The 117,601-nt window shown below is 41.2% G+C and overlaps 1 protein-coding gene and 1 long non-coding RNA gene across 3 annotated transcripts; one reads left to right on the plus strand and one right to left on the minus strand.

Moving 5' to 3' along the window:
• Nucleotides 1–45,303: 45,303 nt before the first annotated feature.
• On the minus strand, nucleotides 45,304–55,587 carry LOC149459876 (uncharacterized). The gene is made up of 2 exons (XR_016313190.1): nucleotides 55,399–55,587; nucleotides 45,304–45,721 (listed from the first exon to the last, which is right to left on the minus strand). It is a non-coding gene; the product is annotated as an uncharacterized LOC149459876 (long non-coding RNA).
• On the plus strand, nucleotides 53,943–97,140 carry LOC149459877 (alcohol dehydrogenase 1). 2 transcript variants are annotated; one of them, XM_089680566.1, is made up of 9 exons: nucleotides 53,943–54,066; nucleotides 74,984–75,085; nucleotides 77,904–78,042; nucleotides 79,701–79,788; nucleotides 82,053–82,272; nucleotides 84,745–85,005; nucleotides 90,015–90,150; nucleotides 94,107–94,245; nucleotides 96,840–97,140. In XM_089680566.1, the coding sequence occupies exons 1-9, from the start codon at nucleotides 53,971–53,973 to the stop codon at nucleotides 96,862–96,864; spliced, it is 1,206 nt and encodes a 401-aa protein (XP_089536692.1). In that variant the 5' UTR covers nucleotides 53,943–53,970; the 3' UTR covers nucleotides 96,865–97,140. The 2 variants fall into 2 exon arrangements, with proteins under 2 accessions (XP_089536692.1, XP_089536691.1); XM_089680565.1 differs by lacking the exon at nucleotides 53,943–54,066 and adding an exon at nucleotides 55,532–55,715.
• The last annotated feature ends 20,461 nt before the right edge of the window (nucleotides 97,141–117,601 follow it).

Consider the following 117,601-nt stretch of genomic DNA (forward strand, 5'->3'; position numbering starts at 1 on the left):
ATACCTTCCCCTGCAGAAAATGGCAAAATAAGGAGAAGACAGATGAGGATCACATGTCATCAGTACACATTAGTTTAGATAATGCAATCTCAGTTCTAGGTCACAAGCAAAAGGAAAAAAAAAATTAAACTAATAATTTGCAAAAAAAAGTAGGTCTGAGAACAATTGTAAACCCTGTTGCCAAGTCACTGACTTCACAGGGTTATTTTGAGGACAGCAGAAGTAAATATTGGAAAGAAGCCATAAAATGTTCTGGTAGCTGAAAATTAACCTAGAGTAGTGTTTCTCAACTTGACACCACAGTGGATATTAAAAGTTTAAGCTTTCAGATCTCTTCACAAAATATTATACTAAATACTTAGGAATTGTTTACTAAAACTGGAGCATCCAAATTTTGGCGCAGCTCTGCACAGAAACCAATCAGGTTTTATTGCCAAAGCCTAATTGAACAAGCTGAAGTTAGAAGTTAAGATAAAGAATAACGCAGCACAAAAAAAAAATTAAATAAAGTGCACAATCTTTAATAACCTGTGATAAAGTGCTGCAATAAAAAGAAATCCGTGTCAAAGAAAGGAAAGTCCAAAACTATATTTTATATATCCCATTCCTTAAAGGCAAAAGATGATAACACCACGTAGTGCTCGGTGGACTATCCCAGATATGATGGAGTCCTAGCTTTTTGGGTTTAAGAGTCAAAAACGCTTATTTCTGGTGAGATGTGCTCACAGAGATATCCAGGGTTCATCGGAGTACCAGACTCATATATATGGAGTATAGATGCAGTTCATCAGTAGGTTCCATAATTCTTCATGTGGGCAAGAGGGAAGCAGAAAGGACCCTAATACTGTAATATTGTTGGGTTTATTTATTCAAATAAAACATTGATACATATTACACTCACATTAAATCAGCAATACATGAGCCTTTAGATAATAATTCTTGCATAACCTCCAAAGGTAATACAGCACTAATCAAGATGGCTCCAGAGTGCCGCTATTTGCATGCGCTGCACTCACTGGATGTGATATCCCATAGAACTACCATAATCGGAAATTGCGTCAACACGTTTTGCACCTCCTCCAGGGCGTCCTCACAGACAGTAATCTCCAGTCCCTGCATGCTAAATATACCCTCCCATCTTAGTGACTCACTTCCCGTTGGGTGTTCCAGCTTCAAACTGCTGGTAATGGATACTACTTCCTACTCCCAACCATACCAATCATGTGACACAAAATCTAATACTTTAAAACACCAATATAACTAAAAAAATATCAAAAATTATTTATCCAGATAAAACCATCTCTAATAAAAATTGAAAATAAAAATAGGATTGCCACGGAACCATAATCTAGATAAAATAAAGGGAACAATATTCAAAGTGGGACAGTGCATAAACTATGGTAATTCCCACATCAAACCCTAAAAATCTCATTTCTGTTTCCCTCTTGCCCGCATGGTGAATTATGGAACATACTGATGAATTTTACCTATACATGGGTCTGGTACTCCATTGAACCCTGGGTATCTCTGTGAGCACATCTCACCAGAAATGAGCGTTTAAGCCCACAAAGCTAGGAGTGTGGAATACCCAAGGGAGGGTCCACTGAGCACTACGTGGTATCATCTTTTGCTTTTAAAGAATTATTATTATTATACAGTATTTATATAGCTCCAAAAGGTTTGCTCAGCGCTGTACATAATAGTGGGGGACAGTACATGAGACAGTACAGTAACAAAACAAAACACGAGGGGAATATATGATATATATTTTTGGACTTTCCTTTCTTTGACATGGATTTCTTTTATTGGAGCACTTAATCATGGATTATTTAAAATTGTGGACGTCATTTAATTTTTTTTTGCGCTGTTTTATTCATTATTTTATGTTATGGTGTTTTTTGCACATTTGAACAGCAGCATTGATTGATATCTGATTTATATATATTTTTTTCACATATTGTTTTTACACATAGAAGCACGGATGATTTATTGTATTTGAAGTTAGACGTTGATTGTCTAACATGCACAGCTGCACCAAATTCTGAGTGCATACATTTTAGTAAATCTACCAATTAAATCTACTATATATTAAACTGTTTAATAATTAACATAAATGTGCTTCTGCTTGTAAGTAGATAGCATGCAGAGTCGGTAGCCATTGGATACTGAGGCTGCTGCAAAAGCTGTTTTCAAGCGCATGTGCGGCGGTCCAAGGTGGCGTCCGCTGTTCCTCAGCTTCCACTGCCCTCCTGCTTCGCTCCTATAGCTCCTACAACTCCTACAACTCTGGGAGAGCCCTCTCGCAGGTCGGGGCATTGGAAGCCGCCCACGCCGCCTCCTCCAGACGCCAGGCGTTCGGTGCTGGACCACTTCTTCACTAGGCCTGCATCCCCAGTCTCGAGCAGCGGCAGCCCTGGTGAGTGCTCCGGGAGATCCATTGAGATGGAAGGGACGGACGCTGTTCCCCCTGCAGCTTCATATCCCTCAAAAGTGGCCTCTTCTCTGACAGTAAACACCTTGGAGGACAAACTGCAAGTATTTTTGCATAACATTACCGCCACTATCTCTGCTGAAATCAGGAAATTGGCCCAGGAGCTTAGGGGAGAGATTACTCAAGTAGGAGGCTGAACAGACCACCTTGAAACTAAATTTGATGAACTAATACAATATGTCCATGTTCTGCCAGTCTGAAACACTCCTTGTCTCAATTACAACTCCAACAGGAAGGTTTGGAAAACAGACAGCGTCGTCAGAATATCTGCATTCGTGGCATATCCGAAACAGTCTCTGACCCCCAACGCCACTTGCTGTCTCTATTCACTATTATAGCTCTTAAGGTCCTAGAGGTTGATTGGCAGATGGATCAGGCCCATAGGTCGTTAGGCCCAAAACCCTCAGAGAGCACCAGGCCTAGTGATGTAATCATTCGCTTCCACTACTTTGACAGTAAAGAAGCCCTTCTCACTTCTACCCACAATAAGCCCTCTTTGAAATTCAAGGGAAACAGGCTCCACATTTTCAGTGATCTATCTCCCATCACCCTGGCCAAAAGACGGGTCCTGAAGCCGGTCACCATTGCTTTGATAATCACTTGGTTCTCTATCCATGTTTTCTGTTTTGCCTCATCGATGATAATTTTCCTGCATATTCAAGTTACACAGCTAATATGCCCATGTTTCATGATGACTTTTAGACTGTTGTCATATAATGTCAAAGGTTTCAACTCTATTCAAAAACGGCGGATGGCTCTGAAGGAGTTCAGATCCTCGGGAGAAGATGTTATATTTATTCAGGAAACTCATTTCAAACACGATGGCTCTTTTTGTTTTGCCACAATCCTATTCAGCTTTTGACCCCTCCGGGAAAGCCAGAGTGGCTATTTTGATTAAAAGAAAAACTGCTCCCTCTGGGTCTCCTCCACCAGTGTTGACCCACTTGGTCGCTATGTTTTATTGGAATGTATGTACGAGGGTTCCCCATTTGTGCTTTTGAATTTGTATGCTCCTAATTCTGGTCAACTGACATTTCTCACTCAAACACTAGATAAATTGTATTCCCTATCCGCTCCATGCATGATTGTCGGAGGAGATTTTAATTTGATTATGTCTCCCCACAAGGATCGGAAGGTCCTGTTTGCATCTACTCCATCGAAAATGCAATGCTCCTCCTCGACAGCCTTCCATAAACTGATACGGGAACACTGCCTTTTGACGCCTAGCGGGTCAAACATCCTTTCCATAGGCAGTTTACGTTTTATTCCACTCCGCATCGTGTATTCTCACACTTGGATAATTTTTTTGCCTCCGCCCCCTTGCTCCCCTTTTTGGTCTCCTCCGAGATCAATCCTTTAACTTGGTCAGATCATGCTTCACTGTCGCTTACTCCCCCAGTAGGGTTTGTCACTGGCGCCTCAATGAGAGTTTTCTGCGCTCAGATCATCTTCGAGAGGAACTCTCTCATGGTCTGGACACATATTTTCAATACAATGTTGGTTCAGTAGCCTCATCTTCAACCCTATGGGAGGCTCACAAGGCTATCTTCATATGCCTTTGCATTTCTTTGGGCTCTCATTTAAAGAAGGCCTCGGTTTATACCAGACAATCTCTTTTAAGCCAACTGTTCCTAGCCGAAAGACGATTATTGAACGCTCCAGCTATATCTCGGCTTCAGAAGGTATCCCATTTACTTGACCAAATCAAAGCCCTTGACATGCACAAAACTGCCCATTCCCTTGCATGGGCTAGGGAAAAATTCAATGAGTTTTCTAACAAACCGCACCGCATGACTGCAAACAGACTTAAATCTCAAACATCCCCCTTGCTGCCAGGTCACCTACTCCAGTCAGATGGCAAACCCACATATGATCCTCATGTAATGGCTACTGTTTTTGGGGAATATGATGAGAAGCTCTATAATTGCCTAGCCCTGATGTCCACCCCCCCTTCAGAAGACTGCCTTTGATGCTTTCTTTGACTCCTTACAACTACCAAGTTTGTCGCCTTCCGATGTAATGGTTCTAAATGCGGACATCTCTGCCTAGGAATTATTAGATGTAGTCAAACACCTCCATACACACAAATCTCCAGGACCTGATGGTCTTCCTTACTCCTACAGGACCTTTATTGGCATCCTGGTCTCCCACCTTCTGTCCCTGTTCCAGGATCTGCTGAAAGGGTCGCTTCCACACAATGATTTTACTCGCGTATACATCTCAGTGATCGCCATACCAGAAAAGTATCACTCCCTTTCCGGATAACTATCACCCTATAGCCTTATTAAACTCTCATTACAAGATTTTTACAAAAATATTAGCTAACAGACTGGCCAAGTGTACTTCCAAGCTCATACACAGAGACCAGATGGGATTTGTACCGGGTAGACACGCCATGGATAACACTAGGACTATCGACTTGATCGATCTTGCTAATAAATTCTCGACTCCTACTCTCTTGTTGAGCTTGGATGCCCAAGAAGCATTTGACTGACTTAGCTGGCCTTATATGTTTGTGGTCCTGGAGAGATATGGGTTTAGTAGCCCAATTATAGCAGCTTTGAAAGCTCTATACTCCACCCCCACCTCCCAGGTCATGTTGGCATCGTTTTTATCACCTTCAGGGTGTCAAATGGCACGCGACAGGGATGCCCGCTTTCCCCTTTGCTGTTTATCCTCTGTCTAGAACCCCTGGCCATAGCCATTCGATCCAATCCAGACATGCAGGGGATACGCATCCAGAACAGTGACTTTAAATTGTCCCTGTTCGCTGTTGATATCGTGCTGCTGCTGACGGAGCCTCACACTACCTTACCTGTTTTGCATCGTACTTTACAGCTCTTTAGTGCCTTGGGATATAAAGTCAATGCGTCTAAAACTGAAGCACTACCGCTCCATATACCACCTACAGTCTTATCTTTTCTTCAGTTAAATTATCCATTCCCTGAATTACTTGGGTTCCAACCTTACTTCCTCATACCACTCCATTTACGCGACCAACTTCCCACCTCTGTTCCATGCAATTTCCCATTCCTTAAAATCCTGGGATAACTTTCCCATTTCTTTCCTTGGACGAATCAATATACTAAAAATGACCATATTGCCCAAACTCTTGTATCTGTTTGAGACACTTCCTGTTCCTATCCCTATGCCCAAGCAGTGCTCCCTTCAGAAATCATTCATCCACTTCATCTGGCATAATAAATCTCACTGAATAGCCCATACTGTCCTTTTTTCCCCTTGATCTAGGGGGTCTGGGGACCCCATACATTGTGATGTACTATTTAGCTACCCACCTCCAGGCCCTTGTCTCATGGTTCTCCCAGAGCCCCCCTAATAAATGGGCCGAAAATGCATGGTTACAACTCAGTCCAACACACCCTTGTTCTCTCCTCTGGTCTTTGACCCACACTGACATCTCCTCTTACAATCATCTCCTGCTTGGACCCATGCAGTTTTCGTTATCTATATGGAGGTGGTGTAGGGTTAAATTCACTCTATCCTCCCTGTGTTCCCCCTTGACCAATGTCATATTCACTCCATGCCTCCCAGATAGCCTGGCCTTGGCTCATATGCGTCCCTGGATTGAGGCCAACCTATTTCACCTGCGACACTCAGTCCATCCAGCGACTCGTAAGCTTAAATCCTTCCTGATATCCTTATATTCAAAAAGCCACTCGTATGCCGCCACACCAATATTATGCTTATCTACAGATACTCCATTTCTTTTCCTCCAAAACGTCTTCCCTGACTCTTGAGAAGCCTACCCCCTTTGAGCGTATCTGTATCCAAGGTCCATACCAATGGGGCATAATTTCCTCTACGTATAAGCTGCTTTTAGACGCCTGCCTCCTCTCTATTGTTATCCACCTTTATATGCATAAATGTTCCCGAATCCTCCAGTGTGACATTGCCTTAGATCAATGGAGCAGGATTTGGTGGCTGCTTCCAAAACTTCTATATGTGTAGTATATAAAGAAAATCCTGATGTTTTGGTATAAGACTCCCGAGGTTCTCCATACTCGTAATCCGAATGTTTCTTCTGTCTGCTGGCATTGTGGCAAGGAAATTGGCCCTCTTTTTTCACATTTTTTGGGCCTGCCAATACATTGTGCCCTTTTGGAAAGAGGTCCTTACCCTACTTCAGCTACTTTTGCGGGCTTCTATTCCATTTGAGCCCTTTCATTTTTTGTTGGACCTACCTTTTTCAAGCCTCTGCAGACTTGCAAGGAAACTTTCCTCTCACGTTCTAATGGCGGCCAGGAGAACCATTCCCATGCATTGGCTTTCTACTATGCCCCCTACGCTATCAGAATTGATGAAGGTTATAGCAGAGATTCCAAAAATGGAATACCTAACTGCTTTGCACGCTAACTCTGTTCCCACATTTGAAGCAGTTTAGAACCCATGGGATACTTCTAGTTCTGACTTGTCTGCTCAAAATGTTTGACAATGTTTGCTAGTTCACTGTTAAGTGTTGACATTGTATTTATCTATGTACCGCTCAACAATGAGCCTGTTTTTCTGGTTTTCTCTTATGCTTCTTTGTGTTTGTCATATCTATGCATTCCTGTTTGTTGTAAATGTTTGAAACTCAATAAAAAGTTAACTACAAAAAAAAAAAAAAAGCTGTTATCAGTATGCAAAAATCTATAGTGGGGCTGTAATGAGCTTTATACTGATAACCAAACAGATATCTTATCAGTATTGCTTTTTCTACTTGTGTTTAACCCTTTTGCTGTCAGAGCTGTTTTTGCACACATGTTTAAAAAATCTGAAGATTACAAAAAAACCCCAAAACATTATATATTTTTTGAAAGCTAGTTCCAATTTTTTATGTCACACGTTATTACCACAAAGGTCTAAGAAATGCAAAATTTCAGTAAAAAACACACTCAAGTGAATTTTATGGCAAACAAATGCAATGATTTACCCAAATTTTGGTAAAATATAAAAGACAAGGTTGCGGCGAGTAAATAGATACCCAATTTTTCAAAAGTTAAATTTTTGTGCGCCTATGAAATGGTGACAAGCTTCAGTACCCTAAATTTTCTATAGGCGACATTTTAAAAGACCCTTTAGGTCATTAGTTTAGTGTTACGCAGGAGGTCTTGTGCTAGAATTATTGCACATACTTTGGTGTGCGCGGCGATATGTAACATGTGTATTATATATAAACAAATTGTTTTACTTACCTTTTTTTTTCATCACATAGGTGACACAAAGTCCCCTATGTAAAGATTTGTAGGTGACAGGTTCTCCTCCGACCCCCGTTCAATGTATTTCAATGCAGACCGCGTTGCAATACATTGCTTCTCGAGCAAGCTGAGAAAGTGACAGCGATAATCTTTAAGTGTTGTCACACACGTTCTCTTCTGGGTCACAGAAAAAAAGGGGAGGCGAGTGGACATCCGCCGGCACCTGCCATGACGCTCCCCGGGCTCAGAGATAGTAAAGCGGGGCCCAGATACATGGCGCGCATGGGGAGGTACCGGGGGCTGTGTAAGTGATCACGTGGCAGCACAGCCACCCAACTGCTTCCACTGGACAGGCAGTAGTCTGCCTGTCAGTTTTATACACAATTCTGGTAGCTGCAGCCACTGGATTATATATAAATCCCCCCCGCTGTCAGGTCCAGTTATGGACCTGGCAACAAAAGGATAAATCCCACCACCTTTTTAGTCCATTAGCTGAATGGATAGAAATGAACTAGTTAAAGTAATTATAAAGCCTAAGTATTTTTTACCTTAATGCAGTCCTTGAATTAAGGTAAAAAATGTTGAGGCAGTAGTAATCCCCCCTCCCCCCATACCTATACTTACCAGAGCCCTAATTCTATCAAGCACTCTGCTTGTCTGCAGCTCTTCTCTCCTCTCACTTCCTGGTCTCGCAGGCTTTGCTGACGAGGGATTGAGGGTTGGAGCCGAGCCGCACTGTCTGTGTCTATAGACGTAGGCAGTGAGGCTCGGGAGCAAGCAGCTTCCTATGGGGGCAATCGCTGGAGAGGATGAGCCAGAAGCACCGGAGGGAAACCAGAGAAAAGGTTCGGGGCCACTCTGCAAATCCTTGCACAGAGCAGGTAAGTATAATCCTGTTTGTAAATGCAAACTTTTTATTAAAAAAATAACAATCACTTGTGGTAGCCAATCAGCCTCTAATGTCAGCTGTTCAAATTTCTTTGGCAATAAAATCTGGAAGGAGATTGGTTTCTATGCAGTTGCAACAGATTGTGCATTCTCCAGTTTTAGTAAATGATTAATAATATTGCCACAGCATATATCTTTGGAACGTTACATAAAAAGTGAAAAGATAAAAAATGTGAAAACAAGTAGGCTTTTTATTGCAGAAGAGACATACTACATTATGTCTCTTCTGCAATAAAGAATTCTTATCTGCCTGTGTACAATCTTCTTGACAATGTATCTTAGTTATCTAATTGGCCTATTAAAGTGAAACTATATTTCAAAAAACAAGCTAAAGATAGGCCTGAAGCAAGAAAAAAAAGAAAAAAAAAGTAGAGCTACTTGACTAGGGGGACAGGGGGAACAGGAAAGTTTAAAAAAAATTGGTGATAACATAGGAAGGTTGGGTATTTGCCTGATTGGCTAGATTGTAGCCTGTGGGTGGGCCAAAAGTTGGAGTATATGGGGTGAGATTTGGAAGATGGCAAAGCAGACGGAGCCATTGGACGAGAAGGATACTTCCCACCCTCCCATTCTGTTTTGGATATTTTTTGTGCTGGCTTAGTGTATTTGGGGTCTTTGAAAGCATTAAAACTTTCAGTACCAGTTCATAGTAGGGACCCATCTAAGGTATGGCATCCTCTGTTGGATCCCAGTTCAATGTGTGTTATCTGGGAGGTGGCAACAAGGACTTATCTGCGGAGTGGTGGATTTGTCCCCGAGCCCACATAATGCGGCTGGCAATGATTAAGTATCAACACAGATACAAACCTAATTTTGGTCATTTGACGCCTCCTAAAACCGGCAATTTTTTACGTCATTGTTAGTTGAGTAAAGTAAGTTGGGGAATATGACACTGGCACTTTGGTAAGAAGAACTGGTGGACATTTGTTGTACCCTAGTCAAGGAGTTACTTCCCGCTGGCCCAGATAATCAAGATGACCAAAGATCTCAAACCCAGGTACTTCGGACACCTCTCCTCCTCGGAGTTGCAGCAGAGGGGTGGGTCCACATCCTTGCCACGGGTGCTGAAGTTGAAGAGCTGGAGGGGCGGGCAGAGTATGCAGCAGGTCAGTGTGTAATCCCTGGACCCTGGTGACAGCACTGCAGCTTCATGTAGTAGGTGGGGGGGGAGAAAGAGGGCAGATGGGGGGGAGAAAAAGGGCAGAGAGAGGGAGGGGGGGAGAAAGATGGCAGAGGGGGTGGAGAAAAAGGGCAGAGAGAGAGTTGGGGTGTCACCAAGTGTTCCGGCACCGGGTGACACCAACCCTAGGGACGCCTCTGCTTAGGGGGCATATCTGAGCAGGCTAAGCATGACTTTGAATGCTCCTATCAGCTTATGTCCTGTTAGCCTTCAATTGAAAGTCAAACTCAGGCTGTTGCATTAAAGAAATACATTTATTGATTCATTATTTGATACACAGCTGCATAAATGTGTGTCTCTATTTCTGCCTGGGTTTCAACTTTGAAGCAGAAGGGCTCATGTACACAGGGCACTTTTCTGAATGCTGGAAACTGACTGCTAGAAAACGTAGGTTAAAAACAGCAGTTTAGCCTCATTTACCTACTGCATTTCTGCGCGTTTAGCCACGTTTATGCGTGTTTGCGTTTAGAAGCGTTTTTAAAAGATAACCTCAGGAGACCCTCCCAAATGCCCAGAATGCACTGAAAAATCGTAAATAATTAACATTTTCTGAAATTTATTGAGAAATAGAGAGCAGAAGCAAAGAGAGCAAAAGTGGCTCGTGAAACATGCTTGGCACTGTGGGAGGAGCTACATAGTGCTGTAATGCCTGTAATGCCTCCAGATGCATTCTGGAGTGCACACAACACTCCTTGTGCTTTGCTGCTGTGTTTTGATGTGTTCCAGTACAGTTCTGTGCAGAAATAATGCAGCACGCTCTACCATTTTTTCCTGCATGCGAAACCTGGAACTGACTGCACTGGTGTACTAGGTCCATTTGAATACATGGAAAATGCTGTGCATGCATTTTTAATGAAGAAAAAGGGCTCTAGACCAGGGGCGGACTGAAAACTCATGGGGCCCCCGGGCAATAGGGGATCATGGGGTCCCTGTGTCATCGCCCACACCCAAAAAAGCTTATGAAAAAGCCAATTAAAGGTACCAGGGGCATCTCATGGGGCCCCCTACTGACCCCGGCCCTCGGGCAGTGCCCCAGTGCTCGAATGGTCAGTCCGCCCCTGCTCTAGACAGCATCTGGATATGGACCAGCCCAAAACGCATCTAAATGCAAACGCGCATAAACAAGTTTACAAGCATTTACACGCGGTTACAAGCATTTTGGCGTTTGAAACGCCAGTAAACTCTACTCCTGAACGTGATTTTTGTGCTTTCAAAAAATGCTGCCTCTGCCTGTAAACTACTGTAAACGACTATGTGTACATGGACACATAGGAGAACATAAAGCAGAGTTCATTTTTTGAAAATGCTGAAAAAACCACACAACTGCTCCTATAAACTGCAGTTTAGTAGCTGCAGTGTAGATGAGCCCTAACTCTAGTTGCTTTTTTAAAAGAGTTTTTAAAACCCCAATGCATAACTTGCAGTCCGGGGAAATCAGCGCAGCCTCTTCTCCTTCTGCTGCTCACCCCATAGGTCTAATTATGGCAGGTGTTAGATGTGCAGTTACATTTGATCTTATACATAGTGACAATGAACAACAGGCATGTTAATATCTTCCAATCTAAAAGAGCTGTCTGCTCATTTTTATGAAGTACCAAATATAACTGCAAGTCAGCAGCAGCTGTCATTTTTCACTGTGCCGTGTTTTTTGTCTTCACTTGTCTTCTTGCTGCCAGGTGCGGTAAGCTGTCATGTACAGGCACCTCTGGGTGGCTGTCTACCTGTCCCAACTTCCCTGTGTGTGTATAAGGCATTGGGGGGTAGGGAGATAGGAATGAGCTGCATACCTAACGTGATGAAGCAATGTTTACTCGGAGTGACTTGTACATTTAGCAACTCTCTAGGTCACATACAATCCCAATCCCTAATTCAGATATATACTGATCTTTGCTTTGTTTGCACCTGTGAACATTTAAACTTGTAGAAAAGTAAAACCCAGTTCCATTGCAGCAAGTTAACAAAGTGTGCATATATCCACATTTACCCAGTTAAACTGCAGAGCCATTTTCACATTTCATAATAAATAACAGCGCAAAAAAATTAAATGAAGTCCACAATCTTAAATAATCTGGTTAAATGGTTAAGTGCTGTAATAAAATAAATCTGTGTCAAAGAAAGGAAAGTCCAAAAATATATAATATATATCCCATTTCTTAAAGGCAAAAGATGATAACACCACGCAGTGCTCAGTGGACCCTGCCTTGTGTATTCCACACTCACCAGATATGATGGAGTCCTAGCTTTTTGGGCTTAAGAGTCAAAAATGCTTATTTCTGGTGAGATGTGCTCACAGAGATATCCAGGGTTCAATGGAGTACCAGACCCATATATATATAGAGTATAGGTGCAATTCATCAGTATGTTCCATAATTCACCATGCGGGCAAGAGGGAAACAGAAAGGACACTAATAGTGTAATATTGTTGGGCTTATTTATTCAAATAAAACATCCTGAGCTAATCAAGATGGCTCCGCAGCACCGCTATTCAGGTGCGCTCCACTCACCGGATGTGGTGTTACACAAAACTACTGGAACCGGAAATTGTATCAACGCGTTTCGCCCCTCCACCAGGGCGTCCTCACAGACAGTAATCTCCAGTCCCTGCATGCTAAATATACCCTCCCATCTTAGTGACTCACTTCCTGTTGGGTGTACTAGCTTCAAACTACTAGTAATGGATACTACTTCCTACTCCCAACCATACCGATCATGTAACACACAAACTAATACTTAAAATATCAATATAGCTAAAAAATATTTAAAAAAATCTATCCCCCCCCAAAAAAAATACAATTTAAAATTAAAATAAAAATGAAAATAAAAGTAAAAATTAAGTATAAGGACAGCCTCGGAACCATAATCCAGATAAGATAAAGGGAACTATATTCAAAGTGGGACAGGGCGCAAACTATGGTAATTCCCACATAGAACCCTAAAAAACCATAGGGTCCAAATGCAAGAAATTATACCAAACCAGCATTCTAAAAAAATTATATCAAAATAAAAGAAACCTAATTTTACCAATTGGAAAGGAAATAATTCAGATCTATTTCTACATTTAACCCCTTGGAGACTAATGTGTCCAATTTTATAATCTATCTGGTTTCATTCTGGGATATTGATTTTTTTAGATCCCCTCCTTGCCAGAAAGGCCCCACCTTATCAATCCCACAAAACTTGAAAAGGATAGGGTCCTTATTATGAAAATGTCTTAAACGATAAGACAAGCTATTATGTCTAAAACCCTTTTTGATGTTTCTAATGTGTTCACTCAAACGTACAGCAAGTTTTCTGGTAGTTCTCCCTAAATTGCAATTTGCAAGAACATTCTAAAAGGTAAGTCACATGAGTACTCGCACATGAAATACATTTCTTGATCTTATAAGTCTCTGCTTTAGTATAAGATTGGAAACTATCTGTTTTCTTAATTCTGCTTCCCACTGTCCTACAAGCTAAACACCTTCCACATCCGAAAAAAACCTGTTTGGTCTAGGTGCTTTTTTTGTGGGGGGTTTTATTACATTTCTGGCTAGCTTATTTCTCAATGTGGATGGTTTTGTATAAATGAATCTTGTGCTGGCTATCTGTGCCACCTTATCAGTGCCCATCAGTGCTGCCTATCAGTGCCTATCAGTGCAGTCTCATCAATGCACATCAGTGAAGGAGAAAAATTACCTGTTTGCAAAATTTTGTAATAGAAACAAAGAAAACCTTTTTTTTCCCCAAATTTTTTGCTCTTTTTTTGTTTATAGCACAAAAAATAAAACATCCAGTGGTGATTAAATACCACCAAAAGAAAGCTCTATTTGTGTGAAAAAAAATTATAAAAATGTCATAGAGGTACAGTGTTGCATGACCGCGCAATTGTCATTCAAAGTGTATCAGTGCTGAAAGCTGAAAATTGGCCTGGGCAGGAAGGGGGTATAAGTGCCCAGTAGGCAAGTGGTTAAAGTGGGTACAGGTAAATAAAAAAACTTCTTATCTTTTCTATATATAGTAAGATGCAAAAAATTAATGGACTCCCCATATATTTCCAAATATTTTTGGAAAAGGAAATGTTATAGTTATTTTAGCAATTTCTTTAATAAACTCCACAAAGGATTCCTGAGATCCTTCCCATATAATACAAATATCATTGATATATCTTTTATATAGCTTTAACTCTCTTTTTTCCATATATATTGACTCATGTTCTCATTTGCTCATAAAGAGGTTGAATACTGAGGGTGCATACTTGGTTCGCATAGCCATCCCTTTCTTTTGCCTATAGTATTTACCTCCATGCCAGAAAAATTTATGACTCATGGCTAGATCTAAGATCTGTTTTAAGAAATCTTTTTGTTTATTTTTAAAATTAGTACTTTTTTGTAGAGCCCACACCACAGCATCTAATGCATTATCATGTCTAATATTAGTGTACAAAGAATTTACATCCACACTTGCCAGAATACAGTTATCCTTAATATCCACATCTCTTAGTATGTTCATAGGATCATTACTGTCCTTAAGATAAGATAATTTCTGAGCCAAAGGCTGGAGAAAGGTATCCAAATATTCTCCAGCCTTTGCAAATAGGGAATCCACACCACTAACTATTGCCTTTTTTTTATTATTCTTGTGTATTTTTGGTAATTGGTATATAATTGGAACTATAGGAGCATTGAGTACCAGATATCTTGCCTCCTTTTCAGGGGCGGACTGACAACTCATGGGGCCCCTGGGCAATAGGGGATCATGGGGCCCTGTGTCCTTGCCCAAACTCAAAAGAGCCTATGAAAAAGGTACCAGGGGCATCTCATGGGGCCCCCTACTGACCCTGGGCCCTCGGGCAGTGCCTGAGTTTCCAAATGGTCAGTCCGCCCCTGCTCCTTTTTGTTCAGCATACAAATAAGCTTTTTAAGTTTGGCTTTATATTTGTTAGTAGGGTTCACTTTGAATACTTCATATGTCTCCCTGTCCTCTACCAATATATTTAATTCTTTCTCATAGTCATTGTTATTAAGAATGAGCACACCTCCTCCTTTATCCGCTGGCCTTATTACAATTTATTTTTCCAACTGTTCCAACCCCTTGATCAGATCTCTTTTTTGCCTAGTAGGGGGAATTCTTAATTATTCCAAATCATGCTCCACCATCGTTTTAAATGTTTCTACACAGCAATTATTATTAATTTTAGGATTAACCACTTCCCGTCCGGCCGCTGTTTATAAACGGCAGGACGGGACACCTCCAGGAGCGGCACCTTGTATCTGAGGCTCGTGCGCGGCTCCTAGAGCGCGCACCCGCGAGCCCGATGATCGCCGAGTCCGACGGACACAGTGGATTACATGACATGGTATGGGACCAATGAAATCGGTCCCATACCATGTGATCAGCTGTGTCCAATAAGGACACAGCTTAAGTGTAAACAAAAGCCGCATGGTGCGGCTTCCGCCTCCTTCTCCTCACACGGAGTTGTCTGTGAGAGGAGAAACAGCGAACAATAGGTAGTAGCTAACTGCCCTCCACCTCAGTGACACCTGATCGCCCCTAAAGTGTCCCTGATCGCCCCTAAAGTGTCCCTGATCACCCCTAAAGTGTCCCTGATCGCCCCAATAAGTGGCCCTGATTGCCCCAAGTGGCTTTGATTGCCCATAAGTGGCCCTGATTGCCCCCACAAGTGTCCCTGATCGCCCACAAGTGGCCCTGATCGCCCAACAAGTGGCCCAGCAGTGTCCCTGATTGTCAGTGTCCCCGATCGCCACATAGTGGCCCAGCAGTGTTCCTGATCGCCACAGTGTCCCTGATCGTCACAGTGTTCCTGATCGCCACACAAGTGGCCAAGCAGTGTCCCTGATCGCCGCAGTGGCCAAGCAGTGTCCCTGATCGTCACACAAGTGGCCCAGCAGTATCGCCGCAGTGGCCAAGCAGTGTCCCTGATTGCCACACAAGTGGCCCAGCAGTGTCCCTGATTGCCGCAGTGGCCCAGCAGTGTCCCTGATCACCGCAGTGTCCCTGATTGCCGCACAAGTGGTCCAGCAGTGTCCCTGATCGCCGCAGTGTCCCTGATTGACGCACAAGTGGTCCAGCAGTGTTCCTGATTGCCACAGTGTCCCTGATTGCCGCACAAGTGGTCCAGCAGTGTCCCTGATTGCCGCAGTGGCCCAGCAGTGTCCCTGATTGCCGCAGTGGCCCAGCAGTGGCCCTGATTGCCGCAGTGGCCCAGCAGTGTCCCTGATCGCCACACAAGTGGCCCAGCAGTGTCCCTGATCGCCCCAATAAGTGGCCCTGATTGCCCCAAGTGGCTTTGATTGCCCATAAGTGGCCCTGATTGCCCCCACAAGTGTCCCTGATCGCCCACAAGTGGCCCTGATCGCCCAACAAGTGGCCCAGCAGTGTCCCTGATTGTCAGTGTCCCCGATCGCCACATAGTGGCCCAGCAGTGTTCCTGATCGCCACAGTGTCCCTGATCGTCACAGTGTTCCTGATCGCCACACAAGTGGCCAAGCAGTGTCCCTGATCGCCGCAGTGGCCAAGCAGTGTCCCTGATCGTCACACAAGTGGCCCAGCAGTATCGCCGCAGTGGCCAAGCAGTGTCCCTGATTGCCACACAAGTGGCCCAGCAGTGTCCCTGATTGCCGCAGTGGCCCAGCAGTGTCCCTGATCACCGCAGTGTCCCTGATTGCCGCACAAGTGGTCCAGCAGTGTCCCTGATCGCCGCAGTGTCCCTGATTGACGCACAAGTGGTCCAGCAGTGTTCCTGATTGCCACAGTGTCCCTGATTGCCGCACAAGTGGTCCAGCAGTGTCCCTGATTGCCGCAGTGGCCCAGCAGTGTCCCTGATTGCCGCAGTGGCCCAGCAGTGGCCCTGATTGCCGCAGTGGCCCAGCAGTGTCCCTGATCGCCACACAAGTGGCCCAGCAGTGTCCCTGATCGCCGCACAAGTGGCCCAGCAGTGTCCCTGATTGCCGCACAAGTGGTCCAGCAGTGTCCCTGATCACCGCAGTGGCCCAGCAGTGTCCCTGATCACCGCAGTGTCCCTGATTGCCGCACAAGTGGTCCAGCAGTGTCCCTGATCGCCGCAGTGTCCCTGATTGCCGCACAAGTGGTCCAGCAGTGTTCCTGATCGCTACAGTGTCCCTGATTGCCGCACAAGTGGTCCAGCAGTGTCCCTGATTGCCGCAGTGGCCCAGCAGTGTCCCTGATTGCCGCAGTGGACCAGCAGTGTCCCTGATCGCCACACAAGTGGACAAGCAGTGTCCTTGATTGCCGCACAAGTGGCCCAGCATTGTCCCTGATTGCCGCACAAGTGGTCCAGCAGTGTCCCTGATCACCGCAGTAGCCCAGCAGTGTCCCTGATCACCGCAGTGTCCCTGATTGCCGCACAAGTGGTCCAGCAGTGTCCCTGATCGCCGCAGTGGCCCTGATTGCCGCAGTGGCCCAGCAGTGTCCCTGACCACCACACAAGTGGCCCAGCAGTGTCCCTGATCACCGCATTGGCCCAGCAGTGTTCCTGATCACCACACAAGTGGCCCAGCAGTGTCCCTGATCACCGCATTGGCCCAGCAGTGTTCCTGATCACCACACAATTGGCCCAGCAGTGTCCCTGATCCCCGCATTGGCCCAGCAGTGTTCCTGATCACCACACAAGTGGCCCAGCAGTGTCCCTGATTGCCAGACAAGTGGTCCAGCAGTGCCCCTGATCACCGAAGTGTCCCTGATCACCGCAGTAGTCCAGAAGTGTTTCTGATCGCCACACAAGTGGCCCGGCAGTGTCCCTGATCGCCGCAGTGTCCCTGATCACCGCAGTGTCCCCGATTGCTGCACAAGTGGTCCAGCAGTGTCCCTGATCACCGCAGTGTCCCTGATTGCCGCAGTGACCCAGATCACCTCACAAGTGGCCAGCAGTGTCCCTGATCGCCAGACAAGTGGTCCAGCAGTGCCCCTGATCACCGCAGTGTCCCTGATCACCGCAGTTGCCCAGCAGTGTTTCTGATCGCCACACAAGTGGCCCAGCAGTGTCCTGATCATCGCAGTGGTCCAGCAGTGTCCATGGTCGCCGCACAAGTGGTCCAGCAGTGTCCCTGATCGCCACAGTGTCCCTGATTGCCACAGTGTCCCTGATCGCCACACAAGTGGCCCAGCAGTATCCCTGATCACCGCAGTGGCCCAGCAGTGTCCCTGATCACCATACAGTGGCCCAATCAGTGTCCCTGATCACCTTACAGTGTGCCTGTTCATAAAGTGTCCCTGATCTCTGCCACACCAGTGGATCCTGTTCACTGCCATCGTCTGTGAGGAGAGAGATCCAGTACAGCTAACTGTGAGTAATTTTCAGCCTTTGCACAGAGTTTACACACACTCACAAAACATTGCTAGCCAGCTCACTGTATCTATGATTTTTGCCCAACAGTGACTAGTGTGAACCAACTGCAGCCAGATATCTGTCCCTCACTGCAACACCATCATCCTGATCACTGCCATACCAGTGGGTCCTGATCAGTGTCAAAAATATGGCCAAAAGATCATATACAAGCGAGGAGGCGTTTCAAATTCTGAGTATGACAGATGAGAGTGACGGAGAACTCTCACTGTCAAACTCTGATTCTGTATATGAACCAGTACACAGCAGCGGTTCACTCTCTGAATCAGAAGAAGGTGTTCCAACAAAAATAATGAGGAACTCCAAGTAGCAGCAAGCAACCACCAGCAGCTCAATACGTTCTTCTGATATGGCTACTACCAGCACTGTAAGTGCAAGTTCTAGTATTCAGGTGTCACATCAGCCACCAAGGATTAGGGCCCATACTGCTGTCCCAGATGCTCTTTTAAACCCTGTGTGGCTACCTTCAGGATCAGGAGCACCTATAATTCCCCCATTCATAGCCCAACCACGCATTCAGGCAGAAACCCAAAATTTTACAGCCATTGATTATTTCCATTTATTTTTCACTGAAGAGTTTTTGAATTCAGTTGTGCACCAATGCAATATTTTCGCCCAGCAATTTATCACTCAAAATCCCAACTCCTGTTATGCTCGAACATTTGAGTGGAAATGCCTCACAGTTGAAGAATTTAAAGTGTTTCTTGGCCTTACATTTAATATGGGACTAACAAAAAAAATGAACTGCATGCTTATTGGTCGACAAATCCCATTCAACACATGCCGCTCTTTTCTGCCACTATGTCCAGGACCCGCTATAAAACAATTATGCACTTTCTACATTTCAACGATAATTCCCTGTTCCCGCCCAGAGATCACCCCGAGTACGACAAACTTTATAAAATTCGTCCACTAATCAATTATTTCAACCAAAAATTTTCAGAAATATATTGTCCTGAAAAAAACATCTGTGTCGATGAATCCCTAATCCATTTCACTGGGAGGCTGATCATAAAACAGTACATTCCAAGTAAACGGGCCAGATACGGGGTGAAGATGAACAAACTCTGCGAAAGGGCCACAGGGTATGTGTACAAGTTCCGTATCTACGAGGGAAAGGACAGTCAGCTAGAGCCCCCTGAATGCCCAGCCTATATGGGGATTAGTGGAAAAATTGTCTGGGACCTGGTATACCCCCTCTTCAATCAGGGGTACCACCTTTACGTGGACAATTTCTACACAAGCCTGCCCCTTTTCCGCCACCTTTATTTCAAGGACACTGTAGCCTGTGGCACAGTTCGACCCAATCAGAAGGGATTTCCACAACAATTGGTTGCCACCAAGCTAAACAGGGGGGAGTCAGCTAGCTTGAGAAATGAAGAGATCCTGGCCCTTAAGTGGAGAGACAAACGGGATGTGTATGTCCTTTCATCTATCCATAACAGCAGCTCATTGGAAATTCAAGGAAGTCGCGGTCCCATCCGAAAACCCCAATGCATACACGAATACAACCTGTTCATGGGGGGAGTGGATTTAAATGATCAAATGTTACAGCCTTACATACCCAACAGAAGATCAATCTACTGGTATAAAAAAGTATCCTTCTACCTTTTCCATATGGCGCTGTACAATTCCTACATCGTTTTCCAGAAGTCCACACAAAGACCTGTCACCTTCTTACAATATCAGGAAGAGATTATCACATCCCTCATCTATCAAGTAAGACCCGTACCTGAACAAATTCGGTCTGATGCAGTGAGCCGATTGCATGAAAGACATTTCCCCAATATCGTCATCCTTACCAAAACAGACCGCAATCCTCAAAAGAGATGTCGGGTATGCTCCAAACATAGAATTCGATCTGACACCCGATACTACTGTCCCCAGTGTCCCTCAAAGCCTGGTCTCTGTATAGAAGAGTGCTTCCGTATCTACCATACCGCACTACATTATTAGTGAAGTACGGTGAAGATATATTTCTTTGTCCTCTGTTTGCTATTTCCCTGCCACGTTTCTGCCTGTTGCCTGAATTCATTTTCCTGCCTTCCATCTGAACTGACCTCGGCCTGTTTATTGACCATGCCTCTGCTTGCTGCCTGAACTGACCTCGGAGTGTTAATGGACCATGCCTCTGCCTCCTGCCTGAACTGACCTCGGCCTGTTACTCGACCATGCCTCTGCTTGCTGCCTGAGCTGACCTCGGCCTGTTAATCGACCATGCCTCTGCCTGCTGCCTGAACTGACCTCGGCCTGTTACTCGACCATGCCTCTGCTTGCTGCCTGAACTGACCTCGGCCTGTTAATCAACCATGCCTCTGCCTGCTGCCTGAACTGACCTCGGCCTGTTAATCGACCATGCCTCTGCCTGCCTCCTGGACTGATCTTTTGCCCTCCCACTTTAGTAGTGGGATTCAAGACAACACAGGGGTCTCACGTATGTGAGGGGATCCAGAGTAGTGTTTCCGAGGAGAGAAAACTTTTTTGTTTTCTTTGGGTTTTTTAATTCCCGGATCAGGGTCTGGAGACCAGAGGCTTCGAAGAGATTTGGGTGGGATGAAGCCTCTACGCCTTTGTCCAGTCTTACCTAACCAAGGCCCTAAGCTTAATGTTTCTGCCTGGACCAATCCTTTTACCACGTCTTTGCTTGCTGTCTGTATTGACTGTGGCCTTTTTATGGACCATGTTCCTGTCTTCTTCCTGGACCACTACTTTGCCTGTTTGCTCACCACGTCTATGCATGACACCGGTACTGACCCATCTGCACATCCCACTGGCTACCTTCCTGCAAGACACTGGTGCCACCCATCCTCTGCACTGAAACCACAGGTACTCTTTGGTTTATCTTTTGTTCAACTTCTTGGTGAATGAACATAGTGCTATGTGGACAGCCACGTACTAGTAGGTTAAGCTTTTAGGAACAGGCTGTAGGTGAAGCTACACTATGCTTTATTGATATATAATGTTTGCTAATTTTTGTGATAAACAGGTTGCAATGACCAGTAATCAGTCCAAACACTGAAAATGTCTTACACATGTGGTATCCCCATACTCAGGAAAAGTAGCAGAATGTGTTTTAAAGTGTTATTCTAAGAATACCTATGCAGTGTGTTAGAAATATGTTATTATTGGTAACATTGCATTAAAAAAAAAATAACTACTTTTTTTTCACATTTTCTAAAAATCTGTGTAAAAAATTAAGTCTTCAGAAGACTTTGCTGCTCCAGGACCTCCAAAATTGTGATACGTAGTCAATAAATTAGATGTGTAATTTTTGCCCTTAGTATGCCTAACGGTGCTTATTGCATGTGGGGCCCCTCCATTTGGCTAGGCTGTGAAAAAGTCTTGCACGTGTGGTATCGTTATACTCAGGAAGAGTTAGAGAATGTGTTTTGGGGTGTAATTTTAAGTATGCCTATGCAGTGTATTAGAAATATCTTCTATATTGACAACTTTGCGTAGAAAAAAATACATTTTCATTTTCTTTTAACATATTCCAAAAACTTTTGGCAAAAAATGAAGTCTTCAGAAGACTCCCCATGCCTCTTAAAACATACCTTGGGGTGTTTGCTTTCCAAAATGGGGTCATTTTGTGGATAATTCCATTGCCCTGATGCTCCAGGACCTCCAAAACAGCAATAGGTAGTCAAGAAATTAGATGTGTAATTTTTGCCCTTAGAACGCTAACAGGTGCTTATTGGATGTGGAACCCCTCTATGTGGCCAGACTGTGAAAAAGTCTCACACATTTGGTATCGCCATATTCAGCAGGAGTTAAAGAATGCATTTTGATGTGTAATTTTAAGTATGCCTATGCTGTGTAATAGAAATATCTCATAGATTGACAACTTTGCGTAAAAAAAAATATATTTTCATTTTCTTTTCACATTTTCCAAAAACTTGTGCCAAAAAATGAAGTCTTCAGAAGACTCCGCATGCCTCTTAAAACATACATTGGGGTGTTTTCTTTCCAAAATGGGGTCTTTTTGTGGATAATTCCATTGTCCTGATGCTCCAGGACCTCCAAAACAGCAATAGGTAGTTAAGAAATTAGATGTGCAATTTTTGCCCTTAGAAAGCTAACAGGTGCTTATTGGATGTGGAACCCCTCTATGTGGCCAGACTGTGAAAAAGTCTCACACATTTGGTATCACCATATTCAGGAAGAGTTAGATAATGTGTTTTTGGGTGTAATTTTAAGTATGCCTATGCAGTGTATTAGAAATATCTCATAGATTGACAACTTTGTGTAGAAAAAAATAAATTTTCATTTTCTTTTCGCATTTTCCAAAAACTTGTGGCAAAAAATGAAGTCTTCAGAAGACTCCGCATGCCTCTTAAAACATACCTTGGGGTGTTTGCTTTCCAAAATGGGGTCATTTTGTGGATAATTCCATTGTCCTGATGCTCCAGGACCTCCAAAACAGCAATAGGTAGTTAAGAAATTAGATGTGTGATTTTTCCCCTTAGAACGCTAACAGGTGCTTATTGGATGTGAAACCCCTCTATGTGGCCAGACTGTGAAAAAGTCTCACACATTTGGTATCGCCATATTTAGCAGGAGTTAAAGAATGCGTTTTGAGGTATCATTTTAAGTATGCCTATGCTGTGTAATAGAAATATCTCATAGATTGACAACTTTGCGTAAAAAAAAATACATTTTCATTTTCTTTTCACATTTTCCAAAAACATGTGGCAAAAAATGAAGTCTTCAGAGGACTCCCCACGCCTCTTAAAACATACCTTGAGGTGTTTTCTTTCGAAAATGGGGTCATTTTGTGGGTAATTCAATTGTCCTGGTGCTCCAGGACCTCCAAAACTGTGATAGACAGTCAAGAAATTAGATGTGTAATTTTTACCCCTAGAACGCCTAAGGGTGCTTATTGGATGTGGGGCCCTTCTATGTGGTTAGGCTGTGAAAAAGTTTTACACATGTGGTATCGCCATACTCAGGATGAGTAGCAGAATGTGTTTTGGGGTGTAATTGCAAGTATGCCTATGCCGTGTGAGAGAAAGAACTTGTTAAATGACAACTTTGTGGGAAAAAAAAAGAATTTTTTTTACTTTCATCATTTCCTTAAAAAATTGGCAAAAAATGACAACTTCAAAAAACTCCCCATGCCTCTCATTAAATACCTCAGACTGTCTACTTTCCAAAAAGGGGTCGTTTGGGGGGTATTTGTACTGTCCTGGCATTTTAGGGCCCCAAGAAATTATATAGGTAGTCTGTACATCAGGATTGATACATTTTCAAATATATCAAATATATATACCGTGGTCTGTGGACTCTATAACTTTCACAAAGACTAAATAATACACACTGATTTGGGTTATGTCTACCAACAAAATGTAGCACAATGGATTTTGGCCTAAATTTATGAAGAAATTATATTTATTTGCAAAATTTAGTATCAAATACTAAGAAAAACATGTTTTTTTTCAAAATTGTCAGTCTTTTTTCATTTTTCTAGCAAAAAATAAAAACCCCAGTGATTATTAAATACCACCAAATTAAAGCTCTATTTGTCTATCAATGTGAGAGCGCCGAAAGCTGAAAATTGGCCTGGACAGGAAGGGGGTAAAAGTGTCCGGACAGGAAGTGGTTAAAGGTGGACTAAATTCTTATCTGGAGCATATTTCAAGCCTAATTCCAAAACTTTCAGTTCATCTTCAATAAATGTGGCATCAATAAGATTGAAAATACCCTGCATTATGTTTCTCTTTTCCATTTTTCTCTTCCTCCCTCTACAGCCCTTTCTTCTTCCCTTCCTCCATTTCTTATGTGGCTTCCAAAATAGGGTGTTGGGTAATCCACTCTCCAACCCCCCTTCCTCTCTCTGGAGGGAAATAAGGACCCCCCCCCTTCCCCTGGAGTTGGGTCCTCCTCTACCCCTCCATGGTGGGCTTCCATACACTCTCCTTTGAAAATCCCCTCTATATGGATAGGGGTCTGAACGGGGTGATTGATAATTCCAACCCCTAAGAGGTTCAACCCTGTTCTGCATTGGTGCCCTACATTTAGGGGTTCTATCTTGTTTGTTACCCTTTTCTCTATACTCCAACCTTGGAAGAAAATTATTATTTCCTTTTTTTCCATATGGTTCACCTATTGTTGTGTGTTCTTCCCCCTATGGGGGAAGGTGTATTTATAGTGGCTTCTGTGGAAGCTCTAGAGTTACCTGTATCTTTCCCAATATCTTCCTGCCATTTGTAAACTGTATTCTGTTTATAATCCTGAGTGTCTCTATGATACTTTTTAATTTTATTCTTTTGTGTATCCTCATCCAATTTTTTAATAAATGCCTGTAATGGTTTCATTTTCTCCCTATACTCGCCTGTGTTCTCTAATGGAGCCAATTTATCTTTAAGTACGTTAATTTTTTCTTCCAAAAATGTTAATTTCTTTTTCCATCTGGACATAATAGGCTCTAAAAGTTTTCTCTCTACATGATTAAAAAATTAAAACCATTCATCATCTAATTCTTTTCCTGACATCCCATCATTAGGTGCCACCTCCCATCTTAATCCCCTCTTTGGTGTATTTCTCTAAAGCTACAACATCCAACCATGCTCTGATTTGTTTGTCTAGTACATTCTTTAAATGTCTAAAATCCTGATTTAAATCTATGTACTCCATGGTATGTGAAAAAATCTCATCAACATTCACTTGTTTGTGCTGAATAAAGTTAAACACTTCCATAGCTGCTGGGTGCAAAAGTATAAATAACTCAAATACAATAAAAATCACCCGCACTTCTATGTATAAAAACAATATGTGAAAAAAATATATAAATCACATATCAATCAATGCTGCTGTTCAAAAGTGCAAAAAAACACCATAGCATAAAATAATGAATAACACAGCGCAAAAAAATTAAATGAGGTACACAATCTTAAATAATCCATTATTAAGTGCTCTAATAAAAGAAATCTGTGTCAAAGAAAGGAAACCCAAAATATATAATATATCTCCCGTTCCTTAAAGGCAAAAGATGATAACACCACGTAGTGCTCAGTGGACCATCCCTTTTGTATTCCACACTCACCAGATATGATGGAGTCCTAGCTCTTTTGGGTTTAAGAGTCAAAAACGTTTATTTCTGGTGAGATGTGCTCACAGAGATATCCAGGGTTCAATGGAGTACCTATAAAAAAAATTTTAAGAAAAAAACAATATTTTTGACATTTTGCTATTAAACATGTCCAGTAAAAAAATGTTAAAAATCAAATTTTGTCACAAATTTAGGACAAAATGTATTCTGCTACGTCTTTCCCAATACGTGTAAATTAATTGGTTTACATGAAAGTTATAGCGTTTACAAATAGCAATATATATACTGGGATTTAAAATTTTTATTAGTAATGGCAGCGATCAGCAACTTATAGCAGGGCTACTGTAGACATTCTGACACTGGGGGGAACTGACTTGGTGTCACTGACATCCCCAGTGACACCAATACACTGATCAGTGCTAAAAAAAAGCACTGACACTGTACTAATGGCACTGGGCAGGAAGGAGATAACATGAGGAGTGATCAAAGGGTTAACTGTGTGCTGGGTGTGTTTTACTATGGGGTGGTGCCTGTGTGCTTCACTGTAAGCACACTGCTTTGGATGGTTGTGCTGTGCACAGCCATCCAAAGCAGTGTGCCTGAGCTGACAAGGAGGAGAACAGTTAGTAAACAAAACAGTTCTCCTCCCCGTCGGAGATCCCGTAATCACTCAGGACCCGGTGATTGACAGCTTACGTGCTCTGTGCAGTGGCATTGCACAGAGCAGTCCTAATCCTCCTTGACGGGTCCCCCACCTTTGCTTCTGGTACCTCCCCCTTGCCAAATGCCCCCAGAGCAAGCTGCTTGCTCTGAGGGCACTTGTGCATGCTCGCTCCAGAGCCACCTCTGTATGTCTATGGGATACACAGAGGGTGGCTCAGGCCCACCCCTTGCTCCCTCCTCACAGGCTGTTATTGACAGCAATGGCTCCTGCTGCTGTGTCTCCAGCCAGTGAGGAGGCAGGGACCTGGGAGAGCTTCTTCTTTTGTGCACAGCGCTGGATTGGGTTCAGGCTCAGGTGAGTATAAGGGATTTACCATCTACAAGGGGGAATGAGGGGGGAGCTGCACACTGAAGGTTTTTACCTTTATGCATAGAAACACATTCATGCCTCTAGAACCACTTTGATCCTTGCAGTGAGGGTGGGGCACCACTGCAAGGATTTAGATTTTGCCATTTCTAGAGTTCAGGCTTAAATAAGCATACTCAAGTTTAATATTGTAAGAGTGAATATTCAACATTCAAAATTCTTGCATAAGGCCAATCATAATTGTTTCTCTTGAAATATTCCTTCCGTATACTTTATCGTATTCTGTCATTCATTACAAAGCTAGTTATTGTAGCCTACCTGGCAAGAAATTTTAAGTAGTTACTAAATAACTATAAAATGATGGCTGCCAAGTTGTGAGAAAAGTACTAGGGTAGGGGAGCAAGGACAAAAGTAAAGTTTATTTTTTGTGAAAGACACATACGTAAGCACATTTCACTGCAATATATTTCCAAAATTAACATTTTTAAAATTATGTTCAGCAAATGTATAGCCCAAATGATGCTTGGAAAATATACAGTACATAGTATGAGGGAAGCACTGAAGCACTGGGATTTTTAATTTTGAAATAAAGGAAAGAACAAGATTAAAACTTTATTTTCTAATTCCAGCCCAGGCCTTGGATTTATCTATCTAGACACACACAGCCCAGCTAGGCCCCACCTTCCACTCCCTCCTCACTGGATTTGATTGATTGACAGCAACAGGCACCAATGGCTCCCGCTGCTCTCAGTCTGTCCTGTGAGAAAAGACAGAGGAAGACCAGCAATGCTGCAGACAGTGCTGGATTGAGAGAGGATTCAGGTAAATATTTAGGGGTTGGGGGTGGGGAGAGAAACAGCAAGTGAAAGGTTTTTAAAATACCTTTGACAATCATACAATGTGATTTCCTGAATTTTTTTTTTTAATTCTGTCTCTTAGAGTGGGAATGTACCTACAATGTGAATTTCAGACCCCTCCATGATTTCTAAGTGGGAGAACTTGCAAAATCGCAGGGTGTTCAAATACTTCTGTTCCTCACTGTACGTGTCTTGTACACAGATCATTTTCCATCATTACATTTTGATTATTATACATTTTCGAATGCAAATGATCATTCATCAGTACACCCATATACGGGTATGATTGTGTTTACATATATATGTATAGAGATATTTTTATTATCATCAGATATGCATTTCACTTGTTTGTTAGCGATATTGAATATCTTCATTTAAAAATCTTCTATATGTGTTATGGTTGGTGCATTGACACACATCGTGAATTTTGGTCTGCTCTCTCTTCCCCCCGTTTCTTCCTTAGTCTTCCTTTCAGGCTTTTTGGAGATATATACATGGTTGTATGCTCATTTTAATATACATATGTTTTAGACATCTTTACTATTTAAAAAAACTATTATTAAGGTTTTCATATATGGTATTTTTATAAGCTATTTTATATACAAAATTTAATTTTTCTGCTATTAACAGTACTGTTATTACTATGTATTAATACCATGCACAACTTTGTGTGCTTACTGGTAGTAGAGAACCTCCCCCATCTCTCTCTGTGTCCTCATGGAGATCCTTCTGATCCTTGTTTTATAATTCCTTGTTTTATAAGTTCTTTTTTCATATCTATTTTGGGCTCACAACAGCATTGCTGGTCGCTGTTGTCTCCTTTATAGGAGACCGCTGGATTTGCAATCACTTGGTCCCCCTCCGTTGTACACTTCTGCCCTTAACATCAATCACTTACGGACATTGGCTGGAGATTGGCGAGAGCTTTGGCGTATGCGTGATCGGCACATTCACCCAGCGTGCATGGGCAGTGTCCCCGGATCGGTTTACATGCTTCCGGCATCGAGGGATACACATTTGTATTGGCGTTTTCATACTTTTCAGAGGCCTTGACAGTCAGCCCATCCATCTACCCCCAATAGAGCTTGATGTTTTTGCTATCAGTGATGATCAGTGCCCAGCAGTGCCACCCACCAGTGCCGCCCAAATGTGCTCAGCAGTGCCGCCCACAAGTGCCTAGCAGTGCCACCCACCTGTGCCCAGCAGTGCCCCCCACCTGTGCCCAATCAGTTCCCAGCAGTGCCACCAGTTGGGGCCCAGCAGTGCCACTAGTCAGTGCCATCAGTCAGTGCCACCCATCAGTTCTGTCAGTCAGTGCTACCCATCAGTTCTGTCAGTCAGTGCTACCCATCAGTGCTGCCCATAAGTGCTGGCTATCAGTGCCCATCATTATTGCATATCAATGCCAGCTCATCAATGCCTCCTATCAGTGCTGTCTATCAGTGCTACCTATCAGTGCCCATCAGTGCTGCCTATCCATGCCACCTCATCAGTGCCGCCTATCAGTGCCCATCAGTGCAGCCTACCAGTGAACATCAGTGCCGCCTATCCTAGTCCATCAGTGCTGCCTATCAGTGCAGCCTCATCAACGCACATCAATTAAGGAAAACAAATTACCTGTTTGCCAAATTTTATAATAGAAACAAAGAAAAATTTCTTCAGCAGCAAGTAAATACCACCAAAAGAAAGCTCTATTTGTGTGAACAAAATGATAAAAATTTCATATGGGTACGGTGTTGCATGACCACGCAATTGTCATTCAAAGTGTGACAGCGCTGAAAGCTGAAAATTAGCCTGGGCAGGAAGCGGGTATAAGTGCCCTGTAGGCAAGTGGTTAAAAGAGCAGATTGATCTTAGTGCTTTGCATATACACAGACTAAAAGTCACATTTATGTTAATTCATAATGCATTATATCCCAGGCACTTTTGATCAGTCCATCTGGTAAGCACTTTTTATTGCCATATTACAATCACAGTCACTAATTGTAGTAGGTTACTCCAAAATCAGATCTATTCACATTGAGGACATCTAGCTGATCACTTATTTGAGCATTTTTGAAGTCTTAGCTGAAGCAGATAGCAGACTTCCCTTTACTTTGTAGCAACAAGTAGTTTAGGAGTTAGCAAAGTCCCTTTTTAGGAGTTAGCAAAGTCCCTTTTTAGTGATTACAAGGCTGAGCTCCTCAGGTATAAGTAAGTTACGACAGACTGTGACAGCCCAAAGGTAATATAGCTGAGCAAAGTCTTTTTGCATTAGTAACACTCGGACAAGCTCTTCAGAACACAAGGCAGTGTTCTCTTTTCCAAGACCAAGCACCAGAAGGGTAGCAAGCACACAGAGTCCCCAAGATCTCTCAGAGTCTGTACTCACAAGTCCAAGGACAGAATGTTTGCCTCCCTCGAATCTTCCAAGTGACTCTCTCTAGTGATATCAGACAGATCTTTGGCAGACAGCTCCCCTCAGTCAGCTTACTGAAGAACCAGGGTCACTCTCTATAACTTCAGGCCCTCAGGTCGACCCACCTGAGGCCACATGGCAGCAAGTGCCAGGCGAGGCAACCTGCCTCCAGCCTGGCTTGCTGCATTCCACTGCTGGGAAAGACACTGAACCCATGTGCTCCCAGAATATAAACTCCACTCCCAGCATTCAATAGGGCAACCCTCCGCTGCAATTGGCCAGGGCTGTATCCATATTCATGCTGTGCATTTGCCTAGCCTCTACCCATGTTCTGGAAGGCTCTCATAGCTTCCTGAAGGTGGGCAGAAATCAGACAAACTCAAACAACACCACAGAATCATGAACAGACCTAACTGGTCCAGAACAGCCCTCTGTTAAGCAGAATATCACACTGAATTTACCTGACAGCCTTTCTGGTAAGCAGAGAAACACAGCTATGCTTAACCATACTATACACATCCTAGCACCTATCTAGCACTATATATACTGTATATGTTTGAAAATTGATTCATGATGTACTGACTGCCAGTCTAATTTTGTGAGGTCCTACAGTGCCAGGACAGTACAAATACTCCACAAATTACCCCTTTTCGGAAAGTAGGCAGACCAAGGAATTTAGTAAAAGGTATAGTGAGTTTTTTAGTTTTACATTTTTTGTCACAATTTTTTGAAAATGAAAACATTAAGTAAATTTTTTTTCACAAAGTTAGCATTTCAAGTTATTTTACTACACAGCTTAGGCATACTTACAATTACTCCCCAAAATCAAATTCTGCTATGTTTCTTGAGTATGGGAATACTACATGTGTGGGACTTTTTACACAGCCTAGATGTAAGGGCGGGGGCCCAAAATCCAAAGAGCACCTTTGGGCTTTCAAAGAGAAAAAACTACACAACTAATTTCTTGATTGTCTACCATATGTATTGAGTCTCTGAAGTCAGGGGTGTATTTACTGTGAAGCAAACAAGGCATTTGCCTTGGGTGGCATTTTTCAGGAGTAAGAAGCTGCCCCCCGGAAGAAGGGACTCATGTGGTAGGCAGGTGACAAAAGTTGGGGACCAGGGGGGGCAGAAACGGTATTGAGTGTGTATGGCCAATTGATACAGGAGTGCCCATTTTTTGTGTTGCCTAGTGCAGCACAAAAACAAAATACACCACTGCCTGAAGTGCAAGAACAGTAGAAGCCCCCTGCATTGAACCACATTTTGGAAAGCAAATACCCCAAAATATTTTCTGAAAGTCATAGTGAGTCTTTTTTAAAATGTCATTTTTTGCCACAAGATTTTGGAAAATGCAAGAAAGAAAATATTTTTTTTTTAACGCAATGTTACATAAAGCAAAGTAATCGAACAATATAGTGCTAAAAGTGCTGGTAGCGCTGTAAAAAACATATAAACAAAAAATATGAAAAAAAATATAAAATAAAGTCCACTGTGCTCAAAATGGAAAAAAATAAAAAATAAAACAAACCATAAGAGTCTGTTGCATACATTCCCAATAAACTTTGAAGTAATTTTATAAATACAAAGTCCACTCCTGTGTCTTCATTGCATACATTCCCAATAAACTTTCCACTCCTGTGTCTTCATTCCATTTTAAATCAATGGTGCCTTCAGTGACTACCACCAATCACCCCAATTCAGTGTAACTCACCAGATAATATTGCCTTATTTTATAAATTATATAATAAATTATAGTGTTGGATTTTATTACACTATTGGAATCGTTTTTTTTCCCATACATGTTATGATCCTGTTATCACACTGATAGCAGAGTTCAGAGGGAGAATGGATTGTTGAGGAGAGGCAAAACTGGTCTGGATGCTGTTCTAAAGCGCTTTTGCCTATCTGAAATATGATCTGGTGAGTTACACTGGATTGGGGTGATTGGTGGTAATCACTGAAGGCACCATTGGTGATATATATTTAAAGTGCAATAAAGACACAGGAGTGGATTTGTGTTTATAAAATTACTTAAAAGTTTCTTGGGACTGTATGCACTGCTCTGTTGTTTTATTTTGTACATTTTTTTTCACTTTGAGAACAGTGGACTTTATTTTAGATATTTTTTCACACATTGTTTTTGTTTATTTGTTTATATGTTTTTCACAGCGTTACTAGTGATTTGAATACAACACATGAGACTTTTTCACAACCCAGTCTCATAGGGAGTGGGCCCAGAATCCAATGAACACCTTCAAGAATTCCAGGAGCATAAATAACACTTCTAATTTCCTGACTGCCTATCACAATTTTAGAGGCCCTGCAGCACCAGGATAGTAGAAACACCCACAAAATTACCACGTTTTAGAGCATAAGGTATTTTTTAAGAGACGAGCACAAGTTTTGAAAAATCTGGATAGAAAATTATTATTTTTTTTTTAAATAAAGTTGTCAATTGAATAAGATAACAGCATAGGCATATTTAGAATTACACTCCCAAACACATTCTGCTACTCCTGAGTTTGGTGATGCTGATTAAGTACGTTGGGCGGTGCTGTGGTGTTGACCAGAGAATTTTTGACTAGTGTTGCAGTGATCAGGGACTCTTTGACTGGTGTGGAGGTGATCAGGGACACTGACCAGTGCATCAGTGATTAGAGACACTGACTGATAGCACTGACTATGTTGGGAGTGATTAAGTACTGGACATTAAACCTTGTGTATCACACAAATCAACCAGTTGTATCAAAAACTGTGTTCTGTAATGGTCACCTGTGTACGAGTGATGAGAGACTATAGCTTATTGTAGCTTCACCTATCGCAGTCTCCATTCCTATAAGGAAGGAAGAAAGGCTACTGGTGCATGGCTATTCAAGTGAACAAGGGCACTTATGCGGTGTCCAGGGGGTTAAAGCAGATGGTGAGGAGGGGACTACTTAATGCAAACCCTGAAAACCTTTCTCTTTAAAGAAACCTATCCTGCTTCTAACTAGTAAACTGCCTTTTATTTCCTCCATCAGCTCATCTTACCACAGCTAATACCTTTTGTATCACTCAACCCTTCCTCTTAGATTGTAAGCTTTAACGAGCAGGGCCCTCTGTTTCCTCTTGTACCAAATTGAATTGTAACTGTTTTGTCTACCTTCATTTTGTAAAGTGCAGTGCAAACTGTTGGCGCTATATAAATCCTGTCTAATAATAATAATGCCTGTCAAAAGCTCTCTGAAGAGCCATCTGACCAAGGATGACTCCTCAGAGAGCATTTTACATGTAATCAAGCCCTTATGGTGAAACTATGACTAGTGTGATCAGAGACTCTGTGACTGGTGTGGCAATGATTAGGGATTCTGTGACTAGTATGGTGGTGATTAGGGACACTGACCAGTGTGGCACTGATTAGAAATTTAGACTGGCAGCATTGGTCTGGTTAAATTGAACTGCAGTTGTGGTGTTCACAATGGCACTGACATACAATCATATCTGCCACAGCAGTACAATGTCACCATAATGACACTGCACTTGCTCTGGTGACAGTACGTAAAATTGGCAGTTGGAGAGATTTCCCTTCACTTCCTGTCCTATAGCCAAGTGAGATGAAATCCCTCCAAAGTCAAGGAAACCCTAGTCGTCACTAGGATCACTAGAACTATTATTCTCAATATAGGGTTTCCCCTCTATTACTGGTCTAGGAACAACCCAAAATTTAGGAATTTTATTTCACTTTCACTTTTGAAGATAATAAAGAGATAAAGGGTGAATCTCCCTAATGGGGGCAAATACACCAATAAAAACCTGACAGGTGTTCTAATCCTTCTATACTCTGTCCAAGACTAAAAATAAATTTTTGCCTGTAGTTATACTCAAAATAGAACAGAGCTTGATCCAGTTTAGTGTTTGTAAGTGTTAGTGGAAGTGTCAGATAGTGTCAGTGTAAGCCTCAGTCAGTGTCAGTGCCATTGTCAGTATGTGTTAAGTAAGAAAAAAAAGTTTTTATATTTCATGTCAGTGTAAGGAGATTTTATTTTGTAGGGTTTTTTGGTGGTAGATTATGGTAATAGCATAAAAATATAAGGCTAAAATTTATAATGTTTTTTACTTTTATAATGTTTTTTACTTTTTCCTTTCATATCAGAAAAAAAGTTTTCCTTTCATATCAGAAAAAAAAAATCAGGAGATATCAATTAACATTAACCAGAAAATGAAATTCCAATCTGTCCTGAAAAAGAAGGGTATAATCAACCTGGATAAATAAGTGGTTGCGATGATATGTACAGTTATACTAACTTAGGTCCAGTCGGAATTTAAAAAATAAAAGTCAGAAGCTACAAAAATTGTAGCTGCCGACTTATAAAAAACAGACACTCACCTGTCCCACAATCCCGCGGTGGCCTCACACTGGCCAGCTGACCGGCCATCCTGTCTCCTCGGCGCCGGCTTCTTCAGTGTGGGCACCCAGCTGTGACAGCTTGTGACTTCACAGCCAGATGCCCACTGTGCATGCATGAGTAGCGCTGTGCTTTGTGAATGGTCTCGTAGTCTTCTGGGACCCATCATGTGTCCCAGAAGACTATGGGGAGGGAGGGCAACTTCTGATTGCAAATGCCTAGGTAATTGCAGTGGAATTGGGAACGGGTACCTGTCAAATTTGGGTACCCCCTCCCCAAAGGTGCCAATCCTTAAAGGGGAGCGGGGGACAAAGCCTTATAGCTTAACTTCCCCTTGTGGGTGGAGCTCCGCTTTAAGGTCTGTTTTGACCCTGGCCATGTGGAGGTTAATGTTTAATTTCTAACAAAATATTGCTTTTAGGGAGATGAAATTGATTCCATCTTATAGTACATATAATGTACTGTTCGTAGCTTTGGGGTTCCCAGCCTGACAGAGGAGGCAGCGTAGCTCAGCCTGTAGTCAGTTTATCACTAATTAGAAGTTGCTAACAGCCTCCAGATTAATCCTTTTACAAACTGTCATTTGTATAGTTATCTATTGAATTTTAATTCTTTATTTGTATTTGTTACTTTATATGAACACATACTTTGTTTCCAGACAGCTGCTACACAGCAACTCTCAGGAGCAGTTTTTCTGCTCTGGTTATATTTCATTTCAATTTGTCAATGGTTTTTATTTTCATTTTCTTGTGTGATGAGTACCAGACATTCATTCCTTTTTTTTTCACTTTTTTATTAAGTGATATGTACAAATATTTAACAATTTTAAATAACATTTTAAACAATGTGTTTTAAAGATTGAGGTAAATCATTTCTTTGAGGACAGAAATCTGCATATTCAGCATAAATGTAAAAACTAAATTATCACGTGGATATTTATCCATAACGTTTTGAAAGATGTGTACCCAATGCTGATTATAAAAAATGTTTACCACTATGGAGGAGAGTGAATGGGTGGGTGTAAAAACTCACTGTGGCTGGTCTTTTGGAAAAAGTCACAGATTCCTACTTTAGAACATTGAGTGATACAAGTAAATGACATCATGGAAGATGAGAAATAGAATGGAAGAGAGCAATAGACTGGAAGGGAATACAGAGAATAAGAGCTAAAAATTATGAACGCTGTGAAAGGGGGGCACCTCCTGATTATTATGTATTTCTGAAAATCCAATTCTGCTGTGTCAGAAATCTATGGGCCACCCTACCTTTTTTCTTATACATTTTCTATAATTTTTATCATGTAATTATATAGCTATATGTTCTGAGATTTAAGTAAGACTGTATTTTGGTAGGGGATTTGTAAATTTGTATGTCTTGTTAGGTTGTATATTGATTAACGATAAAGAATATATATAAAAAAAATAACTGTAGCACAGAGGGTAAACTATGCCCTTATAATTATAAGTTTGTAAGTGAGAAGCACTACTGCTCATTTCCGGGAGGAAGCCACTATTACCATTGACGAGGACCTTGGATTAACTGCTTTAAGAGATATAACTTTGGATAGTATTCCTGCTCTGGGGTTGTTGCCCTTATAGAGTGGGTAATCTGTTAGTTCATTCTGTGGTTACTATACACCTATTATAGCAAATAGATGATGGTGGTGACCAGTAACATTCCAGCATGATTTCTAAATTATATGCATGTGATTTACAGATTATCAATCCCATCCAGCCTCCTGAAGAAGCGGAACTTGTTTCCAGGGTACACGTAGAATTAAGACCTGGTTCACACCAATGTGTTTTAGTGCTTTTTGCAGAAATGCACTACAGTCCATTTAACATGGTTTTTTTATGGGACACATTCACATCTGTGTTTTTCAGCCACTGCATTTTTGGAAAGGGTCAGGGATTTTTTTAAATGCAAACCTGTGCGTTTTTGATTCAATAGATTTCAATGGAAGTTAATTTGTTTGACAGGTTACTTCTGAACATTAAATACAACTTAATTAATATTATATTATTTGTAAATGCTATTTTATGCTGAGTGTGCGACATACCCTCTGGATGAATTCTAGATTTTTGATGTTATATTTGACCAGGAGTGGACAGACAACTCATGGGGCCCCCGGGCAATAGGGGATCATGGGGCCCCTGTGTCCTTGCCCAAACTCAAAAAAGCCTATGAAAAAGGTACCAGGGGCATCTCATGGGGCCCCCTACTGCCCCCGGCCCTCGGGCACTGCCCAAGTTTCCAAATGGTCAGCCCGCCCCTGTATGTGACCATACTATAATTTTATCTTTACATTTTAACAATGTGAATAGTAATAAAATAATTTGATTTTATATATTATTGTGTGGATGCCTTAAATGTCTATTTTATGTTTGTTGGCTTCCAAGTTTGTAAGTGAGAAGAATAATTTTGCCATGGAGGTATAGACTAATTTGAACCAGTATCTCTCTGTCCAGTAGTGGACCCACTGCTAGATGGTCAGTCATGATCCAAGCCATGTTTTTATCCTAGCTGACTGAGAAACATTATATCATCTTTTTACAGTTTGTTAATTATGCCTATAATTGAATGAATTATGTAACTTTTTTAGACATATAGCATTGGACTGCTTTGGCTAGAAGTAATTGTCAAAAATATACTTTCCATTAGCCTGAACATTTTACAGTTTGATCTAACTTATATTAAATACCTCTTATGCAGGCCATACATGAGTCGAATTCGTAACACATTTTCTTTAGAAAATCAGAAATTTTGTGCCACCATTGATTTCGAAATTCGAACAACCAAGCCGTCAATTTCACCTCAGGTTGCTACAGAATTTTCCTGGCTGGGAATCCTCTTTTCTTTCCAGGTCACAGCTCATGCTCATTTATTTTTTTTATTATATTTCTTGCACTATTTTCTCATCATTGATTAGAAATTCGTTCTTTCAAAAAAATTTTAACATGCCCGATCACTCAAATTAGATGGTCACATGAAAATCGGCCAATGCTGAGGCCCACTAATGGTGCGAAATTCAAAACAAAATTCTTAGGCTGGCCATACATTATACAATTATCTGGAGATTTTTGGTTTAGATTTACCAAAAACCATATAATAGGAGGACAAACCTAAACAAAACTTTCAGTTGTATCCAATTAGGCAGGCCCTTGCAGTTGAAGGTAAATCTAAAGGAAATTGGGCAGAAAATTGGAAGATAATTGTATAATGTATGGCCAGCCTTAGTTATGATTTTGAAATATATGGCCTGCATTACATGTGCTATATTCATAGTTTTACCACACCTGTAAATGATTATTCAGTTGAATGCCAGCACACAGCCTCATGCTACTCAACTAATTAAAGTGACCTTCCTATAAATAAATACATCACCACACAGGCTTTCACCTGGTGAGGGATCAGCTTCTACTAAAAGCATGTGTAGCAATACCCCTAAAAGAGCCACTGTTTGATGTGGGTCCTCTGTTACTGGCCTCAACCTTCCTAAAAGAAACCTCAGCTCTACTAACACACCAGGCTGAATACACTGACCCAAAATATTACAAACAAGAACAGTTGGTAACACCTTATTACACGTCTTTAAAGGAACAGGCATGTCTTCAGATGGTAAGGCAAATGTAGTATATTGATGTCTAATAATGCATAGATTACATAACAGAGATAAAAAAAAAAAAGCACTTGGCATACAGAGCAATTGACAATAACACAGCCACAAATACCACCAGCCACCCAGATCAGCTTAAACAGTAACAATGTCACCCAAAGTGCAGCAATGAGCAGTGGCAAGGCCAGATGTATAAACTACTGGAGATATATTGTTCAAAGGCACAAGAGTGGATGTGCTAATCCTCAGGGCACCTGAAGAACACCATCAGGGTCTAAGTGGCTAAATTAATAGCAAGAGATGGTATGTGCACAAGCTAAGTAAACAAGGGGCAGTCTTTAACCATCTCCCACCCGCCATATAGTAATATGACGGACGCAAGGTGGTTCTCTCGTTCTGACGTCCTCCCATTCTCACCGCGCATGCGCAGCTCATGGAGCATGGAGTCCCTCGGACACACCGGATCACCGATCACAGAAACAGCCAAAGATGTCGGCTCGGTCATATGATCAGCTGTGTCCAATCACAGCTGATCACATGTAAACAGGGAAATGCTGGTTATCGGAATTTCTCTCCTCTCGAGCTGTCACGCTGACAGCTCTGAGGAGAGGAGAGCCGGTAATCGGCTTTTCGCGGAGGGGACATGTACACTGATCATCAGGGCACTGATGATCAGTTTAGTCCCAGCAGCGCCACCTGTCTTTGTCCATCAATGCCTTGTGTCAGTGCTCATCAGTGCCTCATGCCAGTGCCCATCAGTGCCACATATCAGTGCCTCATGCCAGTGCCCATCAGTGCCACATATCAGTGCCTAGCAGTGCACAGCAATGCCACATATCAGTGCCCATCTGAGCTGCCTTTCAGTGTCACCCATCAGTGCCACCTATCAATGCCTATCAGTGCTGCCAGTCAGTGCCGCCTATCCGTGCCATGTATCAGTGCTGCCTTTCAGTGCCCATCAGTGATGCCTGTCAGTGCCCATCAGTGCCACCTACCAGTGCCTCCTCATCAGTGCCACCTATCAGTGCCCATCACTGCAGCCTCATTAACGCATATCAGTGACGGAGAAAAATCACTTATTTACAAAATTTTATAGCAAAAACTAAGAAATTTTTTTTTTCAAAATTTTCAGTGGTTTTTGGTTTAAGAAAAAAAAAACCCAGATATGATTAAATACCACCAAAATAAAGCTCTGTCACAAAAAAATTATACAAATTTCATATGGGTACAGTGTTACATGACCGCACAATTGTCAAAGTGCGACAGCGCTGAAAGCTGGAAATTGGCCTCGGCAGGAAGGGGGTATAAGTGCCCTGTAGGCTAGCAGTTAAGTTGTTTCTTCTGCTGGCCTTGGTTGGAGCCCTTTAAGGCACTGTGCACTTTAAGATTGTTTAATGAGCCTGCATTCTGTTAAAGTGTGCTAAAGAAGTAGTATAGTCTTTGACACAAATAAAATGGTTGGGGGATCAGATATTAGATGAAGTCAAGTCAGGTGCAAGAGCAGTTCAGTTAAACAGTTAAACAGGGATATCTTTAATATATTGAACAATATAGTATCCTACTGAGTACTGTATGTAGCAGGTCTAGATGTTGTTGTAAAGAGTATGGTGGCTAGTCTGTTCCTTCATAGCTGACAATGTTGCAAGAGATAAAAAAGAAAAAAAAAATGTATATATAAATATATATATATATATATATACTGTATATATATATATATGTAAGTATTTGATCCCCTGCTGATTTTGAATGTTTGCCCACTTACAAAGAGGTGATCAGTCTAAAAATGGAATGGTAGGTGTATTGTAACACTGAGAGACAGATTAGCAACAAAAAAACAGAAAAAAAAACAAAAGAAATGCATGTCTGACAAATTATGCAGTGATTTGCATGTTCATGAGGGAAATACGTATTTGATCCGCTATCATTCAGCAGGATTTCTGGCTACAGGGTGTCTTTCATACAGGTAACAAGCTGAGATTAGCAGCAGTCTCTTAAAGGGAGTGCTGCTAATCACATTTTGTTACCTGTATAAAAGACACCTGTCCACAGGGGCAATCAAACAATCAGATTCCAAACTCTCCACCATGGCAAAGACCAAAGAGCTGTCCAAGGATCCTAGGGACAAGATTGTAGACCTACACAAGGCTGGACTGGGCTACCAAACTATCGCCAAGCAGCTTGGTGAGAAGGTGACAATAGTTGGTGCAATCATTCGCAAATGGAAGAAACACAAAACAACTGTCAGTCTCCCTAGGTCTGGTGCACCATCTCACCTCGTGGAGGGTCAATGATCATGAGAACAGTAAGGAATCATCCCAGAACTACACGTGAGGATCTTGTTAATGATCTCCAGACAGCTGGGACCACAGTCACCAAGAAAACAATTGGTAACACACTACGCCAACAAGAATTGAAATCCTGCAGTGCCCGCAAGGCCCTTCTGCTCAAGAAAGCACATGTCCAGGCCCATCTGAAGTTTGCCACTGAACATCTGAATTATGCAGAGGAGGACTGGTTGAAGGTGTTGTGGTCAGATGAGACCATAATCAAGCTCTTTGGCATCAACTCAACTCGCCATGTTTAGAGGAGGAGGAATGCTGCCTATGACCCCAAGAACACCATCCCAACTGTCAAACATGGTGGTGGAAACATTCTGCTTTGGGGGTGTTTTTATGCTAAGGGGACAGGACAACTGCACCGCATCAAAGGAACGATGGACGGGGCAATGTACCATCAAATCTTGGGTCAGAACCTTCTTCCCTCAGCCAGAGCATTGACAATGGGTCGTGGATGGGTGTTCAAGCCTAACAATGACCCAAAACTCATGGCCAAGGCAACAAAGGAGTGGCTCAAGAAGAAGCACATTAAGGTCCTGGAGTGGCCTAGACAATCTCCAGACCTTAATCTGAAAATCTGTGGAGAGAGCTGAAAGTTCGAGTTGCCAAATGCCAGCCACCAAACCTTAATGACTTGGAGAGGATCTGCCAAGAGGAGTGTACTAAAATCCCTCCTGAGATGCGTGCAAACCTGGTGGCCACCTACAGGAAATGTCTGATCTCTGTGATTGCCAACAAGGGATTTGCCACCAAGTACTAAGTCATGTTTTGTGAAGGGGATCAAATACTTATAATACTACTATTTCTAGAGTGGTCTACAGCGCTTGTGGGGCATTTCCCCACAACACTGTACAAATGATCCCCTTTGTGACAGCTAGCAGGGGATCTTTTTCTCCCCGCTAGCTGTCATAATTTTAAAAAACGTGGCCGTGGGAGGCTCTGCCCACCAGGACATGTCACTCTTTCACAGTATTCTGTGAATGGAAAAATTACAAGTCCTAGCAGCCTTTGCAGCTGTTGGCTTGTAATTTTCAATGAACTACCATGATGCTCCACAGTGCCATGGTAGTTCATTGAGCCTTCCTGTCAGTAATTATCTGCTTGCCTGTACGGGATGTACAAGCAAGCAGATATACTGACAGGCCAGAGGGAAACCCGCATGGCACCAGCAATCTGCTGATTGCTGGTGCAATGCTTTAGAGGCTCCGCAAACAAAAAATATTAAATGCATAGTTTTTTACCTGCAAAAAAAAAAAAAATGTGTATTTATTATTTTTGTTAAAAGGTGAACTTATCCTTTAAAACATGAGAGCATGTGGTGATTGTTCAGTTTAAAAATAAATATTACAGAAAAGGAGTTTATTGACTTATGACCTCTATTCTTCGACCCATGAATATTGGAGTAGCTTGATTCAATATCCCAACACACTGCCCACATGAAGATATCTATACACACCAAGCAAGTAATGAAAAGGTGTTGTACTCTGTCCAACAGTCATTCTTTAAGATTGAATTGGGCCATTGATAGCCATATTTTTATGGATTAAATTACTGGAATTAATGTATTAACTTAGTTGGTGCCTTAAAAGTCCCATACACTCACAGCACATCTCTTTTGTAAATGATTGGAATTTTTATTTCTAAATATATTCTTGTAAAAAAGCTTTTAAAAATGTACAGTACTTTTCATGTCCATGTCATTCCTGGTGTGTTTGACTGATATTAAAGCATCAGAAAGGACAATTTATTTACAATCTGACTGCCTACTGAAAATGTGAGCTACCAGGTCATTATACTCATCCCCTGGCTTTAAAGCAGAACTTCAGGAACTCAATCACTTTAATACATGTTTAGGCACACTGCAAGTTAAAGTGTTTGTAAAGCTCTAATTATTTTTCTAAAATACAAAATATCATACCTACTTGCTCTGTGCAATGGTTGTGCACAGAGAAGACCTAATACTCCTCTTTTGGGGTCCCTCACCAATGGTCTTAGCTCCTCTTCTCCAAGTGCCCCCATAGCAAGCCGCTGGCGTTACAAGCCACACCCTACATCTGTTGACACACACAGTGCGGCTTAGACCCACCTCCCACTCTCACCAGATTTAATTGACAGCAGCAGGAGCCAATGGCTCCGCTTCTGCTGAGCCTCCTGTGAGAGTGGTGAAAGAAGAGCAGCACTAGTGCAGACATGCACTGTGCTAGATCAAGATCAGACTCAAGTGGCTGAGAGAAGCTAACATTGAAAGCTTTTTTAATTTAATGGAGAGTATGCATTAAGATTATAAACCTTTTACCTTTACAACCACTTTAAGTCCAACATAGTACATGCCACCCATCTGACAGTTTTATGGTGCTCCCAGTGAATACACTCAGCGGTTTTGACAGGAGTGTCCTCACACTCACATAGCATTTCTGCCCACCCCTCTGCTGCTCCTTCACAGAAGCCTTTGTATTTTGTGAATGAGCTCACAAAATATTAAGGCTTCTATAAATGGGCAGCAGAGGGGAGGAGTAGGCACAGCAGCTGCATGCAACTCTGCAGCAGAAGAAGTTGAGACAGAAGATTCCATGTCAGAGTTTTGATTCTATGGCGATATCTATCCTTTTGGATCTCACAAAATTGTCAGATGTACTGTAAATTAAACTCATAATATGCCTGCACATTTATCAAAGTGGTTGAATTCCTTTAGTTCAATTTAAAATTTTGGCACAGAAAAACTACATATCAAAGAAACCAGTGTAGAGTTAGACCTCCCAAAATGACAGCATGAGAGCTAGGCCAATAGGCATTCAAGAAGAACATCAACAATGGATATCAAAGTACTGCTTTTGTAGGGATCTGCTGCCCTAAGGTCTGTATTTGTACATAGCTTTTGTTTGTTACTTACCACAGATTTTGTTGGTCATAGACAGGCACTTCCTGCCCCTGCTACTGGTTTAGAAACCCCAGGAGAAGGAAGTAGAGAGAGAGAGAGGGGAACTGAGTCCCATTATCCTACACACACAGGAGCTGCTGTATTTTCAACCAGACATGAAGCAAAGACTTTTTTTGTAGTATTCTTATGTCCTAATAGTATTAATGCAGCTCCCCATAGCTTCTTGAGTGTGTATCTGAATCCTTGTGACAGAAGTATCTCTGTGCCACACCACAGTTTTTTTCTGGTGAAAATCTGAGTTCCAGGTTGGGCGGACAATGGTTGACGGATTTCCCCATCACCACTGATCTGTCTTAAGGTCTCTGACACTGAGACAGATATCACATCTGTGGAGTGGAGGTATCTTTATTAATAACTATATACCTAGCTATGTGTAAAATTCCACCAGGACTGTTGGTTTGCCTTTGGCTGATAATACCTGTGTATACATTGGATGTCTGTACTGTTACTAATCTTCTCTTGCATAAGGCTTGCATTATTTTCATATTGGTGTGCATTTATATACTTATTGTCGGGGATCGCCGCGCCGCTGGGCTCGGCGCAGGCGCAGTACACCGCCCTGTGCAGGGACGCGGGCGCTGGGACCTGGCCGACCGCGGCAACCAGGTTCGCGCATGCGCAGTAGAGACCACGGGCGTGCGCCTGGCACCAATGACAGCGCAGGGCGGGATATTTAAACGGCCCTGAGCTGTCATTCAGTGCCTTCTGGTCTCTTTGAATCCTGTGTACCTGTGAAAGTAAGTTGCTGACCCGGATTGTGCCCTGACCTTGCTGTCTCTCCTGTTATTGACCCTTGCTTGCCTGACCTCTCTCCTGAATGCCCCCTATTGGATCTGACCTGCTGTTGCTGACCTGGCGTGTGACCCGACTATTCTTTGCCCGCTGCTCTGTACTGCACCGTTCCCATAGTTAGACCCGGCTTGTATGACCTTGCACTTGCTCAGCCATCCATCCATCCATCCCTCTCAACGGGGTCCCCAGACCTCCTCATAGCTGGCTCTCTCCCGTGGGAGCCCCTGGCGAATACCCCTACCACTGATGGGTGTCCTCAGTAGTCACGACCTGGTCCCAGGGTACTCCAAGTCCATCCCCACCATCAGGGGCCCTGGTGAACAAGTACTCTGGGGCTTAGACTCTGTATGCTGGGAACGTCCGATCAGTGGAGTGCTAGTGTTACCGCCGGGCGGTCCCTTACACTTATGGTTAATGTTATGTGCTGGTTGCAGTAGTTAATCTGCTCCAACTGCTGATTAATTTCCATGGAAGGGAATTCCCTCTGTTCAGAGGTGCCCTGCCCTGGATGGAGGCACTGCTAACTTTTTTTTTTTTTTTCAAACTCACTCTTCCACTTAGCAAAGGTACTGGTTCTCATTTACCTACAGGTTTAGCACACTATCAAGAGCTGAGGGCCATTTCTCAACCTCCCTCCCCTCTCCTCAAAATGGCTTATACTTTCTTGATAGATTTCCCCTAATTTTCACCATATTTCTCTCCTCTATCTACTTTTTTATGGAGCACTCATATGCTTATCAGAGTCTTGATTTCTCAATCTCAGTGACAAATACAGTGCAAGGCCACTGCAACACATCATTAACCAATATTGAACTAAACTGTCCTTCAATGTTTCCTAATAATTTATAATCAAGGGTCACATGTATTACAAGGTGGTTTTCTATAGGTGGTATGAGAACTGACTTCAAATGGTAGAGTTTTTAAAAACGAAACCACTCGCTTTTCTTCTTTTTAAGGGCTTTTCTGGCTCAATTTTATTAAAAGAAAGCTCAACACAGTTCCAGAAATCAAAAATCAACAAGTTTTCCTCACAGGGGTTTTTATCATTGCTCTTCCATGCAAGAAAAAGAAACAAAATTAAGCTTCCTTGCTTTTAGTGTGGTCCCACATACCGTGATACAGTACCACATAGTACCTCTCTCAAAAGCCTGGTTTATACTCTTAGCGGCCCCTTGCTGATCTGGCTCCCATTTGAACTCCTGGACAGTGACTTGCTCTGTCTGCCAGGGTAGGGACCAGAACCCTAGTCCTGGTTCTACAAAAAATTCAGCTCACATCTGCACAGTGTGCTGGTTGTTTCCAAAATCAGGATGCATGATTGGAGATTTCATCCTACCCAAATCTCTAAGAAATCTCCAGGTTCCAGGTCCCAAACCAGGTTTTACCAACCAATAAGGAAACTGAAAAACAGTTTCCTCTGTGTGACTCAAGCACCCTGGAGCCCCTCAACCTGCCTGGATGAAAATCCTGGGTGATACTAGATCCTTTTAACACTGTGGCAGGGCATAGCACTGTCACAATGGTCATTAAAGGGTAATTGTACTTCTGCTAAGAAAACAGTAGTTATTCAGTTCAATGTATATGTTGCAAAAATTTTAATTATTTCAAAATGTATTTGCTGTTCTGAGACATCAAGGATTCCTATTTTCTGTGTGCTAGGTGAGATGGTCTGTCAAGTCATTATTCCCAGTACTGTAAAAGTAAAAGAAAAACTGCTGAAAAACTAGTGACTCAAATTTATTAACATGAAATTACATTAAAGAAAAAACATGAACTGTAGAAATTGTGCCCAAAAAAGTAAGCAGTGGACAAAAGACTAGTTATCAGTATTGCCTGCAGGATTCTTGTAGCAGTAGTTTCTCCATTACTGATGTAACATGTCTTGTTGCACCTTGTGTCTCAATGTGGAGGAGGTCATCTTGGCAGAGGCGAGGTGTAACTTCCTCATGTCAAAGTTGTCCCCTCCCCCATAATGGTTAATGATCTGATGGAAGAATAATGAAGCAGAATGAGTTGTAGTGCATGTAGGCAGGTTGAAGCATGTCCTAGTTAGGTGCTGTCCCAGATGGGAGGGAAAGGGTTAACTTAGTTCCCAAGCTCCTGTTTTTCAATGGAATCTTTTGGTCTGATCCTCTGCTCCTGTGAATATAAAAAGGGACAGTGGTCTGAGGCCGGAGGTTCCCCAAAGAGAGTCAAAGAGCTGTGCTGTTGGTTCATCTACTCGTAAGGAGTACTGACACCAAAGAGCAAGAGATGTGAAACCCACCTACTTGGGGTTTGCCCCGAAGACACCAGCAGCAGGGAAATGCCACTTATGGATTCCTGCCTGTACAGGGACTCTACCTTTGCAGGTATGCCGGGGCAAGCACATAGCCTGAGCTAAGATTAGAGATGTAGGGACAAGAACTATTCATTTATGGGCTTTGTATGCTTGAAGTGATTTCTTAAGTAAAGCTTTGAAACTTTGTTCCCACCTGGTCTGAAGTTACTCAAGGGGTGTAAATGCAATTAACTGTCACCTATGGTCTAAGATTTGGGTCATGTAACACATTTGGTATGAAGAGTCTGCACATTAAGAGTCATCCTAGTGCGAGTTGCACCTATGGTTGCCATGAGCAACGGAGGTGCAGTCAGCAAGCAGTCTGTCTTTAGAGTGTACCTGTTATAGGTAGAACTGCCTCTAACTGCAAGGGAGATGTCGGCACTCCATATGGTGCATTCTGTCTCCCATAGTGAAGGAGCTTTCTAAAGCTTATTTCATTTCTATAAGCTACAGATTTTATTTGATATATATTACTACGCTAATCTGTATTTTATTTTATCTTCTGTATTCATTTTATGTTGTTGCCAAGTGTGAATTAAATAAAAGTCACACTGTTTTAAATCAGCTTGGCACAAGAACACTTTACCTAAACACCTAAGAAGGACACTTAAATAACATAAGTGTCACGATATTTAACAGACAGGAAAACTTATTTAGTTTATTTTATAAAAAATGAATTTCATATTATATAATCATAACTGATAAATTGCCTCAATTTAAGCAAAAAATGTTTTTTTCACTCAAATATCTTAAAGTAAACAATTAATTGGAAAGTGTCTAGTTTTCAATGGTAACACCCTTTGTCTAGATTATTATTATTATTCAGGGTTTATCTAGTGCCAAAGGTTTGCTCAGCGCTTTACAATATAAAGGGAGACAATACAGCAATGATACAGTTCAATACAAGAGGGTTAGGAGGGCCTTGCTCCTTGCTTGGAGCTTGTGATCTAAGAGATGAAATCAGGAGCTGGGTGGCCTAGTTTTGAATCTAAATATAGCTTAGATAGATCATATATCCTAAAGTTGTGAGGAAGGGGTGATGATAATTTAGCAGAAAAAAAAAAAAGGAATATATCATTACTTATAACTTTTGAAAAGATTGTTTGGAGCTTGCAAATTGTTTTATAAAATTTAATGAGAATTTTGCAGAATTTTTAAGAAATACAGATGAGTGCATTGGGCAATGTTGCAAAGAAAACACATTGCGGGATTTGCACCATTTGTTTAACAAATACTCCATGTCCCTGGTGCCCAACCTGCAGTTAAGGGATACGAAGGCCTTTGGCACCTTGTGTGCTGCACTCTGGGGCCTTCACAGTACAGAGCACTAAATATTTTCAGGGATAGTACTTACTAGTTTTTACTCTGCTTTGTATCTTTCAATATGGCCCTGAAAAGACATTTTTAGGCTACACTTTAGTATGCATAATAGATTTTTGGTAAGACCTCCTTTTAGGAGGTCTTTAAATGTATTTATTCTCTTTTGGCACACCCAAGACCTGATTCTTTGATCGAACTTGTGAAATGTTCATGATATAGGTTCCATTCACACCATCTGCTGTGTAACAATGCAGTGGCTATGCGTTATAGTGAAGGCAGTGCTGATGCGCTGATTCCGGCAAATCACACTGTGTGCTTTTTTTTTTTTTTTTAAACTTTCTTGGAGTGTCACATAGTGACATTTCATAAAGTTCTATTGACTGGTGAGCAGTGATTGCGCTGCACTGGGAAAAAAAAACAAATCTGCACGCAGTCCCAGCACACCTGGTGTGAATCATAGATCTGAGGATATTCGGAATGCCAAAAGAGAAGCTTTCTTCTTTGTTTTTAAAATAATTGTACTACAATTCTCCTTATTCCGTGAATTGTAAAAGAAATATAGTTCAGATTTACTCACCTGATCAGTGAATACTGAAAATGAAACCTTTAGATAAAATTGATACTTGTTCTATTTCTCTTTTGAGAACATGTTGATAGACTTGTATAAGAGCATTGAGAACAGCCATCTTTGACACAGCATTTGCAGAGCTTTCAGCAAGCTTTGCCTTCCGCCCCGTAGCAGAACTACTGCTACAGGGTGGCAGTCGCAGCACCCTTTGGTGCCTAGTGCGCTGTGGCATTAGAAAAATTATGCAATAGCTGTTTCTTTGTTGGATTAGACTGACTTTACTCTGTAATTCCTCCAATGCCGCTCTATGGATGCAGTAGATTTAAAGAGCACACCGAATACTTTAGTTAACTTCTTTAATAACTTCTTACAATGGCTTGTTTCATTTATCATACAGTAGCTTATTTCTTTCATATTACAGTGGTTTGATTCGATAGATTGATAAATTTGTTAGATTCGGTAAATTCGTTTGATTATGATTACTCTACAGTGACTTGATTCGTTTAATTCGTAAGTTCGGTGGAACTAAAGTAAACACATACAACATTTTTACACACAGATCTACCTGCACTGTTAAACAATAGAGGAACACACACAAGTGCATTAAATACCTATTTGGCCTGCTCTGCTTCCATAAAGCTTTTCTGATTGGAACTGTCTGTTTCCTCTTCTGTCTGGTGAGCATGTGTCTCTAGAAAATCCTAGCAGGGAGTTTTACACAGGCATAAATGTGAAACTGGCTGGGATTGGTTAAGGCTCTGTACAGTGTGAGGCTGTCTGTGATTGGTTCAGCTCTATACTAACTCTTAAAGGCATATTTTCCTTTTCTGCTTCTGCTAACACAATGAATATATAAATGTCATATAACAAAGACATAAATCACAGCAATGATTCTGCTTTGGCTTTAACATATGCACATATATACTGTACTGAGGTTATTGGCAGGTTTGGTATACACATATATGTGAACCATATTAACAACCTAGGACTGGTCTTAGCTGGCCAGCTACAGGCAGGGATGTGCAAAATGACATATATATAAGTGATTTGCATTTCCGGATATGGGGCGTGGCTAGATATGTCAATCGGGTCCTGGCTGGCAATTCCTGGACAGCACTTGGCGATCATCGGGGAAAGCTGACAGGGGAGAGACCTGTGTGTAAACAGCACAGGTCTCTCTTCTGACATCATGAACATGCTGTTTTGTATCGCTCTGTACAGCAGAGAGATACAAAACAGTACGTCTCCCAAGTAAAACACAGACAGCACACAGTTAACCCTTTTATTGCCCCAGATGTTAACCCCATCCTGCCCGTGTCATTAGTGCAGTGTCAGTACTTTTAATTAGCACTGATCGCTGTTTTAGTGTCACTAGGGATGTCAGTGGCAGTTAGTTCCCACCCAGTGTCACAATGCCCGCCATAGTACCACAGTCCAGTGTTGCCAACCTACTAGATTGAAATTGCCTGACACGACTCCCACATTTTACTGGTTTTAAGTGCAAAGTTCATTTACAAACAAGTACAATATGCAACTAGCAATGTAATTTGAGGTAGAATGAAGGTAAAAAAAAAAAAAACACATAATAAAAAAGAAACTGAACTGTAGCTATGGGAAAAGGTATTGGATTTTTTTGGGCATGGTAAGAGACCACACAGTAAAATACATATAACCATTTATTGACATTAAAGAGTCATGGTAACATATACTGTCCCAGTCCAATCGGGGTCCCGAATATACCCATATCCTTGAAAAGCTAAATGAGGTGGCAAAGTGATTGGCCGATGAAAATAGTCACTCAAGATATATTACCTATATGCCAAACAATAATGGGTTACTGGCCTCAAAAAAATGGGGGAAAGGGGAGAGAAAAATCAGTGTGTATTAAAGTACTCAACCTCAATATGGCATATGTATAGGTAATATATCTCGAATGACTACTATTTATCGTCCAATAACTTTGCATGCATTATCACTACTCTCCCCCATATTCAAGCTATGGTCCTGAAGAAGCCAAATGCACAGGCAAAACGTGTTGACCGTAGTCTGATAAATGCATGTTGTTATTAAGTGCTTAGTGGTAATTTTCTTTTTAATATACATGAGGGGGGCATTGTGCTCAACTATGACATGTTTTGCTCTTGTCTCTTTTGAGGAGCATGTTTGTACTATGGGTCCTATCATGGATATATGATTTTTGTGTCAATAAATGGTTATATGTATTTTACTGTGTGGTCTCCTACTGTGCCCAAAGAATCCAATTCCTTTGCCGTACCTAGCAGTTCGGTTGCTTTTTCTTATGTATCTACAGGATTTGGTACCAGGAAGCTTTTTTGGTATTTTTCTATGTAAAAAAAAAAAAAAAAAAAAAAACACCATATATAAATAAATATATATTTATTTATTATGTTATTTTATACCTTCTGGAATATCTTTGCTGTTGGCAATTGTAGTAAACTGCACAAATAGAGGAAACATCTTCTATATATCATAAATGGTTTTTCTTCAAAATATCAACTGGCAAAAGGATGGTAATGTATTTTTTAAAAAATTATGAGAAAGTTCTACCTTGTAGCAGCTGACAGCAGAACAGGTGTCCCCAATTTGAACATTTCCCTTCACCTCCTGTTCCACTGACTGCCAATTTTTTGGAAATTTGTAATTTTTTAGTCTCTCTGACAATACAACAAAGGGTGAACCTTCATAACATGGTGACAGAACACTCTGCTTCCAAAAACTGAAGCAGCATTAGCCTTTTTAGACTAAAAATACATTTAGTAGCTTTTCTGCAGAATATCTGATCAGACTGTCACAAAAGGCTTCCAGAGTAGACACAGTTAACTTGATTCAAGGCAGCAGTCGAACAGGCTTTTAACCAGCGGTAACTGTGGTTGAGTCCAGAAAAATGTACCTATACAAAACAGGGAGAAGAAAAACATAACGAGAGTACAGCAGCTAAATGCAAAAAACAATAAAACAAATTGTGTACTTAGCACAGTGTTTCTCAACTCCAGTCCTCATGGACCCCCAACAGGTCATGTTTTCAGGATTTCCCTCAGATGAAACAGTTGTGGTAATTACTAAGGCAGTGAAACTGATCAAATAACCTGTGCAAAATAATGGAAATCCTGAAAACATGACCTGTTGGGGGTCCATGAGGACTGGAATTGAGAAACACTGACTTAGCATAAGATGTAGCTTTGGTATTCACAGGCAGATAGCCATCTCTTTGCCCAGGGCACTGAATTAATCCTAGAAGGAGCAGGATGGTCATGGTGGTGAATGAGAATCCAAGAACATCTACCTGTATAAAACAGGGAGAAGGGTGAAAACATAACATGAGAGTATAGCAACTAAGTGCTAAAAACCCCCCCACAAAACAAATTGTGTACTTACCATAAGATGTAACTGTGTGTTAAAGCCTGACACTGTCACACTGAATGTTTCAGGAGTTTGCAGACACAGACAGACAGCTAGCTTTGCCACAAGAGAGAGACACCACTTTTACCCCAGAGAGAGACACCACTTTTACACCAGAGAGAGACACCACTTTTACACCAGAGAGAGACACCACTTTTACACCAGAGAGAGACACCACTTTTACACCAGAGAGAGATCGCTGTGCCCCCACAGAGAGAGAGAAAGAAACCGCGTTATCCAGAGAGAGAGACCGCTTTGCCCCCAGAGAGAGAGAGGCCGCTTTACCCCCAGAGAGAGAGACCCCTTTGACCCCAGATAGACATCACTTTTACCCACGAGAGAGAGAGAGAGAGACCGTGTTGCCCCGAGAGAGAGAGATGCTGCGTTGCCCCCAGAGAGAGCGACCCCTTTGACTCCAGAAAGACTGCTTTGCCCCACAGAGAGAGAGAGACACCAAGAGAGAGAGAGAGACACACCTTTGACCCCCAGAGAGAGAGACACCGCTTTTCTCCCAAGAGGAGAGTGGAGAGAAAGAGAAACTGCTTTTCCCCCCACAGAAAGACATGCCTTTGACCCCACAGAGAGGGAGAGGCACCCCTTTGCCCCAAGGGAGAGAGAGAGACCACTTTTCCCTCACAGAGAGAGATTGCTTTTTCTCCCCAGAGCAGAGAGAGACAGCTTTTTTCCACAGACAGAGAGACCACTTTGCACCCACAGCAAGAGCCAGACAAGACAAGGAGAGTGACCCTCAGCCACACAGTGTGTGGCTGTGTGTGCGTGCAATGCATTCATCAACAACCCCATATTAACCTATTTGTTCCCAACCCAGAATAAAGTTATTAAACCCTTTAGCAGCCAACCACCCACCTAACACCCAGTAGCCTCCCAGACCCCTCTCAGGTCAAGACAGGTTTATTAGCATGGCAGCAGACAATGGGTAGTTCCAGTAATACCCAATTCAATCTCCTTGCTGACTATAGTATACTGCATATGCCAGTCCGTACCCCAATACCATACCCCACAGCCCCACTTGCCCAGTGGACAGTGGTGATGGTCGTGTGGTCCGGACCAGTCTGTGATGTCCATCTGAGTGCCCGTTCCATCCCTCTCTCACAGCAGGAAGGAAGAGACCGCATTGCGGACACCACAAGGCTCCTCTGGCTCCAAGTCAGCCCATGTCTCTCCAGTGAGTCAGTGACCAATCTGTGCTTCTGAGTCTGGCACCAGCCGCTCTACGCTCCTGGGTTTTTATAGGCTGGACTGATATGGTTGGAAATGTGGCTGCTGCACCATTACATCTTCACTGTCCATTGCTCGCCATCATATCCCGCCCACCGAGCCCCTGCTGGCCGAACAGAATCGGAAATTGGTCTCTTCTCCTGCCCATAACAGGAGAAAAAAAGTGCCAGGTTCTTACTGGCTGTCCATAAAATAACGGACGGTTGGCAACACTGCTGCAGTCCCACTATAAGTTGCTGAAAGCTGCCATTACTAGTATAAAAATAAATAAAAATTACAGTATATATACACACCGCCATTTATAGGATGCTATAACTTTCACATAAACCAATTAATTTACACGTATTGGGATTTTGTTTTAGCAAAGACATGTAGCAGAATACATTTTGGCATAAATTTATGAAGAAATGTGATTTTTAATTTTTTTATATTGGATAGGTTTTATAGCAAAAAGTCACAATTTGTTTTTTTTAAATTGTTGGTATTTTTTTGTTTATAGCGCAAAAAATAAAAATGCAGAGGTGAATGCCACTGAAAGAAAGCTCTACTTGTGGGGAAAAAAAATTACATAAATTTCAAATTTGTACAGCATTGCATGACTGAGCAATTGTCAGTTAAAGTAATGCAGTGTCGTATCGCAAAAAATTGCCTGGTCAGGAAGGGAGGTAAATCCTCTGGAGGGCAAGTAAAGTACCATTCAGCTTTATTTTGTAAATGTTTAAAACAGATCCTAATGGGAGTGTTGATTGCCAATTTAAAACAAGCTGCTAGCAGGCTTCAGAATTTAGCTTGCTTAAAGTGGCAATCAGATCTGCCATTAGGATCTGTGTTCAACATTTATAAACTGGAGCTGTATGGTACTTTGCAAGCTTCAACTAACCTTGCTGAAAGCTCTGAAAATGCTGTGTGAAATCGTGCTGTTCACATTGCTCTTATTCAAGCTGTAGCCTTTGTAAAACAGGATTTAGAGTGGATGAAGGCACACAGAGGCACAGCATCAAGCAGCATTATCAGTCTGGGGGGAGGGGGGTCATAAATGTACTAGCAGATTTAGATATGCAAACAAATTAAAGCCAAATTCCATTTAACACTTTATAATCTGTTACAGCAAACAGTTTTTGTCCCTTTTGGGATAAAGGTTTTACATAAATAAACAGAAGCTAATACTTTTAAGCACCCCTGCCAGGGTTGAATACTTAGTCCCATCCCTGCAAACTGTACATCTGGGAGGAGAACTTGTTCTTTTCAAAAAGATCGGACATATTCGCTGGATCACCAGATGAAAGTAGAAGAAAAAGCCTAAAAATAAAATAAAATGCAGCTATCACATCTAATTGGGAAGCTGTAATATAATAAAGGTTTGCTTTTGGGTTTAATAATGCTTTAACTATATGCATTCAAATAAACACATATATGAGAAGTGTATAGCTGTGTTTGCATGCTCCACAGAATTTTGACTGAAGGAACAAGATTGTTTGGAATTTAGACATTTCAAAGGGAGGAAAAGTGGGAGGTCTAATGTGCAGCCTTCATAAAAGGACAGCTGTTGCTGAAGTTTATTCCCTTACAGCAAGCAAGGAAAGAACTACACATAGAATGGCTACTGCTGGACAGGTATGTTGGCTACTGTAATGATAGTTTACTTTTTACAAAATGTAAAAGTATTTAAAGATTTGTCAAACTTACAGTATACATTAGCATACCTAAAACATCATAATAACTGCTACGTTTTTCTGTTATGATGAATTTCCTTCACAATTGTCAGCTTTTGTTATTCTTTTATTTTTGAAATTTACGGTCACAAATTTGTATGCTTTTAGTGTATAAACAGCAGCATTAGACAGTGTAGTAGACTGGAAAGTTCTCGTGTGTGTGTGTGTGTGTGTGTGTGTGTGTGTGTGTGTGTGTGTGTGTGTGTGTGTGTGTGTGTGTGTGTGTGTGTGTGTGTGTGTGTGTGTGTGTGTGTGTGTGTGTGTGTGTGTGTGTGTGTGTGTGTGTGTGTGTGTGTGTGTGTGTGTGTGTGTGTGTGTGTGTGTGTGTGTGTGTGTGTGTGTGTGTGTGTGTGTGTGTGTGTGTGTGTGTTGATATTTACCTTTACTTCTTGTCCCAGTAAGAGGAGATCACTCCAAAGTGAAGGAAAATACACTCTTACACCAGGAAAGGTTTCATCTCCTATTCCTGTGAACACTTAAAAATGATACTTTTTTTTCATCAATTTCTGTAATGGATATAATGATCATAAGGGAAAATAGGATGAATCTGCCCAACATAGATGCACACAGCAATACAATTATCACCAGTTACAGTTATCACCAGGAAAGGTTTCACAAATGGAAGATTTTACTCCACCTCTTATTCCTGTGAACACTTAAAAAATACATTTTTCATCAATTTCTGTACTGGAGATAATGATCATAAGGGCAAATAGGATGAATCTCCCCAGCATAGATGCACACAGCAATACAAACCAGACAACGGTTCTAACATTCTATCTGAAAATTGCTTTCAAGTGGTTATAAAGGCAATTTTTCCCTAAAATAACCCCCCCCCTCTTCTGAAAATGCCCCCACAGCAAGTACTCTGGGGGCACTCAAGCCGATGTGCACCCTAGCCAGGCTGTATGTGTCCGTAGACACACAGAGCGTGGCTCTGCCCTGCCCGCCCCCCCGCTTACTCCTCACAGGATTTGATGGACAGCAGCAGGAGCCAATGACTCCCTCTGCTCCTGCTGTGTCTAATGAGAAGAAGGGAGAGCGCCACTGCAGCTGGATTGGGAAAGGATTCAGGTAAGAGTTTAGGGAGCTGTGGGGGTGATACAATTACTGGGACATTTTTGCAGGGAATGCATTAACTAAAAATGTCTAGATTTTAGAACCACTTTAATTAAAGCTGACATTTAGTTTAAAACCATTTTTTCTCTTTACAGTTTTAGTTTACATGACTTACCAGCAATGAAGTATGTCCCATGTTGTGCAGGCTGCTGGATTCTGTAGAAATCTTCACTGCAGGTCTTTCCAGCTTTCCAGTCTGTGAACAGGAGAAGACTGATTAGTCACAGGGTTCTCTCCCCCATTCCCAGATCATGTAATCGGTGAAAATGAAGGTGCGCGCAGGAGGGAGCGTGTCCCTACTGGACCATCTTTAGTGCATCTATGCTGAGACCAGAGGCTGTTAACCCTCTCAGTGCTGGAAGTTCAGCCACAGAAAGTGGACAAGGCAAGATTGCAGTGAAGATTTCTACAGATTCCAGCAGCCTGCACATCGTGAGACATACTTTATAAATATATGCATCTACAAGTGTTTTTTTTAATTTGTACACATGTAAATTAAGTCTAAACAAAAAGGAAAAATAAATTACCATTAAAAACAAGTTATGTAAGCATGCACATCTTTACGTGTTTATATGCACACATGTATAATAAAATCAGTAAAATGTTTACCTAAACTTTCAGCTTTAACTAAAAAAATTAAAAGAACTGATATGAGGAAAACATCAATTTATCAGCTGTCAAACCAATAAAATGTCACAGTATGGGAATGATTGTGCAGATATGACAGGGTTTAAAAATTCAAGTATATATTTTAAAATTGTGCTATTACAAATTATTATTCTAAAATATCTTGATTTAAATTAATAGTATTGCCCTTAATCAGTCACAAAACTGTGGAATCCTTGGACTTTTGCTATCTTTTCAACTGCCTTCATTATTTTGCAGTATATTAAAAATGGCAATGGGCGTGTTTCATCCTATTATACAATATTGTTGTGTTGTTCCTTTAAGACCCTAAATATTGTAAAATCAAATATCCACATATCAATACAGGAGTCTTAACGGTCAAGGTCAAATGCATATGGTTCACTGGGTGCTATGCATGCAATTCGTGGGTGATTTGCCGAAGCAAAGATTTTGAAACTGGGAGTTCACTGGTGGTTGGCCACATATACTGTATATACCCTATATTGCCCAAAGTACTGGGATGCCCGCCTTTACATGCACATGAACTTTAATGGCATCCCAGCCTTAGTCTGTAGGGTTCAATATTGAGTTTGCCCACCCTTTGCAGCTATAACAGCTTCAACTCTTCTGGGAAAGCTGTCCAAAAGGTTTAGGAGTGTATACGAGAACGTTTGACATTTTTCCACAAGTGCATTTGTGAGGACAGGCACTGATGTCGGACGAGAAGGCCTGGCTCGTAGTCTCCACTCTAATTCATCCCAAAGGTGGTCCATCGGGTTGAGGTCAGACTGTGTGCAGGCCAGTCAAGTTCCTTCAGCCCAAACTCACTCATCCATGTCTTTATGGACCTTTCTTTGTGCACTGGTGCGCAGTCATGTTAGGACAGGAAGGGGCCATCCCCAAACTGTTCCCACAAAGTTGGGAGCATGAAATTGTCCAAAGCGTCTTGGCATGCTGACACTTTAAGAGCTCCCTTCACTGGTACTAAGGGGCCAAGCGCAACTCCTGAAAACAACCCCACACCATAATCCCCCGTCCACCAAACTTTACACTTGGCACAATGCAGTCAGACAAGTACTGTTCCCCTGGCAGTAACCAAACATCCATCGGATTGCCAGACAGAGAAGTGTGATTGGTCACTCCAGAGCAAGGGCGGACTGACAACTCATGGAGCCCCTGAGCAATAGGGGATCATGGGGCCCCTGTGTCCTTGCCCAAACTCAAAAAAACCTATGAAAAAAGGTACCAGGGGCATCTCATGGGGCCCCCTACTGACCTCGGGCAGTGCCTGAATTTCCAAATTGTCAGTCCGCCCTTGCTCCAGAGAACACATCTCCACTGCACTAGATTCCAGTGGTGGCGCGCTTTACACCACTGAATCCGATGCGTTGCATTGCACTTGGTGATGTAGGCTACGATGTAGCTGCTCAGCCATGGAAACGCATCCCGTGAAGCTCTCTCCGCACTGTTGCGCTAATCTGAAGGCCACATGAAGTTTGAAGGCCTTTAGCTATTGACTCTGTAGGCATTTGGTGACTTCTGCGCACTGTGAGCTTCAGCACGCGCTGACCCTGCTCTGTCATTTTAAGTGGCACTTATTGCACAGGTGGCAACCTATCACAGTACTAGGCTTGAATTCACTGAACACCTGAGAGTGACCCATTCTCTCAAATGTTTGTAGAAGCAGTCTATATGCCTAGGTGCTTGACTTTAAACGCCTGTGGCCATGGAGGTGATTGGAACACCTCTTTGGACTTTATTTGTTTTATTATTTTGGGACTTATATATTTAAAGAGAAAATTTTCAGTCATGCTGCATCATTTTTTGCATTGTATCTCAGAGGTGTAACAGTGCTTGGTGGCAACTAACACAGGTCACAGATTTTTTTTTTTTTTTAATTTGATGTGATTTGCGTACATCAGGATTCACGTCATAGGGGTATACGATAATTTGCCTGCAGTCGTGACTGCGCTGATTGCCTTTCACTTTATTAAAATATTGTATAATAGGATTGAGCACTTGTATTTTGGCGGTATTGAGTGCAGCTGTGAGTATATATTATTGGCTTTAATTTTTGCACTAAACCCAGTATTTTCTTTTAATATAATGGGTGTGTTTCACCTAGAGATCTGTTTCCCATTTTTTAGCGGTTGTACCATACATATTCCACTGTAGAGGCAGTTTATTTAGTTTCATATTGCACAGCAAATATTCTGATTCTATCAGCTTATGTGTGTCGAATGGACGCAAACAGCATCTAGCCACTTGTCTCAGCCACAGCAACACTTTTAAAATGTTGACTGGTCACCATAAGTAGCTAATTAGCTCACCTCCACCTAGGGTAACCAAGTGCCCCCTACTCCATGGATGGAGTCACTGTACCCTCCCCAGTTTGGCCTTCAGTGAGTCCCCATCGAAAGAGAACCACTCCCTTTCTGGGCTGTGATACTCAGCTACCAAAAACATTCCTATGAATTATCTTACTGTTATGGTTAAAGACAGATTTCTTAGCATTCTATCCCTCCTCTCTTTGCCCCCCTTTGCCACTCCTGTCCCTTTTTACCCTTCCTCTCCTTCCCAGGGATTTTTCGTACATATGGGCCACTATTGGGCTATTGCACTACCTCCATCACTGCAGCTATGGCCCCCTTGAATGAAATAATTACAGCCCCAGAGGGAAGATTATTAAGCCTGATACACACAGGTAGGTTTCTTTTTTGTTTAACCCAGTGGGCTTAATGAAAGAGAAAAAAAAAAGTCCCCCTGCGAGAACAACCCGGTCAGCACTTGCAGCCATTGGCTATGACTTCTGATCAGATGCCTATAGGCTGCTGGTTTTCCAGCATTCTCTTTCGACAGAAGCTGGACGTTGGACACACTGGTTGAATGTCAGACGGTTTCTTTTGAACAGGACAATACCAGCTAATATTCAGCCTATGTGTCCAACACACCAGCCTTTTACATGACACACAAGCCATGCTTGTTTGATGCTACGCCCCTAACACCATTCACACTCCCTTCCTCTCCCACCTCTTCAGATTGTTGGTTCGCACAGAACACCTTATAATCTGCATAGCCTATAATGAGGTAATTTACCCTTTATTCCACAAAAAAAATTATACAGCCACGTAACCCCAACATACCCAATTCATTCAAATCCATTTTGGAGCCATGGCCTCTTCGTCATTTGGAGGAAGCGTAACCAAGTTTGTTGAAACTTTCATTTTTACTCATACCTTCATAGACCTTTTTCCAGGATTTACAATATATTTATACCACATGCTTCTACCCCCTTGCTTTTAGAATCCCAAATCGACCCAGTTATAGTCAGGACCACTTTATATTCCCTTTTCTCTTGGAATTATGAATACATACATGTCATGAATGATTCCATTCTCCCCAGTATGTCCTTTTGTCTTTAAATACAGGTAGCACTTAGAACATAACATTTAACATTTCAACCAAAATATTAGATACCACACTTTGGAAGGTACACAAACTTGTTAAATAAGGTATGTGAAAAAAAAAAAAAAAACTTTCCTCCCAAATCAACAAAAACATGTTTGCAACATCTGGAAACCAAATTTCAAACCCATCGCTTCAACTTTCAGGCTTATACCATCCCAGCCAACAGGCCTTAATTAGATAACAAACCAATTTCTTTACTCAATCTTGATAATACGTTTTTAGCTAAAATCATCACCTCATGACTTAATCCTATCGTAGTCTCCCTGATTCTTAAAGACAAGGAGTTCATCCTCCTATTACAAGTGATAACATTTGGAAGGCATCACTTCTATTACATGCTTTACACAAAAGATGAAGTCTGGCTTACATTTTGTCTCGGGACATATGGAAAGCATTAAATTCCATTTCCTGGCTGCAACTGTTTTAATTCATTGCACAATGGCCCAAATTTCCAGAAATGGGTATTGCCACTTTACACCAAACCACATAAAGAATTAAAATATTCCTGGGTTCAAATCTGACTATTGCAAGAGGAACTAAAACAGGGTTGTCCCCACTCCCCACCTATATTTGCTTTAGCAATTGAACCCCTGGCCATTTACCTCGAGCCAACCCAAACATTAAAAGGCATCAAAATTGCAGGATACCACCTTAAACCCAGTCTTTTGCTAATTACATTATGTCCTCCTACTTGTACCACCTCACACATCTCTACCCCTAAACTCTGCACCCTTGACCTTATTGCCCATATCTTTGGCCTTAAAGTAAAATTAACAAAATAAAAAGCTATTAAATGTATCCTTTCCTTCCCAGAATTTTTTCCCTTTCACCTGGGCACCTCAATATCTACCTTACCTTGGCATTAAAGGAGAAGTACAGCCAAAGACTGCTTGACTGACAGTCACCACTCTGCTCAGAGCAGCAGGAAGAACTGAGAGATCAGCTGTGTCTGATCACTCAGTACTCATCCTTAGAGCAGGCAGAGGACAGATGCAGCATCAGGTCAATGCTGCATCCACCTAAATAAGAATGCTAAAAAAAAAAAAAAATCCCATACAGCTCTTTTCACCTAACTAAATCCTATGACATTCTCCTTGGTGCCAACGACCCCCCCCCCCCCTTCCCTATGCAAGCTAAGTTAACCTTCCTTTCTAACCCACTAGGTCCCAGTTCACATTTTATGGTTAGACAGAATCAGATGTCAAAAAGACTGTACTATGTCTTTCGGTTTCTCCTTGTCTCAGTTCCCATGTGCTACCTATGAGTCTTTCAGCAGCCAATCCTTCACTATATCTGGGAAACAACGAAACAGAGACTCTCTAAATCTTCCTTTGGCCAATCTAAACTAAATGGGGACTCCCCAATTTCATGCAACACCATCACACTCCACAAATCACACAGCTAACAAATGTTCATGCCACTTGGGAAACCTCACTTTGGGTAGGCATTGAAGCAGAAGGCTGCAATCTCTTGTCTATGCATAATATCCACTTGGTAAAGCCATCAGACCATAAACATATCTCCAATTCTGTTACATTGAACTCGATAAAACTCTGGGATTAAATCAAGTATTTGAATGACTGACTTTCCTAACACTTACCATCCTTATACCCAGGCTATGTTTCTCCTGCTTCCTTTGAAAATTGGGATAAGCTGAATCTTCCAAAATTCCACCAACTTGCCTACCCAGACAGCATCAGACCCCTTCAGACCCTGCAAGAGAAATTCAAACACCCAGGATTAGAAATATTCAGATATTTACAAATCAAACATTTTTATATGTGCACCTTCTGAACTTAAACTCTATGGACCACAACCCACATGATTCCAAAACCCCCACTCAATAAACCTAATTTAAGTACTCAACAATGACTTCCAAGCTTTTACAGCACTGCTTTCTACTATACTAACAAATAGACCAATGACCTTGGTGTTACCCTTTGAATCTGATCAAATCTGGGCCAAAGTACTGTTTTCAGAATGTGGCAGCTTTAGAAAATTTGTTCCCAACTTAACACTCACATGCTTTAGGCACAGGGCAGATCTAGGCACCCAGCTACACATATGGTGGACCTGCAAATACATTTTGGGCATTTTTGAATGATTCCAGACCTTGTTGGTTCCACTATTTCTCTGGACCCAAACATAGAACTTATCAATAAATGCCCATCTGATATCACTAACAGACATTTCAGACTTATACTACAAATCATTATCACAACCAAATTATAGCCTAGACCCTACCTTATTGAAACCATAAATAGGGTTATTCAAGCATGAAAAAAAATTGAGGTCACACTACAGGATAGGTTTCCTAAATACACCAAAATAGGGCAGCCCTGTATAGACAAATAGCTCCAGTCTGGATTTGACTCATCTCACTTCATCTTGTGTAGCCTATTTTGTGAATGAAAAGTCAATATAGAATATGTATATCAATAAATACCAGCGCAAACCCACATAATAAATTGCAACACCCAACCTAATTTGACAAACTAAAAAAACGTGACCACTTATATGCTAATGAAATAATAAAAAATATATATAAATAAATACATAAATAAATAATTATTGAATTAATAAGTCCAGTGACCAAAATAACAGTCCCGTGACAAAAATTGTAATTATACTGTAATTTTCATTGGATTCTTCCGTGCTTTTGATCCCTTCACCATCCACCAGTGCAAAAACCAACATTAACCGCACTCACCAGATATTAGTGAGTCACACGCCTTTCAGGAATATTAAGGGCTCCTGGACCCCCTTTACTTTTTATATAGGACCTCCAAATAATACCTCCTTTCAGATCTGGGTACCTCTTCTGGTTACTCCTCTCACCGAATCCCCCAGGGAAAATCAGGAAGAAGAAAAAACCATAGCGTAATACCGTAGTGATTTCTCATCAAAAAAAATCTCTCCAGACCACTCACATTTTAGCAGGATATAACCCACATTTTATTTGAAACAACAACGATCTTTCTTTAAAAACGATCCTCTTTCCATGTACAGCGACTCTTGCATAAAAGACCCCACAGCCTAGTATACAGCAGGATGGCAGACCTCAGATGCAGACTCATTCACTATTCAAAAATGGAACGCACCGCTCGGCGTGCGTTCCACTCACCGGAAATGACGTCAGACGCCGGAACAGGCAACCGGAAGTGCGTCAACGCGTTTCGCCCCACCCACAGGGCGTTATCAAGACGTCTTGATAACGCCCTGTGGGTGGGGCGAAACGCGTTGACGCACTTCCGGTTGCCTGTTCCGGCGTCTGACGTCATTTCCGGTGAGTGGAACGCACGCCGAGCGGTGCGTTCCATTTTTGAATAGTGAATGAGTCTGCATCTGAGGTCTGCCATCCTGCTGTATACTAGGCTGTGGGGTCTTTTATGCAAGAGTCGCTGTACATGGAAAGAGGATCATTTTTAAAGAAAGATCGTTGTTGTTTCAAATAAAATGTGGGTTATATCCTGCTAAAATGTGAGTGGTCTGGAGAGATTTTTTTTGATGAGAAATCACTACGGTATTACGCTATGGTTTTTTCTTCTTCCTGATTTTCCTTGGGGGATTCGGTGAGAGGAGTAACCAGAAGAGGTACCCAGATCTGAAAGGAGGTATTATTTGGAGGTCCTATATAAAAAGTAAAGGGGGTCCAGGAGCCCTTAATAATCCTGAAAGGCGTGTGACTCACTAATATCTGGTGAGTGCGGTTAATGTTGGTTTTTGCACTGGTGGATGGTGAAGGGATCAAAAGCACGGAAGAATCCAATGAAAATTACAGTATAATTACAATTTTTGTCACGGGACTGTTATTTTGGGATTTTTTTGTCACTGGACTTATTAATTCAATAATTATTTATTTATGCATTTATTTATATATATTTTTTATTATTTCATTAGCATATAAGTGGTCACGTTTTTTTAGTTTGTCTAATTAGGTTGGGTGATGCAATTTATTATGTGGGTTTGCGCTGGTATTTATTGATATAAGTTTTTTGTTTTTTTTTTTTGGTGTTTGCACCTGTGTACAGCAGCATCTTACGGGGAATTGTGTGTCTAATAAGAGAATCCTGGGCGCTGAGGTTTTTTCTTTTTGTCTACAAATATAGAATATGTGCATGCTCATGCGTTTTCTTCATAACAGTAGCTGTCAGTAACAAGCTGAATGAGCAACTGGCTGTAGTGAACAAGAGTGGACTGATCTGGATCAATATTGTGTTATGTTTAGTCAAACAAGTTTTATCTTGCAATAATATTTAAAGCATTTTTTATAAGAGACAATAGTCACAAATATTGTTTAGTGGCTGGTTAGTATGTAAGTAGCAGGTTGGTTAGGCTGTGATAATAGGAGAGACAAGTCAGGATTTATCTTTAAATAAGTTTTAGAGTTTAATATTTGAGATCAAATATTGCCAGACAGTATTTAAGTAGCTTGGCCACAGCGTAAGAGGACGCAGCAAGACAGCTTTTATCTTGATAAACAGTGTAATTTCTGAGAGACAATAGCCATGTAATGTTGAGCGGGAAACCTCAAGGCACTAAGCAGGATTTACACTACAGCAAACATTAGATATCTGGCAGCTGAGATCTAGCTGAAGAAAGATTGTGGGGCACCTTTACCCTCCTGGAGTACCGGAACAGGACAAAAGAGGTGGCAAGAGATGTAATGGTGAAAGAAATAACTTTTCTTGGGTGGACAAGAGGACACTTAGTCTATAAGCAGAAGCAAAAAGGGTTTTGAAGTAATTTGTTATTCAAGACTGGTTCATTTTAACCTCTTGCCGACCGCGCATAGCCGAATGACGGCTTCACCGCGGCCGGCCAGTTCTGAGTGGACGTCATATGACGTCCTCCCAGAACGCGCTCTCCTGCGCGCCCCAGGGGGCGCGCACCCGGCGATCTCCGTGATCGCTGTGTCCTACGGACACAGCTGATCACGTGATGTGGTGAAAGGCCGATCCCACCGGCCTTTTACCACGTGATCAGCGGTGTCCAATGACACGCTGATCACAGGGAAATGCAACTGCCGGTTCTCGGCTGCACTTTCCTCACGCTGTCCGATCGTGAGGAAAGTACTGCCGAGAACCGGCAGTTGTCAGAGCGGGGATCGGCACCGATCATCAGGGCACTGATGATCAGTGCCCTGATGATCGGTGCCCAGCAGTGACACCCGCAAGTTCCGCCCAGCAGTGCGCCCACTAGCCCCGCCCACCCGTTCCCAGCAGTGCACCCACCTGTGCCACCTACCTGTGCCCACCCACCAGTGCCACCCACCAGTGCCACCCACCAGTGCAGCCCAGCAGTGCTGCCAGTCAGTGCCACCAGTCAGTGCCCAGGGGTTGTGCCAGTCAGTGCCGCCAGTCAGTGCCCAGAAGTGATGCCAGTCAGTGCTGTCTATCAGTACCCATCATCAGTGTCACCTATCAGTGCCGCCTATCAGTGCCGCCTATCCGTGACCCCTAATTAGTGCTGTCTATCAGTGCCGCCTATCCGTGCCACCTCATTAGTACTGCCTATCAGTGCCCTTTAGTGCTGCCTATCAGTGCCGCCTATCAGTGCCCATCAGTGCCGCCTCATCAACGTAAATCAGTGAAGGAGAAAAAATACCTGTTTGAAAAATTTTATAAAAGAAACAAATAAACTTTTTTTTTTTTTTTTTTCAAATTTTTTGCACTTTTTAAATTTATAGCGCAAAAAGTAAAGTGCCCAGTGGCGATTAAATACCACCAAAAGAAAGCTCTATTTGTGAGAAAAAAATTATCAAAATTTCATATGGGTACAATGTTGCATGACCGCGCAATTGTCAATCAAAGTGCGGCAGCGCTGAAAGCTGAAAATTGGCCTGGTAAGGAAGGGGGTATAAGTGCCTGGTAGGCAAGTGGTTAATGAAAGCAAGCTGGTCCATGCTGTCAAGGGATAGGCTGATTCACCTCTGTGTAAAAAAAAAAGCTACTGCTGTTCTGAGGGAGCTCTCAATGCATTGTATTGTATTGTAAACATGCATCACATTTCCCTTCACAATGCAAACCAGCAAGTATGTGGTGAACTAAGTCTCCCTACACAGACTGCAAGGTTTGTAAACTGCTCCAAACACACAAAAAGCACAATGGCTAAATGGTTAGCACTTCCACCTGGCAGTATTAGGGTTGTTAGTTCAAATCCCAACCATGGCACCACCTGCCTGAAGTTAGCATGTTCTCTCTGTGCCTGCGTGGGTTTCCTCCCACACTCCAAAGACATGCTGGTAGGTAAATTGGCCCTAGTATGTGTATGTATAAATGTGAGTTAGGGACCTTTGATTGTATGCCCCTTGAGGGTTAGGGACTGATGTGAATGTACAATATATATATATTTAAAGTGCTGCATAAATTGATGGCACTATATAAGTACCTAAAATAAATAAAATTAAAAACATAAAATAAAAATTTGCTGAGAAACAACCCCTTTTATAGCTAAAGGGCTGAAATAATACAAAATCCCCATTATTGGATCTCCTAAGCCAGCTGACCTAAATTCAAAGGTTATGGTTGGCAAAATTTACCATAAAACCATTTGTACTGCAAACCTTAAACAAGTAGGATTTGTCTCAAAACCATGGTAGCAGAAAATCTAAACCTCATGCCTAATTGTCTTTCCAGAGAACACCCTTGCATACCTAAACCACATATCACTGATTCCCTGGGTGGAGAAATGTTGTGCTATGTGCAAAATGCTGACAGTGCAATTACTTCAAAAGTCACAATTTCATCTAGGATGTGTGGAAAATACCTTCCACAGGTCACTGTAAATGGCGTGAAATACTTTTCACTCGCAGATCAGTTTTTTTTCCCCCATTGAGCCCTAGAGACAGAGCAATAATTTCTTCTCTTTTGACTCCCCGATAGTGTCCTATTAATAACATGCTGTAATTTTAGGGGGAAAATAGTAAAAATTCTACTGGTGTAGTGAAAAATAAGTTTACTTACAAAATGTTTAATTACAACCAAAATGCATCTACATATTTTAGCACAGGATGAGATATGTTGGTTTTTGAAGCAATAGATCATCAATACCTGGTGCAGCTGTCCTTTTTTCTTTACTTATTCTGGATGTGACATATCAATAATTACAGGTAACTTGTCTGTACAAGTGTGCATTTTTAAAAAATGGATTATTCCTCTGTAGTGATGTTGCTGTACTGGTGTGTTATGACTGACTATCACATGGGAACACAGCAAGGGCCAATAGCTCTTTGCAAGCTCCAACAAGTTGGTTTGCAGAATATAAAGAAAAAAAAAAAAACAGACTTTTGAGGTACCTACCAAACAATACAAATAGTAAACTACAGCAATATTAATATTTTACAGATTAAAGAATATATAATAAAACTTTTAGCAGCATTAAATGTCATTATAAGCACGCCCTCAATCCACCACTTACTATTTGTACAGAACTCCTAATATTTATTAATTGCAAAATATATTTGTATATTGCATAATTGTACTTTCATCATTATTTACAGCAGACTGTGATATGGAAGACACTCTATGCATTAAGCAGCTAAAGACATTGCTTCTGTAGGAGGTTGGTAGTGGTATCTAAAAGATGCATAAAAATAATCCATGATAAAATATTGCAAGGGATTAGCCCAGCAGCGGGGTGTGTTTGACTCCTTGGATGAGTTCACAGCACTTTAAACAGGCACAGTAAACAGCAGTTCTTGGTGAAATGCACGTGCAATTTCTTTATGAAGGCTGTATACACTATATGCAAGAAAGAAAACAGAGGCCCAAAGCCTGAACCTAAAATAGGTAATCAAAACAGCAAGACAAAAGAAAATAAGAAAGCAAATCCTTGCTACTTGTCATCTTACTAATACACAAAGGCCCTGGCTATTTGACTCGGGGAAAACATACTGCTGTCCAAGGACCTAATTCTCTCCAGAACAAATTCCTTGCTTCACCAGTCAGACATGCACAGACACTGGTTCCAGGGTGGAAAAAAAATCCCTAAGGAGGCAGGGAGTTTTATAGAGCCAGACCTCAGGTCAAACCTGTTTCAGTTGGGCAAGTTATTGTAATCAGCCCACCCCACAACCTCAGCTACCTCACTCAATCAAAAGAAAATTAAATATATTCAGAAAATAGCCTGAATCTGGGACAAGCATAACTCCAGTCCTTGATAAAACCAGTAATTTTCCTTGCCTTTTCTGTTTTATTTATATATATATTGTACTAAAGATTATTATTATTATACAGTATTTATAAAGCGCCAATAGTTCGCTCAGCGCTGTACATTACAGAGTGGGACAGAACATGTGACAGAACAATACCAATACAATGCAAACATGAGGGGATTGAGGGCCCTGCTTTTTCAAGCTTACAATCTAGGAGGGAGGGGATGGTGGCACAGGAGGAGATAGCTGTGGGGGATGGAGTGGTAGGAAGAGTGGAGGAGGTCGGCAGGTTAGCAGGGGGTGAGGTAGGCTTCCCTGAAGAGGTGGGTTTTCAGGGTGCGCCTAAAGGAGAGGAGAGTAGGTGATAATCTGATGGGTTGGGGCAGGGAGTTCCAGAGGATGGGTGACACCCTGGAGAAGTCCTGGAAGCTGGCATGGGAGGAGGATACCAGGGAACTAGAGAGAAGGAGGTCTTGTGAGGAGCGGAGTGTGCGTGCTGGGCGGTACTTGGATATTAGGTGAGTGATGTAGTTCAGGGCAGTATGGTGGACAGCTTTGTACATCAGCGTTAGGATTTTGAATTTGATCCGTTGCGCAATCGGAAGCCAGTGGAGGGATTGGCAGAGGGGGGTGGCGGAGACAGAGCGGTTGGAAAGGTGAATGAGTCTGGCAGCCGTATTCAGGATCGACTGAAGCGGGGATAGCCAGCGGCGAGGCAGGCCAGTGAGGAGGGAGTTGCAGTAGTCGAGTCGTGATATGATGATAGAAATATAGGGATTTTCAAGATATAATTACACTATCGTTATGGAAAACACACATAGAAAAGACATAAAGGGTGCAGACTACCCAAGGTACAAATATGATATAGTGTACTTACATAAGGAAGTAAAAGACACAACGGTGTTAATTTACTAAAACTGGAAAGTGCAAAATCTGGTGCAGCTGTGCATGGTAGCCAATCAGTTTCTAAATTCTGCTTGTTCAATTAAGCTTTGGGAAAAAAAAAAAAAAAAAAACTGGAAGTTGATTGATTTCTATGCATAGCTGCAACAGATTGAGTACTCTCCAGTTAGTGAATCAACCCCAATATATTGACTGTCAATAGAAAAAATATATTATAAACTGATAAATACAGAAACATATGGGCAATAATGTAATCAGAATGATTCTTCCAAAGTAGTTTAGAGACCCTGCCATGAAAGTAACCTCCAACACAACAGGTGAGACAATTATCTAGACTAAACCCAAACTATCACTTTTTCATCCAGAATAATATGCATTATAAATCATGGGATTTAGTCTAGTTTAGAGATGTGTGTATCCCTATTGGGGGGTTCCCAGCATTTTCTAGCCCTGATACTGAGATAGCAATTGAGGGAAATTATCACCAATAAAGATGCAGACAGCAAAAAAAATACAAAAAGTATTGTGATAATGTGCAATTTCAACAAAAGAATATCCAAAGTGTATATTATTCTTTAAGAAAAGAAGGATAAGTGTGCTTTCATGTGAATCCTGCCTGCCAAACTTCCTAAATATATGGGGATCCAGCTGGCAATCATATTTGATTAGGTATTTGGAAAAAGAAAGGTGGGGAGGCATATTTTTGATCGGGGGAACTTTACAGACAGGAGAAGTCTAATTTGGTTGAAAGTACACTTATCCTATTATGTTCAATTAATGCAAATATAACACTTGTATTACGATTTAAAATCTAACTCAAGCAAAAACCTTTTAAGTAGTGCAGAGAAAGTCCACATGGGTGTAGCATGGTGTGTCTGGGAGGGGAATACTTCCTAACAGGGACGAGCAAAACTGAAAACCTGAAATTGGGTATGGACAATTTTTTTTTGTTTTTATGATTTTATGTTTTTATGATTATAAATCACACAATAAAATCATTCTTTGATATGGTCTTTGTTGAAATAATTTTTTACAGTGTGATCATTCAGGGGTTTAGAGTAAGTAATAGATGTTCTGTTCTAGGAATCCAAGACAGCAAAACAGAATAGAATGAAACACTGTTTTGTACTATATATATATATATGGCTTGCTGGCAGTGTATTGCAATTCTGTGCTGATAAAAAACATCTGCTTTCTTTAGCTTTGTGCATGCACTTTCTGGACTTTGTAATCTCAGAGAGTTAAAATTCTGCAGTTGATTTGGTTGCATAACTACAAAAATACTGTTTTTTGAGTGTTATATGTACATATGGCAAAAATTCAAGACACATTTACATCAGATCTTTTTTCAATTAATCTTATTAAAGGACATGTATGTTGCACTGGAATTTGGTTGTATGGTAATAAAAACAAGCATGGACTGATCCGTCATATGGAATTGATTTCAGCCAAAGGACAGCTTACATAATGCATTATGTTCTGTTTTTACTACTACAGTGTTTCTCAACCTTTTTTCAGTCAAGGTACCCTTTAAAAATTATAAACAATCTCAAGGCACCCTTTTAAATTATGTATAGCCTCGAGGCACCCTGTTCTATAATGTAAAAAATTATTCTAATAGTTTGATATAATGCATCAACATTCACACACGTAGGACACCCAACGTCAGAGGTGATTTATTCATCTGAATTAAATGCACTTTTGCACACTGGTACTGACTAATATTGCAGTGTTTCTGTTCTCTCTCAGTTTTTCTCCATCACTCAGCTAATGTGACCCCAGCACTGATGGAGAGGGGCAAACAAGGTTGCTGTGCAGAAGACCGACTTCCTCCTTATCAACTGATGATGTCATTGGTTGTTGGAATCATTGGTCGTAATGGTGCATAATGAAAACCTGTGTCTTTGTGCAACTGAAAGGCAGGTTTGATCCACCTGCTGGATCGAATACAATTTTGGGGAAATTTTTAGGTATTTTGCAAAGGCACCCCGGAAGAAACCTCAAGGCACCCCAGGGTAGCCTGGGCACGCTGGTTGAAAAAGGCTGTACCACTAAATGGTTGCAATGTGCAAACAAAGTCCATAACCATAAAAACTATTGTACTGCTACTCCCAAAGGAGCCATTTGGTAATTTGTGTTCTCTGTTCTGTGCCGTGACTCCAGGAACACCTTCAGCTCCTTTGACACACCTGGTTGAATGAACTGCAAGCACTTATAAGAACATGAGCACAGACACCAGAAAATAAGCACAACACCATTTAGTTATAAATTAATTTATTGTATTGGTACAAGTTAGAATAAATAGTGGTTTGAGCATAAATGAACATACAGAAGGTAGGTGTTGTAAATAAAGGACAATGATGACTAATAATTCTTAATATTGTAATTATTAGTAATGTTGTGCAAACAGGAGTGTATATAATGCAATTTCCTCCAGTCCAAATGAAACTCCCCAGCAACTTCGTTCTCCAGAGAGATTATTATTATTATTATACAGGATTTATATAGCGCCAACGGTTTGCTCAGCACTTTACATTATAGTGGGAGACAATACAGTAACAATACAGTTCAATACAAGAGGGATTTGAGGGCCCTGCTCCTTGGAGCTTACAATCTAGGAGGGAGGGGTGAGTGGTACAGTAGATAGTCACTGTGGGGGATGGAGTGGTTGGAAGAGTAGAGGATTCCAGAATTAGCAGAGGGCGGTATAGGCTTCCCTGAAGTGAAAGGTTTTCAGGGATCGCCGAAAAGCAAGTAGAGTAGGTGATAATCTAATAGATTGGGGTACTGAGTTCCAGAGGATGGGTGACTCCCTGGAAAAGTCTTGGAGACAAGCATGGGAGGAGGAGATAAGGGAGGTAGAGAGTAAGAGGTCCTGCGAGGAGCAGAGTGTACGGTTTTGGTGATATTTAGAGATAAGATCGATTATGTAAATTGGGGCAGTGTTGTGGATGGCTTTATATGTCATTGTTAGAGTTTTTAATTTTATCCATTGGGCAACTGGAAGCCAGTGGAGGGAATGGCAGAGAGGGGAGGTGGATACGGATTGGTTAGTGAGGTGGATGAGTCTGGCAGCAGCGTTCATGATAGACTGGAGGGGGGATAGCCTACGATGAGGTAGGCCAATGAGGAGGGAGTTACAGTAGTCGAGGCGTGAATAAGCTGCTTAGTGGTTTCCGGGGTTAGGAACGGTCATATCTTGGAGATGTTGCTGAGGTGAAGTCTACATGATTTTGTCAGCGATTGGATCTGGGGCTGGAAGGACAGATAGGAGTCTAGGATTACACCTAGTACCCTGGCATGAGGGGATGGACTGAGGATGGTGTTAGTGATATTTATGGTGAAGTCACTGGGGGTGGCGCAGGCAGGGGGGAATACTAGGAGCTCAGTTTTGGAGAGGTTGATTTTGAGATAGTGGAGTGACATCCAAGCCGATATGTCGCTTAGTAGGCTAGCGATGCGGGTGGAAACTGAAGGGGTGAGGTGAGGGGAAGACAGATAGATTTGCATGTCATCAGCATAGAGATTGTAGTTGAAGCCGTGGGAGTTTATCAAGTGACCAAGGGAGGAGGTGTAGATGGAGAAGAAAAGGGGCCCAAGGACAGAACCGTGGGGGACCCCTACAGAGAGAGGGAGTGAGGAGGAGGTGGCAGCGTTCTAGGTAACACTGAAGGAGGGATGCGATAGATAGGAGGAGAACCAGAAGAGAGCGGAGTCGCTGAGGCCAAAAGAGTGTAGTTTTTTGAGGAGGAGGGGATAGTCAACCGTGTCAAAAGCCGCAGAGAGGTCGAGTAGTAGGAGTATTGAATAGTGGCCATTGGTCTTTGCAGTTAGTAGGTCATTAGAGAACTTAGATTAGCATTAATTGAATCCCAGAACAGATGACAAAGTCCACAGAGTATTTGCAAATAATACAATGATCAGAAGCCTCTAAAGTTCAATTCAAAATACTTAGTCTTTTTCTGTCTTAGCAAGCATAGAAGCACTCCACCCATTCAGCATACACTGTATGTCCAATCAACTGTATATTATGCACATGGGAGGCTTTTGTGCATACAGGCACATATAGCATATTCTAGACCCGTCCTGCCATACTACTTTGTCAGCAATCAAAATCTTTCTGTGATATACAACTTCTTCCCATTGGCCTAAATGTAGAGCAATCTCATTGATTGGTTTTACCAGTACCTTTGATCTTATGTGTGACAAGCAATTCTTCTTGGCCTAGAACAGCTGCAGGCAGACATTTCAATTGAAATTGTTCAGATATTTCCTGTATTGGTTAAAATGGTTGTAAAAGCTCAACGTTTTTTAACCTTAATGTATTCTCTACATTAAGGTAAAAAAACCTTCTGCTTTTGCTTATCCACTACTTGATGTGTTAGGCTGCTTACCCTTTACTGCCTTTACTGAGGCCAGCGCACATTACCTCCAACTTGCGTTATGGTCATGATACACGGCTATCCTGGGATTGGGAGGCTCAACATCTCATGTTACAGGCCGAACAATGTAACTAGATCACAACATTTTTGTCCTCTTATATTGTATCTCTATTTTATTTAAGAGATTGGGCTTATGACATTACTTGTTCTGTTATATGTACATTTCTTGACTGTGATATGCTTTCTACAGAGCTGGAAATGTAACTCTTACTATTTATTATCAATAAAGATGATTATGGAAAAAAAAACTTCTGCTAGCAGCACCCCCTGCAGTCCCCCCTAAATATTTACCTGAGCCCCATCTCGATCCAGTGTGCAATAGAACAGAGGCTCTTCTGGGTCTCCTCATTGGCTGAGACACAGCAGTGGGGGCCATAGACTCCCACTGCTGTCAATCACAGCCAAGGGACAGGGAGAGGGAGTCAATCCACACTCAATGTGTCTTATAGACATTCAGAGCTGGCCTGGGAGTGAGCATGCATGTGCGCCCCCAGAGTAAGCTATGGGTCATTGGGCAAGGGGAAGGGGCCAGGAGTGCCGGCGGGGGACCTGGGAAGAGCAGGTAATTATAACATGTTTGCTTTTTTTAAATAAAAGACAAGCCTTTACAATCACTTTAAGGCAAAATTGTATTCTTTACTACTCTTAATTAGGGAAACAAATTATGCTTTGAAAATGCAATTCATCATAAACAAGGACATCGATATTTAACTCCCCCTTTAATCTTTAGGATCTCTTTCCATGTTTAATCAGACAGCCTGCATTTTACAGTCTCTCATAGATAACCTTGTATTTAGGCAACCAACCATAAATGACCCACAAATACCACAGTAGTAAAGGACTGTCAGTATGAACTTTAACTGACTCCACAAACAGAGGATTAGCATGCAGTAAAGCTGGTTCGCTTGTCATGTGTTTAGTCCCCTAATGTTTTACAGACTAACATGGCAGGCAAGGCAAACATGGTCTTAGAGAGTTTTTTTCAGCCATTTATCTATATAGGATCCTTAGATACTGGTGCACTCCCCTTACAGGGATTGCCAGAGCTTTGTTAAGAGAAGACACTGTCGGATCGGCTGTGGAAACAATCCACTTTTTTAATAAAGGCTGCAAGATAGCTGTTATATTGAGACCAGCTCAAGCAGCGTGTAAATAAAAGTTTTAATTGAAGAACGAAAAAAATCATAAACAAAAGAAACAATGGCTATTAACACATTTAAATCTTTCTCAGCAGAGAACATCTCTATTCCTCCAGACAACTAGAAAGAAAAAGATGCCTTCTGAGAGTGGGTGGGCTTATACCAGGCTGGTCACTGTTTTTTTTTTTTTTTTTTTTTTTTATTGCCAGTTGTCAAATTATCTTGTATGTGGCAGTATAGCCAAAATATCTCTTGAATCACATGTCCCTCAAATTCCATAAAATAAAAATGATTATATCTAAAAATATAGAACCACTGTCAGATTTTTTATGTCTGTCTGTGTTGCTGTTGAGAAATTCCCCTACACTACTACCCCTCAACTGTCTGTTCCCAAAAGAACAGGGAGTGAGGGTATATCTCTCCAAAAGAGTCCTGGATAGCAGAAAATCACAGTCAGAACTTCAATTCAACCTAAAAAAAAAGAAAACAAAACTTTTTTGGCCAATATACACTTTAATGAACTACAAACTCTACCACCATTTTTGCAAAGCAAAAGTATGGTAGACTTACTACAAGGTTCACAAATAAATTGGTCTTCTTGAACTTAAAGGTCATTAAAATAATTGATAGCTCCTTCAGTAGTATTAGAACATTTCATTTATCTGAAAGAATAAAAAATGTAGTCATTATTTTATTTTACATGTTTTGTACATAAATACATAGTTAGTCTGGCTGAAAAAAGACAGAAGTCCATCCAGTTACATAGATAATATTTTACAGGTTGGACCCAAAGACAAATTACCAATTCCTTGGTCCTCTCTGGCATTACACAAATCTCTATATTATGAAGAGGCACAGAAATGCTTGGTGTACTTTTTAAAATGTATATGTTTTACTGCAGTTCAAAGTACTAGTATTTAGCACAATTATGCTTGTCAAAAATGTTGTCACGTTATACATTTACAGGTAATTAAATGCAAGGCTGCCGTGTGCTGGGGACCTAAGCAACCACTCACTATTGAAGAGATTGAAGTTGCCCCACCAAAACGTCATGAAGTTCGCGTCAAGGTGAACTGAGTTTTGTTTTTAAAAGTTTGCAAATGTTGAAAAAATAAATTATGTAAGATATTCAAACATTTTAGCATATTAAATGATTTACCTGGTGTACAGAATTGGGAAATACACATACATTAAGGATTCGAGTAAACAGGCTTCAGAATCGGAACCAAGCCAAATGTAGTATGCTTGTACAAAATTCTAAGCTGCTTTGATTTGCCTACAAGTTGCAAATGCAAATGGTTTTTGATTGGTGGAGAACGTGACTTCACATCCCCCCCGCCTCTTCACCTTGTACAGCTAGAGAAAGTGTTCCATTCATGGACAAAAATGCAAGAAATTCCATGAATGTCACGTAACTGCTTTATTATACTGCTGTTATTGCTGTAACTTAGAGTCAAAACAGAAACCAATGAAAAATGATGCGGAACAAACTTCAGATACTGGTACCTACTAAAAACATACTAAATATATAGGTTGTATATTATGTATATTTGCATTACTGCACGTCAAAACATTAAAGGAGAAGTACTGTATAGCCAAAGGTACTTTGGCTATACTTCTCCTGTAGGTCACAGGCATGCACTTTGTTAGAGGTTAAAGTCTGCTGCCAGCTGACATCACAGAGTCGGTCCAGGCTCTGAAAAGATCCCACCTATGTGGTCAGGATCCACCCAGAAGCCTGAATGGGCACCTGGTCTCTTAATGGTCTGCCAAGAGCCTGAGTCAGACCCTCCCCACAGCCTGGAGCTTCAGTGATCACTGGAGGCTTGCATTGTGTACAAAAAAACCTGATGTCTAGGGTGTCTTTTTTTTTTTTTTTTGATGAGAGAGATTCAGGAGAGGTCTGATTTAGGGGCTTTGGCCTCCCCTTCTTATATAAGAAAATGGAGCAGTCTACTGTAGTCAGACACCAGTTGGCTCCCTCAGTCTCAGCTCTTTGTTCAGAGTGGAGGGCAGAACTGAGTGATAAGCGGTGTCTGATCACTCAGTTCTCACTGTGGAGCCGGCGGGGGACAGCATCCACTTAGGTGAGTATAATTGTTTTTTTTACATAAGTCCATACTTCTCCTGTAACACATATTAACCACTTTACCTCTCACACCTGTACACCCTTCTGGACCAATGCAATTTTTACCTTTCTGCTATGGACCTGCTTATTCAGCATTCTCATTGTTACTGGTTAGGATAACAAAGTAACATATATAAGTGCAACTAAATTTTATCTGAGCACCACAAACTGAAAACTTTATTTAAACTAAACTCACCCATGCATCCACGTCTCCATGCTTTATTTTGTTGTCCCTAGCATTTCTAGCTGTGACCATCTTGAGTAAGGGCAAATAATTAAAGTAGCCTTTACTTCCAGGAATCCATCTTCCTTCAGCTCAGGCATGCAGACAGGAGGGTGTGCTATGCTGAGAAAGCCTCTCCTCCCCTTCTTCAGACTAAAGAAAAAAATGCCCATGAGAACTTCTGGGATGTATGACATCATTGGACTAGGCCAGAAACTAGGAAGCAACTGAAGAAATATAAACAAAAAAAGGTTAAAACAAATACGTATAATATACAATTACTGTATATTTACTAATGCTAGCAGCATAAGGATTGGTAATAGTTAATGACTTGGTCCTTGGCACCTCCATCTTGGATATGGGGGATAGCCTTGACTTCCTGAGGAATCACAGCTGGCCTCCTGCTGTGCATGTGCAAAATCGCATGTAGGAACGGTTCTGCAGCATCCTGGGATGTAAGTAACCTACTGGAGGCTGCAATATATCCTCCATCCTGAAGGTGACACTGTACTGTTTCTTAGGTTGAGTGTCTAGGATGAACTGTACCACAAGTCGGACCCAGATTGAGGGCAACGATTGCTAGGTAAGGAACCCAAGCACACAAGTTCCTTCACTACCGGGGACATCTGTCATCTGTGGAATGTCACCGCAGCTTCCTGACTGCTATATGCACATAGACAGTTAGCCATTAGCTATGGCAATACATCCTTCTCTCGACAGCTTTAACCATACATTAAAACACAGGTACTGCATCTTCCTCTCATATTGTTTTGTCTCCTGGTGTGACCATATGTTTGATACACCTTACATGCACCCCTTTAAGTATGTCCTCAAGTAACTTCAGACCAGGCAGAAATAAGTTAACAAGTAAGTCATCTTTACTGTAAGTTGATCACGTATAATGGAATATTTCATAGTTAGTGAGGTTGAAAAGAGACACTAGTCCAGCTAGTTCAACCAACAAGAAAAAGATATTGAAAACCTCCATATACACAATCTTATACACACAGTTGATCCAGAGGAAAGCAAAAAAACCCAATAAAGCATGATCCAATTCACTCCAGTGGGGGCAAAAATTCCTCCTTGACCCCCCAGGAGGATTTTACGGTTAGTTTGTTCACAACCACAACCAAACGTATTTACTAAATTCTCAGGTACACTAGGCCCCACCTACACGTATGGCATGTCCCAGGAGGCTGCAGGCAGGGGGCGTGTCTAAGCACACATCTTTCTCGCCTAGGCAAGAATTGATGAAATGCGAAAGCGTACTTGTCAAAAAAGATACTTTCTCTTGTAAAAAAAAAAAAGTGTTATGGCAGAGGTGATGAGGAGAGATAGCAGCACTATCATTTTTGAGTGAAGGTCAACTTTAAGTTTAGTGAGTTTTGGTATTGCAGGTAAAAAGCTACAGCAATAGAAAGTAAAAGAAAACCAACCCTGACCTGAGATGCTGACATAGTAAAAAATTTTCTATTGTCCAATGTGTTGGATTTCTTGTCATGTTGGAAATGTTATAATTTTGTATTTTTCTGCAGATTGTGGCCACTGGGATATGTCGCTCAGATGATCATGTACTAAGTGGGGCTTTAAGTTTGAAATTTCCAGTGATATTAGGCCATGAAGCTGCAGGGGTTGTGGAAAGTGTGGGAGAAGGAGTGACTAAATTCAAACCAGGTACACTGTGTATAATTACTAGTACTGACTCTGTATTAAAGCTACATCGTACATGCAATGTTGAACACAAAATCTCAGCATAGTCGCTGGAACATAATATCAAACCCTTGAATATAAAAAGTCTGGTGTATGATAAATAAACGCAGCAAAATCGTTCCTGTAGATTGAACACATGTGAGATGTACCCCAATAGCAGGAGCTTCAGAAGTTCGAAGAATCTAGTACAATAAAGTGCTTACCACAGGAACATACAATCTGAGCGTTCTATGCATGTCATTAGGTATACCATCAGCAACTGGAAAAGGCCTGGACAGCAATAAGGACAGCAACCGGTCATCCACGATAGACACTCGGGGGCCTCAGCAAACACTCGGGGGTCACATTTGGTTCACCGGTGGGTCCAACGACGTCCAGCCTCCTGGTGGTACTTCTCCTGGGATGGTCCACCTTGCACGGCTCGCAAATAACGAGCCAAAAGGTACTAATGGTGAAGCACGTCTTTATTTAGATATAACAACTAAAATCCGTATAAAACTCACACTTAGAGTTTCAAGTATTTTTCCAAACATATTCAAGTATTTTCCAAACTTATTCAAGGATCCCTGGTGGTCAGTGGTTCCCTGGTGGTTAACGGCGTCTGCTGGGTGGATCCCCTAACATGTTTCGAGCTCCAAGCTTGGATAACGAGCTTGGAGCTCGAAACATGTTAGGGGATCCACCCAGCAGACGCCATTAACCACCAGGGAACCACTGACCACCAGGGATCCTTGAATAAGTTTGGAAAATACTTGAAACTCTAAGTGTGAGTTGTATACTGATTTTAGTTGTTATATCTAAATAAAGACGTGCTTCACCATTAGTACCTTTTGCCTTTGGCTCATTTTAGGCACTAGCTGTATGGATTTGAGCACAGGGATCTCTTGTTTGTTGTATTGTTGGGTCAGTAGCCAGACCTGAACCTTGTAGCTCTCCCCATTGTGTCTTTTCCCCTATGCTAGCATTGTGTCCACAGTAGCACTTGTGTAGGCAGGGCAGAGTAGGACTGGCCATAGAGGGATTACTTTGACGCAGTTGGCCAGCTTAAGCATGTATTGCAATATGTGTGAACCAAATATCCCTATTTATTGCATAGTTTGCTTGAAAGGGTATATACCAGTGTGCAGAGGGTCCTTCAGAATTTCTATGAGATGCCAACCGTCACACTGCTGTGACTCCACTAACCCCTTATCTACCACACTGATAATGCTGTCTTGTGGAACGTCGCTACTTTTAGGCCCAGCACTGATAATATTATTCTGTGGAAGGGAGGGGTGATATGCGCGAGCGCAAAGTCATTCCTTATTGGCTGGCGGGTGGAGCTCCAGAAGGGTTACGCGACAGCTTTAGTAAATAAACCCCAGTGTGCATTCTCTGGGTAGAACAATCTACAAATGCATGCTTGAAATGTTTTAGCAGTGAACAGTTGATAAATATGCTTTAGGAAAGGCGCCATGAAAATAAAAATGAATACCTTAAAAATATGCCCCAAAATCAAAGTGAATTGGCCTATCAGTTTTAGGTGGACTTACTCTTTCATTTATCCATTTATGTGATAAACACATTTAAATCCGTATTTGCTTTGTGAACAGAGTTTGAATAATGGTTTTTAATTCCTACAGGAGATAAAGTCATCCCACTGTTCGTGCCACAGTGCAGAGAATGCAGATGTTGTAAAAATCCAGAGAGTAATCTGTGTTACAAAAATGAGTAAGTCAATATTTTGATGTTCAGAGGGTATAGCAATTTACATAAAATAACTAAGTAGCCCAACACCGTACGAATCCAAACAACAGAAAAATAATCACAGGAGGACTTTTTTTTTATATTTGGAGACTCTTTATAATGGGTCAGAAACTACCTTTTACTGAACCTTTGTCACTTAAGGCTTCTTTTTGTTTGTCCTAAAAGCATGTTTTACTGTTTTGCTTTAATTTTTCTAGTTTGCCATTTTGCCAACAATTTTCCAACAATTTGCAATATTTTATTGAGACATACTACATTTATACTAAGATAGTCGTGGGCTTTAAGGCTTGGTTCACATACAGTATATGCATTTTGCATTTGATACTTTCTCCAATGCTTTTTGCAGTTTGTTTTGCGTTTTATTTTTACACACGCTTTTTATGCGTTTTTACTGTGTTTTGCATTTAGTTCAGATTTGTTTTTTTAACCACTTCCAGACCGGACACTTTTACCCCCTTCTTGACCAGGGCAATTTTCAGCTTTCAGCGCTATCACACTTTGAATGACAATTGTGCGGTCATGCAACACTGTACCCAAATGAATTTTTTACCATCTTTTTGAGACAGATAAAGCTTTATTTTGGTGGTATTTATTCACCGCTGGGATTTTTATTTTTTTTGCTATGTAAATGAAAAAGTTCAAAAATTTTGAAAAAAAGTGTTTTTTTAATAAAATTTTGCAAATAAATATTTCATCATAAATCTTGGCCAAAATTCCGTTATCTCTTTAGTAAAAAAAAAAAAAATCCAAATTAGTTTATAACCAAAAGTTATAATTTTGAAACATTTTTTTTTTACATTTTTATTTTATTTTTTATATTATTTTTTATATTTTACATACTGTCACCCTAGCAGTACAGTATCACCATGGTGACACTGTACTACTTGTGAGGGGTGATGAAGATATATTTTTTTTTTTTCTTACACTGATTGCTTTTACACCCATATAGGATGTAAAAGCAATCATTTCTGTTGCTCTCTGTCTGCATTCTTGCACTCATTGAGAAGTACTGAGTGAGCTGTGATTGGTCACAGCTTGTCACATGGTACAAGGCTGTTGTGAATAGCCTTGTACCATGTGACCTCTGTGATCATTCACAGATTTCACACGTAGTAAACAATGATGTCACAAGTGACATCTTGCTTACTACTTTGCATGTGATCACTGATTGGCCAATCGGTGATCACATGATCGGGACCTCGCACAGAGGTCCCGTCCGACGATCGGTGTTTCACTGTGTCCGGAGGACACAGCGGGCACCGGATCGCGGTGCTGCACGCTCCCTGGGACCCTGCGCGCTCCACCCGACCCTGCACTGCCACCGTCCGGGCGTTTATATGCAACGGCCGGTCGGGAAGTGGTTAAGTGGAATTTTTTTTTGTTGCTGGGCAGATGCAAAATGGCAAAATGCAGCAAAAACGCACAACCATGCATTTCAGTAGCTTCTCCTTTGAACTTTTTATACGTTTTTACCACGTTTTGCATTTTATTCAGCTTTTTTTTTTTAAAGTTGAATTTTTTTTTCTTGCTGGGCAAATGTAAAAATTCAAAATTGCAAAATGTGGCAAAAACACACTACCATGCATTTCAGTAGATTCTCCATTGAACTCTATTGTAGCAAAAAACGCTGCTTTTTGCTTTTAAAAAAGCCCCTGACCTTTTCCAAAAATGCAGCAAAAAAGCATAGATGTGAACTTGTTCCATAGGAAACCATGTTAAATAGACTGTAGTGCATTTCTGCAAAATGCAAAAAGCACTAAAAAATGCATTTGTGTAAACGGAGCCTAAAGGAACACAAGTTTTTATGGTTAGCATAGATGTTTTCCATTGGGCGTTTACAAAAAATTCATAACTTTGTCGAAACATTCTGAAGTGCTATAAGTTATGAATTTTTTTTACCAAACTCACTAGTAGCTGCCCACTTTTAGACTGATTTTCTGTAGATAATGATCCATATAGAAAACAGCCACATTAACTTCATACAGAGAAGGGGGGTTGACTCCCATCTGATCATTCAGCTGTGTGTTTTCTGAATCAAATCACACTCCATTTACCGTACAGAAGCATGCTGACTGCATGGGGTGAATTTTGAATATTTATTTGCAATGGTTCATATTTACCTAAGAATAAAAAATAATTTAAAACATATTTATTTATGAGTAAAATAAAGAAAATGTACAAAACCGTATACAACCCCATTACATAAAAGTATTTTATTTCCTAAACAGCATTGGCAAATATGAAGGTGTGCTGTTGGATAAAACCAGCAGATTTACTTGCAAAGGAAAACCCATTTGCAACTTTATCAGCACCAGCACATTCACTGAATACACTGTGATGGATGAAATAGCTGTCGCTAAGATCCATGACGATGCTCCACTGGAAAAAGTCTGCTTGATTGGCTGTGGGTTCTCAACTGGATATGGCTCTGCTGTAAACATTGGTAAAGTAAGTATCAAACCTCTATGCTAGTTAAATAGTCAAAATATTCTTGATTCTTTACTGCATAATGATATCACAAGATGTTTTCAAGGCCTGAGTGCATTCAATTCCAGCATTTTAGTGCACCCAGGAGGCACAGTTCTAGCACCTGGCCCCACTGCCTACAGCCCATGATATTTTATTGTAGGCTGAAATACACTGTGGATGAAGGGGGCTGCATGCTGTACTGAGTGGTACTCACATTTATGGCCCTATGCTTTCAGGGATGGATGTCTGGAAAACAGATTACTTGTTCTCCACAAATTCATCCCTGAGTGTATAGGGCCCTAAGCACGAATGACACTTGATACAGAATTTATAAGGAATTAAGAAGTGAGACATCAGCTGGGCTTTAAAACCAGTAGATGCTACCTAGAAACAAACACTAAGACACTGGTATTTCTTCTCTTGTCCAGAAAATCCTCCTCTGTGTCTTGCCTAGGATAAAATTGCTTTGCTATGGAGGTCTCGACATCTGGAGTGGAGGCATATGCAGCACTAGACACAGCCCTTTGATTCAAATTATAAACATGCAGCACTTATTGTACAGTCCATAAAATAGTATCTGTATGACTAGATGCAATCATTTGATTGCGCTACCAATGCACTGCAATAGACTTCTGTTTTTTTTTTTAATCCAGCACAGCATAGTGCATAGATGGTTTATAAATGTGCTTTGTGGCACACTGAAATAAAAGTTCATTGTGATGCACTGGGGAAGGTGCTGGAATGTCATTCAAAACAAATCATGCAATGGTTCGTGCATGGGGTGGTAACATGGACATTTAATTTTGTATTACTGCATTGCTGATTTATAGTTTAAGAAAAACATCATTAGCATGCAGCACTTCCACTAATCTACATATAGAAGCTGTAACTGAGCATTATATATTTCTCTCTATCTAAGAAAATAAAACTCTGCAGATGCCATAGTCAACATAAAAAAATGCTGCAGATAGGTGCCATAATGAATAGCCCAATGTGAATTCAAGCCAGATCGTTGTGATGGCTTTAACTGCTTTACTCAATCAATGATCCCTTTCTGCTACCTTCTGGAAACCTTTTAAGGGGATGCTAATTCCAGGAGGAAGCTTCCAAATCAGGTGATTGCTTTAATGAGCTGTCCCAGCAGTTGAATAGAAGCCCATCTCACAAGGTAGTCAGATTGCAGCTATTGTAGACATATTTATCTTCAGAGGTACAGAAATCGTATTTTTTGTTCTAATACTTTCCATTGCACCAAATTTGACAGCCTTCCGGCGTTTTAATGCAAGCATACAGTGGTTGTTTTGTAAGCTGTTAGAAACTGGCTGAAACCCAACTTTAGAGTCCATGTTATGATTTCTGAGGATCTTTAGGAATGAATTACTTCACATAATAAGTAGCTAGAGAAGTCAGGGGTTGCTTGTTTTAAAGTTTATTTTTACAGATAACTAGGAATATGTAAAAACAAATGCTCCAAAACTGGGCACAAATGCACTTTATGCTGTCCCACGTAGCCAAAAGTCAGCCCGTAAAATACAAAGATGTATACTTGCTTGTCTGATGGTCCATGCCTTACAACTCTGCCACATAGCAGATCTCTGGTAGTTCTACAGTATGTATCCAATGCTTCTGGGTGTGTACAGAATACCTACTCCCAAGCTGCATGCTTTGATTCCCCCTGGTGGCATCTTTGTCACTAACAGGGGCAGTTGGCAGAAACCATAGCATGTAGCATGGGAGCAGGTATTGGACACCCCTGGAAGTGTTGGATACCTCTAGTGGTCAGAGATTTGCAACTGATAATAGTTTTAAGAAATAAGGTGCTAAAAGTGCAAGTATACATGTACATTCTTTTACGAGGTCAGTTAAATTTTTAAATTGAACAGCCTAATGACAAAAAAACTTTACATTCAGTTCAGACAACATGGAAACATTTTTATGGCTCTTAATCTCATCATATGTGATTTTCATCAGCAATGAAAGATCAATAAATGTGAACATATCTGAAAAGATGAGCAGAGTTCTTTATGGTAAGCTGGAGAGGTTATTCTTTATGGTAAGCTAGATATTAACTACTACTTATTAACTGGGTGGTAAGTGAATGGTCTGTGGAACAAATTGTCTGCTTTCAGGTTTCTTTTTATATTTTTGTAAAAATGTACCCTCAACACCAGGGCTATAAAGTTCATCACTGTGGCCCTTTGATGTACAATGTCTGTGGCCACTTGGACATCTTTGTTTGGTAAAAACCAGGGAAAGGAAATTTATTCTAAAGAGGTCAAGGATCTCTGGCAAATTCTGTGTCTGAACTATTAATGAAAATGATGGGGTGTAGTGTTCAAGAAGAAAAAAACTTATCCCTGCAATTTTCCAGGTCATTTGAAAAAATGTCTGTACTCTCATACAGGGCCTTCATTACTTCACAGTGAATATGCTGTGCTTCATTTTTTACAGGTTAAGCCTGGCTCCACATGTGCAGTGTTTGGTTTGGGAGGTGTTGGGCTCTCTGTGGTTATTGGATGTAAAGTTGCTGGTGCCTCCAGAATTATTGGAATTGATTTAAATAGTGATAAATTTGCAAAAGCCATGGAGTGTGGAGCCACTGAATGTATCAATCCAAAGGACCACAATATTCCTATCCATGAGGTCTTGGCAAAGATGACTGACGATGGTGTGGATTATGCCTTTGAGGTCATTGGAAACACTTCAGTAATGGTCAGTGACATACAAAATCTAATAAGTAGTAATATGTTTGCTGTAAGTTAAACTGTTTTCTATTAATACTGTACATGCATAAACTATTAAAGACTTGCTATTTAAGTGATACAGATACATGTAGAGAAAAATCACAAAACACTCTTAAGGTTAAATTGGTGCTCAGCAATCTTATTTGTATAGAAAATGTAGTGATTTTGATTTCATGAATTGCAGCACACCTATGTCTCTTTCTCTGACCCACCAAAATTTAGAGAAGTAGGTCTGTGCTGGGCACTTAATAAGTAAAAGTCAGCAATTTAAAATAAGCAAGGTCAGTTTGAGCTTGTTTGGTCTGATTCACCAATATTTGAGGTGGTGGATGACAAAAAGACCAAAGGGGGTTTATTTACAAAGCTGGAGAGTCCAAAATCAGACTCCCTTCGTCATAGAAACCAATCGGCTTCCAGGTTTCATTGCCAAAGCTTCATTGAACAAGCTGAGGTTAGAAGCTGATTGGTTTCTATGCAGAAGGGAGTCTGATTCTGGACTCTCCAGCTTTAGTAAATAAACCCCTATGAGTCTCGTAAAGAAAAAAGAACAAATATACAGCATGTGAGCTACCCATTATGTCTGACAGGACAAATTCAAAACAATAGAAACTGCTATAATTGTGTGCTTGGAAGGGTCTTTATGGAAGTGCTTTTCTGCTGCATATTTCTAGCATTCGGTAGCCTTTATGTGCTCCTGGACCAATGTCTGTTATATAGAATGTATTTATGGAGGACCAATGTTCAGCAGGATCAGGTGGTAGACAAGTTAGTTGACTTTAGTAGGTTGCACAGAAACTCCTTACCAACAGTATTTCTACAAGTTCAGTATGCAGAGAGGTGCTAAAATGCCATCAGGCTTTTTCAATAGGGAAGAAAACATACCAATATGGCTGAGAATCATAGTTGAATTGTCAAGAGAGTTATAGCCCAACTATGGCCGCAACCTGATCTATATACATCAATTAAACCTTAAAGATCAATTCTAGGATAAAAGTAATCCCCCTACCACTTCTTGCTCCCATCTCCCCTCTCTGATGACTGGGTTAAAAATAATCCCTGTTTAGTTTTTGCAGCCCCTGTAGGTGAAAATGGCATCAGCAAGGATCCTAGATGGAGGGACTCAGGTGAGAATAACTGAGTTCACAAGAAAACTTTAACACCTGGAAGGATGGGTTAGAAGTGGGTGGGAGGAAGTGGTGGAAAAATACAACTGGGTCAGTTTTTTGTTTCTTTTAACCCACTGGTTGAATGAAATAAACTAGCCCATGTGTGGCCAGTTTAAACTATATGTAAATCCTCACCTCATAAAACAACCCATACATTAAGGCTACATTCTCACTAGCTTTGTCAGCAGGCATCGTACAAGCATTTGGAAGTGTATTTAATGCTTCTCAGACGACTATGAAAATTCTGCACATGGCAGCACACAGTGCTGTTCACACTGAAACGTTAGCATTGCATCGTGGCACAATTGTTGCCTCATGTGGAGTCAGGAGGAGCTGAAGCCTCGCATTCAAGTCTATGGTGATGCTCCTCAAATGCCTGGCAGACATTTGCAGAGCGTTTGCGGAGCGTTAATACCATTAAACTTCATTATAGGTGTTTGTGGTGCAGTTTTAACGCTTGGCAAATGCCTATCAAACACCTCAAAAACGTGCATAGGGCGTTTGGGGAGTATTAAAAATGCTTCCCAAATGCCTGTCTAACACTTGTCAAACGCTATAGGGGCATTTGGCAGGAGTTAGAAATAAAGTCAAGTGTGAACGTAGCCTTAAAATAGAAATGAAAGGTAAAACATTATAATTACTTCATTACCTTCTTTTATGTTATCACATACCCTCTGTTCTTCTGGCACACACTTTCCCCCCTGCACAACCATTCACTGGTAAGAAGTCTGATCATTGGAAGAGAGCAGGCTGAGTTCACTGCACAGCCTGAAAACTGACCACACTGTGCTCTCATGCCTAGTGTAATCAGTTTTAATAGAAAAGCAGAGGGACTAGTAGGAACACCAGATAAGCAATACAAAGAGAACACGGTACATATTCAGACAAGTACATGGTACAACACGCATACAGTATATCAGGAACATGAATTGTTGGGTTTACATATTATTTAACATTTTGTTACTAGTACTTCAGAGAGTGCTGGCTGGGGAAACTAGATACTAGCAAAAGTATTAAACCCTTTTTTGCAGCTCTAACATCTTCAACTCTTCTGGGAAGGCCATCCACAAGGTTTAGGAGTGTGTCTATGGGAATGTTTGACCATTCTTCCAGAAGCACATTTGTGAGGTCAGGCACTGATGTCGGACGAGAAGGCCTGGCTCTCAGTCTCCACTCTAATTCATCTCAAAGGTGTTCTATCAGATTGAGGTCAGGACTCTGTGCAGGCCAGTCAAGCTCCTCCACCCCAAACTCGCTCATCCATGTCTTTATGGATCTTTCTTTGTGCACTGATGTTCAGTCATGTTGGAACAGGAAGGGGACATCCCAAAACTGTTCCCACAAAGTTGGGAGCATGAAATTGTCCAAAATGTCTTGGTTATCTTGATGTCTTAAGAGTTCCCTTCACTAAAGCTAAGGGTCCAAGCCCAACCCCTGAAAGACAACCCCACACCATAATCCCCCTCCACAAAACTTTACACTTGGCACAATGCAACCAGGCAAGTACCATTCTCTTGGCAACAGCCAAACCCAGAAACCCTCATCGGATTGTCAGACAGAGAAGCGTTATTCATCACTCCACAGAACACATCTCCACTGCTCTAGAGTCCAGTGGTGGCGTGCTTTGCATTGCAATTGGTGATGTAAGGTTTGGATGCAGATGCTCGGTTATGGAAACCCATTCCATGAAGCTCTCTACATACTGATGTGCTAATCTGAAGGCCACACATAATTTGGAGGTCTTTAGCTATTGACTTTGCAGACAGTTGACAACTTCTGAGCACTGTGCGCGTCAGCATGCGCTGACCCCGCTCTGTCACTTTGCAGTGCCTGCTACTTCGTGGCTGAGTTGCTGTTGTTCCCAGTTGCTTCCACTTTGTTATAATACCACTAACAGTTGACTGTGGAATATTTATTAGCAAGGAAATTTCATGGATGGACATGAATTGCACAGGTGGCAACCTATCACGGTACCAAGCTTGAATTCACTGAGCTCCTGAGAGCAAGCCATTCTTTCATAGATGTTTGTAGAAGCAGTTTGCATGCCTAGGTGCTTGATTTCATACACCTGTGGCCATGGAGGGGATTGGAACACGTGAATCCAATGACGTGAAGGGGTATATATATACTTTTTTCTTTTGGTAGTAAAGTGTATTGTAAAAATAAAGCCACTTGACCTCTGGACGATTTACCCTACTTCTTGACCAGACAAATTTTTGCGATACGACGCTGCCTTACTTTAACTGACAATTAACATGCAACGCTGTACATAAATTAAATTTATGTAATTTTTTTTCCCACAAATAGAGTTTCCTTTTGGTGGCATTTGATCACCTCTCTCTTTTTTTTTTTTACTTTTTGCTTTCTAAACAAAAAAAGCTGACAATTTTAAAAATATATATTTTTTTATTTTCTGCTATAAAATATTTCCTATAAAAAAAAAATCTAATTCCTTCATAAATTTAGGCCAAGGTGTATTCTGCTACATATGTTTGGTACAAAAAAAATCCCAACTAGTGTATATTGATTAGTTTGTGCAAAAGTTATAGTGTCTACAAACTATGGAACATATACTGGAATTTATTTTTTCTTTTAATACTAGTAATAGCAGCGAGCAGCAACTTATAGCAGGACTGCAATATTTTTACACTGACACTTTGTGGGAACCAGTGACACTAATACAGTTTAAAGTACAAAAAATATGCACTGGCAGTGTACTAATGACACTGGGTGATCAAAGGGTTAACTGTGTGCATAGCTAAGTGCTTGGTGTACACTAGGTAGTGCTTTTACTAGGGGAAGGGAAGGATGGTGTTCCCAGCTTTGCAGGGACAAACAATACTTCACACCCCCAACCCCTCAGAACAGAGCTCTGCCTTGTTTACATAGACAGCGGTCTGTTCTGTGTCCTGGCCGAGGATCAGCTGGTGCTGGTGGACATCTGTTCACTGGCACTTGCAGATTGGCTTCTGTTGTGAGTGTTCACAGCAGTATCGATCCGCCGCTGGTGTGCGTGCACCCCCTTAGTTGTGGCTAAATGATGATTAAACCTGAGGTATTGCATATTGTGTCAAATTTATAAAGATTTTAAAGCGGAGCTCTACCCAAAAGGAGATGTTCTGATTTAAGGACTGGTCCCCTGCTCCCTTTTAAATGATTGGCACCTTTGGGGAGGGGGTATCCGAAATCGACAGGTACCCGCTCCCACTTGCGCTGCAATCACCTAGGCGATTGGAAGTGGAAGTTGTCCTCCCCCTCCCTCCCTATAGTCTTCTGGGACATGTGACAGATCCCGGAAGACGCAAGCTGTCACAGCCGAGTGCCCACACTGAAGATGCTGGCGCTGGGAACACAGGGCGACCTGTGAAATGGGTTGTGGGGGGGAGGGGGGGGGACACCGTGGGATCGAGGGACAGGCAAGTCTCTGTTTTTTAAAAGTCAGCAGCTACAGTGTTTATAGCTGCTGACTTTTATTTTTTTTTATTTTCACTGGAACTCCTCTTTAATAGAATATTTTACACACATGTGCTCTAAATGTAATTAACATACAACCTAGTTACAAAGCATATCTACCATATGTTTACCAGGTGAAAAAAAGATCCCTGAGAATGTTTACCAGCTGCTGTTTAAAGGGGAAGGAGGGGGTGGAAATAAGGACTGAGGTACTTATGTGCAACTTATTCAGATACCATGGTGTGGAACGTATTTAAGTACATTATAATACGGGTTTGTCAAAATTTGATATGTGATGAATGGTTTTTCGCTTTTACAATTATGCTTAGTGAATATTGATTGTGTGTTAAATTATTAGACCTCTGCCCTTCAATCTTCTCACTTTGGCTGTGGAAAAACTGTCATCGTTGGCTTGGCTCCTTCAACTGCTGTGATGTCATTTGATCCCTTGCTAATTCTAACTGGACGCATCTTGACCGGAGCTGTTTTTGGAGGTAATGTATAATTAAGAATTATATTTGATTCATTTGCAACCACTGTACTATATTTACTGCAGAGTGAAACATATACTGTATTTCTCAATAAACAATTACTGGTATACAATGACAACTGGTAGAGTGACACTCAGAGTGATTCTTGAGTGCAACCCTGAAGGCAATTTTTCTACCAATTTTAATCAACTGCAAAAACTATCACATGGAAAAAGATAACGTTTCACGTTTACGTAGTCACATAGAGGGAAGATTGATTGGTCACTCTAATCCTATCTGCTATTTTTGTAAATAAAAGCTGATTCAAATTGCTAAATTTCCATTTATATGGCCAGAATTAAAGTGTTACTAAACCCAGGACCCTGCATTCACTATATCTGGTCTCCCACAGTACACAGAACATGTCATATGACGTCCTCCTACTCTAACCGCGCATGCACGGCTCCGGGAGCGGTCTCTCGGACACAGCGGATCACCAATCAACGGAAAGAGCCGAAGATGTCGGCTTGGTCACGTGATCAGCTGTGTCCAATCGGTTATCGGCATTTCTCTCCACTCGAGCTGTCACGCTGACAGCTCGAGAGGAGAGACGGTAATTGGCATCACTCAGAGGGGACATGTGCACTGATCATCAGGGCACTGCCGATCAGTGTAGCCCCAGCAGTGCCACCTGTCAGTGTTCATCAATGCCAGCTGTCAGTGCTCATCAGTACCACCTATCAGTGCCACATCAATGCCACATATCAGTGCCTACAAATGTACATCAATGCCACATATCAGTGCCCATCTGAGCTGCCAGTCAGTGCCACCTATCAATGCCAGTCAGTGCCACCTATCAGTGCTGCCAGTCAGTGCCGCCTATCAGTGCCAGTCAGTGTCTATCAGTGCCACCTATCAGTGCCCCTCAGTGCTGCCTATCAGTGCCGCATATCAATGCCACTTATCAGTGCAGCCTATCAGTGCCATATATGAGTGGTGCCTTTCAGTGCCCATCAGTGATGCCTGTCAATGCCCATCAGTGCCACCTACCAGTGCCTCCTCATCAGTGCCACCTATCAGTGCCCATCAGTGCAGCCTATCAGTGCCCATCACTGCAGCCTCATTAGCGCACATCAGGGAAGGAGAAAAATCACTTATTTACAAAATTTTAAAACAAAAACTAAGAAAAAAAATTTTATTCAAAGTTTTCAGTTGTTTTTGGTTTGTTTAAGAAAGAATAAAAAACCCAGAGGTGATAAATACCATCAAAAGAAAGCTCTATCTGTCTCAAAAAAATGATAAAAATGTCATATGTGTACAGTGTTGCATGACCGCGCAATTGTCATTCAAAGTGTGACAGTGCTGAAAGCTGGAAATTGGCATGGACAGGGGGTATAAGTGCCCTGTAGGCTAGTGGTTAATTGAGCAAATCTGGCCACACCTGGATGCATCTTGGGTTCTGAAGAACTGAGCATTTTTAAAGCATTTAAAAATAGGGGTACTTAACCACTTCACCTCACAAACCTGTTCACCCCCTATGGACCAGAGCGATTTATATAATTCTGCTATGGGCCTGATTGTTTGGCGATAACTTTGTCATTACTTGCAGCACTAAGGTATTGCATATATTGTGTTTTTTAAGGACAAAAAAGGCTTTCCTTAGACAATAAAACATAACAAAACTAAACAAAACACACTTTTATTTGAGCAGTGTTAGTTTAAAAACAAAATCGTGTTATTGCAGATAAAAAGAGTGCATTTTATTCTGTTTTTTGTCTTGTTTAAAATTACACTAAAATTATGATTTTGGCACAAACTATTGCAAAGTTATTTACAAATGAAATAACGTGTTTTTTTATTTTGCATTTTTTTAAATGTATAACTATATTTTAAAGGTGTAAAACTATTAATGGAGAAAACAAAAACCTAACACTGCTTTAAACTTATCCACAACTTTATCCCTGACATGTCTGGTGTGTTCCTTGGCCTTCATGATGCTGTTTGTTCACTAATGTTCTCTAACAAACCTCTGAGGGCTTCACAGAACAGCTGTATTTATACTGAGATTACATTACACACAGGTGGACTCTGTTTACTAATTAAGTGACTTCTGAAGGCAATTGGTTCCACTAGATTTTAGTTAGGGATATCAGAGTAAAGGGGGCTGAATACAAATGCGCGCCACAATTTTCAGATATTTATTTGTAAAAAATTTGAAAATCATTATTTTCTTTTCACTTCACAATTATGTGCCACTTTGTGTTGCTCTATCACATAAAATCACACACATACACATATATATATATAAATATATATGGATGGATAGTGTCTGTCTGTCTGTCTGTCTGTCTGTCTGTCTGTCTGTCTGTCTCTCTCTCTCTCTCTCTCTCTCTCTCTCTCTCTCGGATTCATTAAATCTCTCTTATCTTAATGCAATTTTGTATTGAACTGTTAGGCTACGTTCACACTAGCTTTGTCAGCAGGTGTCAGGCATTTCGGAAGCATTTTTAACGCTTCTCAAACACCTAGAAAAACTTCTGCACATGGCAGCACACAGTACTGTTCACACTGAAGCGTTCGCCTCACCAGGGGCGGACTGACCATTTGGAAACTCGGGCACTGCCGAGGGCCCGGGGTCAGTAGGGGGCCCCATGAGATGCCCCTGGTACCTTTTTCATAGGCATTTTTGAGTTTGGGCAAAGACACAGGGGCCCCATGATCCCCTATTGCCCGGGGGCCCCATGAGTTGTCAGTCCGCCCCTGCGCGTCACATCGTGTTGCGTCGTGGCAAAACTGACGCCTCATGTCGAGTCAGGAGGAGTTGAAGCCTCCCATCCAAGTCTATGGTGCCGCTCCTCAAACGCCTGGCAGGTGTTTGCGACGCAGTTGTGAGGCAGTTGCGGAGCGTTAATACCATTTAACTTCATTATAGGCGTTTCTGGTGCGGTTTTAATGCTTGGCAAATGCCTCAAAACGCCTCGAAACTGCGCATAGGGCGTTTGGGGAGCATTTGAGGAGAGTTAAAAACGCTTCCCTAACGCCTGTCAAACGCTATAGGGGCGTTTGGCAAGAGTTAGAAATAAAGTCAAGTGTGAACGAGCCGTAAGAGTTCTTGTTGTTAGTAAATGATGAAACTGTTCTGGGCTCTTGACATATCATCTTGCAGTCTTCTTCAGGAGAACATGGAGGGTCTTAGATCTACAACATATGAATATACAAACAATGTCATATTAAATAATAAATAAAATACAACATCCGCCCTAGCAATGTTTTAAAGAGATAAACACTTACAGTCAACTGTATTAGAACGTAGAATTATTTATAAAATTATCACATCTGCTGTCCCTATGCATGCAAGCCTGTGTGTCTTTGACCATGAGAAGTACCACATGGGATACACGAGTTGTGTCTGACCCTGATATAGGCTGTAAAGAACATAGATATATACAAATATTGAATATGACAATATTGCTTAAAGTAAAATTAAAGGCAAATCTTTTTTTCTGTTTTGAACAGATTAGAGCCCCTGTCAGTTTTTACTGTTGTCTGTGCCCCCCGATAGGGATATTCTCCCTCTCAATTTGTCCTGTTTACCATTATCATTGAAAGTTAAAGTAAAAGAAAATCTCACATTTTGGGTTGTCCCCCAATAAGTAATAAAGGGGAAATCTTCCAATGGGGACCTTCGTAACCAAGAGATTCTCATAATTTGCAGGCATTTCCTCTCACCTCCTATTTTGGATTTGGGACAAGAAATGAAGGGAATTTCCCCCAATGGGACACAGATGAAAAAAAAAAAAAACACGGGGTTAAGACCCTCCCTTATTCTCTCCAAAATGAAAAAAAAAAGATTTGCTTATAATTCTACTTTAGTATTCAATATGAATATATACCATATAATTTATATACTGTATATGCTATGAAGGCAAAATTACCTGTATTAATATATTAAATACCACCTGTTTGTTTCCTTTCTGAAGGCTGGAAGAGTAAAGATGATGTACCAAAACTGGTATGTGACTATCTGGACAAGAAGTTTGATTTAGATCCCCTTATAACACACTATATGCCATTTGAGAAGATAAATGAAGGATTTGAACTCCTGCGTAATGGAAAAAGGTATATCACCAATTTCCTTGATGTGAACTTTGCTATCGGTAGAGAAATTAAATGAACCTTTGCTTCTCTTAAAGCAAACAGGCTAGGTTTACAGGCTGGACTCCCATAGCTTGAGGATCACAAGTATGTGAGGCCCCACAATGCTGAAGCCAGGCAAAATACGCTTTAGTATTGACCTGGTGCTTTGGAGCTGGTGATTGGGTATAAAGGGGCAAATGGAAGGCAAATAAGTTGAAATTAAGCACCCTTTTCTTGTGGAAAAGTCCAGCACCTATTAGCACTGGCAATTTGAAGAAGACATCCTTTGGCTTGGTAACCTGCAGTATACATACATCAGGTAACAACATGATTGCCAGACTGGTGTCCTGGGGAGAAGAGGGTTATTTTTTTTATTTAAATATTGAACAAAATATTACAAAGAAAAAAACAAAACAAAACATTTAGTAAAATAAAAATACCAGACCCATTCAGAGGTGGACCACATAATAAAGATAAATTGGTCAGCATCAAATCAACCAATTTTGGGTCACATTTTACACATTGTAGATTAAATGGGGTCAAATTTTATAAAATGGATTTATTGGTTAACCTGTTCACAAAAGTCATGGAAAAGATAAGCGTTGAGATAAATCATGTGATATGCACCATAAGTCAAAACAATGGAATAATTGATAGATATATACACGTGTGTGTGTATATGTAGGCAGAGCAGCTAATATTCCCAGTCCACCACATACAGTATGATCCAAGGTATTTGAACGGAAGACTGGGAGAAGAATGACAGCACTGTGACTCCTTACGGGCTCTGTGTTTTACACAGGACTGCCAATCTAACACTAGAGCTTTCCTCACATGTGTAAAGAGCAGAATTAGAAACATATCTGTTCTGAAGCATCTTAGGTGTATGTCTTGAGATCAATGTTAGATTATGTTACAATGATATACTAGGATTATTAGCAGCATCTAATAAAATGTACACTGCTCAAGAAAATTAAAGGAAGACTTTTTAATCAGAGTCTAGCATAAAGTCATTTAAACTCGTGGGATATTGATATGATCAGTTAGGTAGCAGAGGGGGTTGTTAATCAGTTTCAGCTGCTTTAGTGCTTATGAAATTAACAGGTGCAATCGATGGGCAACAATGAGACAACCCCCAAAACTGGAATAGTTTTACAGGCGGAGGCCACTGATTGTTTTCCCTAGTCATCTTTTCTGAGTGTTTTTCACTAGTTTTGCATTTGGCTAGGGTCAGTGTTACTACTGGTAGCATTAGGCAATACCTGGACCCTACAGAGGTTGCACAGGCAGTCCAACTCCTCCAAGATGGCACATCAATACTTGCCAGAAGGTTTGCTATGTCTCCAGCACAGTCTCAAGAGCATGGAGGAGATTTCAGAAGACAGGCAGTTACTCTAGGAGATCTAGACAGGGCCGTAGAAGGTCCTTAACCAATCAGCAGGACCAGTATCTGCTCCTTTTGTGCAAGGAGGAACAGGATGAGCACTGCCAGAGCCCTACAAAATGACCTCCAACAGGCCACTGTTTTGAATGTCTCTGAACAAACAATCAGAAACAGACTTCATGAGGGTGGTCTGAGGGCCTGACATCCTCTAGTGGGCCCTGTGCTCACTGCCCGGCACCATAGAGCTCAACTGGTATTTGCCATTGAACACCAGAATTGGCAGATCCACCACTGGCACCCTGTGCTTTTCACAGATGAAAGAAAGTTCACCCTGAGCACATGTGACAAACATGAAAGGGTCTGGAGAAGCCGTGGAGAACGTTATGCTGCCTGTAACATCGTTCAGCATGACTGTTTTGGTGGTGCGTCAATGATGGTCTGGGGAGGCATATCCATGTAGAGACGCACAGACCTCTACAGGCTAGACAATGGCACCCTGACTGCCATTAGGTATCGGGATGAAATCCTTGAACCCATTGTCAGACCCTACGCTGGTGTAATGGGTCCTGGGTTCCTCCTTGTACATGACAATGCTCAGCCTCATATGGCCAGAGTATGCAGGCAGTTCCTGGAGGATGAAGGAATTGATACCACTGAATGGCCCCCAACGCTCGCCTGACTTAAATCCAATAGAACTCTTCTGGGATATCATGTTTCGGTCCATCCGACGCCGTAAGGTTGCACTTCAGACTGTCCAGGAGCTCATTGATGCCCTGGTCCAGATCAGGGAGGAAATACCCCAGGACACCATCCGTTGTCTCATTAGGAGCATGCAACGACGTCAGGCATGCATGCAAGCACATGGGGGTCATACAAACTACTGAGCACCATTTTGAGTTGCTGTAATGAAATTTCAGCAAAATGGACTAGCCTGCTGCATCATTTTTTCAATTAGATTTTTGGGGTGTCTTTGAATTCAGTCCTCTACAGGTTAATAATTTTCATTTCCATCAAACGATGTGGCATCCTTATGTTCCTAACACATTACCAAGTCCATATCAGTATAGATATCCAGTATGATATTTTTCCCCATTGAGATCTGATGTGTTTTCAAAGTGTTCCTGTAATCTTTTTGAGCAGTGTATGATAAATACAATTCATGTTTAACCTGTCCTATCTTTCTTTTTTGTAGTATTCGCACAATTCTGACCTTCTAACGCTATATGATCAAGTGACCGTCTGATAACCAAGTCTGGATGATTTCAACTAAGAAAAAAATTCAGTATCAATCATTGTGATTTAACATACAGAAATAGTCTTTACTTTGTCTTCACTATTCCTTATATCACCTTGATGCGGTATTATGCATAATGGCAATGAACTTTTGAAACAACTTTAGAAACATTTTATTTCTTTTTTTGTGTTTTCATCATGGTTGTCCATGTGAATTAATTTTTCCATTTCTAAATTGTATAAAACTTCCACCTTGCAAAGGATGGTGTTATTTGCAAATTTCTTCCTCATATGGCGTGATGGTGTTTGGAAGGGTTAGGTGCCTGTTCACACCGGAGCACAGGGTGGGAAATCTGCATTCCTTGTGCGTTTCCCGCAACGCATTCAAAACACATTGGGTGTGTGATCTGGTGCAAGTGCCAACATATTCTTAACAACACCCCAAAAGCAGATTTTAATTACAGTTCTTTTGCCTGCCTGGATCGCATGGGACCATGCAATCCAATAGCAGGACATTTTTAAAGTGTATTAAACCCCAAACTAAAAATGAATTATTCTGCAGCTTACCCCATCCTGTTTCAGCCAGTGACTGCTGCACTCCTGCAATGGAGGCACAATGGGAGTTGAAGGGTGATGTCCCGACTCTAGGAATTCAGACCATTACTGAGCCATTCACTATGAAAAATCTTTTGTGGACCGACAGGTGCAAAGAATCATTGCCATGTGGCTCGAAAAGATGACATGTCTAGGTCACTTTTGTCATTTGTTAGCACCATATAGCAGTGTTAAACCACATCTCTAATAAAACCACAGCTAAGTGTGAAAGTGTTATTATGATAACTCCCTCTATTAATAGTTAAAAACATTTCTCCTTTGCTAGACTTACCCATTTTCATTGACAAGATTGTAAAATTTGTAGAACTGCTTTGTAAATAAGCCATAAAATCTTCCATCACAAATCATTCTCATGGTGGTGAGGAGTATAGCATTAAAGTGTTACTAAACCCAGGACCCTGCATTCACTATATCTGGTCTCCCACAGTACACAGAACATGGAAGTGCAATTATTTTAGTAAATATAAACTGCTAAATACCTTTTCTCATCAGCAGTTAGAGCAGTCTTGTCACTTCTATCAGTGTCGAGCCAAGCACTGGTTAAAGCTTGTAGGATGAGTTTTCATTCTGCTCTAGGAGGATGCAGGACACCTGACCTCTGTATGGACAGTGCTGGTTGGCCCTGTGCTGATTACATGCACTCTCCCAAGAAAAAAAAAAAACCACTCTCTAGCAATACCCACCAAACTGAGCATGTGTAGAGTGACTACACATGATATGTCTTATCAGGAGATTACAGGGGGGCACTGGAAGAAGGGGAGAATCAGAGAAGTCAGGATCGAACAGCGTGTTTACACAATGCAGAGGCTTAACCCCTTAGGTTCCACCATGAGTATACCAACCGTGCTTTACTGCATATACAGACTGATTTTACTGTTGTGGGTTTAGTAACACTTTAAGCTTTTCAGAATGCTATAAAGTTAACATAAAGACTTGCTTCAGATTGGCAGCAGTCTTCAGTCCTATGTAATACTGTGAATTCTATGACTTTATAAGCTATACTTGGTTATTTTAAATTAGCCTGGGTGATGTTTTTCTCCGCTTGCTACACTCTGCATATTGTAAAAATAATTATTGCAAAACATAAAGGAAACCCTGTAATGGCTATGGAAGTTAGGCAGGGCTGGGACATCAAGATTCAAAGCTGTTAGATAACTCCTATGGACCGTACCTCTACCTTTTTAAGAAACAATTTGGTTAAGGTCAAACCTTGTAAGCAGCTGTCTGGATAAAACTATACATTTGAAACACAAAAATATGTTGGTCCATAAAGTATGTCATTTCTAAACTGTTAATTATTGGAATGACAGGTACCTCCAGGAATATACAGTACACTTTAATCCTAATACGTGTTCTAGTCATTGGTGTATTTAGATTTTGTGCTGCCCTAGGCAATACAAAAATCGTCCGTCTCCACAGACACCGACCAACACCAATCCCCCCCCCGCCCCTCTTGTGGAGAAAGCCTGACATCGACCAACAACACCCCTGCCCCCCTCATGGGAGTGCCTTTCACTACCCCCCACCCCCTGGCCGTAGAGAGAAAGACACTCATTTGCATCTCTGGACATCACCGGGAATGAGAGTCATGCTCTACATACACCATTAAGCAGCCTGCAGCCTCTCTCAGATCCCACTTGGTTCCCATAGAGTACATGTCCCTTCTTTCATTCCTTCTTCTGTGGGAGGTGCTGCCCCCCTGAAAAATGCTGCCCTAGGCAAGTGCCTTGTGTTAAATATGCCCCTGGTTCTAGTGTAATATAGTGTAAACATTTTCAACCATCTGTTGTTGTCAAGTGCCATTTCCTACCTCTTGCACCTCATTGGTAAGTTTACGTGATAGAGGCCTTACTCGTTATTGCTGAAATACAGGGATATACGGAGGTTTGCATACCAAAGCATCACAGGATTCAGGAGGTGCCTTCTATTGCAAAGAAGCAACATTTTACAAGCTCAGAAATTACCAGGTTTGCTTTAAACTTACTACATTTTTGAAAGGTCAACAATAAAGTGAAGAACTAATGATCTACCTATCTCAACATGTATGCATCATCAGCGTGTACAGGTGAAACTCAAAAAATTTGAATATCGTTCATTTATTTCAGTAATACAACTTAAAAGGTGAAACTTATATATGAGATAGACTCATTACATGCAAAGCAAGATAGTTCAAGCTGTGATTTGTCATAATTGTGATGATTATGGCTTACAGCTCATGAAAACCCCAAATCCACAATCTCATAACATTAGAATATTGTGAAAAGGTGCAATATTCTAGGCTCAAAGTGTCCCACTCTAATCAGCTAATTAGGCCATAACACCTGCAATGGTTTCTGAGCCTTTAAATGGTCTCTCAGTCTGGTTCAGTAGGAATCACAATCATGGGAAAGACCGCTGACCTGACAGTTGTGCAGAAAACCATCATTGACACCCTCCATAAGGAGGGAAAGCCTCAAAAGGTAATTGCAAAAGAAGTTGGATGTTCCCAAAGTGCTGTATCAAAGCACATTAATAGAAAGTTATGTGGAAGGGAAATGTGTGGAAGAAAAAGGTGCACAAGCAGCAGGGATGACCGCAGCCTGGGGAGGATTGTCAGGAAAAGGCCATTCAAAAGTGTTGGGGACTTTCACAAGGAGTGGACTGAGGCTGGAGTCAGTGCATCAAGAGCTACCACACACAGAGGATCCTGGACATGGACTTCAAATGTCGAATTCCTCTTGTCAAGCCGCTCCTGAACAACAAACAACGTTAGAAGCGTCTTACCTGGGCTAAAGAAAAACAGACCTAGTCTGTTGCTCAGTGGTCCAAAGTCCTCTTTTCTGATGAGAGCAACTTTTGCATCTCATTTGGAAACCAAGGACCCAGAGTATGGCGGAAGAATGGAGAGGCACACACTGCAAGATGCTTGAAGTCCAGTGTGAAGTTTCCACAGTCTGTGTTGATTTGGGGAGCCATGTCATCTGCTGGTGTTGGTACACTGTGCTTCATTAAGTCCAGGGTCAACGCAACCGTCTACCAGGAGATTTTGGAGCACTTCATGCTTCCTTCCGCAGACGAGCTTTATGGGGATGCTGACTTCATTTTCCAGCAGGACTTGGCACCCGCATATACTGCAAAAAGCACCAAAACCTGGTTCAATGACCGTGGGATTACTGTGCTTCATTGGCCAGCAAACTCGCCTGACCTGAACCCCACAGAGAATCTATGGGGCATTGCCAAGAGAAAGATAAGAGACATGGGACCGAACAATGCAGAAGAGCTGAAGGCCGCTATTGAAGCATCCTGGTCTTCCATAACACCTCAGCAGTGCCACAGGCTGATAGCTTCCATGCCACTCATTGAGGCAGTAATTGCTGCAAAAGGGGCTCAAACCAAGTACTGAGTACATATACATGCTTATACTTTTCAGAAGTCCGATATTGTTCTATGTACAATCCTTGTTTTATTGATTGCATGTAATATTCAAATTTTCTGAGATTGTGGATTTGGGGTTTTCATGAGCTGTAAGCCATAATCATCACAATTATGACAAATCACGGCTTGAACTATCTTGCTTTGCATGTAATGAGTCTATCTCATATATTAGTTTCACCTTTTAAGTTGCATTACTGAAATAAATGAACTTTTGCACAATATTCAAATTTTTCGAGTTTCACCTGTATGTGTCTTTATCAATGTAAAACTGCCTGTGCCAATTCAATCAAGTTAATTACTATGTTAGTCACAATTAATAAAATATTACTAATAAAACCTTCAGATGTGGGTTTGATCATGCTAAGAACAAATGAGTGTAGGCAGACAGCTACAAGAACAGAGAAAGAAATAGGTAGCAGCTTTACCTTCTGTTTCACTTACAGTTGCGACTGATGCTGGCTGAGCATCCTCCAGCAACACCGCTCTGTAATACATTACAGTATGCGCTGAAAAGTATTTTTCAGAACATACTGTAGCTTACTTCCTAATATTCATACCACCAAATGCAACATAGGTACCACCCACATAAAGTGCATCACTTTCTTGATAATGCACATGGGTAATGTTGGTATGATCATAGAATTAGGTGATTTACTTGGCTGACTTTCTTTTTAAATGAACAATAAGTAATATTTTAGGGACAGCTAATGCATGACATTTGTCACACCTTAACCCCTTGGCGCCGGTGCCTCCTGGCCCTTTAAGGGTTCCAGCAGCCGGGAGGCGGGGTGGGATTTTAGAGTCATGTGACCACTGTGATTCGCTGTCACGGTGGTCACATGATCGGGAAAGGTCCCGATCGAAAGATGAGATCGGGACCTTTCCGTGAGCACCGAATGTGTGTGCTGGGAGTGCGCAGGGCGCGCGCTCTCAGCAGATATGTTTTTTTAATAGAGTGCAAATGTGCAGCCGCTCAGTGTCTAGGCCCAGATGCCGGGAGTCTGCACATTTGCGTTCGGCCGGTGCCAAGAGGTTAAGGGCCGGTTCACACTAAAGAAACGCAGTCCAGATGCGTTCCTGATGCATTTTTGCATGCCTGTTTTTGATGCATTTTTTGCACGTTCCAGTGCTTTTTGACTCTTTCCAGCGTGTCTTTGATGCATTCCAGTTCATTTTTTCCCTTTTCGTTTTTTTCAATTTAAATAGGGACATGTGTTCCAGTGTGTTTTCAGTGTTCTGTGTGTTCCAGTGTGTTCAGGTGCATTTTTGATGCGTTTTACTGCATTCCAGTACAGTTCTGTGCAGAAAAAATGCAGCCTGTTCTACTTTTTTTTCTGCAACTGGAACGCACTGGAACTGCAAGCACTGATGTTAACTATGACACTGACACACATATAAGCTACTTTCTGTGCAGTTTGGATGCAGAAAAAAAGCAACTGAAACGCATGTAGTGTGAACTGGCCCTTAGGGTTAGTTCACACTAGATGCAGTTCAGTGCGCTTTTTTTCTGCATCAAAAATGCATGCACAGTGTCTTCCATGTATTTCAATGGCCCTAGTTCACACCAGTGCAGTCAGTTCCAGTCAATTTCCAATGCAGAAAAAAAAGTAGAACATGCTGCATTTTTTCTGCACAAAACCATACTGGAACATCGCAAACTGCATCAAAACTGCACCTGAACTGTGTGCAGTGTGACCTGTAAGCAAAAACATTTTTGAGTAGGGTGCCCCATGAGATGCCCCTGGTACCTTTTTCATAGGTTTTTTTGAGTTTGGGCAAGGACACAGAGGCCCCATAATCCCATATTGCCCGGGGGCCCCATGAGTTGTCAGTCCGCCCCTGGTGGGAAAGTACCATTGTGTAGAATCCCATCAGCTGTGTGGGTCTGAAAAAGGTGGGGGGTGAAGCACATATCTTGGCTGTTATTAAAGATCATCTTGAAAGATTTGGAGCATTTTTGTCGAGTTGGCCGCAATATGCCCTTGAGAGTTTTGGAGACTGATGGGAGCATATTGATAGAGGATGGAGTTTAACTTTCTAGCTAACATAGGCTAGTTTATTTGCAGGTTTATACATTTTTAGCTAATAGAAGATGCAATTTTGTTTTAGTTGAGGAGCACATTTGTGCTAGTAGGGTTTTTTAAATTTTTTTTTGTTTATTTAAGTCTAATTCAAGTTCAGGTTTAGATGATAAATCCTTGTTGTCCATGAGTTGTCAGTCCGCCCCGATCCGGAGTGTGTTTTTGTGGTGTGAACTGGCCCTTAGGGTTAGTTCAGACTAGATGCAGTTCAGTGCGCTTTTTTTCTGCGTCAAAAATGCATTCACAGTGTTTTCCATGTATTCCAATGGCCATAGTTCACACCAGTGCAGTCAGTTCCAGTCAGTTGCCGATGCAGAAAAAAAAGTAGAACATGCTGCATTTTGTCTGCACAGAATCATACTGGAACATAGCAAACTGCATCAAAACTGCACCGGAACTGTGTGTGGTGAGAAGTGTAAGCAAAAACGTATCCGAAATGCATCCTGAGTGTGTTTTTGCGGTGTGAACTGGCCCTTAGGGCCAGTTCACACTATTTAACTAAAATGTACTGCATCACTAAAGTTGCTCAAAATAAACAATAAGTGCAACCAAGTACTGCTATTGATAGCGAGTGACAAAATAAATATTTGAACCAATATCAATTTTCAAAAGCAATACGCATATACATAAAAAAAAACCAATATGCTAAAAGTAATGTCCATACACGTGTCAGAACTATATTAAATGAAAAAGTCTATAGAAATGCTTCTTCAAATGTGCCTAGTTTCTTTTTGAAATAAAATATCCCATGCTGCTTAATTGATTCTTGTGTAAAAAAATTCTCATTAAATTGTGCTGCCCCACCAGATGTGCTCTCAAGTATATGACCAAACCGTTAAGTGAAGTCATATAACGCTTGTGTCCCTTTAAATGGGGCCAAAATGGATGGGATGGTATCCTGCTGTTTGGGGTCCTTCTCCAATCAAACGATAGGCTCCCCTTCCATGGAGGTTAATATAGAAGAATAATAGTGTATTATCCTTATAAAACTGTTTTATTAATAAAAGTAATGCACTCACATATCTACCCATTCAGTCGTATCCAACCCTTGGCGATTGCATGGACTGTCACTCGTAAGCGACTTTTTCCATGAATTCTCTTAGCAATTATTTTTACAGGGTAGGTTGCCAGGTCTTTCCCCAACCCCTACCATGGAGGAGATCCTGCATTGCCAGGGATGAAACTAGGACAATTTAAACAGGAGCCAATTAACCTACCAGCTTGTCTTTGGAGTGTGGGAGGAAACCGGAGTACCGGGAGGAAACCCACGCAAGCACAGGGAGAACATGCAAACTCCATGCAGAAGGCACCAGGGTCAGGAATCCAACCCATGACCCATTTACTGCAAGACAGACATGCTAAACACTAAGCCACTGTGCCGCCCACACTCACATGTACTCTGCATAAAAACTGCTTTGTGCACAAAAAGTGTCCTCTGGATATTTTTCAATGGGGAATATTCTAAAGTATCCAGCTGGTGTCAGTATGGTTCCTTCGAGCTTCGTGATGTTCAGTGCACTTTTTTTTCTGCATCAAAAATGCATGCACAGTGTTTTCTATGTATTCCAATGGCCCTAATTCACATCAGTGCAGTCAGTTCCAGCCAGTTTCCGATGCAGAAAATAAAAGTATTACATGCTGCATTTTTTCTGCACAGAACCATTCTGGACAATAGCAAACTGCATCAAAACTGCACCGGAACTGTCTGTAGTGTGATCTGTAAGCAAAAATGTATCCAGAATGCATCTGGAGTTTGTGGTGTGAACTGGCCCTTATTATAAAATATTACTGAAGCTACTGTATATTTGGAACACCGCGAAGAAACAAAAATGTTAGAGACAAGAATTCACGTGAGATGTTTTAACTCATTTACTTGACCCATTACTTTACATATCATTCACCCATTACCCATTCACTGGAATGGGTCACGTTCTGTAGGTACTGCCTGAGGAATGCGAAATAGGTTCTAATATTTGCTACGGCCATAAAGCTGATCATTGCAGCAGCAGCAGCAGCAGCTTATGTACAACATGGCCTGGAAGCTTTTGCAGCTTAATGAGGGTGGTAAAACCATCCCTCCACTGCCTATTTTTACCACCATTACATTATCAAGCGTTGAAAGGGCACACTTGTGCACATCTCATAGTACTTTTTCAGTATGATTTTCTAATGGCATTACTGTCTATGTGGAAGTAAACAAAACTATAAAAACATTTCTTCAGGCTAAGAATCTTAGAAAAAATACATCATTAAATGAACTAATACTTCATATTTGGCACTCTTGAGACTAATTTCTGGTTAGCATGGATATATTAAAAACAGATGTTGTCAAACAAATGTAGGGTTGTTCTGGGTGCAATTTGTTTCTGAAGGCTGCAGTTTGCACGCAAACACAGCCCTACTAGAATACATCTGGTTTTGGGATAACGCCTATTTTATATTTGTAACATAGAGATATATTCACTGAAACTAGAGAGTGCAAAATCTGCTGCAACTCTCCACAGAAACCAACCAGGTTTTAGGTTTTTTTATCAAATCTTATACTGGATATAAAGCCTAAGCATTATTTACCCTAATGCATTCCTTGTATTAAGATAAAAATGTTTAGGCATCGGTATTAGTTCCTCACCCACCCTCCCCCCACTTACCTGAGCCCTCATTTGATGCAGTGCTGTGTGTGTCTGCAGCTCTTCTCTCTCACAGGCTTTGCTGGGACACGGGGAGCCATAGGCTCAAACTGCTGTCAATCAAAGCCAGTGATAAGGGAGGGGGGGGCAAATCCTGCGGTCTGTGTCAATGGACATAGACAGCAGGGTCTGGGTATGAGCCGACACAAGTGCCTCCATAGGAAGTGGCTTCCTATGGGGCACTGAGCAGAGAGGAGGGACCAGGAGGGCCAGCAGGGGACCTGAGAAGTGGAGGTTCTGGGCCGCTCTGTGCAATTCCATTGCACAGAGTGGGTAAGTATAAAGCAATTTGAACAAGCTGAAATTAGAAGCAGATTAGCTACCATGCACAGCTGCACCAGCCATTGCTCACTCCAGTTTAATACATCAACCCCATATTCTTATTCATGTAGCATAACTTAAAAAAAAATTAAAAGTGACAGTTTATCTTTTTAAACACTCTATTCTGTTTACAAACTGTTAATTGAGAAATATCGTATGCAAGATACAATTAAAAAATATACAAATATGATCACCACTGTTTTCTATTTTTTTGCACTATGAACAAAAAAAGACCGACAATTTTGAAAACAAAAACTATATTTTTGACTTTTTGCTATAAAACATATTCAATAAAAAAATTTAAAACATCAAATTTCTTAATAAATTTAGGCCAAAATGTATTCTGCTACATGTCTTTGCTAAAGAAAATCCCAATAAATGTATATTAATTGGTTTACATGAAAGTTATAGTGTTTACAAATGGTGGTATATATACTGGAATTTCTATTTTTTTATACTAGTAATGGCGACGATCAACAACTTATAGCAGGACTGCGGCGGGCATTTTGACACTGGGGGGAACTGACTAACTGCCACTGACATCCCCAGTGACACTAATACAGTTATCAGTGATAATAAAAAGTACTGACACTGGACTAATGACACTGGGCAGGAAAGGGTTAAAATCTGGGGCGTGTGTACTGTGTGTGTTTTACTGTGTGCTGTGTGCTGTTTTACTTGGGAGGCATGCTGCTGTTCAGAGGGATACAAAGAAGCATGTCCATGCTGACAGGAGACAAACCTGTGTTGTTTACACACAGGTCTCTCCCCTCTTAGCCCTGCCAACAATCACTGAGTCTCGACCGGGAATTCTTGGTCAGGATCCGGTAAGTGACATCCCCAGCAGCCAATAGCAGCTCGGGTAGGGCGGCGCGCATGTGCGCACGCCCCCTATCTGGAAATGCAAATCGTATATATATATATATATATATATATATATATATATATATATATATATGTGTGTGATTTTTCTCAGCCATGCCACCCTGTAGCAGTACTTCTGCTCTAGGGCGAAGGGCAAGTGGGTTCTGTACAAAAGGTACAGAAGGATTTTTCTAATTAAACACAATGGCCCACACTGTTGCTACACATAGTATGTGGAATAATTTTTCTAAGGATGAAGGTACATTGGAAATAGGAGCAAATAATAAACACAGCGAGAATAATATAATTATATGATAACTGAGAGACTAAGATTGATATTCTGCCATGTTGGTTGTAGCTTTTCACAGCTCCAAAATATATGAAAAAAAGGATCCTTTGTCATTGCAGCCGTAAAATACCATCTAGTTCAAATTTTTATAGCTGTTTCTCTAACGGAAAGAGTATGTGTGCATTTACGGAGGTTACCTATCATAGTTGACCATTAGCCCTGGTTCACACTGAACTGACTGTTCAAATCACATCACAAATCGCATCCAATGATCAGCGATGGAACCATTCTAATCGGTGCGACTATGACTTCATCTGAGTCGCACCAATTTGAAAAGTAGCTCTTGCACTTTTTCGGGTGCGACTTGCATAGACATCTGTGCATGAAGACGCACAGATGTCTGCAAGTCACACCTGAAGTCACATTGACTTCAAGTGAAGTTGCATGATTTCTCATTCACATGCAGTGTGCACATTGGCTTACTCTAAAGAGAATTGTTCTCCACATTCCTGTTCCCATTTTATTATATATAGCATTTTTTCAACTGTGGGAGTGGATAATAATATGTTTTAAAGCAAATAAATAAAGCCTTTCCCTCTAGGGGAACTATTACAGATTTTTTCAAGGGGAGTAGGAAATCTAGGTGATGTTAAAGTGTAATATGGGGCAAACAATTACCTAATTTGATAATATCTATGTATTTCATAATATGGAATCTTTTTAAAGGTATGCAGTCTTGAAAATGAAATAAAACTAAAATTGTATTGGAGGGTAGAAAAGGCAGTAAATCTATTAGACATCCACCAAGAAAAATTACCTGGAAGTGAACAAAGCAGCAAATTTTGGGTCACCTAAAAATTAAGTCATTGGAGAGACAGGGGAAACTAGCTGGTGTTTATGTTTAGACAGAGTGAGAAATTGTAAGGGACCACAAAAGTCCTAGAAGATAATATGGATATATCGAACTCATTTCAAACTTAACCCTCTGACGCCAACGTCACACAAATATGCGGCCTTACAGAGCTGGGCTTTTTTCCATGGGGCCGCATATTTGAGTACCTGTCTTTCTACTGGGAGCGCGCTCCCAGCACAAAGACCGGGGTGTCACTGAGAGCCCTGGGTTCCGTTCTAGTGATCGGGACCCGGGACTCCCGATTTCCGTGTCACATGATCTTTGTGATAGCCTCTGGTTGGCTATCACAGTGATCAGTCACTGTGAAGCCTGCCCCCCCCTTGATTTTTTTTCTCTCTGAATGGAGGAGAGATATACATTGTATCTCTCTCTCTCTCCATGCACAGAGAAAAAAAACCTGTTTGTAAAAAAAAAAGATTAAATAAATAAATATTAAAAAATAAAAGAAAAAAATAACAAAAAATATGTGCAATTTACCTTACATCCAAATGGTTAATAACACCAGACCAAATCAAATATACTGTTTTAGATGAAGTGATGGCATACAAACAGGCACTGTAGTTTCATCATAAGCCTGTCATCTTGAATATATAATCTGTTAAAGAAATGGAGTTACCCCATGGACAAAACTAATTGGATAGTACAATCTATCTTGCTACAGATATGTAATACAGGTACACCATCCACGGGCTTAAATGTCAGCCTCTCATGGATAAGCCCCATACATCACCATGTCCAGACAAAAATACATCACTGTCTTGAGGGATGCAAATGATGCATTGTAAAACACAGCACAGACCTCTCCAAAAAAGAGGGGGGGGGGGTGGAAGAAGTGAATACCAATGCATTAAACAAGTGCTCCCAAAGAAAAAAAAATATGGAAACTCTACATGTTTTGCTTCAAAAAACAGAGCTTCGTCAGGAGTATAAAGAATAAAATAGGTCACATAGTAGCTAGAAGTTGTGCTCAGCACATAGTGGCAAAATGGCATCTATTGTTTGTTTCATCTCTATATATAGAGATAACCATTAAAATGGCCCCCACACATGCTCAGTTCCTCAACAGCCATCATCTTGTGGACAAAAAATGCTCATGCTCAGTATCTCAACAGACGCCATCTTGCGGACAAAAAACACAACACCACAGCAGCACATCAGTTCACAACACAACAGACACTGCTGCTGCTCTCAGACACTGTTAATTCCCCACTAATTAAGGACCAAAATTACAGTTCATACCATTATATAGCATATCTTGTGTGTTTCTTATAGATTCTGGCAATTTTTCTGAATGTATACATTGGCTTCCAGGGAGAGCGAATCAAAATCAATCTCCTTTTCAAAAAAACCAGCCATTCTGGCCATTCATCTGAATGCCTCATGTATATTCATTTCTTTGCATGTAGCAGGTATCTCATTAGAGAATACCTCACTGGCTTCCAGGGAGAGTGATTTAATTGTAATGCATATGGAAACATATCATACTATCATCTTTAGAAGTTTCTATTCACAGTAACATCTAGATATACATGCATGCCTGCTCTTGCCCTCCAGTGAGAGAATGCACAATACTTATCACTATATAGATTGCTCCATGTGTCAGTCTGCCCTCTCAGTGTTGTATGTGGTTTGAGATGGAGTGGTGCAGTGAGAGCAATATGTACACTTTTTACCAGGTGCAGTTGGTTTTAGTAAAGTTTCATGATGCATATAAATCTGTGGGTTATGACCACTGCTGCCTCTATGACTTAGCCCTGTTTGAGTGATATGTGTTGGAGGGTTGTGTCTTATCGGAGGAGATTGAGCTGGTCCCGGTTCATTATTTGGTGATTTGTAAAGTTGTGAAACGTGCTCTGTAAGAGGACCTGCACCCGACAGCAGTAGTTTAAGCCAGCGGGTTATGAGGACAGTGGTATTTGAGCAGTGCCCTAGAAAATAAAATGGTGGGTATTGCATTTTTTTATGTCTCATGGTATTTTTGCAGCGTTTTTTTTAAACACAATTTTTTTTTAGAAAAAAAAAAATATTGGATTTTAGTGTACACAAACACAATATAATACCCATTTGCTGGTAAAATGTGTAAGATGATGTTATGCCAAGTAAAAAGATACCTAACATGCCACTCTTTAAAACTGCGTACACCCCTAGAACAAACTACAGTACCTAAAAAATCTCCATAGGCAACGCTTTAAAAGCCTTTACAGGTTACTAGTTTAGAGTTACACAGGAGATCTGGTGCTAGAACTATTGCTCTTTGACATTTAAATATGTGTGCAGAACTTACATATGCATTCACCTTTGTGTGAGCACGGGGGGGGGGGGGGTGCTTTAAATTTTTTTAATTACTATTTACTGTATTTTATTTCAATGTATTTTTACACTGCCATTTTTTTAATCACTTTCTTTGCTGCTACAAAGGATGGACAACACCCCTTGTGATAGCTGGAGCAATGTATCTCTCCTCCGTTCTTAAAATCATCTGATCAAATTCAGATAATTTTGATCAGATGCTTTCATAAGCCAGTAATGGCTTGTTTACATCCAGGCAAAACTAGAAGTGACAACATCCACAACCCTTCCGGTTTCTTATACCATAGAGATAATCAAAGTTTGGGTCCTTGGTCATATCTATGGTGCTGGAACCACCGGCTCCCAGTTAGAGCCTGGAAAGTAACTGGAAGGCAACAGGTAGAAGGGGACCCCCTCCGGCCGCACGCTAGTGATCCAGCAGCTATATAACCACTTGGATCACTTTAACCTTATTCAACATTTCTGGGCAAAAATACTGAGATAATGCCTGCAGCTGCAGACATCTTCCCGGTATAACACTGAAAGTCCAGGATGTCAGATGGCGTCCCACGGATGGGAGGTGGTTAAATTGATTGAAACCATATGACTATGAAGTCAAAGAAAACCTTCGCTGCCATTACTGACTTTTTTCTAAAAATGATAATCATCTGGCTTTTTCTGACTTCATTACTGACTGACTTCAAAAAGTTAAAAACCTGGAATAAGTATGCAGACCAGAAAGAGTGAAGTTAAACCTAATATACATATTTGTTCCAGATCAATGATTCAGAATATGCAGAATCCATTAAATCTGTATGGTAACTAGGGAATTAGTGTTTTCATAAAGAATTATTAAAAGTGGAAACCCCCATGCTTCTATCTTACTGGCTCCTACTTCAACACAGGTTTCTTTTAAAAGTCTAACAAGTAGCCAGCAGGTGTTGCAGTAGTGTAAGAAATGAGCTGTGTTGAAAAATTCCAAAACCAAAAGCTATGTTCAAATTTAAAGTGGACACAGCAGTCGCGAGGTGGAAGCGCTGTGCGCCCCCCTGTTTTTGTACAGCCAGACGGATACGTTGCTTTGTCTATAGCTGCCACCCTGCCGCAGTACATTGTGTGTGGGCAGGTTAAAGTAAAAAATGTTTTAATGTTATAATAATTGTAAGGCCTCATGCACACAGGACCCTGGCACTATTCAACCCCTTTGAACGCCGTTACTCCTGGCAGGAGAAAAACTGATTGAAAAAAGAATGCCTAAAGCCATGTATTACACATGTGTTTAGGCGTGCCAAGCTTTGAGCATTAATGAATTCCATTGACCAGAATATTCATTCATTCTGGCAACTGGAATGCAGTAATACTCAAAGTGCATGCATATAGCTGCGTCAATCATTTTTCGTTTCAACAACTCCTCAGAATGATAGGAAAAGGGGAAGACGGTTTCTAGCCCCCCTTTTCTTCATGGGACTGCGGCAGGTGAAGCCCCTTCTTGACACCAGGCCATTCTCCAAAAGCCTTCGCCTCAATCACAAATGCCCTCACACCTGCCTGCTAATATTCCTGAGCCAGCTCTGCACTGGTGGTGCCCAGATCCCACAGCTGAATCAACTTTAGGAGACAGTCCTGGCACTTGCTGGACTTTCTTGGTCGCCCTGAAGCCTTCTTCAATTGAACCTCCCTCCTTGAAGTTCTTGATGATGCGATAAATGGTTGATTTAGGCGCAATCTTAGTAGCAGCAATATCCTTGCCTGTGAATCCCTTTTTGTATAAAGCAATGATGACCTCACGTGTTTCCTTGCAGGTACATTAATATTTGTGTCATTCTCAAAACTTTTGGCCAGAGCTGTACACATGCCTGTGAACAATGCTGCTGAGATTTGGGCGCCATCTAGTGTCTGTTTAACTAATGGTGTTCAGGTCTCTTAATTCTGTAGAGTCTGCTAATGTTCCAGTTAACTTGTTTAAAAGAATATTTTCCATGTGAATTGTCACCTTTGGGTTATCACCTGTCTTTGAAAGAAAGGATTTGGCGGAGGGAGTTTGTGGATATGTTATCCCTTCTCCTTTCTGCAAAGGATTTAATTCCAAAGTCAGAGAAAGGGGATGATACATCCGAAGATGATAGGAGAAGGCCTGTAGCCAGGTCTTTCAATAATTAGCTACAGGCCTTCTGTATTTTTTCTAGTGTCATGTGTGATAAATTTCTGGAAAAAAATTTCCAGACTTTTGCAACACATGGGCATTATATTGGAAACATACAAGGATTTTGGTGGCTGTTCACCCTATATTAAAATGGGGGTTAATGTTGACCTATGGCTGTCTTTTTCTCCTGCAAAGGTCCTCTTATTCTAAGCAACCAGCCAGTGTCAGACCCAATGCTATCTCTATATATAAGTAGGTAGTATGCAGAGGCGGACTGACAACTCATGGGGCCCCCGGGCAATAGGGGATCATGGGGCCCCTATGTCCTTGCCCACACTCAAAAAAGTTTATAAAAAAGGTACCAGGGGCATCTCATGGGGCCCCCTACTGACCCTGGGCCCTCGGGCAGTGCCCAAGTGCTCGAATGGTCAGTCTGTCCCTGGTAGTATGCTTCAATAATAATGACGGACAATGCAAGTGGCCAAACTCTTGAAAGTGCAGGCATGAATCTGCCTTCTGTGTGGGAGCTCATCCAATATCAAAGCTCTTTAAGAAAATGTCCGTTGCAAATCAACAGCAAGAGAGAGATTATTTCAAAAAGCGTCAACCCCAGTGAAATGGAAAAGCATGCTCCCAAGGTTGCAGGTTAATCCAGACAGGCAGAGGACACAGCTTCTACTTAATGGACTCAAGGATGGTTTATTTCCTACCCATTGTTTCAGGTAAGGGCTGTAAGATGGTCAACAACCTTAAATCAGGATGTAGTTTTTGAAAAATGAATAAGGAACTTGCTGAAGGTAGAATGGAAGGTCCTTTTAGTTCCCCACCTTTTAAAAATGTTAGGGTTTTTCCACTAGGTATTGTCTCAAAGAAAGAACTGAATTCGTACAGACTGATTCACCACCTGTCATTTCCTTCAGGGGATTCACTTAATGATGAGATTGAGGATAGTTTATCATCAGTTAAGTACACATCTTTTGAGGATGCACTGATCAAGCTTAGGCAACTGGGTAAAGGAGCACTTCTAGCAAAGGCAGACAAAAAATCAGCCTTTCGGCTCTTGCCAATTCACTCACTATGTTTTAATGCATTTGTTTTTTCTTTGCAGGTAATTTTTATTTTGACAAATGTTTACCCATAGGGTTTTTTTCTGTCCTGTTTTTATTTTGAATCTTTTTCTTAATTTTTAGAATGGGTTGTTTTGGTTGAAACCAGTTCCCCCTTTAATGTTCATTATTTAGATGGCTTCTTGTTTTTTGGGTTCCTCTGATTCCTTTGATTGTTTTTTTTTATTAGAGTCATTCTTTAAAATTTGTTTGCAGTTTGGCATTCCTCTAGCCCAGGGGTGGGCAATGTGCAGCTGTTGCAGAACTACAAGTTCCATCATGCCTCTGTCAGTTTTGCAATGTCTGTTCTCTGCAATGCCTCATGGGAAATGTAGTTTCACAACAGCTGGAGAACCGCACATTGCCCTACCCTGCTCTAGCCCATGAAAAACATTCTGGCCCTCCACCTGTCTGGAATTTTGGGGCATAACTATCGGTATGGTCCAAATAAAGTTCAGGTTCCCTGTTGAAAAGATTTTGCAGATTTAAAATATTTCATTACCTATAATTTGTAAGAAAAAGGTTTGTTTAGAGGAAATGCAGTCCCTTTTAGGCCTGTTAGCTTGTGCCACTAGAGTTATGCCTATTGGCAAGGTTTTTTGTAGGAAGTTAAGTTTAGCAATTTGTGGACTAAAATCTCCCTTTTCTCATGTTAGAGTCACCCATGATATGAGAGAGGCTTTGTTATTATGGTTTCAATTTCTTATGCACATCAATGGTAAAGCAGTATGGCAACAGGACTTTATTTTAGACAAAGATTTTTTCCTTTTTACTGATTCGTGCGCTCATGTGGTTTTACTACTGTTTGGAGAACCCAATGGTGTGCTGGCTGCTGGAGTCCCTGCTGGCACGCTAAAGGTTATTTGCAAAACAGTTCTTTGGAATTGTTTCCCATCATTATGGCCTTAGAAATTTGGGGCCACAGCTTTCAGAACAAGTGCTTGCTTATAAGAACTGATAACAAAGGTGTATTGTATGCCATCAATTGTTTAGCATCCAAGTCTCCACCAGTCGTCACTTTACTACACTATTTGATCTTTAAATGTTTAAGCCTAAACATTTGAATCAAAGCAATTCATTGAGCTGGAAAAGATAATGATTTGACGGACTCTTTGTCTCGATTTCAAATGGACCGTTTCTTCCAATTGCTTCCAGATGCGGACCAAGTTGGAACAGCCTGTCCCTCCCATCAATGGGGCCTCCTTTAGGGTTAATTACTGACAGCATTAAAAATTCAGTAGTTCTTTCAACCTGGGATAACAGTCGGCTTGGGCTATGTGGCTTTATTTTTTAAATACCATGAATGTTTCAAGCAGTTCAAAGGTAAATCAATTCATCTTCATGTTTGCAAAGGCTTGCCTATTTGTCCCGTCTGCCTCGTCCAAGATTATTTGAGCATCAGGCCAGCAGTTGGCCACTGGTTTTTCGTTCATGAAATAGGTACCCCCCTTGCCAAATATCAATTCATGAGTGTTTTCAAAAGTTGTTTGAAAGTTTTGGATTTACAATGAGCTCATTTCACATATTGTTTCAAATTGCAGCAGCCGCAGAAGCATCAAGATTAGGATTGGATGCTAACATTATTAAAAGAGTGGGTAGGTATTTGTTGTACATTCACCCTAATTCTTCCGTTTAACTTATTTCAGGTAATGCCAAAGTGGTATTGACTATCGGCCATTTCGTCATCTTTTGGGCCCAGCACAGAGCAAAGAAAAGAGTATACTCTGAGAATTTAGGTTTGGACCTGTTGAAGTGTAATATTTTTTGTAGTCGTAGAAAAGGTATAGTGTGGGCAGATCTATTTTTTTAGATAGGTAGATTTCATCGATACTTGCCCTCTCCTCATCTTATCTTAATTGTTAATTTGGGGGCAATGACATTAGTCAGCAAAAAAACGTTAGACCTCATTTTTAGAATCAGAAACGACCTACACTGTTTTCAGCTTTCTTGTCCCAGAACAGTGATTATTTTTTTCTGAGGTTGTGCAAAGATTGCGGTGGCTCGAAACCACTTTTATGTGGTCTTTAGAAAAAATTAGGAAGACGGTGAACAAAGATATTGGCGGTTATAGGAATTTTGTTCTTTAGGCATATAGAATTAGAGGGGACCTTACCTGGCCAGTACAGAAAAGATGGAATTAATTTATAAGACATTGGGCTGGACATTTTTTTAAATACCTGCGTTGTTGGTGACAGGTGGGTTTAGTCCCACCTGTCTGTTGGGAAAATATCAAGTTCATAAAGATGTCTTATACAGCCTGAGTCGTGGTGACTGTTTTCTTCAGTATGTTTACATATACATATTCAGGTGACCTTTGCCGGGGTCATGTGACCTTTCTTCAAAAATTTCTAGAACCCCTTCTCAGGGCTATAAAAAGGGCTTCCATCCCAGCGAAGCTCAGATGCCTCAGAAAGCAGAGCTGTAATGCTCCCCTCCCTCCCGCCACTTTCTGTTGCAGCCATTATTATATGGTCGTGTCACCTTTGTTAATCAAAGGGGGACACTTTTTTTTTAGTTAGGCTAATATAGTTAGTGTTTTTTAGTTAGTGTCTATTTTCATATCTTTGGGAAAATATTAATTTCATAAAAATGTCTTATACAGCCTGAGTTGTAGTGACTAGGTTGTATTCAGTATGTTTACTTATATATATATAATTTATTGATATTTATTACAGTTTTATTCGAAACCAGTAATAAATGGCCGTGGCCAAAATATTTATCCAACCCAATGTCTTTGGTGTTTTTATTTAATATATGTTTTTAGAGTGAATCCTGCCTGCTGTCCCATGTGCAGACAGTGCTGCCAGCTCTCCCCAGAAACTCAAGAGTCACCCTCTGTAAAGCACTTCATGGTAGACTGAGAAAATTGTGGGGGATTGCAAAGCTTCCTGGAGGAAATGTCAGCAGCACAATAGTATCTTATCAAATGCTAGTCATTGTTCTCTAATATGCTGTAAAAGAATAGGATTTTGATATAATGTTTATGCTTTACATTTAACAAGCATTGTCTATATATGTATACAACTGCTTTTATACTGTTTTTTACACCCTGAAAAAATGTAGAGAGCCAAGTTGGAATGATTGTTGTCTTTGTTGCTATCAACCATTTCCCAACAGCTAAGTAATCACTTCATCTTTGATCTTAGGACACCAGCGGATGCAAAGCAGATCCGGGTCGGTAAGATCGTGCACGCACCGCATTTCAGTGTTGGCGCCTTGAGACTGAGTCCAGGCCTATAGTTAGTTAGGGTCTCTGTGTCAGGCCACAAGTGTTGTTACTGATTATTGGAAGGACTCCACAACTTAAAGTGACATTTCACATTGGAGAGCTGATAAAATCCTACAAACTCAAGCCAAACTGGCATTTTGCTCAGAAGGAATACTCAGGCACATGCTACAGGACCAGTTATGGGAGAGGGAATACTGTAGATTTGTGTAAGATTGTAAGCTGTTGTGCTGCACCGCAGGCTAGCCCATACCATACACTCATACACTGATTCCTGCTCTTTTAGGGTAATAATTGGTAAGGTGTGGCAGCTTAGTTGTGCCCGCCAGTAGGTAAATTACTACACTTTCTACCTTCATCCATCAGAAGGCGCCGTGCTGGGCAGCACAAGGGTCTCAGCCTTTGGGCTGGGTGTATGTAAATTTATTGTATGTTTCCAGCATTTGTGGTTGTGTTTATTTGCCACATCTAAGTAAAATTCTGTTGTGGCAAAAGCTGGTGTTGAGGTTGCTTTCCTCGTTCGTGACTTCACTGTATCCTGGGGAGCCCACCCCTGTACACAGCTTACATGTGCGTCAAGGCAACGCATCAAAATACCAAAATATGAATGGGCCCTAAGCTAATTTGGTTGCAGTCTTGGAATATTGGAATAGAAATGCTGATTGTTGCCTTGGTAAGCAGAACTCCATGATTTATTTTTTAAATTGCCCCTCCCGCATAAAAATGTATTGCAAATCTTCACTTATCCCATTCTGATGTTCACCTTGGTCCAG

Source organism: Staurois parvus, unplaced genomic scaffold (assembly GCF_062004578.1).
Source record: "Staurois parvus isolate SC_StPar_1 unplaced genomic scaffold, SC_StPar_1.0 ptg000244l, whole genome shotgun sequence".
Lineage (NCBI taxonomy): Eukaryota > Metazoa > Chordata > Amphibia > Anura > Ranidae > Staurois > Staurois parvus.

What these genes read in the sequence shown, in the direction of transcription:
- LOC149459877 (XM_089680565.1), top strand. Translation starts at nt 55,605, where the DNA reads ATGCTGAGACCAGAGGCTGTTAACCCTCTCAGTGCTGGAAGTTCAGCC. An exon ending in AGTGACTAAATTCAAACCAG is followed by an intron (nt 78,043 to 79,700) that starts GTACACTGTGTA and finishes TAATTCCTACAG; the next exon opens with GAGATAAAGTCATCCCACTG. An exon ending in CTCCTGCGTAATGGAAAAAG is followed by an intron (nt 94,246 to 96,839) that starts GTATATCACCAA and finishes TCTTTTTTGTAG; the next exon opens with TATTCGCACAATTCTGACCT.